This window comes from Oryctolagus cuniculus, chromosome 13 (assembly GCF_051225735.1).
Source record: "Oryctolagus cuniculus isolate XC-2025 breed Fujian yellow rabbit chromosome 13, ASM5122573v1, whole genome shotgun sequence".
In the NCBI taxonomy this organism is placed as follows: domain Eukaryota; kingdom Metazoa; phylum Chordata; class Mammalia; order Lagomorpha; family Leporidae; genus Oryctolagus; species Oryctolagus cuniculus.
Window position 1 is genome coordinate 16621287 of NC_142879.1, and position 125021 is coordinate 16746307.

At 48.2% G+C, this 125021-nt stretch overlaps 1 protein-coding gene across 2 annotated transcripts; it reads right to left on the minus strand.

Moving 5' to 3' along the window:
• Positions 1-40814: 40814 nt before the first annotated feature.
• Positions 40815-111325, minus strand: KIF14 (kinesin family member 14). 2 transcript variants are annotated; one of them, XR_016219531.1, is made up of 30 exons: positions 110977-111325; positions 108870-110043; positions 107141-107395; positions 105687-105774; positions 99130-99228; positions 97627-97679; positions 95975-96005; positions 95439-95546; positions 93777-93893; positions 93375-93490; positions 91384-91556; positions 90181-90328; positions 89567-89630; positions 86393-86577; positions 82575-82677; positions 81638-81798; positions 78293-78440; positions 77692-78197; positions 76881-77007; positions 66941-67034; positions 65471-65600; positions 61394-61494; positions 54932-55026; positions 51691-51915; positions 51328-51512; positions 49232-49390; positions 48218-48340; positions 44800-44874; positions 43029-43167; positions 40815-42709 (listed from the first exon to the last, which is right to left on the minus strand). XR_016219531.1 is itself a non-coding variant. In XM_017347875.4 (30 exons), the coding sequence occupies exons 2-30, from the start codon at positions 109928-109930 to the stop codon at positions 42324-42326; spliced, it is 4902 nt and encodes a 1633-aa protein (XP_017203364.1). In that variant the 5' UTR covers positions 109931-110043; positions 110977-111325; the 3' UTR covers positions 40815-42323. The 2 variants fall into 2 exon arrangements, 1 of the variants encoding a protein (XP_017203364.1); XM_017347875.4 differs by having other exon boundaries at positions 77692-77844.
• Between the last annotated feature and the right edge of the window lie 13696 nt (positions 111326-125021).

Below are 125021 nucleotides of genomic sequence, written 5' to 3' on the forward strand. Positions count from 1 at the left end.
CAGAGAGCTGGATCGGAAGTGGAGCAGCTGGGACCTGAACTGGCGCCCACATGGGATGCCGGCGCCCCAGGCCTGGGTTAACCCTCTGAGCCACAGCGCCGGTCCAGATTACCTATTCATTCAACTTGCTCTGTGGGCCTTCTGCTCTAGAGCTCTGCATTCTATCTGCAGTTAAAGCCATCAAATGTGGCGGCTGGCACCATGGCACAGTGGGCGAAGCCACCACTCGGGATGCTGGCGTCCCACATCAGAGCTCAGATTCACTTCTGATCCAGCTCCCTGCTAATGCGCCTGGGAAAGCAGCAGAAGGTGGCCCACGTGCTTGTGCCCCTGCACCCACGTGGGAGACCGGGATGGAGTTCCAGGCTCCTGACTTCAGCCTGGCCCAGCCTCGGCCATCTGGCCTTTGAGGAGTGAGCGTCGAACAGAATCAAACTCTCTCTCTCTCCTTTTCCCTCTAGCGTTCTGCCTTCCAATAAAATAAAATAAACTGTAAAACAAAAAGCTATGAAATGCCCCCGGGGAGAAAGCGATGAGATGGGTCTCTAACGCAGTGTTCACCTACCTGTGAGGACGTCCGTCTCCAAGCACACATGTGCCTGCCGGAAGCAGAAATGCATTTTTCTTGCAAATTACTGGTATGTGTAGAGTTCAATGTTGATTGACACATGCTTTCGCTTAATGAAGGTAATTACAAAGAATAACAACTCCAGGCAGCTCTGGTCAGTGTAACAATCTTGTCCTGCCAGGCCGATGCCGTCCCGAGCTGTCAGATCGGCCGCTTTGCCACCAGTCACGCGTGAGCACATCGGTAAGACAAGAAACAGGTTAATAAGCATCAACACTTTCCTCTAAACACTCACCGCGAAGAATAAAGCTGCTGGCGCTGAAGGAAATGATACAACCGTGGAAGCTCTCTCCACGGAGCCTCCACGGAATAACCCCACAGGGCGCACAGCAAGGACACAAGTGCACGCCGGGCGCCGGGGCGGGCTGCTCCTGCCGGGAAGACGGGATCCCAGGCACTCGCTGGTCCTGGCCTGTGGTGCTTCGTCTATGGGGCAGGGTTCCTGCTTTTACCGGGACCCTCTAGCCCTGCAGGGGAGCAACAGCCCGAGCCAAAGGTCGGTCCTCCAGATCCCCTGGTTGTGTGACCTCCATCTGGTAAAGACCAGCCGGCTAACACGCAGGTGGCGGCAGCGTGGCTGATCACACACCTCCCTGCAGGTTGTTCCCCCGGCTTCCTTCAGGAGCCCTGAGTGCTGGTACTCGTGGGAGAGACCCACAGTCACCGCCACACCGCGAGGTGCTTTAAGGCCAACTTCAAACACCAGCCTTGTAATGAGATGTTTGGTGTTATCCTGCCAAGTGTGCCGGCTAAGTAAATGAACATTGTGCCTAAAAAGCCAAAGACTGGGTTTGCCACTTGACTTTTCCCCACCACGTACACACGGGGGCCAAGTGGAGTGGGTGGGCAGAACAGCACAACAATCGGATTGCATGTATCAGGGACTTGGCTGTGCTGTCATAATTGTGGGGCCTTTGGTTCCAAAGCCGGCTGGCTTTGGGGTCATGTTTTTTTATAGCAAGGGGGCACAGAATTACAGCCAGTCGGTTACATGATCTCAGCCTGGCCATTAAGTGACGTGGCTGTGTTTGCTTTTGTGTGACACAAGGCATTACCAGACGCTGCCAACATATCAGATAATGGCAAAATAAACAAACACAAGTGGAAGACAAGTTTAAGGCTCCCGTCACATGGCTTCCAGGAACAGGCATTCGATAACTAAGAATAAAGGGAAGCGTCTGGATTCCGTGTTTAGAAGTAGGAAACCGGGTACGGAAAACGGACTTCTCCCATGGAAGACACACTTCTGTGATCTAGGACCTGGGTCCTTGGGTCCCTCACTGACGCTGGAGGTCTGAGGGGCTAAGTCGCTTCCTGTTTTATCACCAGGAACCTGCACAGAGCAGAGTTTCTTCAAAAATGTGTTGAGGAGCGGGCATGTAGGGTCCAGCAGTTAGGATGTCAGCCAGCACGCCCACCTCCCACATGGGCGCCCCCGAGTCACTGCCTGTCTCAGGTTCCCAATTCCAGCTTCCAGCTAACGCAGACCAGGGGAGGCAGTAGTGATTGTTCTAGAAATAGAACTCCTGCCACCCACGTGGGAGAACTGGATTGAGTTCCCAGCTGCCAGCTCTGGCCCTTGTGGGCACTGGGTAGTGAACCAGTGGACAGGGCTCTGTATGTCTGTCTCTGTGTCTCTTATACATCAGTAAATGAACAGATTGTTCCGAGTTTTGATTTCTGAGTTCTGTTCATGTCTATGACGCTTTTGCAAATGCTAGTGGCATTATTTACTTGGAGACTACTTATTAAGACATATTTTTCCTAACTTTTAAAAAATGTACCTGGAAGGCAGAGAACCGGCAGATGGAAGACCTCCGTGTCTCTCTCTCTGCCTTTCAAATAAAATGAAAATAATGCTAAAAAAATGGTTTTCCAGAAAGTGCCACAGCATCCCTGTGCCAGCCTGTGCGGAGGTGACAGAGGGCCTCATCTTCCTGCGTGTGGAGGTGATGACACGCACCGCAATGCTTGACCGGCTGAGTGTTGGAGCCGGCAAGTCGTGCGGCACGTGGGGCCTGCAGACAACAAGCATGGCCTCAGTGGCCTTATAAACTATTTAGAGAAAGAAACGAGCAGTGTGTTTCCCTCCTAACGATGCACTTGGCTTTGCTACGTGGCCGGCTTTCTGGCTCCCTCCCCACAATTAGGGCTCACCCCTACGGAAGGCAGGGACGAGGACTTGCTAAGGTGACTCCAGGACCACAACAAACGCATTCCTCCACCTGACTTCTCGGAGCCAGCGGCTTCTCTGGCGTCTTGGTGGAAATGCCACAGCAAAGGAGGTGCTTCAAAGGCTGCCGGGGTGCAGGGTGGGGCTGTGAGCAAGAGGAGGCGCGGCCGGGACAGTTGGGAGCAGGAGATGCCCCTGCCCGTTTCCCTGCTTCTCACACCACTCACCGACCCGGACCCACCAGCCCGCCCCACCCACTCTGCGTCTCTGAGCCTGACGTTCAGCCTGGAGTCTGCTGGGGAGGACGCTCCGGGGGCCATTGTGGCATTCGCTGTATTAGACTGGACGGAGAACTAGGGGCAAGACCGGGTTACCCGGCCAGCCCCACGTCCCCATCACGCCTAAGTCCTCCACTGGCATAGAAGGCACTGGCACGAGGTCTTGGGGTTGAAGTTTCCTGTGAGGCCCACGGAGGGTTCTCCTAACTGAACCTGACCCCAGCGGGGAAATGCTTTCATTTTCCAGGTTAAAAAAAATTATTCACCAGAAATATAAAATCCATAGCCCCAGGGACAGGATTCATGACAGCCACTCATGGCACCCACATTCTGCACCGGAGTGCCCATGTTCGAGTCTGGGCAGGGAGCTGGGTGTTACTGTGGATTCGTTTCTGGGAGGAGGAGCATGGTGGGGGCAAGAGGTGCGAAGTCACCACACAGACCCCGGGAGTCGGGCGAAAGCAGGCCTGAGGCAAGCAGCCCAAAGACTCGTTTATTTCAGTTGGTACAACAGCTTATATAGCCAAGGCAGCCAATCCTGACAAGGGGCTGTCTATGCCCTAACCAATCACACCCTGTTGCCATGCAGTTTCCGAAGCCATCCAATCACAGCCTGTTGCCAGGCAGTTTCTGTTGCCAATGGCCATCTTGGCATGGCCTCCTCATTCCACCACAGCTGGATCCCTGCCCCAAGGCGGGAGACCCGGTTCTGGGCTCCTCCTTTTGCCCTGGCCCAGCTCCAATTGTTGAGGGCATTTGGAGAGTGAACCAGCAGATGGACCATCTCTCTCTGGTTCTGTCTCTGCCTTTCAAATAGAATAAAATCTAATCCATAGCCCTGGAAGCCCCCTGCGATCCGGAGCCCACACGTGTCCTGTGCAGCTGGGGAGGAGAAGGTGCTGTCTGCACTCCCACTGCAGGGCTGAGAGCTTTCGAGAGCACAAAGTGAGTCCTCCAGGGACCGCCCCAGCAGCGGGGGTGCTAACAGTCACTGTGTACGGGCAATGCGCTGGGTGCCGGGCGGTGAGCTCGGCTGATCCACGCAACCACTGAGTGGAGTCGCGATTTCTCCTGTGCACAGATGACTTCTTGTGGAGCAGTTTTAATGTGAGGGTAATCGGACTAAAGGCTGGAGGTCACAATCAAATGTGAAAGGCTCTTGGTGGGGACGGGGCGGGGGGAACGGTAGGACCCTAAGTACCTTTATCTGACTGCTGTCTGCACCTGACTGCGTTGATCGGACTCTTCACCTCGCAGGGAGATAGAACCAGAGGGCAGGGCTGACTCTAAGGAAAACAAAAGATAATGGGGTGGGGGGGCAGAGATGGGCGAGGCCGGGAGCTCCACGCACTTCAGCCTTCAGTCCTGGCCGGCCCACTGCTTCCAGCCCATGCGTGGGCAGAGGCAAGAACGGAGCAAGTGGCCCACACTCCACAGACTCATCTTCCAGAACGACTCTCCACAATGCTGGGAGCTGCTACACTGCGGAAAACTCTGGAGCCACCGCTGACCGTTAAATGACTGCCACAGCTCAGTGGGGACTTGTCTAAAGAAAAATCTGACTTATTTTAACAAAATCCTCACTTCTCAAAGGTCACAGGAGGGGTCACTTGATGTAGTCCCACTTTGTATATAACATGGCCTCTGCTGGACAGCCGGCGGAGTGATCACCCCAAACCTGCGTTGTTTTGAGGAGTTACAGGATAATTCTGGAAGGATCCGAGCTGCAGGATTAGTGCGGGATCCTTAATGTCCAGCACCTTTGCCATCCCACCTCCCTCCCCTGTCCTGAGCGCAGGTCCTTTCCTTGCCAAACTATCCTCTCACCTTCGCCCGCATAACCACCTTCCCTTCCTCACTGCTTGCAATGGGCACTTGGTCTCAACAGCTGCTCCTCTTCTTTTCTGTTTTGTTTCAAGCTTTATTTATTTATCTCTCCATCTGAAACAGTAGCAGAGAGACACAGAGAGTTCTTAATCTGCTGGTTCAGTCCCCAAACTGCCACAGCAACTAGGGAGTTGCGAGAAGCCAGGAGCCTGGAACCCATCCAGGTCTCCCATGTGGGTGCAGAGGTTCAAGCACTTGGGCCTTCTTCAGCTGCTTGCCCAGGTGCATTAGCAGGGAGCTGGATTAGAAGTGGAGCCGCTGGGATTTGAACTGTCCCTCATATGGCTTAACTTGCTGCACCACCATGCCAGCACCTCTCCTCCTTTCTGTTTTCCGGACTTCATCAGCCACCAAGACCAGGTCAAGTCCCATCTCCTGCCACAGGGCTGCCCATCCGGCTGCCAGAGCCCAGCTTGCTTTCCCGTAGCCACGGACACATGCTGAAACACCCTAGACAGGTGTTGGCCAACTGCAGCCTGGGCAGAACGCACGTGCTGCCCGCTAGTGGCCAGCCGTGTGACTCTGTAAGCTTCTCATGTTCACCTAGTCTAGGTCCTTGCTCTGTTTTCTAGCACTAAAGTTCCAGCATCTCATTATACTTCCTGGTACCCTCGATCAGCTTCCTCTCTATCACATTTCACATGCAAGACCGCAGCCCCCGGCAGGCAAGGGCTCTCCATTCATGACCTCCTCCAGCATATCCTGGGTGAATGTGCTTTGGGACTTCAGCGGGTCCGTTATGAAATGACTTTTTTTTTTTTAATTATTTAGTTATAGAGAGAGGGGGAGAGTGAGAGCAAGAGAGCGAGATCTTTCTGGTTCATCCTCCAAATGGCCACAAAGGCTGGGGCTGGACTGGGCTGAAGCCAGAAGCCTGGAACTCCACCTGCATCTCCGACGTGAGTGGCAGGAGCAGATGGACCATCTGCTGCTGCTTGCTTTTTCCCAGGCATATTAGCAAGGAGTTGGATCAGAAGTGGAGCAGCTGGGATTTGAACTGGTGTTCACATGGGATGCAGGCATCACAGGCAGTGGCTTAGCCCACCCTATCACAACGCTGACCCCTAAATGACACCTTACTAAGGCACAGCTTTAAGTAAATATTAAAGAAACATGTCTTCATAATGATAGCGGAACTCATAGCTCCATCAGTCAACCATCAAATGCTTATTTAGCGCCTATACTGCCTGGGTTCCTGGGCAGTGAGCAGTCACCTAAGACAAACACGCGCTCTCCCTGTCCTCATGGACCTGATGGTCTCCCCAAGACAAGACCAACGCACGCAGAGAGGAGGCGGTACGAGACAGCACTCGCGGAGAGGTGAGCCGGCCAGGGGCTGCTGAGTGTTCTGGGAACAGGCTGAGGGTGAGGAGCCGTCGTTCTGTGGCCCCACGAGATGAGGGCATGGTCGCGGCGTGGAAGGATGGGTAAAGCCAGTTCTACACTGCCAGTTCCTGGAACCGCAGCACTGAAGGCAGCATGTTATTCTCGGGTGGTAACTCCCCTAGAGCGCAGGGGGCAAGCCCTCTACCCGCTCCCAGTTACGCTGCCCGTCTGTAGTGTCTGGATAGCCATAGGCTCTCTTTCCCATAGAATCAAAAGCACTTGAAGCTGCCGGAAACAATCGCACCAAGCATTGCGTAAATGCTTTTCCAGGAGCTGCGCTAGGGCCTGCACTCCTGTGCCACCCTCAGATTCCTCTGTCGGAATCCTGGCCCCTAAGGTGATGGCACCGGGCAGCGGTGCCTTTGGGAGGTGGCTGGATCATTGGGGGAGCCCTCGTGAGTGGGGTTAGCACCCTTGTGAAAGAGATCCTGGGAGCCAGCTGGCCCTGGCACCATGCGGCCAACTAAAGACCGTGCCATGGATGAGCCAGGAGAGGACCCTCACCCAACGCCACATCCGCCAATGCCTGATCCTACACTTCCCAGCCTCCGTGACACATGAGCCATCTGGACTGCGGTATTCTGTTATGACGTCCAACAGACGAGACAATGGACAGCACGCCTGTCCCAGGCCCTGGGGACACAGCAGGGAGAGCAGGCAGGTCCTGGGCTCTGCCCACGATGAGACGAGCAGTAGGCAAACGTGATCAAGTGCTCAGAAAGAAGCGGGCACAGCACCCTGGGGCAGAGCAGGATCAGAAGAAACCAGCAACGAGCTACAGGGAAGTCCTGAGGCGGGCAGGATGGCTGCCAAAGCTCGAAGCAGATCTGGGCCTGGCGAGTGTTTCTAGAAGGTTCCTCACAGATGGAGTGAATGATGGGGAGCTGGTTGGAGCCAGGCCCTGGAGAGCCCCGCAGGACGAGGTGGGAGCCTCCGGGCACAGACACGGCCCTGATGATGTGTAAGTAGAAAATCCAGGAGGAAACGCCCGGGGACCAGTGGACACCCTAACCAAGCTCAGATTCGCTCCCAGACGTCCTGACGACCAGCGAGCACCAGAAGACGGTCACTGGGCTACAAAGTTCCAGCTCTCTGAGAGGAGAAAGCTAGCCATTTCCGAGGGTGGCCGATTTTGTCCTGACACTCAACTGGGCAAGAAACGTCTCCCAGCATCTTCCACGTAGGGCCCCGTGTTACGGTCAGCTTTCTAGAGAGCTCAGAACTGGTTTTCACGTCAAAAAGTCACAGCAGGTGTTTTCCCTTTTCAGGGGCCAGAACACAACTCAGTGGAGCCAACTCATCCATCCGTGCCTGTTTCTGGGCTTCTAGGTTCAAACATGAATCAGAAAGTTCTAGAGCGACGTTGTGTCTCAGTTACACGGAGATGGGCTCTGGGAGAGGTGAGATAGTGTGGTTTACCTCTCAGGTCCCTGCCTCCAACTGCTCCCGGGTGCCCAGGGCTGTCTCCTCAGGCCCCGCCTTCCACCCCATGGGCTGTGTCCTCAGGGCCATGGCCTCCCCTCAAGGACCCGCCCAGAAGCCAGACAGATCCTACAGCATGCAGCCGGCCGACTTGTGCAAGTCACCTCCGAAGCGCCTGACTCCCCTTGCAGCGAGAGCCAGTGAAACAGCACAGGGAAGCGCCCCCACCTCGCTCACCCACGGGAGTCAGCAGGCGACGGCTAAGCAGGAACGTGACACTTGGCTCCAAGAACTTACTTATTTCTAAAAGGTACTCTAAAAAATGTTCAATTATTTACAATATTTGTACTTTTTTAACTTGAAAGGCAGAGAGAGACAAACATCTTCCAGTCACTGGTTCACCCCTCAAGTGTCTGCAATGGCTAAGACTGGACCAAGCCAAAGCCAGAAGTCCAGAACTCAAACTGGGCCTCCCAGGTGGGTAGCAGGGGCCCAAGTCCGTGAGCCAGCACCTGCTGCCTCCCAGGGTGCACGTTAGCAGGAAGCTGGAACCGGAAGTGGAGCCGGGACTAGAGCCCACCCACTCCGATACAGGATGCGGGCAGCCGGAGCAGCATCTTTAACCTTCATGCCAATTGCTTGCTCCTTTAATTTTTAAAACTTACCTGAGTAGTGTGTGATAATGGAAACCGCTTTACCAATATTGAGATTTATAAAATGAAGGCACAAATCCCCCGGCTCTCCTTGATTTCTCCCCTGCAGCAGGTAAAGAACTCTGCAATCTGAGCTCTCTGCGCGGCTAACCCGGGAGGCCTTGTTAGGCTCTGCTCGCCTTCCAGATGTTTCCGTCACGTGCGTCTGTGTCATTTCATTGTCCTCCAAGGCACGTTTTCACCGTTCCTGTTTGTGCATACAGACCCACCTCGTTTATAATTGCCTTGTAATAGTCTAGTTATTAATGTATCTTCATTTATTCACTTAACAAATATTTATTAAGTACTTGTGATATATATATACATATATATATAGAGAGAGAGAGAGAGAGAGGAGCACTTGTTTTCACTCTTTCTGAGTAAGTACACACACATAGTTGCCTGTATGAGTATTCTGAGAGAACAGGTTTCTAACAATGGAACTTCGGGGCTGGCACTGTGGCACAGCAGGTTAAAGCCCACAGTACCAGCATCCCATATGGGCACCAGCTCGAGTCCCGGCTGATCCACTTCCGATCCAGCTCTCTGCTGTGGCCTGGGAAGGCAGTGGAGGATGGCCTGAGTCCTTGGGCCCCTGCAGCCACATGGGAGACCAGGAAGAAGCTCCAGGCTCCTGGCTTCAGATCAGCTCAGCTCTGGCCGTTGCGGTCATTTGGAGAGTGAACCAACAGAATGGAAGACCTCTCTCTCTGTCTCTCTCTCTGGCTCTCTCTCTCTGGCTCTACCTTTTTCTGTAATTGTCTTTCAAATAATAAAATAATTCTTTAAAAAAAATAAAAATGGAACTTCTAAATGTGCATGCATCTCCCAGTTTTGACAGATCCTGACAGAGCGCTCTCCAAAAGGTGTCCTCTCACACGTGGTCTAGCGGCTCACGGTGGGGCTGGGCCCGGCCCGTGCGTAACAGACGGCACCTCGTTCTCATCTGCCTCCCCGGCTGCTGGCAGAGCTGTGCCTTTTTCTTCCGACTCAGCCACGGCTCTGCCTGCTGAGTCCTTGATGCATCTTCTACAAACAGGCCGAAAGGGCCCCTCCTCTTACCAGTGGCCCGTTGGTTCTCAGACATTCAGCGCCTCCACGTAACTACACAGGCAGCTGCCTGTCCCCAAGGCCAACCCAAGGGGCACCATCGGAGTCGCTTCCTCCCACCCCTGCTGTAGGACACGAGCCATCGCAGACACTGCGAAGTTCCACCCAGCCCCAAGCAGTGGCTCCCGACTGCCAAGAGAGGAGGAGACACACAGGTCTTCCTGGTGACCGCCGCAGGTGGTTTATCACTCCTCAGTACTGGACTGAGAGCCCCTGTCAGGGGGTCTTCCCGCAACGCTGCTGCCCTGTCAGAAGCGACACCTTTGCCCCACCCCAGTTCTCCTGTCCCCTGCTCCGTGTCATCTCGCTCCGTGGCTCCCAGTCACGTTCCACTCGTCTGTGTATTTCCATCCCTCCCACCCGCAGTCACAGAAGGACTTCCGTCCCCGGCGTCTCCTCCACGCTCTCCACCAGTTGAGCCTTGCAGATGTTGCGATCACTTTTTTTTTTTTTTTTTTTTTTTTTTGGACAGGCAGAGTTAGACAGTGAGAGAGAGACACAGAAAAAGGTCTTCCTTTGACGTTGGTTCACCCCCAGCAAATGGCCGCTACGGCCAGCGCTGCGCCAATTTGAAGCCAGGAGTCAGGTGCTTCCTCCTGGTTTCCCATGTGGGTGCAGGGCCCAAGGACCTGGGCCATCCTCCACTCCCCTCCCAGGCCACAGCAGAGAGCTGGCCTGGAAGAGGAGCAACCGGGACAGAATCCGGCGCCCCAACCGTGACTAGAACCCGGGGTGCTGGTGCCGCAGGCGGAAGATTAGCCTAGTGAGCTGCAGTGCCGGCCTCATATTTTTTTTTATGGACCCGGGAAGCGGACCCAGAAGACACACGAAGGGACACGCTCAAGGCTGTTCGGCTGGCCGGGGGAGGGCTGAGGGCTCTGGCTACGAAGACCCTCCGCTAACAGCAAGACCCAAGGCCCCTCGCAGCCAGCTTCTGGTTGACATAAACGCAGCCTTCCCAAAACAGCCGCCGCACGGATGCCTCCAAGCCAGCACTGTGCTTGTGAGTTCTTTTTGGTTTCCAACCGCTACCTGCCTCTGCGTACTTAGCCAGCTCCCAGGCTGGTCCACGCGGGAGCAGGAGGGACGAGGAACCCGCCGTGGACGCCCCGGCTGGCTAAGGCACGGAAGGAGCGAGCTGCTGGGTTCCCTTTGGAAACAGCTTCCGGAGCATCTCGCAATTCTCACGTCGCGGAATGCGAGCCTTCTGATTTTCTTCCCCATTTCCAAATGCAGAAACCACAGGAGCTCCGGGGCCACGCGGAAGGAGGCGGTGGCCAGACGCGTGGGCCCCTGTTTGCTGGGCAAAGCAGTGCCCACGGGCACCGAGGTCAGCAGCCACGGATGCTTCCGTGCAGCAACGGACGCTGTCGGCGGAACGACTCGCTCCTCGCCGCACTGAACGCCGTCCCCTCTTCGTCTTACAGGCGTCCGCACGTGCCCGTGAACTTGAGAGTCCCGGCTGTTTCCAGAGAGAACTCGCTTTGCCTTTTTGCTCTTTTCCTGCTAGAAAAATGACAAGCTGCAAGAGATGCACTGCAGGCCAGGCCAGGGCTGGGGCAAACGAGAACTTAATAACTCAATCACAAAACGTGTGGCTGCCCGGTGCAGGCTGCTTTTACCGTCCTTTGAGTTGTAAAAAACACCGGTCCCTGCTCCCAGGTGAATGGTTCACAGGCCTTGATTTACACAAACACAGGGCTATCAGGGAGTCGAAAGACCTGGGGGCTCAGAGACGGAGACCAGCAGGTGGGCAGCGGCAGAGGCTCACCCCGAGGCCCGACTCTCCCCAGGTGCTGCCGGGGCACTGCCTGGAACCTGAATCACTCCCTGGGTCCCAAGCCGATCTCTCTGAGCTGTGGGACTCACCAGCGGGTGCCTGCAGCACACACCACGCCCCACACCGGAAACCGGCCAATGCCAGGTTCAAGTCCTCCGGTGACTCCTTCCCAAGCATCAGAGAGGACCACAGAGCAGAAACTTGCTTTCGGGCAGGAAGAAAAAGAGAAACACTTGCAGATGGTTTCTTCCCATCTTTGGTGACAGAGGAAGATGGAGGAGATGGTGGGAGGAGGGGGATGTGGAAGGAGGGGCCTGAGCCTGGGGCTGCAGGGATAGCCCCGGGCCGCAGAGGTGGCTCTCGGGACGGCACACAACCGCTCCCCAGGCCCTGCCGGCAGTGCCCGAGCTGCGCCACCACGGGGGTCGTGAACGTGTGTTATGGGCCCGCGTCTCCGGGTCAGGCTGTCTCCAGCTCCCGGCAGCGTGGCCAGCGCGGAGGCGGGTTTAGCTGCCTGGCCTCACCCCTCGGCTGGGCTGCCTGCCCGGTCCTGCCCCCAGACCCAAAGCCCATGCTGCGGCGGCACTGAGGCGCTGGCTCTCGAAGTCTCCCAGGGCAACAGGGGAGCTGTCCGGTTCCACCCACAATGTAAAACCCGCAAACCTGACAGCAGTGGGACTGCCATCCACCGAAGCTCACGCAAGCGGACACTGAGGGCAAGAGCCTGAGGGTGGAATTTGCAGGACCAGGCCAGGGCCGAGGGCTCTGTCACACTGACGTCTCCCCAAGATGGGGCAGGGCGGGGAGGGGGAGCGAGACCCGCGCCTTCCTGGCTCACAGCGTGCTCACACCAGAACCCCTTGTCCACCTGTTCGCCATCACCCCGAGGGTCACCGGCACCCTGATATGCACCACACCCCTCAAGGCCCCCACTTCTCCAAACGCTGAGTGGGTTTTGGGGTCCCTTGAGGATGTCCACACGTGGACGGCCATCCTTGTGCCCCTGGCGGGCAGGATTCCTAGCGGCCACCGCTCCTGCAGGACAGCGGCCCTGTCTTCCCTGGAGCCCCGTGCTTGGCCACTTAACTGTTCTTGGGCCGGCACCATGGCGTGGTGGGTTTAGCCTCCGTCTGCAGTGCCGGCATCCCATATTGGCTGCTCCACTTCCGATCCAGCTTTCTGCTGTGGCCTAGGAGAGCAGTGGAAAATGGCCCAAGTCCTTGGGCCCCTCCACCTATGTGGGAAACCTGGAAGAAGCTCCTGGCTCCTGGCTTTAAATTGGCGCAGCTCTAGCCATTGCAGCCATTTGGGGAGTGAACCAGCAGATGGAAGACCTCTCTCTCTCTCCCCCTGTCTCTGTTTGTAACTCTGCCTCTCAAATAAATAAATGTCTTTAAAAAAAAATCTATCAGTTATCTATTAGGAAAAACAAAGGTTCTTCCATGGACAAACCACTGCTGAGCCCGCGGGTCCCAGACGCTGCTCCGGGTGTGACCACAACCGCCCAGCAGAGTGTGAGCCCAGCAGGGCAGGTGCAGACGCCTTCTGGAAGGCAGGGGGCGTGGTACATGGGAGAATCTGGGGGTCAAAGCCACGGAAGCCGCTGGCAGAGCGGGAGTCGGGGGTGCCGGGTCACCCAAGCAACTCGCTCAGTGCCCTTGTTAGGGACAGGGGGCATGGAAGGTGTTAAATCGCTGTGTCTGGGACGGGGAAGGCGGGCGTTGAATCAGACCATGGGGACACCCCGCCAGGCAGTCCTGGGAAAACACATCTCTTCCATGCCGTTCTTCCTTCAGGCTGCGGGCCAAGATTTTTTTAAATATTGGTTGGGTTGTTTGGTGAGTGTAGAAGCTGATTTTCCTGGGGGGAGGAGCGGCAGATAATTAACAGTGCACGTGGACCGTCCATTGAGAGTAAGTGTGCAAGGAGGACACGGCCTGGGGCCAGGGGTTCGTCACCCCTTAGGGCGCCCGCGTCCCACACCGGAGGCCCAGCCCCGAGGCCCAGCCCCACTTCCAGTCCAGCTCCCTACTAAGGCGCACCCGGGGAGGCAGCAGGCCAAGTCCTGCCCAGCTGGGTCCCTGCCTCCCTCGGGAGAGGCCCACATAAGCTCCAGGCTCCTGGCTTCCGCCTGGCCCAGCCCTGACCGTCGCGGGCAGTGAACCAGCAGATGGAAGATCTCTCTGCCTGTCTGTCTGTTTCTCTGTCTGCCTTTCAAACACAATGAACATGTGAAATAAAATACAGACAAAGCCTGGAGCTTAATAGAGAAACACGAGAGGACTGCAGAGTTCATACGAAATAGAATCAAAAAACAGATGCGTTTTGGTGCAAAAACTTTGAAATCCACGCACAGTTCATTTTCCATGAACTTTTTGAAGACGTCTCATATGGCGCTTTAACAAAAACCAACAATCAAAGTCTCGGGTTTTGAAAATCGGCCTCGGAGTCAGGAGTCAGATTCGACATGGCCCACATCATGAACCCAGCGCTCGGGGCTCCGTGGGCTCGGCCGGCGCCATGGCGTCCCGGCCTGCGGTGGAGGTCACGGTGGTGGTCACGATGGGGGTCCCCACGGCGTCTCCCCTACCTGGCTCCAGGGAGGGCGCGGGGAGGCCACACGGGCCGTGCCCTCGCACCCCGCTTCCGTGATGACCCGGCTCCTCATGGCCACCGCAGCTGGGAAAACCACACTGTTAGGAGCGTGGACCCGATGGCCCACCAGCAAGCCCACCCCCAGCTCTCAGTGTCTGCACAAGCGGCTCCTCTCTCCTGTCTCCACCGGAGAAAAGTGCCCGCAGCGCAGAGAGGGGCTCCCAGGCTCAGAACCCCCAGGTCTCCGAACACCCAAACTTAAGGACGGCGCCATTCCTGTCGGCCCCGGGCATAAAGCATGGGCTTAAACTGTCACCAGAGGACATCTGGGGAGTGCTCAGAGGTACTTCTTTTTCACACTATTTAGAATGAAAGGGTGACTTTTTTATACTGCTCCCTTTCATCTCTCCCCAGCTCCTTTTCAAGACTTGCAGGCTAGGGGCAAGCCGACCCCTTAGCGCCCAGAGCGGGGCGCCGTAGTCCTGGGAGACACTGCCATCTCGTGGCCGGCAGGAGCACTACAGGGAAGGCCCGCTCTTTGTCCCCCAAATTCTAGGTTTTATTTAGCAAACCTGCGATCACTTGCGAGTCTTTCCCTTGATTATACTGACGATAGCTGCCAGGCCCTCAAATGAATGCTTTTCTTTCCTCGGTATGAAAAAGCACAGAGAAATCACAATAAGAACCAGAAACTACTTGGGTTGAAGGTCAAGTGTGTTTCATACGTGGGTAAATTATATTTGGGCAGAAAGAAAATCCAGCCATATAATTTTTAAACAGTGAAAGTAAGAACACACATCCACGATTTTGATTTGGCTCCTGGCTTCAGCCTGGCCCAGCCCTGGCTGCTGCAGCCATCTCGGGAGTAAGCCAGTGATGGAAGATCTCTCTGTCTCTCTCTCTCTCTCTCCTATCTCTTTCAAATAAATAAATAAATCTTAACGAACAATAATTAGAAAAGCAGGGTATATACTATATGCATGTACACACATGTATCACACTTAATGCCCCAATAGAAAAAGATTCCTAAATTTAAACTGACTTCCCCTAAGTAGTAGAACTGCGGGTGATTATCCTGTTGCTTTTATTTATTTATTTTTAAAGGATTTATTTAGTTATTTTGAAAGCCAGAGTTAAAGACAAAGAGAGGCCTTCCATCCGCTGGTTCACTCCCCAGATGGCCACATGGCTGGAGCTGGGCCAATCCGGAGCCAGGGACTTCTTCCTCGTCCCCCACGTGGCTGCAGGGGTCCAAGCACTTGGGCCATCTTGCACTGCTTTCCCAGACGCATCAGCAGGGAGCTGGATCAGAAGCGGAGCAGTGGGGACCAGCACCCACACAGGATGCCGGCATCACAGGCGCTGGCTTTACTCGCTGTTCCCCAACACCAGCCCCTGTGCTGTTTTTTTTTTTTTTTAACTTTTCTACTTTTCCAAAATTTTGATAACAACATTTCATTATTTAAAATAGGGGGAAAGATACATATTTAAAAAAAGATGTGGGGGCTCTGTGGCGCAGTGGGGTAAGCCGCCATTGGAGGCTCTGGCACCTCACTAGCAGGGCTACCCCACTTCTGGTCCAGCCTCCTGCTAAGGAGCCTGGGAAGGCAGTGCACGAGGGCCCGCGGACCTGGGTGCCTGCCGCCCTCGGGGGAGACCCGGACAGCGCACGAGGGCCCGCGGACCTGGGTGCCTGCCGCCCTCGTGGGAGACCCCGACAGTGCACGAGGGCTCCTGGCTCCAGCCCCGCCCAGCCCCGGCTGCAGGAGAGAACCAGAGGATGGAAGCTCTCTCGCTGTCTCTCCTGCTATGCCCCTCCGCCTTTCAAATAAATATATAATTTCTTAAAGGTCTGGTCTCTGTGGTTACTGCTCCTTCCACATCAGTTTGAAACCATTTTTAATATATTTGAAAAGTTGACTTCAAACTTCTTGGGATCCTTTATTAGACGATTCTTATTCAGAAACACCCAAAAGGCATTTCCGGAAGAGTCCTGGCCGCTGTCTGTGAAGCGGGGAAGTTGTCCAGGGCTGCCACACGACGGGATTCGGCGATTGAGAAAACACCGTCATCCTACCCGGCAGAGTTTGGCACAACGGCCAGGCGCCTGCCCACCCATGGGGCCTGGCGGGGCTCCCAGAGAAAGGCGGGCCTCGCCGGCGATCGCCCTCGGGGCCTCCCAGGGCCGGCTCGCGAGCGTGGGCGCGCACCGCGCAGCAGGCCCCCGGGCCTTCTTACTGGGAGAAAACACATTCTAAACAGTCATGATTTCATGAATGGAAAAAAAGAAGGCTTCGAGGCTCCGGAGAACGACCGTGCGTCTTCCGGGACATCTGCACCTGCCGCACGCTCCCCTGCGCTCCCGGCGCCGGGCCTCCGCGCGTCCCGCCAGCAGGGGGCGCCGGCCGCCGGCGGGAGGGCGGGGGCAAGGTCCGGGGTCCCCGGGGCGGCCAGGCAGGGCGCGGTGGGGCCTCGGGGGCCTCTCCGGAGTCCCGCCGACGCCCCCAGCGTCAGTCCCGGCTCACTGCGTCCTCGCGGCAGCCGTTTCGGGGCGGCGAGGTCACCCCAGCAGCTGGGGCCCGGGACCCCCGCCCGCCGCGTGCACCTGTACCCCGACACCTCCACCCCTGTGCTTTCGGAGACTCCCACGGAGCCCGGGAAAACGCAGTTCTTTCTCGTCCTGCCGTCTATGAAGCGCACCTGGCTCAAGGCTCAGGTGGCGCCCCCTGAGCCCGGGACACCTCCTCCAGCGCCGCCCACAGGCCGCCCCATCCGTCAGTCGCCGTCCCCGCTTCCCGCCGTCCACACTCGCGGGCGGTCTACACACGCATACGGGCTTCGATCCAGCCCTGACGCCCTCAGCCTCTGACCCCAGGGCCCTAGACATCCTCCGCTCGCCCCGCTCCATCCTGCTCACGTGCCCGCTCTGTGCCTCCACCCGCAGGGACCGTGCCTGCGACCCCCCCACACACACCTCACCTCTGCCCGCGGAGTCCTGCTCACTCCCTCGGGCTCCCGGTCCCCAGGATTGGCTGTTCCTCGCTGGTGCTGGCAGGGATCCCGGCACAGACTCCCGGAAGGGCCTGGTGGGTGCATAATAGAAATAGAAGCGAAGAGAGGGGAGGAGGCAGGTACCGTGCAAGAAGGCAGGAGGAAAAGCAGCCAGGGGCAGACGGCTGGAGGCGCCGCCTTCTTTTCCTGTAAATGTATGCATTTAAGTCACAGATACAGAGCAAGGTCTTCCATCTGCTGGCTCCCTCCCCAGATGCCCTCAGCGTTCAGGGCCGGGCCAGGTCAAAGCCAGGAGCTTCTTCCCAGTCTCCCACATAGGTGGTAGGGGCCCAAGCACCTGGGCCATCTCCTGCTGCTTTTCCAGCATCGGCAGGGAGCTGGATCGGAAGTGGAGCCGCCGGGACTCAAACTGGTGCCCATACGGGGTGCTGGTGCCTCGGGCAGCAGCTTAGCCTGCGGAGCCACGGCGCCAGCCCCTGGTGTTTCATTTGAACCTGAGGCTGGGGGGCCCCAGCCTCCGTGGTTAGAGCATTTGATGCCTGCTCCCAGTTCTTTACAAATGCAGGCAGACGGCATTGAGTGAGGGGAGAAGGTCAAAAGGGGGCGTCTTGGAGAGTCCAGGGGTCTCCATCCCCAGCTTCTGCCATCTCTGGCGCTCAGCGAGCAGGTGCCCTGGGTGTCGGGTTCACTAACTCCCGTAACAAGCTGTTCACCGCGCCAGCTCCCACTCAGTTGGTTTGCAGTGAAAAAAAGAGCTGAACACACCGGCTGGCTCCTCACTTCAACGTGGAATTTCATTTGCCTTGACTTTCAAATGTATCTGCCACTCCTGCAAGGTCTTAAATCCATTTGGTAAGGGGCACCAAAGCATGCATCGTTTCCTCCTTTGAAATGACATCGCTATTCATGGCAGCACTGCTCGCCATAGCAGCAGATTGGGGAACCCAAGCGCTGATGAATAAGAGACCTCAGACGACCACGCAGCTGCACAGTGGGCTGGGAAGCTCTTTGCGAGCTGCTTTGGGGATGATTTCCAGGACACTGTTGCGTGAAGCAGCCCAGGGAGAGATTAAGAAAGTGAAGAAGGGCCGGCGCCGCGGCTCACTAGGCTAATCCTCCGCCTGCAGCGCCGGCACACCGGGTTCTAGTCCCGGTCGGGGCGCTGGATTCTGTCCCGGTTGCCCCTCTTCCAGGCCAGCTCTCTGCTGTGGCCAGGGAGTGCAGTGGAGGATGGCCCAAGTGCTTGGGCCCTGCACCCGCATGGGAGACCAGGAGAAGCACCTGGCTCCTGGCTTCGGATCAGCGCAGCACCAGCCATAGCGGCCACTTGGGGGGTGAACCAATGGAAAAAGGAAGACCTTTCTCTCTGTCTCTCTCTCACTGTCTAACTCTGCCTGTCAAAAAAAAATTTTAAATAAAAAAGTGAAGAAGAAAAGAAAAAAAACACACAGGCTGGCGTTGCGACCAGGTGGGTTAAGCTGCAGCCTGGGACACTGGCACTTCCCATCCAGCTCCCTGCTAATGCGCCTGGGAAAGCAGCGAAGACGGTCCCTGTGCCTGAGACCCAGCACCCGCGTGGGAGACCCGGATGGTGTTCCAGGCTCCTGGCTTCAGCCTGGTCCAGCCATTTGGAGAGTCAACCAGCAGATGGAAGACCTCTCTCTCTCTCTCTCTCTCTCTCTCTCTCTCTCTCTCTAACTCTGAGTTTCAAATAAATATTTAAACATACATATATTTGCTTATCACTGCATCAGTATCTGTGGAAGGATGTGGAAGCAGTAGACTGGGTGGGAGGAAGGCCCCACTTTTGTGCCTTTGGGATCTTGAACCAAGTGAATGCGTCACCTCTCGGAGAAATAAGTCAAAGCGGGGCCGGTTGCTGGGTGACACTGAGCGGGTTTGGGCGAGGTACTGTCCACCCCGGTGCAGGCGGAGACGGCCCCTGCCTGCTAGGAGCTTGGGACAGGATCAGATCCTAGTGAGAGGAGGGGCCAGTGATGGAAGTCACAGCTGGGGTCAGGGCGAAGCCCTCAGAACACTGGATTCTTGCTGCCCGGGGGGCAAAGCTCGGCCTGGGTTCTTGGGTGTCCGGGTGTCGTGAGTTCAGGTTTATTTTCTTTCCCTTACACTTGACCCATTCTACTTCATAGACGGACCGTGACGGCATCAGCAGAGAAGCAGGGAAGGGCACACCCACCCTGGGGCAGACCCCTCGTCCGAGACCTCACATCCCGTGGCCCGGAGTGGAGAGAACAAGGCAAGGACCAAAGCCGCAGGCTCTGTCAATGCAGACGGCTGCCAAGGCAGCCTCACTGTGACCTTTTTAAAATTAGCTTATGGGGCTGGCGCTGTGGCCCAGTCAGTAAATCCTCCACCTGCAGCACCGGCATCCCATGTGGGTGCTGGTTCAAGTCCTGGCTACTCCACTTCTGATCCAGCTCTCTGCTGTGGCCTGGGGAAGCAGCAGAAGATGGCCCAAGTGCTTGGGTCCCTGCACCCACGTGGGAGACCTGGAAGAAGCTCCTGGCTCCTGGTTTCAGCCTGGCTCAGAACCAGCTGTGGTAGCCATTTGGGTGTGAACCAGCGGATGGAAGATCGCTCACTCTCTTTCTCTCTCTCTCTCTCTCCCTCTCTCTGCCTTTCAAATAAATAAGAATTTTTTTTACAGATTTTATTTATTTATTTGAAAGTCAGAGTTACACAGAGAGAAGAAAGGCAGAGAGAGAGAGAGAGGTCTTCTTTCCATTGGTTCACTCCCCAATTGGCCGCAACAGCCGGCGCTGCACAGATCTGAAGCCAGGAGCCAGGTGCTTCCTCCTGGTCTCCCATGGGGTGCAGGGGCCCAAGCACTTCGGCCATCCTCCACTGCCTTCCCGGACCACAGCAGAGAGCTGGCCTGGAAAAGGAGCAACCAGGACTAGAACCCAGTGCCCATATGGGCTGCTGGCGCCACAGGCAGAGGGTTAACCAAGTGAGCCACAATGCCAGCCCCCATAAATAAGAATCTTTAAAAAAAAAAAAGCGACAGCTGTCACGTGGTACCACGTCCACATGGGCAGGAGAGTCCTGTTCACGTAATCCCCAGAGAACACAGACGAGAGACAGCGAATCGCTGGACACTGAAAGGAACGGGCAAGAGCATCCAGCCCTGAGCAAGGGGAAGGCGCGGAAAGAATGCAGCCATTCCTTGCAGAACGATCCAGAATCCCAGCCCACCCTGGCCCACCACCTGCTCAGAGCCCTCCGGCAAGCAGTGCTCCCTCCTGGCCAGTGGGCGGGCACTCAGCGCTGGTCGGGCAGATGTCCAACCGGCGCCAGCGTCAGCTTCCTCTTCTCCAGCACGAGCAAGGCAGTAAACCCAGCCACTGATTGATCAGGAACACACCTGTCTGAGGGAGGCGGCCCAGGCTATCCCATGGGTTGACAGGTGCACACCTGTCTGAGGGAGGCGGCCCAGGCTATCCCATGGGTTGACAGGTGCACACCTGTCTGAGGGAGGCGGCCCAGGCTATCCCATGGGTTGACAGGTGCACACCTGTCTGAGGGAGGCAGCCCAGGCTATCCCATGGGTTGACAGGTGCACGCCTGTCTGAGGGAGGCGGCCCAGGGATGATGCGTCCTTTCTACTTTTGCCATGATAAATTCTTGCATGCCTCTCAGATCCTGCATAAATAGAGAATTTTCTTTGACAACCTTGTTAAAGGCATACGAGGAGGATATCTGGGGACTTGTCTGAGGTTGCTGGAGTCTGCACGTGGTCATAACTCCACGTCAGGCTGGAAGAAGCTGCACCGTCCGGGAGGACACAGACTGACCACGGGCAGGGCTGAGAGCAAAGGAACCTTCCTCTGTCTCAGCAGGCCCCGGCTGCACAGCGGATGGAGCCCCTGCGTCCCCTCAGCCACGGTGCAAGCTGTGTCCCCCCCACCTCGGGCCTTACAGAAAACTGGGTGTGACAGGTCGGAGCCCAAAGAGCAGTGAGAACAGAAAGGGATGAAGGAAAAGCCTCCTACAAACATGGACGTCCTCGGCCCGCGGGGCCGCCCGGAGGGCGTTCCTCAGGCAGGAGCAGCCAAGTCCACGGCTGTCCAGCTGACCGGTGGGGGTGGGAGGGGCATCTCAGCAAGATAAGGGTAGAGCTGCTCTCGTCGCACGGCGCACCTGCTGCGTGCTGGGCTGGCCTCTCGGAGCAGCGGCTGTGCCGGCACCAGGCAGCTTGGGGGACTCGGCCCTGCCCAGCCAGCTGGCTCTGCATGGGAACTTGACCTGCTGCCTGGCTGATCAGGGCACACAGTGCAGTGAGAGGAGCACCACAGGGCCGGCTCAGCAAGCGGCCTCCCTGCCCTCTGCCACCTTCGTCCCACACGATCCTCGGGGCCACGTGGCATAGGGAGCTCCCCGTGGCCATGAGGGCACCGAAAGGCACAGAGCAGGAACCGAAGCCGGGGCTCCTGGCTCCCTTCCTCCCACTGGCTTCAGGGGAAGCTGCTATAGCCTTCGCCTTGGTCAGCGCAAATAACAGCATGTAGGGCAGGAGCGGGTGCCTAGGAGACCCCAGGGATCCCCGGCACTCCTAGCAGAGGGGTCCCCATCTACCAGGGAGGTCTCAAAAGACTAGGCCACTGTGACGTCAGCAAGTGTCCCTTCCTGAAGCCACAGCTTCCTCCACAGCCCCAGGTCCCTCTGTCAGTCCAGAGAGGAGCTGGGAGCACCTGCCCGCACACACACACACACACACACACACAGTCCCAGCAGACAGGAGCCGGGAGCACCTGCCCACACACACACACACACACATATACACACACACACACTCCCAGCAGACAGGAGCCAGGAGCACCTGCCCCCCCCCCCCACACACACACACACTCCCAGCAGACAGGAGCCAGGAGCACCTGCCCGCACACACACACACTCCCAGCAGACTGCACTTGGGCCCCCTGTAACCTCTGGCTACTACTTTTCGGTGACCTGTCACCTGTGGGTCACTTGAAGGGCAGCAGATACCAGTGTCCAGGTGTGGGGGCTGAACCACAACTCTACCCTGGACACACGAGTCTCTCACCCGGTACTCACCCTGGCCATGACCTCTCCCAGGCTCTGAGCTGTGAACTCAGTGGGTCAACGGCTCTCAGCTCTCGGGAAGGCCACTTGGAGAGGTGCTAGGGGGCAGGGAGACCTCACTGAGCTGAGCCCCAGAGGGCACACCGCAGGGGAAACAGGCTCTCACTTTTTAAAACTGTATTTAACCCATCGAGTTCAAGTTTTCAATTCTGCAAATATTTCAACGACATAATATTTACTTCAAAATTACCATATATATGGCTCAATCCAGATCTCTACAGGTGTCCTCTATCTAGAATGATTGGATATAACGGCTTATTCTGAAAGAGACATATAGACAGACCCCCACCACCTGCTGCCTTATCCCCCCCCCAAATGCAACAGCCAGACCAAAGCCAGGAGCCCAGAGCTCACTCAGGGTCTCCCAGCTGGCTGGCGGGGACCCAAGGACATGAGCCATCATCTGCTGCCTCCGGCAAGGAGCTGAAACCAGACCTGGAGCTGACTTGTCTCGGCCACTCAGGATATGGGATTTGGGCTTCGCGGGCACCGTCTTAACTGCTGTGCCGAATGCCTGCCCCCAGGCTCTCTGGATGAGCCTGCACCCGGCTTGGGGGCGGCACCAGCCAAGGAGCTGCTGAGTTGGAGGTGAACACCTTCGGGGCACAGCAGGGACCAGCAGGGGCCAGGGGACCCTGGCAGGGAAGGGCTCAGGGAGCACTCCAGGCCCTGGCGGGAGCAGCAGGGGTCACCTCTGAGCTGTGCGGGAGCAGCAAGGGTCGCCTCTGAGCTGTGCCTCGTGGGCCGCGGCCCTGCCTGTTCTCTGCATAAATCCATCCTGAAGCTGGGTTTGCATTCTAAAAAGGACAGGAAAGGCTTCGGAGTTCTCCAGTTCCCGCGGAGCGCCCTTGTAAATAAGAGGCATCTCTGCCTGGCCAACGCCCCCCCCCCCCCACGACAAAGGTGACTTCTGCACCTTTCTGTTCTGTTCTGGGGCTGGCAGATTGAAAAGCGTCACCCTCAATACGGCAGGAAGCTGCCCGCTGAGAAGCCAGCACCTCCCTGCTGAGTCAGCCTCCGTTGCTCTAAATCCTCCCCAGACTCAATGCAAAGCAAGGGGGGGGGGAGAGAGAGAAAGAGAGGGGGAGAGAGAGAGGGAGAGAGTGAGAGGGGGAGAGAGAGCGAGAGAGGGAGGGAGAGAGAGACAGGGAGAGAGAGAGGGAGAGGGGGAGAGAGGGAGGGAGAGAGAGAGTGAGAGAGAGAGGGAGGGGGGAGAGAGAGAGGGAGGGAGAGGGAGTGGGAGAGGGGGAGAGAGAGAGGGAGGGAAAGAGAGGGAGAGAGGGAGAGAGAGAGGGAGAGAGGAGGGGGAGAGGGAGAGAGGAGGGAGAGGGAGAGAGGAGGGGGAGGGGGAGAGGTAGGTAGGGAGAGGGGGAGAGAGAGGGGAAGAGAGAGGGGGAGGGGGAGAGAGGGGGAGAGGGAAGGGGAGGGAGGGGGGAGAGGGAGAGAGGAGGGGGAGGGGGAGAGGTAGGTAGGGAGAGGGGGAGAGAGGGAGAGGAGAGAGGGAGGGGGAGAGGGAAGGGGAGAGGTAGGTAGGGAGAGGGGGAGAGAGGGAGAGGGAGAGAGGAGGGGGAGAGGGAGAGAGGAGGGGGAGGGGGAGAGGTAGGTAGGGAGAGGGGGAGAGGGAGTGTGAGAGGGAGAGGGAGGGGGGAGGGAGAGAGAGGGAGGGGGGAGGGAGAGGGGAGAGAGGGGGGAGGGGGAGAGAGACGTGGGCTGAGCTGCGACTGCAGCTTTCTGATGACTGCGCGTCACCGTGGAGGTGATGAGGACGATCCAGAACATTCTACGCATACGTAAAATGAGACATGAACCTGCAGGAAGCCAATCCCATTGTTGGTTGATCACATGACCCGTGAGGGCCAAAGTTACCCAGGTGTCACCAGGAACACAGTATCTCCCCTAACTGACAGTGCTTCTTGGAAACATCAAGTGAGCTTTCACTGAAGCGGACGTCTTGCGGTTCCCGGCAGCGTTTTCTGAGTGCGGGGCCGCAGGCGTAAAGCGTATGGCGCGTCAAGGACTAGATGCCAGAGTGGCAAGGTGTTTGCAGGAGGCATCATCAAGGCCCAGCCCTGGCGGGAAGTGACCCCTGCAAAGATCCGGCCATCCTGACAATGACCTACAGCAGGTAGAGAGAAGGGTGTCCCCACTGGCAAGGGCTTGCGAGTGTCCAGCCTGTGGCGGACAGTGGAGGGCCCGGGAACATGTCTGCACCTGCAGCAGAGGCCACGAGACGCGGGCAAGGTGCGCTTTGTGGTGGAAAGGGCAGAGGGAACACTCAGGGCCACCCTGAAGCCTGGCGAGCTGAGCTGTGTTTGTCCAACAACTCTGACCACACGTGCTGGAAGCTGGGGGGATCAGCCTGGAGGGGGCCTTCGCACCCCCACAGCTCTGACAGCCCCTTCCATCCAAAGCAAAGAGACTCAAAGCCCTGGGAGGTTTTGCAGGCTTCCCAAAGATCACTGGAGGTCAGAGGGGCTTCCCCTGCCCCCACAGAGCACTCCCTAACCCAACACCTTCATACAGACCCATGTCTGTAGAGGTGTACCCGGCTCCACATTGGCCACCATGACATTCCCTGGACCCATTGAAGGTACTTGCTCCAGCCCTAGCCGTCTCCTTCCCAGGGTGCCTGGCTCAAGTAACAGGTGACAGAGCTCAGAGAAGAGCCGCCCAGCTGGCCAGGCCCCCGTGCGGGGAGCTTCTGGGTCTGGCCATCAGCATCAGAGTCCACCGCTCGGGCCCAGGAGTGGTAGACTCTGCTCTGTTCCGGCGCTGCCCGTCTCACCGTCCAGCTGCCTGACGCCCACACAGCCAGCCAGGCTGGGCCCCACCCCGAGCGGATGCCCGCCAATGTGACTGAAAGTCCACAAGGCAAACCCTGTCTGGGGACAGCGAGAGCCTCTTTTTCTTTCTCTGTCTCTCCTTCGTTTTTTGATTTTTAATTTTTTGGGGGAAACTCCTTCTTTAAAAAAAATCATTTACTTATTTAGTGTATTTGGTAAGCAGACAGACGTCGGCTGGTTCACTCTCCAAATGCCCACAACAGCTGGGGCTGGGCCAGGCCAAGGCAGGGAGCTGGGAGCCCAACCCAGGTCTCCCTCATGGGTAGCAGGCCCCCTGCTGCTTAAGCCCCCACTGCTGCCCGCCAGAGTGTGCGTCCACAAGAAGCTAGACTTGGACTGGAGCTGGTCTTTGAACCCAGGCACTCTGATACAGGGTGCTGGTGTCCCACGAGGACCTCAGCCACTAGGCCGCACTCCCTCACCTTTTTGTCTCTCTGTGGGCAGGCCCTGGCCTTGTGGCCATCCAGTGGGCAAGGATGTAATGGACCATCTGTAACAGGCCACCCCCAGAACCACATGCTTTGGAATAGGGAAGAAGCTCTTCACCAAATACATCAGGTATGGGTAAATACAATACAGTACAATAAAAATAGCTCTTAACTATGAGACATTGTGTTTTTTAAAAAAAAAAAAATGTTCAAAAATTCATCAGACTAAGGATGCTACTTTTGTAGCGACCCTGACCTCCCATTGTCAACTTGCAGGGGCTCTGCACTCTGCACACTTGAGCCCTGATTCTATGAGCAGAGAGATTTCAGAACACCCCTCCTCCCGTGCCAGATGTCACGGGTTATAAGCCCGCCCCGCTGCCAGCTGTTTTACACGATGCCTTCCTACAGGTCCACCAGAAAGCATTCTGTGATTTCTTGTGCTGCTTCTTAGAGACACAACACTTAACAGCCAATCACATAAGGACTCTCCTGAGCCAGGCGGGACCACCGGCTGGCTGCGTGACCTTGGGTACTTTAAGATAACGAGCTGGGGGCGAGTGTTTGGCCCGGCAGCCTGCAGCGCACATCAGAGCTCCTGGTTCCAGCCAGGCCCTGCGAGGCAGCAGGTGATGGCTCCAATAAGTGGGTCCCTGCCACCCACGAGGGAGACCTGGGTGGACTCCTGGCCTCAGCCTGGCTGGGCCCCAGGCGGCAAGGACATGTCGGGAGGGAACCAGTCAGTGGGCTCTCTCTCTCCCTCTCTCTGCCCTTCCTAGTAGTTAATTGAGAGAGGCGCAGCACATGACCACCGTGTCCTCTCCAGCCCTCCCACTCTGCGGTGCCGAGGTCCCAGCTGTCACGTGGTCTCTGCTCCACGGTTCAGAAGCAACCCCATCTTTACTTCCCTTCGGCTGCCTCCACAGTAGCCCTCCAGGGAGCCTCTCCCAGCCGGGTCAGCTCCGGTGAAAATCACAGCCCCCGGCACATGCTCAGAGTGGCTGGAGCTCGTGGCTCCCGGCTCCCGCGGCCGTGGACCTCGGCCACAGCCCAGGACACTGCCCTGCTCTGTCCTCGCCTGTGGGACCCAGGGAGCACCACTCACAGGACAAGACCCAGCCCACAGCGGAGACCCAAGCCGCCTGGCAGTTCCGACCCTGCCTCAAGTTCAGCTGACAAGGGCAAGGTTGTTTTAAGAAACAGGACGAGTCAGCAGAAAACCAGGCTGAAGAAGAAAACCCAAAGCTCCATGACGTGCGACACTAGCAGCAGTCTGCAGGCTCAGCGGCAGCCCAGGGTTGGCACCTGCAGGCTGTAATTGGAGCCGCCAGGAGAAGGCGGGCCAGTCTTCATCGCTGGTTCTCAAAGATCAGAAAGCTGAAGCCTGGTTTCTTGGGTAATTAAACAGCTGGGCAGACACTTAAAGGTTATAAGGCTTGCTCCAAGCTGCCTGTGTGCTTCCGTAGTTTAAAATGTTAAGCGTGAGGGCCGGCGCTGTGGCTCACTTGGTTAATCCTCCACCTGCGACGCCGGCATCCTATATGCGCGCCGGGTTCTAGTCCCGGCTGCCCCTCTTCCAGTCCAGCTTTCTGCTGTGGCCCGGAAGGGCATCAGAGGATGACCCAGGTGCTTGGGCCCTGTACCCGCATGGGAGACCCGGAGGAAGCACCTGGCTCCTGGCTTCGGATCGGTGCAGCCCTGGCCGTAGCGGCCATTTGGAAGGAAGACCTTTGTCTCTGTCTCTCTCTCTCACTGTCTATAACTCTACCTGTCCAAAAAAAAAAAAATGTTAAGCATGAAAATCTCTTTTTCATGCCTTCTACTTGGACCACTTTCCAAGGTTGCTAAAAGCCCCCAACCAGAGGACAGGATTCACTTGGGAGCCGAGAGGTTACCATCTTAACCAGCGCCAACAGCAGCAGGAACTAAGAAATGCCTACAGGAATGCAGTTTTCGGGAAGCGTGTTTTGCTTCTGTGTATTTCTTGCAACTTTTGCTGAGTGCCCGTCTCCAGCTCAGGGGCCGGGGTGACTCCCAGCTGCACCTGTTAACTGTGTGACCCTGGGCGGGTCACCCGCCCTCTTCTCTGGGGATGCCCTGGGGAGGTCACCGGGGCTCTCGTATTGTGCACGCGGAGTCAGGCAGCTACCCCTTTACCCAGATCCGGGTCGGGAGTAGTGAAGGCCGTGCGTGGTTCTTTTCGTGACCTGTCACAGAGCACCGCCCCATGCACGCGCTGCATGGGACTGAGGCTCCCTGTGCGCAAGGCCCAGGGTGCAGGCGCCGAGCTGGGGGAGCAGCAGAACACGCAGGCAGCGTCCTGCCCGCGTCTCCCTGCCCCCTTCCCAGAGGCGGCCAGGGGAGCCAGGGCGGCAGGCTGGAGGGAGCGGGCTTCCCAGACAGGTCTTGCTCGCACCCAAGGCCTGGAACCCTGGCCTGAACCCAGAGACGATGCAGAACAGGTCTGGGAACAACATCAACGCCTGTGTGTGCTTTGTGCCAGGCCCACTGGCTTCTACCTGACAAGGGCCTCTGCCTCCTGCTCCCCGCAGACTCCCCCCATTCCCTGCCCCCAGGGGGAAGGAGAGCCCCATCCTGCTCTGCCCGCCCCTGCGCGGGGGTGGGGGGTGGGGGGAGTGCGGCTCCTAGGAGGGAGAGGGAGGGGCATGCGGGCATGATTGCGTCTCTCCTTCCGGCTTGGTGAGTTTTTTTCCCCATTTTTTGTGATTGTCCTTTAAGAACTACAAACATTAATGTACACCCAAGATCTTGTCCCTGAGGTAACACGTTACTTTTCCCTTTCTCCACCTCAGGTTTTTTTTTTTCAATATTTATTTATTTGAAATGTAGAGTTAGACACCCAGAGAGAGAATCCTCCATCTGCTGGTTCACTCCCCAGGTGGCTGCACCAGCCAAGGCTGGGCCAGGCGGAAGCCGGGAGCCAGGAGCTCCATCTGGGTTTCCCATGCGGGTGTCAGGGACTCAAGGACTTGGGCCATCATCCACTGCCTTCCCAGGTACGTGAGCGAGCAGGGAGCTGGACCAGAAGTGGAGTAACTGCCGCCCCACTTCTTACAAACCCTATTCTTTGAAAAAAAAAAAGGGGGGGCCAGCGCCATGGCTCACTAGGCTAATGCTCCACCTGTGGCGCCAGCACCCCGGGGTTCTAGTCCTGGTCGGGGCGCAGGATTCTGCCCCGGTTGCCCCTCTTCCAGGCCAGCTCTCTGCTGTGGCCAGGGAGTGCAGTGGAGGATGGCCCAAGTGCTTGGGCCCTGCACCCCATGGGAGACCAGGAGAAGCACCTGGCTCCTGTCTTCGGATCAGCGTGATGTGCCGGCCGCAGCGCGCCGGCCGCAGTGGCCATTGGAGGGTGAACCAACGGAAAAAGGAAGACCTTTCTCTCTGTCTCTCTCTCTCTCACTGTCCACTCTGCCTGTCAAAAAAAAAAAAAAAAAAAAAAAAACCTATTCTTTGAACTGACAGCGGGAGCCACCACGCTCAACCCTCCCTCCTAACTCTCCACTCCCCTTTCTGATAGGGGCTAGGGAGACACAGAGAAGGGGGCTGCACTTCCTCTGCATTCCCAGTGAGCCCATGGGGTCACCTGCCTCTCCGAGTCTACGCTAAATCCCCTTCCACTCTGCTCAGTGCTGGAGACGCCCACCCTTGGGGACCCTCCCCAGGGCTCCCCGGCCCTCGGGCTCCTTGTTGGGCTTGACACACAGGCAGCGTCAGCAGGAGACAGAGGGAGGTGGGTGCTGACTTCCCCGGCTCCCTCACTGCATGATCACCTGGGCCAGGCCCCTGCACAAAGGCCATCCTACCACAGTCTTAGAACCCAGAAAATTCTCAGAGGAAACCAAGTGTTCCCGAGGGGACTTGTCCTGCCGGCCTTCTTGGGAGGTGATGAGATTCACGTCATCTGCCCGGCATGTGGAGGTGTGGGTGTGGGGTCACGCCGACACTAACACGGATCACTTTTCTCGGTTTTACAAACCAAGGCCACGCCCCCCACTTGGCACATCCTGAGCTGCCCCGTGGCTGGGTCCTGGCTCTGCTTTCGAAGGCTTCCTGGCTGTTTCCAACGCAAGGGGCACTCCCGGGAGAGTTTCCCCGAGAGGCCCGTGAGCTACTTCAGGGAGCTCGTCCTCGCTGGAGGTCCCGGGTTTTGCATGCTGTGTAATTGGAGAGTCTACTCGAGGCTGTGAAGGGACAGCCTTGGCCACCCTCCTCTCGCCCCCGGATTGCTTTACTGCTCCTGGGTGGGCTGCTCACTCCCAGCATCCCGCACAGCACACAGAGGCGGCTTCCAGGGCAGGCTTTCGGTCCAGCAGTTAGGATGCCGCCTGGGACATGGACATCCCACAGTGGAGTGCCTGGTCAGGCCCTGGCTCCTCCACTTCAGCTTCCTGCTAATGCACCCCCTGGGAGGCGGCAGGTGCCGATGGCTCCTGACCTCGGGTCCCTGCCTCCCGCATGGGAGACCCGGATGGAGTTCCCGACGCAGGGCCCAGCCCCAGCTGTTGTGTGCTTTTGAAGAGGAGGCCAGTGGACAGAAGATCTGTCTGCCTGTCGAACAAATAAAGCGCAGAGTTTGAGAACCTGGAGCTGGTCCTATAGACTCCTCTGCAGCCATCTTGCTCTTGCTGCGTGCTGTCGGAGGGCTCTCCTTGCCCAGATCTTCCAACAGCGTGAATCAAGAGCAGGCAGCCATGCTTCAGGCTCTACTCCGGATGGGGGCAGGGGAGCGGCTCACAGAAAGAAGGCCATGGGCAGAACAGCTCCGGCTGCCGACAGCTGCCGAGTCCTCTCACAGGAACCGTCTGTGATAACACAGCTGGTGCTTAAGAGGTGGACGTGATGGCCGATGATGGCGCGGCCATTCATTTCAGCAGTCCCAACAGCCAGGCTTCCCTCTCGGCTAACAGACACCTTTGCAATTGCTGGTCACGCAGAAGCCTGGAACCTACCTCTGAGTTGGACCTTCCTACTGCGGCTGCTCACAACCCCCTGCTGCGTGTGCAGAAAACGCTTTGCGGGCAGCACTGAGAAAGCACGGTGTTCATTCTCCCACTTCCTTTCGAAGGACTTGAGGTAGGCTGCATTCACCTCGCAGGTTTCCCTCTGGCTGCCTGAGACAAGCCGGCATCTTACTGTGCAGCATCGGTGAGCGGCAGTGCTTAAGGATGAGGCGTAGAAAGTCTTCCATTTTGTGGCCCACCGTCCAACTACAGCTCAGCCTTGCAGCGTCCCAGCCTGGGTTTCAAGCTGGGGGCCCTCGTGTGACAGCTACAAGGTACCCTCAGCAGTGTAGTGAGAGGTCTGTCCATGCAGCCAAGGTGCTTACGTTTGTTCGTCCAAACACCCGACTTATTTAACAAAGTCGTCCATTTTTCCTGTTGTGTTCTCTCTATATATGGACTTAACAAAATCAAGTAGTGCTAATAAGATAACAGCACAAAAGAGGAGGGAGAAAACCACCCGATGGCTCTGAGTTCAGAGGTGAATTCAACATCACCGGCAGTAAGGCCACACACGCCCTGTTCTTCCTCGCTCAGCCACTGCTTTGCTGTTTTAAGATTCACGTTCATTCATTTGACAGGCAGTGACTGACAGAGGCAGGCACACACGCAGAGAGAGAGAGAGAGAGAGGATCTTCCATGTGCTGTAGTTCACTCCCCGGGGTTGGGCCAAGCCAAAGCCAGGAGCCTGAACTCCAACTGTGTCTCCCACGTGGGCGCAGGGGCCCAAGCACTTGGGCCATCTTCTGCTGCCCTCCCAGCCACAGTAGCAGGGAGCTGGATGGGAAGTCCAGCACCTTGGACCTAACCTGGCACGCCAACATGGGACGCCAGCATCTCAGGCAGCGGCTTAGCCCGCTGTGCCGATTGCCCATCCCACTCTTGCCCTCACCCAGCTCGGGTACCACAGACTCCCAGCTGCCCTAGGGCCACTGACTTGCTGTCATGGGGTCCGCATGGCTGGCTTCATCTGAGGGTCTCTCCTCCTGTTTCACTGTGGTCTTCCTGGCCCACTGCTCTGGATGAACGCCTGTGCCCTCCCCGCCCCAGAACGCGTGTTGGACCCCACCCCTCAGGTGATAGTATCAGGAGGTGGGGTCTCTGGAGGGACTGGGACTGGATGAGGTCATGAGCGCACAGCCCCCAGCCCCGAGACAGCTGCTGCTCCCTGCCGAGTGGGGGTACAGGGAAAAGGTGGCCATCAGCAACCAGGAAGCAGGGCCTCACCAGACCCCAGGTCTGCCGGTGCCTTGGCCTTGGAGCTCCCAGCCTCCCACCAGTGAGAACGACATACTGGTTATGGCGTTCCTTACGGCTGAGCTGAGACACCTACCCTAGCCAAATGGCAACCCCACTCCCACGACCCCGGTGCCCTCTCTCCCCTTTGACCTGTAGTAGCCCTCCCCATTCACGGTCTCGCTTTCCCCAATCTTGGTTACCCACAGTCAAGGATAGTCTAAAAACAGTGGAAAATTCCACAAATAAATAATCCGCAATTTTCAAATAGCCGTTCTGAGTACCATAAGGAAGTCTCCCACAGCCCTGCTCCACTGTCTCTGGGACATGGACTGTCCCTCTGTGCAGAGTGTCTGTGCCGTATAGGCTCCCCGCCCAGGGCAGTTCAGAGACACACAAAGCGAGGCCACAGGAGGCACCTCGGCTCAGCAGGGTGAGCCACCCTTTGGGATGCAGGCATCCGCTACTGCAGCCCCAGCTGCTCCACTCCCATCCAGCTCCCTGATACCGCACCTGGGAAGGCAGAGGACAATGGCCCAAGTGCTTGGGCCCCTGCCATCCATGTGAGAGACCCGGATGGAGTGCCAGGCCCCTGGCCCAGCCTGGCTGTTGCAGCCATTTGGGGAGTGAATCAGTGGATGGAAGACCTGTTTTTCTCTCTGTCTCTCACTCTCTGTCGCTCTGCCTTTCAAACAAATAAATTTTAGAAAACAAAGAGGACACATTCACCTAACTTCTGCAATAAATTGTTTTAATGTCCTATTATTAATTGTTCTTATTAATCTCTTATTGAGCACACTTAATAAATTACACTTCATCACAGGCATGTGTGAGTAGGAAAAAGCCTAGCACACCTGGGGTTCACTGGGACTTCCTGTGGTCCCAGGCACCCACTGGAGTCTCAGCTGGCAGGCACTCCCTGGTGGCGAAGGAGGGACAACCACCCTGGATTCTCTCCACAGCACTTCTCATTGCCCACTGTCTCACACACCTGCTAAATGTAAGAAACACCACGGGGCTGTTTTGAAACCAAGCTCCATGGACGTTTTAGATCTACCCAGTCCTATTTTTAAAAGCTTATCGGCGTCAGCTTGCGATATCGTGCACGTGCATTTTAGTCCATTCGCTTCACGCTCCAGCTGAGCGAGGCTCAGACATTTCTATGCCCAGCGCAGCGGTGAGAGTGCACTGGTCAGCTTCGCGAGCGGTGAGTGCCTGGTGGTCCAGTGGGGATGTCCGCGGCTGGTTCAGGAGAAGCCAGGGCATTAGGCTGGGGCCTACACCTGCATTCTGTCTTCCTTGCACAGAAAGCCCTTGTAGGAATGACCATGCCGCTGGACGCTTTTGGCAAATGCATGCGTTGGGTTTGTGCCATCCGGTGCTCTCTGGCAGTGAGAACAAGGCAGCGTTAAGATGCCCGGCCAGGGGCTGGCGGGCACGCAGCGCAGGGAGGGGCCCTCCCCAGGGCACCAGTCCCTGCAGCTCCTGCTCGGCTGCAGGGAAGCACAGAACCCAGCTCTGCTGTCACTCCGCCGCGGGCTGGGAAAACATAGCAGTTAGAACGAAATTCTTTAAAATCCTTCTCAAAACCGGTGTTAGGTTTAACAGTCAACTCTTTTTACCGTCCAAAGGCCATGCAGCCAAGGCGGCCTGGGCTGCTGCGGGCATGTGGTCTTCACCCACCAGGCAAAGCCCTTCCCTGGGAACCGCTGTAGTCGTCTTCTCGGCCTGCAGGTGTCGCCATCGGGCCAGGGAGCGTCCTGCGTTCCAGGCGGCACCCGCGGAGGCCCAGACCCCTGAATTCTTCACGCCCCTGCTGCAAGTTAAAAACCACGTCTGCCTTTCTGGGGGCACTTGCATTAAAGTAGTATAATAAGTGAGAGTCACTATGGCCAGACATTGAGGGGATTCTCATCTCTGCCCATACAATCGCAAATACCCAGGAAGCTTTAAAAATGCATTGATGGTCTGTCCCCATCCCGGGCCAACACAGTCTCTGGGGCTCAGGCGCTGGTGTTTCTAGGGCTTGCCAGTGACACTGACGTGCAGCCAGGCCTGGGGCTGGAGGTCAGGAACATGATGTCTGGTTCCAGGTCCTGGGGGCGTGTCCCATCACCATCACTCACCAGCCTCGTGACGCTGTGCAAATCACCCAACCACTCTGGGCTCGACCCTTCCCAACCCTAAGATAGAGACAGGGAAGCGAGTTAAGCCGGTCTGATGCCGGCATCCCAGATCAGAGCACCAGTTCAAGTCTCCACTTCCAATCCGGCTCCCTGCTAATGCGCCTGGGAAGGCAGTGGATGACGGCTTAGTACTTGAGCCCCTGCACCCACATCAGAGATCTACACGGAGTTCCCGGCTCCTGGCTTTGGCCTGGCCCAGGCTGTTGCAGGCATCTGTGGGGTGAACCAACAGATGGAAGATCTCTATGTTGTTCCACCCTTCAAATAAATAAATCTTTTAAGACAGAGAATACTAGTTCCTAACTCATCAGGCTGTTGTGAGGATTAAGAAATTCATTGAAAAGCATGTAGCAAGCAATAGCTGTCATTTTTGTTGAATGAAATCGTGCACAACCCTTGAGAGTCGTGAGAAAATCCTCTTGGCGCCGGCCAGATGCTGCAGGGACCACACGGTGCCGCGTGGCGGCTGTCTCTCGTGTGTATGTCCCTGGATTGGGCTCCTAATCTATTTGAGCCACCTACGGGAGTCTGGGAACTGTACTTCCTATACCTCGGTCCCCCTGCCTACACACTACAGTTCTGATGCCCAAAGCCTTGCAGAAATTAACAACTGACACAGTGCACCTGCTGCTTTGTGACCTAAACATTAGGCCAAGAGCGAGACCCCAAGCGCACAGCCCGACCCAGGGAGCAGCTGGCGCCCAGCCTTCCAGAGGGCACAGCCCCTGCCGTTTATTTTCCTGGAAAGCAGCAGAGCGAGCCCGTTTTGCTGGATGTGCAAAGCTCCCCTCCCAGGCCAATTTTCCAGTGGCCCCAGTGACATATCGCAAAATCACGTAAAAGTAGCAAGAACAGTCATTTAGTCCTGAAATCACCTTCTAACAGCTACCAGCTCTAGCAGGTCAACCTCTCTCAGCCCGAGCCTGAGCTGTCCCACGTGTTCAGTTACTTTCTAAATCAGAGGCAAACGCCACTCCTGGGCACATCAGTCCAACCGGAAGTCTGCAGTACTCTCTTCCCCCGAATTCCTGGACCCGCAAGCGAACTCAGAGGTGTACCGGCTGGGCCCCGTTGACACGGCTCACCCTGAGGGTGTCGCACACCAGCAGACACCTGGAGCCCTGTCGCTTCCTGGATGGAGAGCGCAGCTCACTCGGCTGAGGGGGGCCGCACGCTGCTGACCGTGGCCCCAGCAAGGGCACTGACTGCGAGAGAGCAAGCTTGAGGCGAGTTCGCGTCAGCTCAGAGGCAAACGCAACTTGGGTCCAGCAGCCCACGCTCTCCCAAGGCCCGAGTCGCGTGCAAGAGCAAGCAGGGCACGCCCACCAGGAAGAGCCGGTGCCCTGCCATGTTGCCATAGCAACCTCTGCTCAGTGACCACCAATCTCTCCAGAGATGCAAACAAAGACACACAGGAGGGCCTTCAGAAAGTTCATGGAAAACGTGAATTGCGAAAAAGCTCTTCACAGATTTCAACATTTTCTGCACCAAAACAAACATATCTTGATTGGCTCCATTTTCTATGAGCCTTTGAAAGGACCATCATCCTTTTACATTTTGGATGTATGAAATATTTTATAATAAAATTGCTAAAGGAAATTGCATAAGAGCATTTCTTTTTATCAATTTTCCAATGACTGAGCAATGTGTAAAACTAGAGATCTGTGTACCACAAGACAAGTACAAAAATATTCATATCAAGACTACTGTACTGGGGCCAGCACTGTGGCATAGCGGGATAAGCCTCTGTGGCAATGGCATCCCGTATGGGCGGTGGGTTCAAGTCCCAGCTGCTCCACTTCCAATCCTGCTCTCTGCTTTGGCCTGGAAAGCAGTGAAGACAGGCCAAGTGCTGGGGTCCCTGTACTCACATGGGAGACCCAGGAGAAGCTCCTGACTCCTGGCTTTGGAATGGCCCAGCTCCAGCCTTTGTGGCCATTTGGGGAGTGAACCAGCAGACGAAGTCTTCTCTCTCTCTCTCCCCCTCCCTCTGTCTGTACCTCTACTTCTCAAACAAATAAACAAAGTCTTAAAAAAATTAATGTACTAACCAAAAACAGAGACCACCACCCAGGGCCGCCTGTGGAATAGAGCATCAGCTACGGCCATAATCACCTCCACACACACAGCAACGGCATTCGGTGCATGGACCCACAGCCAGCTGATCTAGGCTGGGCGCTGGGGCGAGCAGGCAGGCCCTGCCTCACGCATCCCTCTCCTGCTCCCAGGACCAGCCCGCACCTGCCTGTCTGATGGCGGTGGCAATGGCACCTGCTTGTCTGATGGCAGTGGCAGAGGCACAAGCGCTAGCAAACCCAATCTTCAGAGCACTTTGTCAAGACAACGTCATTTCTACTACTATCCCCTTGGCCAAAGCATATCACAAGGCCAAAGCCATGGCAGGGAATGATGCCCTACCCCTCCATGGAAAGACACTGCACACTACCAAGACAACAGGGTGCATACAGGGAGAGAGGCCAGTGCTGACCCTTACCCCCAGGAGAGGCATACATCACGATACAGTCATACAAGGAATCCTTCAGAGCAATGCAAACGAATGAACTGGGATTCTCTAGCACATCCTAAACCACAGAACTCATGCTGAACAGAAGTTGAACACAGAAGGACCCCTAGGTGCTATCTCACGTGCAAAGCTCAAAAGCAGGCACAACCGGCAATGGCACCGGCAGTCAGGGTAGTGGGTGCCTGTGGGGTGACAGGAGGCTCCTGGGTGCTCCCAACGCTCAGCTGCTCGCATTCACACAGCACAAAGTCTCACTACGACCTGTGTGTTTTCTGTATTTCTGTTATACTTCAATTAGAACGAACATTCATCTAGAAAACTGAGCACGCAGGATGGCGTGCCACGCCTGGGGCAGATCAGAACCAAGAAGGCATTTGGGAGCAAACCGCAAGCTGGGGTGGGGGTGTCCTCCTCGCACGCCAGAGTGCCTGGAGAGGCGTTCAGCGCCCTAAGCTGCAGCTGCTGCCACTAGGCCTCTGAGGGTAACTATCACTCTAGCAGCGGTGGGCCAGGCGAAGCCAGGAGCCGGGAACTGCCACGTGGGTGGCAGGGACCCCAGTACTTGGGCCATCACCTGCCGCCACCCAGGGTGTGCACTGGCAGGACACTGGAACAGGAAGTGGAGCTGGAACTCCAACCAGGCGCTCCAACGCGGGACACGGGCATCCCAAGTGGTAACTTCCGGCTGTGCCACGCCTGCCCTGAGCCTGCTTGTCTTCACGTTATTAATGGCAATGTGAAAATCAAATGCTCTGTTAAAGTTCCCCAGACAGCACGTCTGCTTCTTGGAGCCGAAGCTGCCGGGAAAGACGCAGACACAGCGCGACGTGTGGCGCACCTCCATGGCGGCACCCGCTCCCACAGCACGCGTCCCTGCCCCCCCCCCCACTGCAGACCCCAGCTTAGTGTGCCAAGATCCCTCATGCCAACAGACCTGAGAGGAACGGTGTCCCCGAAAACTCACACTGGGATCTATCCCCAGGGCCTCCGAGCGCAACCTACTGGGAAAGAGGATCTGTACCGAGCAAGTGACACTGGGTGCCTAGGGTGAGCCCTAAGCAAATCTGACTGATGCCCTTACAAAGCAAAAGGGAAACGGGCGACAGACCCACACGGAGAGAGGGTGCCAGGAAGCGACAGGGACAAGGCGGCAACTGCAAGCCGAGGGCAGAGGCCTGGAACGGGTCCTCCCCCTGCTGCCCCCAGAAGACACCTGCAGATGCCTTGACGTGGGATTCTGACCTTGGCCTAGGAGTTCTTAGGGATGGCCAAACCTCAGGCCTCTTTTCCTCATCTGCAAAATGGACTCAGAACAGCACGCCCTCAGCAGGCTACTGAGGACCAAACGCGGTCAGATAGAACGCACTGAGATGTTGGGCCTCAGTGGCTGTGTGCATGCTGGCATTTTTGACAAATGCGGGAACAATTAAAGGGCACAGAGTGTGAGTTAGCTTTGCATATATGTTTGGAGTTACGATGTCTCTATTAGGATCAAGCACACACACTGGCTAAAAAAAAAAAGTTCCAGAGAGGGCCGGCAGGGCTGTGGCACTGCAGTTTGCGCTGCCAGAGTGCCTGGTTTCCAACCCAGCAACTCTGCTCCCAATCCAGCTTCCTGCTGAAGCACAGGGAGGCGCAGAGGGTGGCTCAGGCAGCTGAATCGCCACCACGCATGGGGAGACGCGGGTGGAGTTCCAGGCTGCTGGCTGCAGCTGGGCGCAGCCCTACCTGTTGAGGCATTTGGGGAGTGAACCAGCAGGCGGGAGCTCTCTGTGTCCCTCTGCCTTCCAAATAAATAAAAACAAACGCTTTTCTAAAGTTCAAGAGAGACATAAATTGGGGGGTATAAATAGTGGTTAAAAGAGCTCAAATGGGTGAAATTAATAACTTCTTCCATTGGCATGCATCAGGTAACCTGTGCTAAGTGCTTGTACTTTGTGTCATTCAGCTGTTGGAGCCACGCCCCTCCCAGGTGGGTGCTATGGTGACCCATTTAGAAATGAGGAAACAAGTTCTGAGAGCCCAGAAGCAGGGAGTGGGGATGAGGGGTTCAGGGCTGGGGGTAGGGAGAGGAGAGCCTCCAGACCGCCCGCCCCCGCCAGAGCTGCGCGCTGCACCTGTGCTTGGGGACAGGAGGCGGACTGAGGGAAGGAGGTCCCTGGGCGTGGAACCCTTTCAACACAGATGCTTAGCAGGAGAGCTGGTGGCAGACGAGACGCCCGTGAGGGGATGAGAATCAGCAAGGAAGAAAACACAGGCAGGTTCGGCTGTGGAGACCCAGCAGGGAGGAAGGAGGGACGGATCAAGTAAAGACGCACGGAGCCCTCTGGAGCTGGCCCTGAGGCTCCCCGATGGCCTCCGTGAGAACGCTTTCTGCTGACGAGGTGGGAGAAGGCAGTGGAGTGACAGAGAGCAGGATGCCCGCCCAGCATCCAGGGCGGCAGCCCCGAGAGTCAACAAGAACACAAAGGCGCCCAGCGTCACTGATCTCCAGGGAGATGCAAGTCAAAACCTCAGCGAGTTATCACCCACACCTGTTAGAAAGAAACTTTAAAACCAGGGTTGGCAAGGATGTAGGGGGAGAAGGGAACACACAGCCCGTGAGGGGATGCAAACTGGCACAGCCGTTCTGGAGAGCCGTATGGAGTTCCTCAAAGAATTAATAACAGAACCGGCTTGTGACCCAGCAATCCCTCTTCCGGGAATATCCCGAAGGGAGTGAAATCAGCACCTGGGAGAGGGATTTGCAGCCCATATTCATTTCAGCAGTATTCACGGCAGCCAAAATAGGAGGACAACCAAGTGTTCATGGATGGACGAAGGGATAAAGAAAAACATAGACACAACGCAATCATCTTCGGCAGTGAAGGAGAGGCTGCTGTCAGGTGCCCCCACACAGAGGAAACCGCAGGACACAAAGCTAAGTGAAATAAGACAGACACCGCATTCGCCCAAAAAAGTCAAACTCACAGCAAAGAATGGTGGTTGCGCAGGCTGGGACAGGGATGAGGAAAGGGGGAGATATTTATTGGTTAACGGGCGTGGGCTTTCAGTGTTAAGCTGGGTGAGTTCCAGAGAACTAAGGTATAGCAAGATGACTATTGTTAATAATACTGTATACTTGCAATTAAGAGATTAAACCTTAAAAGTTCTCATCTCACAGTAATTATATGGTGATGGGATGTGTTAATTAACTTGATTGCAAAATCATTTCAGAATGCATAGCAAATCATCACATTGTACACCTTGAATATACACAATTTACCAGTCATAACCCAATAAAGCTGGGAAACAATAAAACAGTTTTTTTTTAAAAGAGGCAGAAGTAGGGCCACGGGAAGTGGTATCTGTTTTCAAAATCTCTGAATTTCTCAGTGCACACACCGCTGAAGCTATTCCTCTTGAAAGCAAGGGCCCCCGAGAGCAGATACTTGATATTTAGAGATGTACACTGCCACTAGCCAAAAGCACAGTTCATTCTCAGAGAAGCCTGTGAATTTCTTCAGAAAAGCTCTTATATTTTTAAAAAGATTTATTCATTTGAAAGAGCTACAGAGAGGAGAGAGAGACAGAGAGAGACAGAGAGAGGTCTTCTGTCTGCTGGTTCACTCCCCAAATGGCTGCAACAGCTGGAGCTGAGCTGATCCGAAGCCAGGAGCCAGAAGCTCCCTCTGGGTCTCCCACATGGGTGCAGGGGCCCAAGGACTTGGACTATCTTCCACTGCTTTCCCAGCCCATAGCAGCGAGCTGCATCAGAAGAGGAGCAGCTGGGACTAGAACAGGTGCCCATATGGGATGCCGGTGCTGCAGGTGTCAACTTTACCCACTACGCCTTAGCACCAGTCCCTCAAATTCTTAAAAATGTATGGTTCTGTGAGCTCAGGGCCATTCAGGAGGACACAGCCTCCAATCCCAAGTTGAATCCCAAATTGTACTGCAACAAATGGCAGCTGCACGCACTGTGACCTCACGGCCATAACAAGGGTTGTGTCGCGAGGAAGGGAAGGGATGCTGTTCACTAAGCCCGCCCCTCGCCAGGAGGCAGTCCTACACTTTTCTCACTCAGCAGTCGTGGATGAGACAGCCCATGAGGTATTACTTTGTACAGACGAGGGAGTGAAGACGGAAATAACCTGTCCAAGGTCATGGAGGTACTGGCAGCCTGCTGGGACCCGCACTCCAAGTGAGCGACAAACAGGTCCCACTCCAAAGCTGAGGCTCTTGGCACCACAGCACATGGGGCTAAACGTACCCCAGGCATAACCAACAAAGAGGGACAGAGCACTGCAAAAAAAGAAACTAAGCAGCTGTTAACGACAACTTTAACATTTGCTCAGTGTCTCCTGATCGTTTATTTGACCTGCAATAGTAGGATAGCTTTTATCACGACGGAGCTATTTATAGCCATTTTGAGTTAAGAGTAAATACACTGCATGAGTAAAGTAAATGAAGAAAATTAATTAAATAAAAGACTTTTGGCCACAGACAGTTCTGAAGCTGACAAGATTTAATAAAGGCATTCTCTTTGTAACATGATTCTCATACAAATATATTTTCCACCATTCATTCAATAGTATAACAAATTATTTAGTATAAATATAAATATATATATATACACATACATACTGCATTTGCAAAGACAGTAGAAAGTTCCTGACAATGAAATCGTGAGTTCAGAAAACAGAAACCGAAGCTCTAACACTGCCACAGCAATGCTTTAAGAAGCCAATCTTCAGGAAAAAGCCGCATCCATCCAGTTGCCTTCCTTATAATTGGTGGTGAAAGTGCTACTTGGCAGAGCATTGACTGATAAAATTGACAGAATTGTAGAAAGAATACAAGCTGAATGCCAAAACTAAAAGACAACAGAAACACATTTGTTACACTGCACCATTTAAAAACACCTGGGAAGGTGAGCATGGTTCACTAGTATTGCTCTGACTACCACGATCAGTATCTATTTAATCTCTCCCTACAAGGAAGCCATCAGATGTATTCATGGTACTAACAATTTCAACCAGTTATGCGGAAAGTACAAGTGGTGCCTACAAGTGCAGAGGGCAAATGAAAAGGATCCGCTTTCTGGAAAGAATTACCCTCTAAGAACTGCTCAGAATCACCCAGAGTTACTAAGGACTCTTCAGATTACACGAATGTCTAGCTAGTCCCTTAATGTAAGATCCCACAAGTAGAATATTATCTTTATTGCTTGATTATTGTTTTTTAAAGCTGGCAAATAAAGATCACGAATCTTCGTCAAATCATACACAAACTTTCATCACACCCTTAGCAAACAAGCAAGATCATGAGAAGGTCCAGCCTCTGATCTCGCACCCCCACCCAACAGTTGAGAGCTGCCTCTGGCAGCATTTCAATTGGTTTTAAATTGTATTCATACAGCCCTCATTTGGGAGCACAGATAACATCGTGAACTACTAGGCCAGCAAGCCCTATTAATAATATATAACTCCACTCTCCTTAGGTAGCTCCTTACAGTTGGGAAAACATAGGAAAGCATCCTCTCAAACACTATGCCCAAGGACAAGCCTCTGCGAAGAGTCTGATTTCACACTGCCAGTCAGGCCGCCTTGTCACCTGCACTGGCCATTTCACCACCAACCTCATTCTGCTTTGCACAGGAGAGAAAGTACAGGCACAAATGTAACTGTTCGGGTTCCCATTCACGAGAAAATACCCTGCACCCAGAATAAGGAACCAGCTGTACATGGTAGCTCAAGGAGAAACTGAGGCTTGGTCCTGAATCCCCTTTTCCTGGCGTTCCAGCATGGTGACCATTCCACTGAAACCTGTCCACTGAGGAACTTCACACGCCAGCACTTTGAAACCAGGATTCCGTGAGGGTTACACTGTTCACAGCCACTGCGAGGCCACTCAGACACGTACTTCACTATTTATCCTGATTTTGTTTCAAGTTCTCCTGCGTGCCAAGTGTGCCTGCTCTTTCCCAGATAGTCACAAAGTGCCTACACAATGGTATTCACACCCACTGAATCCTGCGGGGCAGGCACTCCTCTGAGCCCACTGAGGGGGCCAAGGCAGGGAGCTCACAGACACGCGTGGGCGCCCCTCTACGCCTGCCACAGTCAGCCCTGCGGGGTTTAGACTGTAGTGGCTGTCGTTCTTCTCTAGTGTTCTGATCACAGCTCTCCCAGGGGGTCAATACACTGGCTCCTTCTTCAGATCCTAAACACAGGAGGAGCGACTCAGCCCGAGACTCCAGTTCCCGGAGGCCACCAGGTGGTACTCTGCCCCCACGGCAGTCCACAGAGGAAGAGCGCACACTGAAGCCCTCATGAACCTCCCTGGCCAACCTGCAGATACTCCCAACACAGCTCCGGAGAAGATTCACGTCATCATGGCATCCTGTGCAAAAAGGAAAGGAAAAGTTAATTAACACTCTCAGTTGTCATCAGGCATTTATTACTGCCGTGTGATGCCAGGTCAAAGTGACCACATCAAGACAACAGCAAACTACTTAGAGTTTGCAACTAAAGTCTTACCGGTTGGAGGCAGAAGTACTGATGTACTTAAGTGGGACTTCAGTTACACAAGTTCCTACATTAATGACTAGTATCAATAAAGCAGCATTAGGTAGGCTTTAATTAAGAACCTAGGCCAGGAAAGATGCCTGAGCCTCTGAAAATCATAATTTTTGATTATCAATTCCATTTGGAGTACCTACCTTTCAGTGCAGATATAATAATTTGAACTGTTTTCTCTACGCAATGTATTAACTTCAAGACTTCCGGGGCAAGATTAATCATCTCCTTGGAATCTTGGTGTCCAGAATCTTTCTCTTGTACTTGAGTACCAAAACTTTCCTGTGTAAATGAAAGTTATATTTTTAACAAAGCTACATGGAAACATGGCTTCATCGATGATTTCAACTGCCAGAATCTTTTTTTAAAGGCTTTATTTATTTATTGGCAAGGCAGAGTTACAGAGAGAAAAAGAGAGAGGGAGAGATAGAAAGAGAGATCTTCCATCTGCTCATTCACTCCCCAATGGCCGCAACAGCTGGGGCTGGGACTGGGGCTGGGGCTGGGGCCAGACTGAGCCAGGAGCTTCTTTGTGACTCCCATGTAGGTGCAGGAGCCCAAGCACTTGGGCCATCTTCCACTGCTTTCCCAGGTGCATTAGCCAGGAGCTGGACTGGAAGTGGAGCAGCAAGGACTCTTTATTTATTTATTTTGAAGGAAAAATGAGGGAGACAGAGAAAGAGATCTGTCTGCTGGTTCACTCCCCAAATGCCTGCAACAGCTAGGGCTGGGCCAGGCTAAAGCCAGAAGGCCAGAACTCCATCCAGGTCTCCCACCTGCTGCTTTCCCAGATGCATTAGCAAGAAGCTAGATCAGAAGTGGAACAGCCAAGCTGGTCAGGGATGCAGGCGTCCCAAGCAGTAGCTTGACCAGCTACTGTGCCACAGTACCAGCTTTTTTCTGTTTACTTGTGTCATGAAAATAATTTGTCTAATTCACATGTACGTTAAAAATCTTTGGGGGCCAGCGCTGTGGCTCAATAGGCTAATCCTCCGCCTTGCGGCGCCGGCACTCCGGGTTCTAGTCCCGGTCGGGGCGCCAGACTCTGTCCCGGTTGCCCCTCTTCCAGGCCAGCTCTCTGCTGTGGCCCGGGAGTGCAGTGGAGGATGGCCCAAGTGCTTGGGCCCTGCACCCCATGGGAGACCAGGAAAAGCACCTGGCTCCTGGCTTCAGATCAGCGCGATGCGCAGGCCGCAGCGCACCGGCTGCGGCGGCCATTGTGGGGTGAACCAACGGCAAAAAGGAAGACCTTTCTCTCTGTCTCTCTCTCTCTCACTGTCCACTCTGCCTGTCAAAAATAAAAAAAATTAAAAAATTAAAAAAAAAAATCTTTGAGGCTGGCGCTGTGGCATAGTGGGTAAGGCAGTCACCTGCAGTGCTGGCGTCCCATATGGGTGCCAGTTCGAGTCCTGGCTGCTCCACTTCAGATCCAGCTCTCTGCTATGGCCTAGGAAAGCAGTGGAGGATGGCCCAGTGTGGGAGACCCAAAAGAAGTTCCTGGCTCCGGATTGGCGCACTTCCGGCCGCTGTGGCCAATTAGGGAGGAACCAGCAGGCAGGAAGACCTCTCTCTCTGCCTCTACTTCTCTCCCTGTGTAACTTTGCCTTTCAAATGAATAAATACATCTTTTAAAAAAATCTTTGAGCACACTGATTATTAAACACAATTTTTAGTCTACAGTGAATACTGGAATCAGTTATTTTATATATACATATATACACATCTCATCCCTTAGTCATTACTAACACCAGTAAGCAGCGAGAGAGCTATCAAACATGCTGCCATTACCTAGGGACATAAGAGTTGTCTTTGGCTAAGGATAAAGTCTGAAACAAAACAGCAACACTTGAACCAAATGAAATGATCAAATATGTTAAATAAAATTAAACAAAAATAATTTAAAGTGTCTCTTACTTTTTTCCATTCAGCAAAGATGTCTTCAAGAGATCTAATCAACTCAATGGCATTCACTTTCATCTGTTTGGTAGCCTACAGAGAATATCAAAATAGTTTTGAGTACAAATACTTATTCAGAAATGTAAAAATCCTGGAATAGTATGGGACCAGATGAGAAGGAGTTCCCATGGGGAAGTAACACACTGGAGCTGTTTCTGGGACTGCAAGTTAAGGACCCAAATCACATCAGTGGAACAGCTTTCCAACTAAATTGCATATAGATTTCTGCATTAATTAGGGAAACTGATGTTTGTTATAACAGAATTAGTCTTCTATTTAAATATCTATAGGTATGGAATTTCTAAAACTTCCCTTGGAAGGGAGTGAGGGGACTAACACACAAGCTAAGAGTCCTAGAATGCTGACTTTTATGACTTGATTCTTGGTGACAGGCGTAGGCAGCATATTTCCTAAAGTTAAGAGTACAGACCCTTGGTCCCCACTCCCAGAGGAGAGCCTCAGGCTAAACCCCTGGCCTTTGCCTTTCTACTGCCCCCTGAGGAGCGTGCTTACTTAATTTCCCCCAGAGGATCCCCCAGGGCAGCTCCCTAGGTCTCACTCAGATTTGCTCTAGGTGGTAAAAACAGAACAGGCAAATTCTTCTGCTCCCTCAGCTTTAAAACTGCAACTCTACTGTGGAGTCCGTTTTCTGTCTCTTTGGCTATTTAATTTTCTTCTCAGGGCTCTTACAGGTTTGACTTAGGAGCATGGGATCTTAAAGCTGCACCATGAGTGACAGGACAGCCCCAGCACCCGGCAGGAAGAGGAAGGCGGGCAGAGGTGTGCACAGAGCTGGGGACAAGGTAAACTGCTGCCAGCTGGGACGGCCTCAGAACAGCAGCCACGCGGACCGCGCCCGCTCTCACAGCCTGCTAAGAACACTCACGCACATTTCAGCTCCGTTTCTCGTTCCACTCTTTGGCGCTTGCCATAAAAATCCCACTTTGCAAACCATGACAGAGGGCCTTAGTGAGTCACAGCGCTGCTGCTGAGCCGCCAACAGGCGCTGCAAGGGACTCTGTCTCCCGTGTCCCTTTCTTCAAGGCCACACTAGAACCCAGCTCAGCCTCACAGCTGGGACAGGAGCAGGACCACAGAGCCTGACCAGTGACGGTGTGAGCTGCTGTGAGCTGCTCTTGGAAACGTTTAGCTTTTAAAGCAAACACACCACCCAGGAGAGGGGCAGACTCACAGCGAGGAGAGATGCGCACCAGCAAGCTGAGTGAGGCAAGACTCGCGGGGCTGTGTACGGAGCCTAAACCTCTGCTGTTTCCTAATCCCTCACACAAGCCTCAGAAAAAGTTCAGGAAGTGATTAGCCCCATTTTTAAAGGGGGACAAGCGGGGCTCAGGCAAGTCATTCAAGGACACACAGGAATTAGGAGAGATTTCACGTTGGTGTCTTCCCCCGTTCAGTCTGTCTGGACAGAGATAAATCATACAGTCCTGCAGTGTGAGGAAGGGGACTGAGAACCCCCGTGGCTTTCAGAACTTCACCTCAGCCACTTGGAGCCAGCAGTACCTTAGTGCCAAATGCTTTCTCCCTAGACAGAAAAAAAAATCTCACTTCCCCCACGCCTTCCTGGAAAGTCCCACCCAGAGGTGTGGCAGCAAACAGCTGCGCCCCCGGTCTGCTGGGCTAGATCAGTGTGTCCGTAAGTGAGGAGGCACCAGGCAGCTGAGAGCTTAGGAACAGGAACGCCCCGGTAGCTCCACCCCAGCTGCCTGAGGCCCGCAGGAGCAATGCAACGGGCAGGGACGGCTTCAACAATCTGTTACGAGATTCTAGAACAAACAGGCCTCGGATCGGCGTGATCCCCACTTCACCAGCAGCGATGCTCAACAGAGCAAACAGCCACCAACAGTGACTGACACACGAGCACGGCAGGGCGAGCTCTGCCTGAAGCAGAACGTGCGACTCCAGCTCAGACTCGGAGAGCGCGTGACCGGGCAGGGCCCCCAGTCCCCGGACCCTCGGGGGGGGGGGGGGGGGGACAGCGATTTCCGCCTCGGCTAGCAACTGCCACAGCCTGGGACACAGCTATCCCAGGAGAGGGGACAGGGCCAGGCACTGAGCGACCTGCCGAATGCTAAGTGGAAGGCAGTGGTGCCAGGGTTCCACCTCAGGTCTCCCAACAGCAAATCCCAGACCCCTCCTCACGTGCGAACTCTACGACAGCCTTGGTTTTATGCTTTATCATGAGTTTTACCTGGAGCGTAAGAAAGTGTATTTCAGAAAATCACTGACCGTTCACATCTCTATCTGCTGATATGAAATAATTTGTATGAATGCTCCGGTAAGGTATTTCAAGATATTAGATCAAGAAATGTTAGCTTCTATTCTAAGGTGGAAGAGCGAGACCCAAACAAAGATGAGGAGGCAAACGGCAGGCAGAAAGTGAGCACCGCACTCCCTGCTTAGCAGTTCCTCGACAGACTGAACTTTGATGGAAACATGTGTTAAGAGGCAGCAGCAGGACCGGCGCTGTGGTGCAGCAGGTTAAAGCCCCGGCCTGAAGAGCTGGCATCCCATATGGGCGCTGGTTCTAGTCCCGGCTGCTCCTCTTCCCATCCAGCTCTCTGCTATGGCTCTCTGCATCCACCTGGGAGACACAGAAGAAGCCCCTGGCTCCTGGCTTTGGATCAGCGCAGCTCCAGCCGTTGCGGCCATCTGGGGAGTGAACCAGCAGATGAAGACCCCTCTCTCTGTCTCTACCTTTCTCTGTAACTCTTTCAAATAAAATACGTCTTAAAAAAAAAAAAAAAAAAAAAAGAGGCAGCGGCAAAATATTAACAGCAGAGGTTGCAGTGACTCAAGAACCACTTGGGAAAACACTGCCATGACATCAGGATATTATTAGCCTCTTCAATAAGAAGTAATTCAACATAAATTACACACTAAAAACCTAATTAATTGAGTTAAACTTTTTTTATTTTTAAGCAATTTACTCAACATTCTTGTTGAAGCTTGATTTTTAAACTATTTTTAAAAATTAAGTTCAGGGCCAGCACTGTGGCACAGCAGGTTAACGCCCTGACCTGAAGCACCAGCATCCCATATGGGTGCTGGTTCAAGACCCAACTGCTTCACTTCAGATCCAGCTCTCTGCTATGGCCTGGGAAAGCAGCAGAAGATGGCCCAAGTCCTTGGGCCCCTGCACCTGCGTGGGAGACCCAGAGGAAGCTCCTGGCTCCAGATTGGCACAGCTCTGGCCGTTGTGGCCAACTGGGGAGTGAACCATCAGATGGAAGACCTCTCTCTCTCTGCCTTTCCTCTCTCTGTGTAACTCTGAATTCCAAATAAATAAATAAGTCTTTAAAAACAAAAATTGAGCTCATACATTATCTAGTATATATAGAACACTTACTCATCTTACCTCAATTGGTGAGCACTGCCTTAAGAGTTCATGCCGAAGTTCTTTTGCTTTTTCCCATCCAGAATCTAATAAAACCTTCATTCCTAAGCCTACACCATCACAAACAGCATCCACAAACTCCTCCTAGAAAGAGTTTTTAAGCATTAACTGATGAAGTCGGATGTTTTATTATATATATTTATGTTTTTAAAAATTATCAAATAATCAAATTATATTTTCTGCTTATTTTAGAGACTTTAACATATCCAGGTTTATTAAGTTCAACCAACGCTAGAACAAGAATTAACAGTCTATATAGAAGTAAAATTTGTAAATCTGTAATTTAGTAGTAGTAATGTTTATCCGGGCCAGTGCTGTGGTGTAGTGGGTAAAGCCTCCATCTGCAATGCTGCTATCCCATACAGGTGCCAGTTAGAGTCCTGGCTGCTCCACTTCCGATCCAGCTCCCCACTAATGTGCCTGGGAAAGCGGTGGAGGATGGTCCAAGTGCTAGGCCCCTGCACTCACAAGGGAAGACCCAGAGGAAGCTCCTGGCTCCTGGCTTCAGTCTGGCCCAGCCCCAGCCATTGTGGCCATTGGGGAGTGAACCAGCCAATAGATCTCTGCCTCCTCTCTCTCTCTAACTCTTGCCTTTCAAATAAATAAAAATAAATCTTCAAAAAATAAAAAAAGAATGTTTATCATTTTAGGCAGGACATTATGTTGCTAGAACATAGTAACATTCTATTACTACATTTTTGAAAGCACTCGTAATCAAAGCAAGCAAATAAATTTTCTCTAGAATTGTGGAGTTTTACAAGAAAAGCCTCCCCAGCAGATGGCTCTCCTGGAACCAGGACCTCTAAAGGTGAAGGGAGGTTTGCAGTGTCCCCCAGTGTTCCTCTAACTTAGACTGAAAGCTGTAGAACTTACTGCTCAACCACTAAAGTACAACTATTTTTAAAACTAGAAAGCACTTGTCATGTTGAGTGACACCATTTCCCCAGGGGTCTAGTGTTCTGCAGGCTAACATACCTGGACACTGGCAGCCTTGTCATCACTGTTCTCCAGAAAGTACAGCTTGCTCCCTTTCAGAACTGTTAACTGGCCCACATACTTTATAGCCTGATGGACAATCTGGATCATTTTCTCTTGAGTCTCTTTTACCATTGATGAAATATCCGAACAGCATCCCTAAGACACAGAAACAGACCAGTGTGTCTGATACACGAGAGGAGATAAAATAAGAAAAACAACACAAATTCTACTAGAGTAGAATGTGGAAAGTCTCTTGGTGGGTCCTATTACATAAGATTGTTCCAAATATTCTAGGACATTTTGTTAGGATTTCTAATTATCCATTTGTAAAAGCAAAACCTGACCCTCTTAATTTTATCTTCTTCCTTTGTAATTCAAGGAATTCTTATGGAGTAGTTCACTAACAGGCAGATGGCTGGGAATTTTCCTATAATAATAAAACCCATGCTTTACAGCTTGGCAGATAAGGTGTCCAGAATAAAGCACATATTTCCCGTTGATACTTGGAGTTAGATGTGGTGAGATGAAGTTCTGGCCAAAGACATATAAATAGATGTATCATGTGGTGATTTCCAGAAACTGCCCTGAAAAGAAAGTAAACCTAGCGGCTCGCGCTGTGGCGCAGTAGGCTAAGCCTGGGCCGGCGACGTCAGCATCCCATACAGGCACCGAGTTGTGACCCAGCTGCTCCTCTTCTGATCCAAATCCCCGTTAATGGCCTGGGAAAGCAGTGGAAGATGGCCCAAGAGCTTGGGCCCCTGCACCCGTGTGGGAGACCTGGAGGAAGCTCCTGGCTCCTGGCATGGGATCGGCCCAGCTCTGGCTGTTGTGGCCATTTGGGATGTGAACCAGTGGATTGAAGACCTTTCCGTGTTTCTCCGTTTCTCTGTCTGTAACTCTACCTTTCAAATAAATAAAGTCTTAAAAAACAAAGAAAGTATACCTGGCCCTGTCCTTCTTTGTCACTTCCATCCCACTGCACTAAAACCCAGATGAAGTTCCCTCACGGTGGGCCATGCAATCGAGGGCCACACTGTGAGCAGAGCCAGGGGGAGAGCTGGAAGGATTCTGGACTTTGTGGAGATGAGCCGCCATACCAGCTCCCAGCCTTTATGTGAGAGAAGGTAAGCTTTTAGCTTACTTTTTCCTTACAACCAAACCTAACCTTGCCGATACGAGGTGTTACAGCTTGGATAATAGCTTTGTGTTCCCTGAAGCCCCAATGTTTGCCCCCCACAAATCTTCTGCCAACAGTTAATGGGTAATGTGAATGGTTGATGGATGTGGGCTCAGTGGCAAGTCTTCAGGTCACTAAGGGCTTGCTCCCCAAGGGGAGATCTTGTAGGAGCGCTGGTTAGAGAAGCTGAATCCAGCCCAGCTATTTTCTCTCTGCTTCCTGGCCCACCAGGCAACCCTCCCTTTGCACGAGTTCCACTGTCCATTGCTCTCACCAGATACCAGGCTACTGGAGTCACTCATTCTTGGACTGCAAACCTTCAATACTGAACTAAAATCAATGTTTTCTTTTATAAGTTAGCTTCTCTCCTGTATTTAAGGTATTGTGACAAAAAGCTGACAAAGGTAAGTAGGAAAACAAAATTACTTCCCTTGCCTCTGCATCACCAGGCTTGTGGCTAATTCAGCATGAGCTGAAGCCCAATCCACAGTGAGAGCAGACTCTGCCTCTCTTCCCTGAGGTTGGCAGAGGAGAATGATGGAGCATGCACTCTGGGCCCACGCTGCCCGGGCCCAGATCTGACTTTTGTAGTTACACAAGCTGGACGAGCTACTTGTCTCCCCTGTGTCTCCATCTCATCTACAAAATGGAGACAATAATGGTTCCCACTTCTGCGGTGACCAGGAGAATTAAATGAGGTAATGTTTGTAAACCACTTGGAACCACCGGTGCAGAGCGCCACGTTAGTCTGGGGTCAGCACATCAATACAGACATCCACGGCCTCAGAAATTCCAAACTGAAAGCATTTCTGGAAATCCTCCAGATCGAATTTTGAGGAGGACACAGACAGTAGAGAAGTCAATAAATACTCTGAACAATGGAATTCTCCAGATGACAATGAGCAAACCAACTCACCTGTAAAAATAGCTGTAAGTAGCCTCCCAGCTTTTTAACTTCTTGTCTCAATTCATCTTCAAGTCTTGCTATTCTGGTGCCAGGCAGAAAATCACTCACCCAGTGCTTGATTAGCACCACAAGCTGCTCAAAAGCACACGCAATCTGGAGGGAATGCGACTGGGCTGCTCTATCAGAAGCAAACACTTGGAAAGAAGAGGGAAAATTAGGAAATCTCCAAATAGAAGAACCTGTATGATCACAATTAAAACACTTCAACGCAATCAAAACATGCATGCCAGATGTGCCAAACACTCAAACCAAAGTATGATGTGCAGAAAACCCTCGCTGCTGTGAGCTAACGAAAGCAATGCAACTGCTTACAGTTCTCCTGGCTTTCTTCATCTTGTTCTTCATGAGCTTTGGAAATGGAAAACAGCCCACTATAAATTGTAAGAAAGCTATCCATCAGGCTATCTGCCAGAGTTTTCTCTTCATCATAACTCCGCCCAAGAGAATCTAACGATGAACCAATCAACTCTTTGCAAATTCCAGGGAGAAATGATTCTGCTGACTTTGAGTAAATGGTGCAGGATTTTTCCATTAAGCCTGTATCAACAGAAAATAGTTTTCAGGCATGGTACTTTCACACAATCAAACCGATGCAACCATATTATAGAATCATTGGTCAGTAATTCAAAGTAGGTTATTCTCATTCCCATAGTCCTCATTTCTACATGCCACAGTGAAGCCTCAGTTTCATACAGATCAAGTAATCTCTCAACAGCAACAGCTCATAGCTTTAGTAGCTCAATTACAATACAGATAAGTGAATCCAAATATCCCATGTGACCACTGGCTTAATCTCCTTCTTTACTTTTCCATAGAGTTTAATTTTCCCTAACACCTAAGGAACAATATATAAATTGGTAAAAACAGTGGCAATTACATAAAATTAGAAATCTGATTAATTCATTAACTGGAAAAGTAGGCAATAAATAACATTAAAAGGAATGCCTCAGTACCTCTATTTTACAAGGACTCCTTCTCAAGGTATATGACGATCACAATAGGATAAAAATGACTATCTGCAATTAATACAGTGCATCTCTGAGAGACAGACACTGAAAAGGCATGATTTCCTAAGCACTGTCCAACCAGATTTAAATGGAGGGTTTTGAAAGAGCTCATTCAGACTCTGAAAAGAACTTTATCCTGAAGTGTTAACATATGAGCACAATGATTTCAATTTAAAATACATGATTAGTTTTCTGGTTCAGTCCATAGGTGACTGGAAGCAGCAAACTAAAAGAAGGGAAGAATAAAGGCATTAGGTGGGGAGTCTAGAACAAAGATAGGGCTTTGATTTGGGCAGAGGCAAAAAGAAAGCTACAAACCCGTAACTACAGGACACAAATGAATCAGTTTCATTATGATAATGATGACTACATTACAGTCATCAAGAATAGTTAGCTATATATCCTCTGTTTCAGAACACATTGTACTAATTCATACTAAAATCCAACATCAACATTTTAGAAAGCTCTGCACAATCTAGTCTCTGGGGCAGGTATTGAGCCTAGAGGTTAAGACACCAGTTAAAAGACACCTGCATCCCATATCGGAGTACCTGGGTTCAACCCCACTCTGGCTCCTGACTCCAGCTTCCTGTTAATGCAGACCCTGGGCGGCAGCAGTGAGGGCTCATGTAATTGGGTTTCTGCCACTCATGTGGCATACCTGGTTCCAGTTGCTGGTTGCAGCCTGGCTCAGCCCCAGCCCTTACATCTGAAGAGTGAACCAATGGATGAGAGCTCTCTCCTTCTCTCTCTCTCTCTCTCTCCCCTCCCTCCTTCTCTACATCCCCCCTCCTCCCTCCAATTAAAAAACAAAAAAGCCGCAGTGCTAAACCCTGGGCATAACCCTGCTGCCTAGGCCTCGTCCTCCATCCACCACCTCACAGGTGCCCAGACAGGTTTCTACCAAAGGCATTTGAGGGTTTCCATTTCTGTCTGAATTCTGCAAATAAGCAGGACCTCTTGCATCTCGGATTTCCCTGTAAAATCACCTTTGCAAAACATCTTGTTATCAGATATCTTTTTATTTTGGTGGTAAAGAAAAAACCTACTGCATATCTTAGATGAAATGAGCAGGATCATAATTATCTTCCTAAAAGATAATTTTATGACTAAAATAAAAGGAATCCCTAATTAATCTAAAGATGAGATCCCTATTTGGGCTGTTCATATTCCATTAGGACCTTTATCGAGTAGATTATGCTATTACATAGCAATTTTAGAACCTTCTTTTACTAAAGTAAAATTTACACACAATAATTATAGAGCACATAGCTTGTGTGTGTGTGTGTGTGTGTGTGTGTAACCCTGCCTTAGATCAACCCATTTCCACCATCCCCTCCCAACAGGTTTCTTCTTTGCAGTTCATATCCCCATCAGACCCCAACACTATTCTATTCTGAACCACATGGCTCTGTCAGCATGGAGCCTTCATGCACGTTTATGGATGTCATGTGAATGGGATCACACACTTTGTGTTCTTGTGTACTTGGCTTCTCTCATTCAACATTATGCTCCCAGATTCAGCCAAGTTGCTGTATCTAAGTCATTCCTTTTTTACTGTTGTGTACCAGTCTATTGTTAGCAGGCAGTAATTTTTAAAGTTTAGTTATTACAATTAGTTTCATAAACAAATTTATAGTATATCTATCTCTTCCTTCTATGGGCAAATCAACATTATAATAAATACTGGCACAAATAATTCCTGTATTTTTTTAAAGCTTTTTTAAAGTGAAGTAATTTTGGAATAGAGGGTACCTAATTATATAAAATTCAGAGGAACCAGAGGGCAGGGGGTGAAGAGTGGGCTGTCCTGTGCCTGACCCTCACCTCCCATGGACAATATGCACTTCCAGGCTGCGGTGGACCTCTCTACTCATAAGCATCCACGTACACATTTTTTCCCTCCTTCTTTCACAAACAATAGTGTATCACACACAACCTGCTGCACTTTGCTTTTTTCACTTATATAAAAATAATATTTTTTTCATTTTTTACTTATATATTTGAAAGGCAGAGAGACAAAGACAAACAGATCTGCCATGGATTGATTCACTGCCCAAATGCCTGCAACAGCTGGGCTGGGTCAGCCTAAAGCCAGGAGACCAGAACTCCATCGGGGTCTCCTAACACTGCTGCCAGGGACCCAAGAACTTCACCTGCTGCTCCCAAGGTGCTCACTGGGAGGAAGCTGGGATTGGAAGCAGAGCTGGCACTCGGAGCTGGGCACTCGGACATGGGATGCAGGCATGCCAAGCAGTGGCTTAACTGCTCTGCCAGATGTACACACCAGGAAATAATATTCTTACACATCTGTGCACAGATGTATCTTTCACAATTGAAATAGCTGCCCTACTCAAGGCCTTTAAATAAATCACAAAGTGAGAACTGCAAAAGCCTAACCGGGGCCCTAATCCACCAGCCTCATCTTACAGAGGGAAATGAAGCCCCCGGACCATGAAACAGTGTGCGCAAGACGTGAAACAAGGTAACATGAAACAAGGTCGCCTGGTGTTTCTCGCTGTGCAGAAAACCCGATGAAAAAGCACCTGAAGAACGTGGAGAATGTAGATTCCGAGCTGGGTGGACTTGCATGTCATGTAAACAACCAGAAACTCTTCTATTTTTCATCAAACTCCTGCTCCTAAAAAAAGGTAAACCATAAAATTAGTAGTTATGTAATACATGGAATGACATTATCTTTTTTAAAGATTTCTTTATTTATGTGAAAGGCAGAGTTACAGAGAGAGGGAGAGGCAGACAGAGACACAGACAGGGATCTTGCTTCTCTTGGTTCACTCCCTAAATGTCCACAATGGCTGTGGTGAGTCACCACAAATCCAGGAGCTTCACCTGGGTCTCTCACATGAGTGAAGGACCCAACTCCTTAGGCCACCTTCCACTACCTTCCCAAGCACATTAGCAGGAAGCTGGGTTGAAAGCTGGATTGGCTGGCACTCAAACTGGCAGTCTTATGTGAAGCCTGCACTGCAGGTGATGGCTTAACCCACCGTGCCAATGCCAGTGCCATGAACTGCTATTACTAAAAATATTTCTCTTTTAATTCTCTAAGAAAAATGGACATGCATATGTGTGTTTTCTATGAAGGACTAAAGTCATTTGATTAACTGAAGGAGAATTTTACTTTTTAGAGGTACTTTTTTTTTAAAGATTTTATTTGTTTATTAGAGAGTTAGAGTTACAGACAGTGAGAGGAAGAGACAGAGGGAAAGTCTTCTGTCCACTGGTTCACTCCCCAAATGGCCGCAATGGGCGGAGCTGCACCAATCCGAAGCCAGGAGCCAGGAGCTTCCTCTGGTCTCCCACACAGGTGCAGGGGCCCAAGGACTTGGGCCACCTTCCACTGCTTTCCCAGGCCATAGCAGAGAGCTGGATTGTAAGAGGAGCAGCCGGGACTAGAACTGGCACCCAGTATACCGGTGCGACAGGCAGAGGATTAACACACTGCACCACAGCGCCGGCCCCTAGAGGTACTGTTCTAAGCTTATATTTAACTAAATAGATTGAGCACTTCTATTTCCAGGCTCTGTATACTACAATCAAAAAAAAAAAAAAAAACACATGGCTGCTGGGGTCACTAAGCTTAAAGTCCACAGCAAAAGAGAAAACTTAGACTCATAATTACATATTGTGATGAATGTTCTAGGGCCGACAGTGCTGTGGTAGACCCTACAGAACTTGACCTGGCCCTTGGAGTTGGGAGGGCCTCCTGGAGAAGTGACCCTGATGGATGAGTCGGAGTTAGCCAAAGAGGGCACAGGCTCGGGAACAGAGAATCATGTCTCAGACACAGGCACCAGGACGTGGGAAGACTTGGTGATAAATGAAAGCATTTTATATGCAAAGAACCAAAGGGGGTTCAGGACTGCAATCTGTGATGTGAGAGAGACAGTGACCATGGATAAGGCCGGGAGGGCTAGCTTGAGGCTGACCTTGTGTTGGTTAAGGAAGGATTTTACTTAGGGAAATAGTCTAAATAAATAAGCATCTAGGTAGATATTCGCAACGCTGTGTGTGAAGTACACCTGTCAAGTGTAGCAGCAGCAGAAAGGAAGTGATTCCATCTCCAATTGCTCTTTCCACACATTTCCCACAGTCTAGAAAACCCACAAGTCTCTCCCATGAGTGTAACTAGTTGTGTAGCTGTCACTCTGTTTCTAGAAAAGGGAGCCCACCCTTATTGCTATTGGAAAAGGGGATTTTGACTCACTGCCACTGGAAAAAGCAGCCCATTCCCATGCTGCCATTCCCCTACCAACCTCCTGAACTGCAATTCGGCTCATTACATCAATAAAACCACTTGAGTCAGTGCCCTGAACTGAAATCTAGTGGGGCCTTTGGTGAACTCTCTACCACTCTTAAACAAAGGCATTTCATCAGTAGTAGCCTAAATGTTTCAAATATAAATTTTTTCCCATGAACTCCTAAAAGAAAAACACAGAGCTACAACTGACAAAAAGAGATAAAATGTAACTTCACAAATATTAGCTTTCTAGTTAGGGGTGGAAGGAAAAGGTACATTATTACAGTAAGTCTAAACCAGGAAAACTATTATTCTTGCAATACTATCATAGTTAAACAATGTTTAAACCCAAATAAAGAAAATGCTTGTCACATTCCTCTCAAAGAGTTTTTACTTAACCTTAGGGGAAAATTTACTTTTAACTGTCAACAGCACACATCAAAATTTATAGGCAGCCGAACCAGCCTCGTTTCCTGCAGAACAACTGTGGCATCTCATTGTCCAGGGGCAGCTCTATAATTAAGAATCTGTCAGTGTTTCCATTACCTGCAGCATGCTCAGAGTTAGCAATTCTGTCATAAACATTCTTACAAGGCTGAAGCTTCACACACAAGGTCTCAGACTAAGAGCAATTCATTTTTTTAAAAAATATGATACGTTTAAATTACAGTCCTCAAAAATATCTCTGCCAAAGATGAAAACACCCCATTTCAAAATCTTAGAAAATATTGAGAAGTTTTGATTTTTTGTTAACATTTTAAACTTCTGCTGATTTCCTAATTAGGAACCTAAAAGCAAGAAAGTTAGATGTAAATCATCAACATCCAATAGGCTAAAATGCTGATTAACAATTAATGCTTATTAGTGATTAATGTTTGTATTGTGATCCAGCAGCTGCAGTACACTGTTTATATCTATTTAGAATAAAAGTAGTAAGAATCAAAGGAATTCATAAATTATTCTCTGGTGAATGTTTTGGTTTCGTTTACATTTCGGTAGTTTATGTCACCTTGGTTGGAGTAAATATCCCAAGCCCCATCTGCCAAATTCTACCCAAGGACCACCTTTGGCTCATGTTAGTGCCACAGCCTCACTCGGCCTTGAGTCCTAAAACATTACATAAAGCTGTCTCTGTCTGTTTCTGGGCACTGGGCCAGAGTCACACCTTCCCTGTGCTCTAGGAGTGCACCTCACTCAGTAGTCAGCAGCACCCGGCATCAGAGCTGCCATTTACCGAGCACTCCTCACTGCAGTGGGGCTTTACATGAGCGACCTCTAATCCTCACAGCCACCGCAGCTTCTTCCTTGTCAGTCCCAAGCTGTAGGTCACAGCAGTCAGGGGGAACAGGAGTAGCAGCTGCTCTCTAAGGCCTCCCTTACCTCAACAAGAAATCCCTGTGGAGCTGCTGTCTACTACTGTCTCCTTTTACAGATGAGAAAACCGAAGGCTACAAATGTGAAGTCACTTGTCCATAACCACACACCAAGCACAGATGAGAATCCAGAGCTCCAATGCCAGACCTGCGATCTTTTTACTCTTTTACCTTGTAGGGGTACAGACAGGTTCCCTACAGTGAAGTTCAGACTGTGTTTAAAGGATCTGCGTTGTATCTGTTAGAATAATGCTCATTATTATACTTACTGTGGCTTAGCACTTAGCACACAGCAAATAAAGCAGAAATAATAGGGAAAAGGTCACTATAAAGTAGCTCCATCTCTTTGAGAAGAATCATAGATGAGCTTAAAATAAGGATGATCAAAAACAAAAGGGAGAGGTCTAGAAAGATCTGGAAACTGCAGTGGATTCTGATCTGCAGCTGAAGGCAATGAGATTGTAAAGATATGACAACTAATTTAAATAGAAAGATGCTACTTCATATGCACTGGAGAGACAATATAACATGCTTAGCAAAGCCAAGCGCTTTGGAGGGACTCAAACATGAATTTCAGCACTAGCTCTTCCTCTGACAATGAACAGTTCGACAGCCTCTTTAAACCCTCAGTTTCTCCATCTGTAAAATGGGGATCCTAGCCTTGGGGTGAGGAGGAAACAAGACCATGTGCAGCGAACTTCCTCAAGTGTTCTTTTTACTTTTTAAGACTTACTCATTAGTTGCGAGGCAGAGTTAGAGAAAGAGGGAGAGAGGCAGAAAAAGGTCTTCCCACCTGCTGGTTCACTCCCCAGATGGCTGCAATGGCCAGAGCTGGGCTGGTCTGAAGCCAGAGGCTTAACCTACTGCACCTCAGCACTGGCCCTCAACAAATGTTCTCGATAATGCTGCTTCTGAAGACAGAAGAATGTTACTGAACTTCACATCCTGAAAATGCCCAAATGCTTCCTTCAAAAATTTCACACAGAATGGAATTAAAAGATAAGCTTGATTTGGTCAAACAGTGCTGATATCCATGAATATGAGAGGTCTTCAAAAAGTTCATAGAAAATTGTATATTATTGAAAAACTATACACAGATTTCAAAAATTTTGGAGGTAGCCTGGGAACCTCTAACTCATCACATTCAAAAGCAATGTCTCTTATCTTCCCCATCTCAGGAAACACCTCTTCCCTCTCCATCAGTCAAGCAACTGAAAACCAGGAGTCAACCCCAGGTGCCCTGGCACCTTCAACCCCACAAGCAGGCACCGAGTCCTCTGCCTGTCACCTTGACTATGGGCACTGCCTGAGCTTCCTTCCAGATTTCCTGCTTGGCCTGAGTTCAGGTCTTTATCACCTGCTCTTGCCTCTGCCTCCCTCATTGGGAGGCCTTGACGTCAGGGAGTATTTCTTTTTTTTTTAAAGATTTATTTATTTTTATTTGAAAGTCAGAGTTACACAGAGAGAGAGAGAGAGAGAGACAGAGAGAGAGAGAGAGAGGTCTTCCATCTGATGGCTCACTCTCCAACTGGCCACAACAGCCAGAGTTGTGCCGATGTGAAGCCAGGAGCCAGGAGCCTCTTCTGGGTCTCCCACGTGGGTGCAGGGGCCCAAGGACTTGGGCCATCTTCTATTGCTTTCCCAGGCCATAGCAGAGAGCTGGACAGGAAGTGGAGCAGCCAGATCTCAAACTGGCACCCATATGGGATGCCGGCGCTTCAGGCCAGGGCGTTAACCCACTGCACCATAGCGCCAACCCCAGGGAGTATTTTTAATTGATGTCAGGGAGTTTTTGTTTGTTTGTTTGTTTGATTTTGACAGGCAGATGGACAGTGATAGAGAGAGACAGAGAGAAAGGTCTTCCTTTGCCATTGGTTCACCCTCCAACGGCCGCTGTGGCCGGTGTGCTGCAGCCAGCGCACTGCGCTGATCTGAAGCCAGGAGCCACGTGCTTCTCCTGGTCTCCCATGGGGTGCAGGGCCCAAGCACTTGGGCCATCCTCCACTGCACTCCCGGGCCACAGCAGAGAGCTGGCCTGGAAGAGGGGCAACCAGGAAAGAATCCGGCGCCCCGACCAGGACTAGAACCTGGGGTGCCGGCGCCGCAGGAGGAGGATTAGCCTATTGAGCCACGGAGCCGGCCATCAGGGAGTACTTTTTATCCATCTTCTGTTTCTTCAGGACATGGCAGACAGTAATCCTCACAGAAACATTTGTAGAAAGGCAAAATAAGGGCTGGTTCTAAGACTCAGGCCTTTTTATGATAACATTTCACCTCTTTCTAAGTGCTGGAGGTTTCAGCAGAACCAATTTTTCCTTGCAAAGTATTTATTCAGGGTTGGCATTGTGGTACAGCAGATTAGGCCACCAGCTGGTTCGAGTCGCGGCTGCTCCACCTTGACTGAGCTCCCTGTTAATGCTCCTAAGAAAGCAGCTGAAGATGGCCCAAGTGCTTGGGTCCCTGCCACTCAGGTGAGAGACCAGGATGGGGTTCTCAGCTCCCAACTTTGGCCTGGCCCAGTCCCAGTCATTGTAGGCACTTGAGGAGTGAACCATCCAATGGAAGATTGATCGATCTTTCTCTCTCCATCTTTCCCTCTCTCTGTAACTCTGCTTTTTAAACAAACAAATATACCTTAAAAAAATAGAAAATTATCTATTCACTGTGGAATCTCAGGCATTTAGGTAAGAAGTAACATTTTCATATATAAATTCTGCATCTCATACTAACTAGACTACATTTAACTTCTATAACAAAATATCATAGAATATGCCAAATGCTAGAGAAAGATAAATTTTAAAGTAATACACTATTCATTTCTATAGGAAATCAGACTGATGATACTCATTTTTTTAAAAAAGGATTAACTTGAAAGAGTTACAGAGAGAGACAGAGAGACAGAAACACAGACATAGACAGAGATCTCTTCCATCCACTGATTCACTCCTCAAATGACCACGAGAGACAGGACTGGGCTAGGCCGAAGCCAGGAGCTTATCTGTGTCTCCCACATGGGTGCAGAAGGGCCCAAGTACCTGGGCATCTTCCAAGGCACAGTAGCATGGAGCTGGATCAGAAGAGGAGCAGCTGGATATGAACCGGTACCCATCCAGGATGCTGGTGTTGCAGGTGATGGCTTAACGTACTGCGCCACAATACTGGCCCTCTAAGTTGTTCTTAAGACACATACACTGAAATACTGAACATTTTGTTCTGACAATCTGATGCCCTAAGTGTGATCTCTACCACGCTTCCTACTGCATCTCCAGGTTCTCTTCCCAGAAATAGCCGGAATGACAACACACAGCTCATTTAAAGTAAGGAAATTACACATTATCTCCAGAACAACAACATAGTCACAAAAACATCTTTACCTTCTTCGAGACAATGAAGAAACCGGTGCATCTGTAATGTCAGGCTCCCATTCATCTTCAGGATCACAAAAGATATCTTCATCCTTGTTATCACCATTACTCTAAGAAAAAAGAAAATACATAGTTTCCATTAGTTATAGGCAAAAAAATTAGCAACTAAGGAGAAAAAGCTTAATCACTTTGTTACATTCAAAACACAACACTAGAGGCAGGTACGTGGCACGGTGGTTAAGATGCTGTTTGGGATGCCCACATCCCACGCTAGAGGCCTGGGTTCAAGTTCTGTCTCTCTTCTAATTCCAGCTTGCTGCTAATCACATCCTGGGAGGCAGCAGTGCTGGCTCAAGTACCTGGGTCCCTGCCACCCACATGGGAGCCCTGGATGGAGTTCCTGGTTCCTAGCTTCAGTCTGGCCCAGCCTTGGCTGCTGTGGGTATTTGGGGAGTGAATCAGCAGAGAAAAGATCCCTCTCTCTGTCTTCTACCTTTCAAATAAATAAAAGCTAACTCATAAAAATAGCTACATAAAATCAAAAAAATACAGATTATTTGCTAAAAGCCTCTGTGGGAGTGTGTGTCACAATTCTGATAAAACTAAGTCAATCAAATGCCAAGGAATACATTAAAAAAATCTGCTGGCCGGTGCCGCGGCTCACTAGGCTAATCCTCCGCCTTGTGGCGCCGGCACACCAGGTTCTAGTCCCGATCGGGGCACCGGATTCTGTCCCAGTTGCCCCTCTTCCAGGCCAGCTTTCTGCTGTGGCCAGGGAGTGCAGTGGAGGATGGCCCAAGTCCTTGGGCCCTGCACCCCATGGGAGACCAGGAGAAGCACCTGGCTCCTGCCTCCGGATCAGCGCGGTGCGCTGGCTGCAGCACACTGACCATGGCGGCCATTGGAGGGTGAACCAACAGCAAAGGAAGACCTTTCTCTCTCTCTCTCTCTCACTGTCCACTCTGCCTGTCAAAAAAAAAAAATCTGCTAATAAAACAACAAAAATCATTAAATAATGCAGAAATAATAAATTTGGGATTTGGAAGACACAGTAATACAAAAATAATAGAGTCCTTTGAAGAGAAATAAAATAATAATAATGTCAAGATGTAATCACTTCCTGGCTGAACATATTGATTATGATAATAATATATTTTAATTTAAATATTTAAAGCAACACCAACTAAGAGTTCAACAAAATACCATAGACCTGGAGTCGGAGAGTATATTATGTGGGAAAATATGAAAAGAATCACGCTGAATCGATGAAAGTAGGAAGTTAGTGAGGGTAATTTACCCATGAGGTTTTAAAGTACTTGTTAAGGCAAGACTCAGTAAATTACTTTAACACTGTTTTAGGTATTCTAAATACACAAGCAACATTCACATATGAAATTTGGAAATTATTAACACAGAGACAAAAGAAAAAAGTTAAAATCACTCAAGCCCATTAGTTAGAGAGGAACATTGCCAATGCTTTGGTATGCTTCCGTTCAGTCATTTTGGATTTTCTATTATACACAGAATGACTCTAATTGATCACAGTGAAATGGTCTTGAAATATAGTTTTGGGACTAACTTGCTGAAATTTCACCAGGATTTTTACAGATATGTTCATATTAATATTGGTCTGTAATCTCTTCTGACTTGTCTTTTGAGTTTTTGTTTTGCTTTTAATCAGCATTATTCTAGCTTCCTAGGGGGAACTGTGCCCCTTTCTATTTCTTATTACGGCCTAGAACTTGAACAATACAGAATCTGCCTGTTCTTTGGAGTTTAAAGGCCCTCATCCATAAAACTGACTGGGATTGGCACCTTTTTTCTACTCTTCTTTTTTGAGGGTAGACTGTTGAAAACTTTTCTAATTATTACAGGATTATGCATATATTAAATATGCTTGCATAATTTATTTTTTCTAGAAAATCTTTTTAGAAGACTGTCAAGGGGCCGGTGCTGTGGCGTAGCAGGTAAAGCTGTCACCTGCAGTGCCGGCATCCCATATGGGCACCAGTTTCAAGATCGTCTGCTCCACTTCCTATCCAGCTCTCTGCTATGGCCTGGGAAGGCAGCGGAAGATGGCCCAGGTCCTTGGGCCCCTGCACCCACTTGGGAGACCCAGAGGATTCTCCTGCCTCCTAGCTTCGAATCAGCACAGCTCCGGCTGTTGTAGCCAGGCCAGTTGGGGAGTGAACCAGTGGATGGAAGACTCTCTCTCTCTGCCTCTGCTCTCTCTGTGTAACTCTGACTTTCAAGTAAATAAATAAATCTTAAAAAAAAAAAAAAAACACACAAGCAAGAGCTTACTTATTAATAAAATAGTCTACTAATTCACTGATTTTGTGTTTCTTATGATTTCTTCATTTGCTTTTTTTCTATATTGAGTTAAATATTTAATTTATTTTCATTTTTCCATCAAATAATTCAAGTAATAAGATATAATTTGGCAGTGGTGTCGTAAGTTTTTACATATCTTTTTTTTAAGATTTATTTATTCATCAGAAAGTCAGAACTAAAGAGAGAAAGAGAAGGAGAGGCAGAGAGAGAGAGGTCTTCCATCTGCTGGTTCACTCCCCAATTGGCTTCCACGGCTGGAGCTGTGCTGATCCAAAGCCAGGAGCCAGGAGCTTCCTCCAGGTCTCCCACGTGGTGGCAGGGACCCAAGTACTTCAGCCATCACAGCTGCTTCCCAGGGTGTGTGTTAGCAGGAAGCCTCAGGAGCAGAGCTGAAACCTGAACCCACGGATGTGGGCATCCTAGCTGCTGACAGAACGACCACCCAAAGATTCAAACATTTTTTAAGATCAAAGAAAATGTAGAAGATCGTTCAATATTTCAGTAAGATCTCTGGATTAGTAGATATATTCAAATATATCAAATGAAAAATGCTTGCTTGAAAAAAGGAAGAAAAGATATAAGGAAAAAAATACATGAAAATATAAAGTCATTATCAAAATATATAAGAAATTTATAGCTATTTTAGGCCAGCGCCGTGGCTCACTAAGCTAATCCTCCGCCTTGTGGCGCTGGCACACCGGGTTCTAGTCCCGATCGGGGCACCGGATTCTGTCCCGGTTGCCCCTCTTCCAGGCCAGCTTTCTGCTGTGGCCAGGGAATGCAGTGGAGGATGGCCCAAGTCCTTGGGTCCTGCACCCCATGGGAGACCAGGAGAAGCACCTGGCTCCTGCCTCCGGATCAGCGCGGTGCGCCAGCCGTAGCACGCCGGCCGTGGCGGCCATTGGAGGGTGAACCAACGGCAAAGGAAGACCTTTCTCTCTGTCTCTCTCTCTGTCCACTCTGTCTGTCAAAAACAAAAAACAAAACAAAACAAAGAAATTTATAGCTATTTTAATTCATTACCCATATTTCACGGAAAAAAGTCAAAGGGCATGAATGTAGATTTGACTGATACAGAAAAAAGAGTCAAAAACTGAGATTCACTAATTATTAAAATAAAACTTAAACTTGTAACACTGGTTAATGGTAATATTTCTAGCAAGAATTTGTCAATGAGCATCAAAGTAATTAAAATTCATATTTTTATACCATTCTGGAAAATAGAAGACAAGGAAAAGACATTAAAAATGAATACATAGAGATATTTTTAGCTGTAACTGCTAAAAGCAGCCAACAATCAAAAACATCCAAAGCATGGAAAAATGCAAATGTAAATAAATATTATGTAAAAATTTACATTATTAGACATAAGATAATTTAAAATGGTACAAATTTCTCCATAGCTATCAAATTTCTCCTTAACTTTAAACGTTAAATTTAAAAGTAACACAATTATAACTGAATAATTTAGCTCTACTTTCCCTATAACAATTAAAGCTATATTAAACCAATAAAACTTCATTTGCATGCAATTACATACATAATTTTTAATACTGATCAGTTTTGTTAATTAATCAGTGAACAACTAAATCAGTGAACAACTAAAACTACCCTGTTCATAAATACACCAGCAGGTTAACTAATGAAAAAAATGGATTGCCTTTTATTGTCCAAATTTCCTTTACCAAGAACATATCACTTTTGTAATTTTTACTTTAAAATGCTTGTAGAGATTTTAATAATATTTCAAACCTCATAAAGTTCTTTCATTGCTGCAAGTTTAGACTCAAACTTATCTAGACTCCAGAAAGTTGAGATCCCTAGTTGCAAGTTTTGAACCCGAACAGACGTATGTGAATGACCTTTCTCTGATACATCATGTCTGGAAAAAAAAAAGGAAACCATTTATCGCAAAACATACATACATTTATGCTGGTAGTTCCTGATGTAGAGTAACTCCTGTAACAATTCAGCCCAGCGACCAACTCTTCCACAGTTAAGCATCTTTATTATGGTAATAATTACATGTAGCATATACAAGAGTACTTCAAAACATTCATGGAAAAATGCTATGAAAAAACTATGCATAGATTTGAAAATTTTTGGTACCACAGTAAACTAATCTTTTAATTCCATTTTACTGTGATTTTTCAAAGTTCCATTTTACTATATAAAAATAATTTCTTATATCAAACTTTAAAAAAAAAATCTAAGAGTATATTCCTTTTAAAAATTGGAATTACTGGGGCCAGCACTGTGGTGTAGCAGGTAAAGCCGCTGCCTGCAGCGCCATCATCCCATGTGGGCTCTGGTTCAAGTCCTGGCTGCTCCACTTCCAAACCAGCTCCCTGGTAATAACGCCTGGGAAAGCAGTGGAAGACTGTCCAAGTGCTTGGGTCCCTGCACCCATGTGAGAGACCCAGAAGAAGCTCCTGGCTCCTGCTTTCAGTTCGGCATGGCTCCGGCCTTGCAACCAACTGGAGAGTGAACCAATGGATGAAAGACCTCCCTCTCTCTCTCTCTCTCTCTCTCTCTCTCTCTCTGCCTCTCCTTCTCTCTGTGTAACTCTTTCAAATAAATAAATAAATCTTATTTAAGAAATTGGAATTACTGACACAAATTCAACTAAGAAGAAAATTAGTGGGCAGGTACTGCGGCACAGGTCAAGCAGCCACTTGGGAAGCGTGTTTCCCTTAGTAAGTGCCTGGGAGAGGACAGATGGTGGCCCAAGTACTTGGGTTCCTGCCATCCACAAGGAAGACCTGGAAAGGTCCTGGCTACTGGTTTTGGCATGGTCCAGCCCAGCTATGGTGGGTATTTGGGGACTAAGCCAGCGACCAAAGATCTCTCTCCCTCTCTCTCCCTCCCCCTCCCTTTTACTACCCCTCTCCCTCTTCCTCTCTAGTCACTCTGCCTTTCAAAATAAAAACAAAATCTTTTAAAAACTGAGAAACAGAAGAAAATCAGTGAACAACTAAAACTACCCTGTTCATAAATACACCAGCAGGTTAACTAATGAAACCTCTTTTACTCTTGAGTGAGTTCTCAGTGTGTCACATGACTCTGAAACAGAACTTTCCTAGACAGGCACTAATGAATAGACCTTAGAGAAACTACATCAGAAGGAAAAAAGGAAGGGGGTGGGGGAGGGAGACAGGAAGGAAGGGAGCATATGAAGGCCAACTAGTATTAAATTCCTCTACCATCAGGATAACTACTCACCTGCCAAATACATAACATTTTCTAAATTTGCTGCTGATGGCATTGGCTTCCTGAATCATCATGGAGAGTTTCATGGAGCTCCAATTTGGCTGAACTAGGAGAAAACACACAGAGATTCAAAATACATACGGTCACCATCACTCGAATACGTCTGAGCAGAACTACTGATTTCAAATTAATGACTTTAACTCTGTATCACAGAAGGGTAAGAGTGATACTTGAATAAATTTTTTTCAACCCACAGTAGCAAAATATTCTTCACATAAAATGACATCTCTTACCTGTGGTACAAGGAAGAAAACTGAGGTTGACAAGAGAAGGGATAAGGATGTCATACAAGAAGAAACACCAAAGGCAATGCTTTTCTTTCCAATATCTTTAAAGATTTTTTTCTAATTGCTTTTTTCTTAATTTCTACATTTTTAAATTATATCACAGCCTTATTTATACAGAATTATATCCCTTTTTTAATTTTGCCTGGAAATATTTATTTAGATAAATGAATAGATATATTTAGAGGACAAAAATAAAAAAAATAATTTAGTCTATAATTCCATTTTCCTAATTGAGATTTTATAAGGGGCTGGTATTGTGGCACAAAGAGTTAAGTCACAGCTTACAATGTTGGCATTCCCTACTAGGGCACCAGTTCAAGTCCTAGCCACTCAGCTTCCAATCCAATTCCCAGCTAATGTGCCTGGGAAAGCAGCAGAAGATGGCCTGACTGCTTGGGCCTCCGTCACCCATGTGGGAGGGAAACTAGGATGGAGTTTCAGGTTCCCGGCTTTAGCCTGAACCAGCCTGGGCTGTTGTAGCCATTTGGAGACCAAGTCAGCAGATGGAAGATCTCTCTCCATCTCTTTCTCCCTCTATGATTCTGCCTTTCAAATAAACAAATCTTTTTTAAAAAAATAATTTGTCATAAATATTCTCTATATTATTCAAACTTATAATTAGTATTCTATTAAAATATTTCTCCTAAGGTAAGCATTTTGCCTAAACTTAAGATGCTGCCGAGGATGCCTGGGTCTCATAACAGAGTGCTTGGGTTTAAGTCCTGGCTCTGACCCCAGTTCCTGCTTCCTGCTAATGCATACTCTATGAGGTACCAGATTAATGGCTCAAGTAATCGGGTCCCTGATGAGAAACCCAGACTCGGTTTCCAGCTCCTGGCTTCTGCCTGGCTCGGCCTCAGCTGTTGTGGACATTTAGGGAGTGAAAATATCTTTCAAAAAAAAAAAAAAAAAAAAAACCTGGGGCTGGCACTGTGGCACAGCAGGTAAAGCCACTGCCTGCAGTGCTAGCATCCCACATGGGCGCTGGTTTGAGTCCCGGCTGCTCCTCTTCCAATCCAGCTCTCTGCTATGGCCTGGGAAAGCAGTGGAAGATGACTCAAGTCCTTGAGCCCCTGCCCCACGTGAGAGACCCAGAAGAAGCTCCTGGCTCCTGGCTTCGGATTGGCGCAGCTCCAGCCATGGCGGCCAACTGGGGAGTGAACCAGCGAATGAAAGATCTCTCTCTCTCTCTCTCTGCCTCTTCTCTCTCTGTGCAACTCTGACTTTCAAATAAATAAATAAACTCCTAAAAAAAGAGAAATTATTATTAGTATTTTAGGTATGATATTAAATCATAGCTATGTTTAAAAGACTGACAAGGGACCAACATCATGTTGCAGCAGATTAAGCCACTGCCTGCAATGCCAGCAACCCATTAAAAAGTGCTGGTTCTAGTCTGACTGCTGCACTTCTGATCCAGGTCCCTGCTAATGTGCCTGGGAAAGCAGCAGATGATAGCCCACATACTTATACATTGCCACTCATGGGGAAGACCCAGATGGAGTTCCAGGCTCCTGGCTTCAGCATGACCCACCTCCAGCCATTACAGCCATCTGGGAGTGAACCAGTGGATGGAAGATCTCTCGATCTCTCTTTCTCTCTCTCTGTCACTCTGCCCTTTAAATAAATAAATGTTTATTTTTCTAAAAAAAAAAAAGGGAGTGACTGAAGCTCAATTTGAAACAGCTAAGATGCAGAATCACCCCAAATGCCTGTCAACTGAAGACTGGATAAAGAAATTATGAGATATGCACACCATGGAATACTACACAGTGGTTAAAAATAATGAAATCCTGTCATTTGCAACAAAATGGATGAAACTGGACATCATACTTAAAGAAATAAGCCAGTCCCAAAGGGCCAAATACCATATATCCTCCCTGATCTGTGATAACTAACAGAGTACCTAAAAGGTAATCTATAGAAGTGAAAATAGCACTTCAAGATGCAATGATGGGGCCAGCACTGTGGTGTAGTGGGTAAGGCCTCCGCCTGCGGTGCCAGCATCCCATGTGGGCACCAGTTCAAGTCCTGGCTGCTCCACTTCTGATCCAGCTCTCTGCTGTGGCCTGGGAAAGCAGTGGAGGATGGCTCAAGTCCTTGGGCCCCTGCACCCACATGGGAGACCCAGAAAAAACTCCTGGCTTTGGATAGGCACAGCTCTGGCTGTTGCAGCTGGTTGAGGAGTGAATCAGCGGATGGAAGACCTCTCTCTCTCTCTCTCTCTCTCTCTCTCTCTGGCTCTCCTCTCTGTAACTCTGACTTTCAAATAAATAAATAAAAATTTTTTAAAGATTTATTTATTTGAAAGAGTTACAGAGAGAGGCAGAGACAGAGAGAAAGGTCTTCCATCCACAGGTTCACACCCCAGATGGCCACAATGGCCAGAGCTGCGCTGATCCAAAGCCAGGAGCCAGGAGCTTCTTCCAGGTCTCTCACATGGGCTCAGGGGCCCAAGGACTTGGACCATCTTGTACTGCTTTCCCAGGCCACAGCAGAGAGCTGGATTGGAAGTGGAGCTGCCAGGACTAGAAATGGTGCCTGTATGGAATGCCGGCACTTCAGGCCAGGGCGTTAACCTGATGTGCCACAGCCCCTGTCCCAAATAAAATAAATCTTAAAAAAAAAAAAAAAAGATGCAATGACTTTGAACAGCCCTTGTTTTGACTATTGATGATCAGATTTTTTTCATACAACTTGTGGAACTCTTTGTACAGAGTTAACTGCATTTGTATAAAATTAATTCAAAACAGATCTTACTAAAAAATAAGAATGGGAATAGGAGAGGGAGGAGGAAAAGGGGTGGCAGTATGGGTGGGAGAGCAGGTACGGTGGGAAGAATCACTAAATTCTTAAAGTTGCACTTACAAAAAATATAAATAAATTGTTATACACTAAAAAACAAAGAGTGACAATAGGAGAGAAGGAAAGGAAAAGAATCCTTACTGATTTGGAGATATACAGTGAAGTTGTACATCTCAATGATGTATCTGGGATTTGCTTCAAAATATGAAAGCAGGGGGATTAAGTACACCTGCAACAAGATTGAACATATGTTCACAAGTACATGTGGTTTATTGTTGTAGTCTTTTTATAGTTTGAAAATTTTCCATAGTGAAAAAAGTCTACATTAAAACCATGTTGTTTTCCACATTAAAACCATGTTGTTTTCTACATAGAAATGTACAAAAAAATATAGCATACAATCAAAACCCTCTCAGGACCTAATGGTTTTACTGGAGAATTCTATAAAACATTTAAAGAATTCACACTAATCCTTTCAAACTCTTCAAAAAAACTAAAAAGAAAACACTTCCAACGCAGTCTATGAGACTAGCATTACTCTGATACTACCGCCAGACAAAGACATCACAAGACAAGCCAATGTCCCCAATGAACGACAAAGGGGCTTCAAAAAGTTTGTGGGAAAATGAAATCAAAATTTATTATTTTGGGGGCCGGCACTTTGGTGCAGCAGGTTAAGTCGCCACCTGCAGTGCCGGCATCCCATATTGGTGCCTCCACTTGGAATCCAGCTCTCTGCTATGGCCTGGGAAAGTAGTGGAAGATGGTCCAAGTCCTTGGGTCCCTGCACCACGTGGGAGACCCAGAAAAGGATCCTGGCTCTTGGCTTCCGGTAGGCACAGCTCTGGCCATTGCAGTGAGTTGGGGAGTAAATCAGTGGATGGAAGACTTCTCTCTCTCTCTCTGCCTCTCCTTCTCTCTCTGTGTAACGCTTTCAAATAAATAAGTCAATCTTTTTGGTGCAAAAAATTAAATTCATATATTTTTATCATATGTATTTTTCATGAACTTTTTGAAGACTCCTCATAGATTTAAGAAACCTCAACAAAGTACCAACAAACCAGATTCAATAGTATATAAAAAAGGATTATATATCTTGATTAAGTGAGATTTGTCTCTAGGATGCAAGAATGGTTCAACAAACACAAATCAAGGTGATACACTTCATTGAAAAAACAAGATTATATGATCATTTTAACAGGTGCAGAATATAAAAACAACATTCTTTCATGATAGACTCTCAACACATTGTCTATGAGGAACATACCTCAACATAATAAAGGCCACTCTGCACTACCATTCAACACAGTACCGCAAGTCTTAGCCACAATAACTGGGAAAGACAAAGAAGCACTCATTCAAACTGGGAAGGAAGAAGTAAAATGGATTACAGATGAGAAAATCCTAAAATCTCCATAAGAAAACTGCTAGAATATAAAATTCCTAGGAGACCACAAAAGACCTACAATGGCTAAAGCAATCTTGAGCTAAAATAACAAAATTAGAGGAATCACACTGTTTGATTTGCTACAAAGGGAGTGGCATTTAGCCTAGCAGCTAAAATTCCTGTTTCTCACACCAGAGCGCCTGGGTTCAATGCCTGACTCTGGCTCCTGACTCTAGTTTCCTGACAATGCAGACCCTAGGAGACAGCAAAGGTTGGTTTTCTGCTACCCATATGAGAGACCTGGATTGCATTCAAAGTTCCTGGCTCTGACCCCAGCCACTGTGGGCTTTTAGGGGGTGAACCAGTGGATGGGAGCTCTCTATCTCTGTCAGTCCATCTTTCTGTTAGTCTGTCTCCTTGCCTCTCCAATAAAATAAATAAATAAATATACTACAAAGCTAAAACAAGGTATAGGCATAAAAACACAGACTAATGAGACAGAACAGAGAGCCCAGAAATAAATTCATATATTTATGGTAACCTGATCTTCAATAAATGGTACTGGGAAAACTGCATAACCACATGCAGAATAAAATCTGACCCTCATCTGACATATATATGCAAAAACCAACTCAAAATGGATTAAATATTTAAACATAAGGTCTGAAATTATAAACTACTAGAAGAAAACAGAAGGAAAAAGCTTCTTGAAATTGCTCTGAGCAATGACTATTTTAGATACAACAAACAGCAAAAAGAGATATATGAGATTTCATTGAACTAAAAAGCTTTGGTTCAGCAAATGAAACAATCAACAGAACAAAGAGACAACCTTCAGGATCAAAGAAAACATTTGCAAATCATATCTGATAAGGGATTAATATCCAGAATATATAAGGAATTCAGACAATTCAGCTACAGGAAAATGAGGAATCTGATCTTTAAAATGAGCAGAGGATCTGAATAGTCATTTCTCAAAAGAAAACACAAACAGAAGCTGGCACTGTGGCATAACAGGTTAAGCCGCCACTGTGGTGCGATGACTTAACACCTGCAACGCTGACATCTCAGATGGGCACCGGTTCAAGTCCTGGCTGCTCCACTTCCGATCCAGCTCCCTGCTAAGGCACCTGGGAAAGCAACAGAGGATGGGCCCAGGTACTTGGGCCCCTGCACCCACATGGGAGGCTCCTGGCTCCTGGCTGCTGGCTTCCAGCTGGCCCAGCCCTGGCTGTTACAGCCATTTGGGAAGTGAACCAGGGAATGAAAGATCTCTCTATCTCTCCCTCTCTCTCTCTCTGTAACTCTGCCTTTCAAATAAATCTTTAAAAAAAAAGAGAGAGGCACAAATGGCTAATAATAAAAAGGTGTTCAATAGCACTATTAGTCAGGAAATACAAATATAACCACAAGATATCACCTTACCTGTTGAACTATTATCAGAAAGACAAAAAGATAACAAGCGTTGATGAGGTTGTTAGGGAAAGGTAATCCTGGTACACTGCTGGTGGGAATGTAAACTGGTATAGCCATTATGAAAACCAGTATGGAGATTTCACAAAAAATTAAAAACAGAACTACTCTATGACCTAGCAATCCCTCTTCTGGGAATATAATAAAAGCAAATGAAATCAGCACTTTGTAGATATATCCACACTCCTACACTCACTGCAGCACTGCTCACAACAGCCAAGACACAGAAACAAGTGTCTATAGCCAAGGCTATTTAAATAGCCAAGTCTATGCTGACAGATATAAAGAAAAGTGATATATTTAGACAGTGGACTATTATCCAGCCAGAAAAGACAAACAAATTCTGCCATTTCCAAGCATACTAATGAACCTAAAATATATTATGCTAAGTGAAATAAGCCAGACAAAAAACACCGAATGTTCCATAAACTCATTTGTGTGTGGAATCCAAAACAGCCAACCTCACAGAAGCAGAAAGAACAGTGGTGACCGGATACTGCCAAGTGGGGGAACTGGGACGCGGGTCAAGGGAGCAAAGTTTCAGCCATGCACACTGAGTAAGCTCTGTACATCTAATGTACAGCATGGGTTACGACTCTTAATGCTGTACTATATACTTGAGCTCTTCCAAGAGAGTGGAACTTCTTACAACACACACAAGATTAAAATGCTAACTACAAGAGATGATAGATGTGTTAATTAACTTAACTGTGGTAATCAGTTCACATGTATATAAAGACCTCACACTGGGGCCAGCACTGTGGTGCAGTGGGTTAAGCTGCCACCTGTGACACCGTCATCCACATGAACACCAGTTCAAGTCCTGGCTGCTCTGCTTCCACTCCCGCTCCTTGCTAATGCTCCTGGAAAGCAGCAGAAGATGGCTCAAGTGCTTGAGCCCCTGCTCACATGTGGGAGACCCAGATGGAGTTCCAGGCTTCAGCCTGGCCCAGCCCAGGCTACTGCAGCCATTTGGGGAGTAAACCAGCACGTGGACGATCTATTTCTCTGTCTCTCCCTCTGTACTCTGTCTTTCAAATAAATAAATGAATCTTTTTAAAAACTTTTAAAAAGAAAGAAGGAAATAATATGATAGAAAGATCTCCACTTAAAAATCTGGAGATTCCTCAGAAACCTGAAGATAACCCTACCGTTCGACCCAGCCATCCCACTCCTTGGAATTTACCCAAAGGAATTTAAATTGGCAAACAAAAAAGAGGTCTACACCCTAATGTTTATTGCAGCTCAATTCACAATAGCTAAGACCTGGAACCAACCTAAATGCCCATCAACGATAGACTGGATAAAGAAATTATGGGACATGTACTCTTTAGAATACTATACCGCAGTAAGAAACAACGAAATCCAGTCATTTGCAACAAAATGGAGGACTCTGGAACACATCATGCTGAGTGAAATAAGCCAGTCCCAAAGGGACAAATACCATATGTTCTCCCTGATCGGTGACGACTGACTGAACACCAAGAGGGAAACCTGTTGGAGTGAGGTGGACACTATGGGAAATGGTGGCTTGATCAGCATAGCCCTGACTGTTAATGAACAACTTAATACATTATCCCTCTTAGTAGTTTTTTTTATCAGTTCTACTTAATATGACTGGTTTAGATCTGTAATTGATGCACAGTTATTCTTAAGTGTTGAAAATTAACTGAAATGTGATCCCTGTTGAACATGGTGGTGGGAATGGGAGAGGGAAGAGATGTATAATTTGGGACATGCTCAGGCTGACTTGCCCCAAGTGGTGGAGTTGGAAGCATACCAGGGGATTCCAATTCAATCCCATCGAGGTGGCATGTACCAATGCCATCTCACTGTTCCAGGTGATCAGTTTCAGTTCACAGTTGGTCATGGTGGAGGGACTGGAAGTCAAAGGGAGCACATAGACAAGTCTAGTACCTGCTAACGCTAACCGATGGAGTAAATAAAGGGGAGAGTGATCCAACATGGGAAGTGAGATACTCAGCAGACTCATAGAATGGCAGATGTCCTAAATAGCACTCTGGCCTCAGAATCAGCCCTAAAGGCATTCGGAGCTGGCTGAAAAGCTCATGAGAGTATTTCAGGAATGGAAAGCCAAGACACTCTGGCAAAAGATCTCTGCAAGTGAGATCCCAGTGGAAAGAACAGGTCATCAAAGAAGGAGGTACCTTTCTCTGAAGGGAGGAGAGAACCTCCACTTTGACTATGACCTTGTCTAAACAAGATAAGAGTCGGAGAACTCAGAGGGCTTCCATAGCCTTGGAAACTCATGACTGGAGCATAGGGAGATTACTGATGCCATAGACAGGAGTGTCAATTGGTAAAGTCAACAACAGGAGTCACTGTGCACTTACTCCTCATGTAGGATCTCTATCCTTAATGTGCTGTACATTGAGATTTAATGCTATAACGAGTACTCAAACAATATATTTCACTTTGTGTTTCTATGGGGGTGCAAACTGTTGAAATCCTTACTTAATGCATACTAAACTGATCTTCTGTAAAAAAAAAAAAAAAAGAAATTATCAATTCCCAAGTTGACTCTCACTGGGATTAAACATGACAATAGGTCTGCTCTGATTTCATCATCATTTAAAAAAAATCATCTATTATTTTTCACTTTATGTTTCTGTGTGGGAGCAAACTGTTGAAATCCATACTTGATGTATACTAAGCTGATCTTCTGTATATTAAGATAATCAAAAATAAATCTTGATGTGAATGGAAGGGGAGAGGGAGTGGGAAAGGGGAGGGTTGTGGGTGGGAGGGACGGTATGGGGGGGAAGCCATTGTAATCCATAAGTCGTACTTTGGAAATTTATATGCATTAAATAAAAGTTTAAAAAAAAAATCATGTTATATATTTTAAATAAATATAATTTTTGTCAACTATAATTCAATAAAGCTACAAAAAATCTCTTTAAAAAATGGTCAAATGAGGGGCCAGTGCAGTGGCACAGTGGGTAAAGCCACTGCCTGTAGTGCCAGCATCCTATATGGGTACTTTTTCAAGTCCCAGCTGTTCCACTTCCAATCCAGCTCTCTGCTATGGCCTAGAAAAGCAGTAGAAGATGACCCAAGCCCTTGGGCCCCTGCACCTGTGTGGGAGACCCAGAAGAAGCTCCTGGCTCCTGGCTTCAGATCAGCACAGCTCCAGCCATTGCGGCCATCTGGGGAGTGAACCAGCGGATGGAAGACCTCTCTCTCTCTTTCGCTTTCTCTTTCTCTCTCTCTCTCTCTCTCTCTCTCTCACTCTGTCTCTGCCTCTCCGTAACTCTGCCTTCAAATAAATGAATAAATCTTTAATGAAAAAGAAAAGTACCCAATGATTAAACAGCATAACTAGATTTAAAAAAAAAAGGATTAAGGACTAGAATAAGATATATTTAAAAAAAGCATGTTACACATGAACTAAAGCTAGGAATTTTGCTTACTACTCCCTATTGTCTTGGTTCAAACTTCTATAACAAGTTGCTGTAGACAGGTGGTTTATGGACAACAGAAATTCAGTTCTCACATTCTGGAGCTGGAAGTCTGTGATAGGCTGCCAGTGCCATCAGGTTCTGGTAGGGTTCCCCTCTGGGGTGCAACTGGCCACCTTCTTGCTGTGTACTCACGGTGGAAGGGGTGAGGGAACTCTGCAATTCCTTTCCTAAGGGCACTAATTCCATTTCTGAAGACTCTGCCCTCATGACCTAATCACCTGCCAATTAAAAGGCCCTACCTTCTAATACTGTCCCGCTGGCGATTAGAATTTCAACACAGGAATTCTGAGATGAGAGAAACACTCAGTCTGCAGCACTGATATAACTCAGTATTCTCAAAACTGAATGTTCTAAAAATGATCACTCATACATTTAGTTAAATCTAGTCAAATCAGCAACATCTGGAACTATCTATAACACATTAGATACAATGACGAACTTTAACATTTACTTACTTGTAAATGTTTTGTCCCTATTACTCCGATTCTGCTGAAGAATTTGCACTTCTTTAGCAATTTTTTGCTTTTCAGCCTCTAAAGCTTCCAGGATCCTGGTGTGGCGGATGCTGTGGTCTTCTAAAGCCTAATTGACATTCAGCACACAGACCCACAACGAAAGCCCACAGAGAGAGAATTATAAAGCCAGACTGACATGACTGTTAACTTGGCTAACTGTTGCAACCATTTTACGATGTATATGTATCCCACATCATCATGTTGTATATCTTAAACATACATACTATGTTTAAAACAGATTGCTAATGGCGATGCACTATAAGTAAACCTAATTATACAGTACTCATTTCATGATTAACATGTTTTATTACACATACAATGATTCTTCCGCAAAGCAAAATCATTAGAAGTACCCCACTGGGAGTTCTCCCAGAAAGCAGCTGCCGGAAGCTCTTACCACGAGCAGACAACGCTTTGCCCTGACATCAGGCTGCGCCCAACCTGAGAGCTGTGCCTTTCTGCCTGCTACATAGACTGTGCCTGGGCCGTTTCACCTAATCACCTCATGGGCATGACTGATGACCTGGTAGCTGTGGGTGCATAAAAAGAAAACAAATGCAACTGGCTGGAAATAAGAGTTCTCTCTCTTCCAGAACACCTGGGTGATGAGGCGTGAGTGCCAGCTCACGGGTAAGAAGAGGTGTTCTTGCCGAGGGACCTGCACTTGGCTCTCCTGTGAAATTCTCTTTAAAGAAAGGGAAAGAGCCCAGCTTTTCCTCCGAGCACAGCGAGTGGCCGGGGACACAATCACCTGCTTTGCAGCCAGAGCCTCCATCTCCAGGCGCCGGGATCGGACGTGTACTTCCTGCTCCAGACGCTGCTTTGTCCTTTCTAGCTCCGCAATCCTGTCGGTAGCCTGCTGGGTGTGCAACTCCTGCAGTTTCTTCCTCTGAGACTCTTCCTTCTTTAAGGGACAATAATAGAAAATAACAAGCAAAAACACAAAGCACTTTTCAAAAATAATATTAAAAATACCAAATTCTCCTTTTAAAAAATCAATGCACAAGACATGATTAACAGAAAAGGGGCCCTGCAGCTTCTCCACTCCATCCGGTTAACTGCCCTGACTAAACAGCACCAGCCCAGCTTTTAAATGGGGAACGCAAGCATGCCAGGGACCGCAAGAGCCACGACTCCAGCAGTGGAAGAAGCAGCCTCTCTTTGTCCCCTTCCAGTGACTGGGTCCACGGCCAACTCGCTTCCTGACGCAAGACGAAGGCGGGCCAGCACTCGCCGCGGCTCTTCCTTCCCGGGACCCTTATGAGACATGGTCAGGTCTATGGTCAGCACATCCCTTGAGCTGCGCTGTCAGAAGGAAGAAATCAAAACCCAAAGCTCAGCTCTGTCTTTACCAGTTCTGCTTCCAGTGCTCGTATCTTGCTCTCATACGCAGCTTTTTGAGAAGAAAGCTCCTGCTGAGCCATTTCTTTTGCAATCTGGATTCCCTGCATCATCTCTTCCTTTGCTTTCAACTGGGCCTCTTTTATTTCAGCTTCAAGTCTACAAAACAGCAAGATATTTACAGGGCACATTATTAAGAATTCTTTATATTCTATAACAGTTCTCAAACATATTAAAATGTTTTCCAGGGGCTGGCGCTGTGGCACGGCAGGTTAACTCCCTGGCCTGAAGCGCCAGCATCCCATGTGGGTGCTGGTTTGAGACCCGGCTGCTCCTCTTCCAATCCAGCTTTCTGCTACGGCCTGGGAAAGCAGTAGAAGATGCCCCAAGTCCTTGGGCCCTGCACCCACATGGGAGACTCCGAGGAAGCTCCTGGCTCCTGGCTTCGGAGTGGCCCAGCTCCAGACGTTGCGGCCAATTGGGGAGTGAACCATTAGATAGAGGACCTCTTTCTCTCTCTCTCTCTGCCTCTCCTCTCTCTGTGTAATTCTTCCAAATAAAAAATAAATCTTTAAGAATAAAATAAAATATTTTCCATTGAACAAACATTTAAATCTTAAAACTTGGGGCCAGCGTGTGGCATAGCAGGTAAAGCCACCACCAGCAGTGCTGGCATCCCATATGGGCATTGGTTCAAGTCCTGGCTGTTCCACTTCCAGTCCAGCTCCCTGATAATGTGCCTGGGAAAGCAGCAGAAGATGGCTCAGGTACTTGGACCCCTGAACTCACATAGGAAACCCAGAAGAAGCTCCAAGCTCCTGACTTCAGATCAGTCCAGTCCCAACCGTTGCGGCCATTTGGGGAGTGAACCAACAGATGGAAGATTTCTCTTTCTCTGTCTCTCCCCCCTCCCCATAACTGTTCCTTTCAAATAAATAAATGAATCTTTAAAAAAATTTAAAAAATCTTAAAACTTAATTTCTGACCTTCTCTCAGCAGTGTTCTCAAAATTTCCAAGTCTGTTTATGTCTAACTTAGTTATTATTGAGGATGTCTGGCATTTAAGTGAATATATTTTTCAAATGTATAAGGAATTATATAAAAATGTTACAGTAAACATTACAATAAATACTACAGTTAATATTGTAGCAAACACCAAAAAGAGTATTTTAAACTAACAATAGTTAGAACAAAAATTATATTTCACATATCAACTTTTTCTTAGAAGATTTATTTATTTATTCATTTGAAAGGCAGAGTTACAGAAAAAGAGGGAGAGACAGAGATCTTTCATCCACTGGTTCACTCCCCAAATAGCCATAATGGCCAGAGCTGGGCCAGGCCAAAGCCAGAAGCTTAGAGCTCCATCTAGGTCTCCCACACGGGTGGCAGGGTCCCGGTACTTGGGCCATCTTGTGCCTACCTTCCCAGTTACACTAGCAGAGAACTGGATCAGAAGTGGAGCAGCCGGGATGCAAAATGGCACCCACACGGATGCCAGCGTCACAGGCAGCAGCTGAACATGCTGTGCCACCACACCAGCCCATCAATAACTTTTAATTCATGCTTTGGTCACAGATTAGCAAAATGCTGAAATGGCCCTAAAAATACATGATACAAGAGCGGATAAAGCAGAGATTATACCATTTATTTATACTATATTTAACTTTTAAATATATAAACTATATATTTATCTTTGTATACTTGATATTCTGATAAGGCAAAACATTAATGTTGTCTTCCCTCAACATATAGGAGAAAAATCATAGAAAACTAAAATAAGTTTTTTTTGTCTCAATAAAATCAATGCTTTAGCAACTATACTGTATAGAAATGGCCACTCCCAATTTGACTGTAAAAAGAACAAGAAGGTCAAAAGCAAGAGGGCTAGAGGTTACCAGAGCTAGGGAGAAATGAGAATAGGGAATTACTGTTTAATTAATAGAGTTCCAGGTTGGGATGACAGAAAACTTCTGGAGACAGACAGTGAGGATGGCTGACCAATCATATGAAAGTACTTAACATCATTAAACTGCACACTTAAAAATGGTTAAAATGGCAAATTAGGCAGGTGTTGTGGCACAGCAGACTAAGCTGCCAGTTTCGATGGCCACATCCTGTATCAGGGTGCTGGTTCATGTCTCAGCTCCGCTGCTTCCAATCAAGCTTCCTGCTAATGAGCTTGGGAAGACGGCAGATGGTGCCTACTTGAGTTCTTCCCACCTGCATAGGAGATCAGGATGGAGTTCCTGGCTCCTGGCTTCAACCTGGCCTAGTTCTCGCTGTTGTGGGCATTTGGGGAATGAACCAGCAGATAGAAGATCTCAATTCTTTCTTTCTCTCTCTTCCCCCCGCCCCTTTATAGTGTGTGCTTATGTGTCACTCTACTTTTCAAATAAAATGAATAAATTTTTTTTAAAGATTTATTTGAAAGTCAGAGTTACACAGAGAGAGAAGGAGAGGCAGAGAGGTCTTCCATCTGCTGGTTCACTCCCCAGATGGCCGCAATGGCCAGGTTATGCTATGGCTACTGTACTATAATAAAAAAAATTTGAAGAGGACAAGAAGTTTGAGTCTTTTAAACGTCCAGCCCACACCAGTCACTCCGGATTTGTCTTCTCTTGTCCTCAATGGTCACCAGGCTTTGTGGGTCTCATTTCCTTTCTATTTATCTGCTCCCAGCCAAGCAGCCTTCCCTCACCTCACCAGGCTCTTAACTACACCTGCAGCCTGCAATCTTGCCTTGCCTCTAACTCATCCTCCCACTTGGGTCACGGTGATCTAAAAATGTGACTCTAAGTGTCTTATGTCTACTTAAAATTCCTAATGATTCTCTGATCCTTTTAGGTAAATTCCAAATTCAGTAGCATTTTATTTATGGATACTCTCTACCTTTCAGCTGCTCAAGGACACTGCTCAAGCTAGAAATCCTATAGAATTGCATGAGCTAAAATTGGGGCAAAAGAAGAAAATAGGACCAAACATATAATCCCCTGTGCCCTCCTGGCTAACTTCTCTTGGGACTCCACTCAGGGGATGTCTTCTTGTCCCCAACAAACCTTCACTGTCTACAGACACAGCCAGGTTCACCCCATCAGCTTCATCACATGCTGTGGAGCACTTTGTCATAACTGTTTATCTGTCAGCACCAGGAGACAACAAAGGTCTCCAATTAGAAGCTAAGTTTCAATCACTTTTTGCATTGTCAGCATTTGGTATACGTGCTCAATAAATGTCTGCTGAAGGAATGAATGAATGCACCAAGAGAAAAACACATCCTTAGAAATCAGCACCCGGAGTTAATCACAGGCGGCCATCACACGCACTTTCTATTTCACATCAGCAATAATACTTACTGTGATCGCTGTGCCATGAGCAACTCATTTTTCGCAAATTCAAAGTCTTTTGGACCCTCACTTGTTAGAGTATCTCTGCCAGGTGGTCTTTTCTCTTTCTGGACCTCTACTGGATGATTAAATCTAAAATAATGATCTCCACCAAGAATTACCCGATCACCCTGAGGCACACAAAAAATTTACTACAGTCAGATGAGTCTGAACCAAAAAATTATCAGGGAAAAAAATCATTATTCTCAACAATTCAAACTTATCTAATGATAAACATAAACATCATAGAAACTAACCTTTATTAAATGTTTTCTATATGCCAAATAGTGCATTCAACACTTCACATTTATACACTCATGTATAATTAGGTCAATTTTAGGAATAAGAAAACTAAACAGCACAGAGTTTAATAATAACACTAGATATTGGAAGCTTACTACTTGTAGATACTGCTCTAAAAATGACACACTAATGACTATGTCACTGAATACTCTGCTACCTCTAAAAGCTAAGATACACTGTACAGACAGTGACCACATGACCAGGTTATACCCGGTCCTCTTATTTAATTATTAATAATGCCCTCAAAAGTGTCCTAACTTGGATGCTGTTATTCAATCACCTAGTTAACTAACTTGCCAAAGGTCACACAGCAAACGACAGAGTCGGGGTTTTAATCCTGTATGGCCTGAGTCTAAGCCTAGCTCTCTGCAGGACACAGAATGATGCTGTCAGTGCTTGGCTATTCAGGTACTGCTTCATAGTAAGATAACTTGTATTTGCACAAAGGAAAACAATCAGTGAACTAATAGGCAAGAAAATTTTTGAGATGGAAAAGCCCTTAATTTAATTCAACTCCCTTATCTTACTGTAGAGAAAACTGAGACTCAAAGACATTAAGTAATTTGCTAACCAGTTCCATAAACTGTAGCACTCATCAACTTACATGATGTAACACTGTGGGTTCCAAAATATGTTTTCCATTTATGTACGTCTTTGCTTCCCCAACTGGGATAATACTCACGGTCCCACCAAAATTTTTGATAGTACTGTTAAAATAAGAAGTACATTGTTACAATTATAGGATGCAAAAAGGTAATAAAAAAGTAATCCTGCTTAGGATATTTCTTTGCTGTTATAGTTCATACCAATTTGTAGCAACAGCAACTTAAAATTATTTTATTTTCAGGGAGAAGCATGTAGAGTAGAGATTAAGATGCCAGTTACAACATCTCTCACGTCAGGGTACTTCTCGTATCAGAGTGTCTAGGGTCAATTCCCAGCTCCACTCCCAGTTCCAGCTTCCTGCTCATGTGCACCAAGGAGGGCAGCAGTGACAGCTCAAGTAGTTGGGTTCCTGCCACTCACATGGGAGGTCTGAACTGAGTTCCTGGGATCTGGGCATTTGGAGAATGAACAAGCAGATGAGAGTTCTCTCTCTACTTTACAAATAAGTAAATAAAATAAACATTTTCTTAAAATTATTTTCTTCCAAGTAGATTTTTAGTTTGGTGATAAAAGCCTGGCAGTGTAGCAATTCTCTCCACCAGAGGTAGCAAGAATTTTCACTGTATACATTTTGATTGTAACTTCTTTTTAAACAACAAAAAACCTCTTCCCCTCACAATGAAAAGATTTACATAGACCTCTAGCTGCTAATTGGCCTTCAAGTTCTGTAACTAGAGAACAGTTTAATTAAAGCATCTAGAGAAAAGTATCTGGGAAGCGCAGTTCACCCTCAGGCAGATCTTCTTCCCATCAGTCTAGTGAGAACCAGGTGACGGTTTACACAATGTCTACCTGTTCTGAGGTCCTACTTCTATCTATTCTACTATCAAAAGTCCGTGGTCTGGCATTCTGGACTCCTCCTGACAGTCTCCCTGGTCTGCTACTATTTCCTCATAAGAAGCCTATCTCACTCACAATCAACCACATCAGGTCCCTGAATTTGCTGAAATAGCAGCTTCCCTTCTGCTGAGACTCCCCAAGGGTTCATGTGTAAGAAGCTTGGTCTTCAGTATGGCAAGGTTGAAAGGTGGCAGGAAGAGGTGCAGCATGGTATGAGATAATTAGGTCATGGGGTCACTGCCCCCAGAACAGATTAATGTAGTTCTCATGGGACCTGTTAGTTCCCATGAAAGGGTTAGAGTGCAGGCAGGAGGGAGGGTTTGGGGTGGGGGGAGTGCCACTATGTTTGTAAATGGGAAGAAAAAGAAATCAAAAGGATACAAATTAGAAAGGAGGAAATCAAACTATCCCTATTTGCAAATGACATGATCCTATATATAGGGGATCCAAAAGACTCTACTGAGAGACTACTGAAACTCAAAAAAGTGGCAGGGTATAAAATCAACATGGAAAAATCAATAGCCTTTGTATACACAGACAATGTCATAGCTGAGAAAGAACTTTTAAGATCAGTCCCATTCACAGTAGCTCCAAAAAGAATCAAATACCTTGGAATAAGTTTAACCAAGGATGCCAAAAATCTCTACAATGAAAAGTACAAACGTCCATACCACCAAAACAAAACAGATTCAATGTGATCCCAATCAAAATACCAACAACATTCTTTGCAGATCTAGAAAAAATGATGCTAAAATTCATAGGGAAACACAAGAGACCCTGAATAGCTAAAACAATCTTATACAACAAAAACAAAGCTGCAGGTATCACAATACCTGATTTCAAGACATACTACAAGGCAGTTATAATCAAAACAGCCTGGTACTGGCACAAAAACAGACTTGTAGACCGATGGAACAGAATAGAAATGCCAGAAATCAATCCATGCATCTATAACCAACTTATCTTTGACAAAGGAGCTAAAATCAATCCCTGGAGCAAGGACAGTCTCTTCAACAAATAGCGCTGGGAAAACTGGATCTCCACATGCAGAGGTATGACACCTTACACAAAAATCCACTCAAAATAGATCAAAGACCTTAGTCTATGACCCGACACTATAAAATCATTAAATAACATTGGGGAAACTTTGCAAGACATTGGCATAGGCAAAAACTTCTTGGAAAAGGCCCTAGAAACACAGGCAATCAAAGCTAAAATTGAAAAATGAGATTACATCAAGCTGAGAAGCTTCTGCATGGCAAAAGAAACACTCAGCAAAGTGAAGAGGCAACTGACAGAATAGGAGAAAATACCTGCAAACTATGCAACTGATAAAGGGTTAACATCCAGAATCTATAAAAAGCTCAAGAAATTCAACAACAACAAAACAAACAATCCAGTTAAGAAATGGGCAAAATACTTGAACAGGCATTTTTAAGTGGCCAACAGACACTTGAGAAAATGGTCAGGATTCCTAGCCACCAGGGAAATGCAAATCAAAACCACAATGAGGTTTCACCTCACTCCAGTTAGAATGGCTTTTTTTTTTTTTTTTTTTTTTGACAGGCAGAGTGGACAGTGAGAGAGAGAGAGACAGAGAGAAAGGTCTTCCTTTGCTGTTGGTTCACCCTCCAATGGCCACTGCGGCCAGCACGCTGCAGCCGGCGCAGTGCGCTGATCCAATGGCAGGAGCCAGGTGCTTATCCTGGTCTCCCATGGGGTGCAGGGCCCAAGCACTTGGGCCATCCTCCACTGCACTCCCTGGTCACAGCAGAGAGCTGGCCTGGAAGAGGGGCAACCGGGACAGAATCCGGCGCCCCAACCGGGACTAGAACCCGGTGTGCTGGCGCTGCAAGGTGGAGGATTAGCCTATTGAGCCGTGGTGCCGGCCTAGGATGGCTTTTATACAGAAATCAACAAACAACAAATGCTGGCGAGGATGTGAGGTAAAAGGTACCCTGGCCCATTGTTGGTAGGAATGTAAACTGGTGTAGCCACTGTGGAAAACAGTATGGAGATACCTCAGAAATCTGAATATAGGCCTACCACATGATCCAGCCATTCCACTCCTGGGAAATGACTCAAACCAAAAGAAGTCAGTCTATGAAGAGTTATGTATACCCCCATGTTCATTGCAGCACAATTCACAAAGCTAAGAAACAGAATAAACCCAGACATCCATCAACTGTTGACTAGATAAAGAAATTACAGTATATATACACTATGGAGTACTATTTAGCTTTAAAAAATGAAATCCTGTCTTTTGCAACAAGATGGATACAACTTTTTGAAATAAGCCAGCCCCCAAAAGACAGATATGGTTTCCCTGATCCAAGGTACCTGAAATGTAATGTATTGGAGTGAAATAGCCCTGTTTGTTTATAGCCCTGTCTCTTCTATTGAGGAACAATGTTTCTGTTTTATTTTTCACCTCTTCATACTATTTGTGGAACTCTTTTACTTAGAGTAGGGTTAGCTATATGATCATTAAGTATACTGAAAATGGAACTTTGTAAAAATTAAGAGTGGGAATGCAAGTGGGAGGGGAAGGAGGGGTTGGAACATGGCGGGGAGAAAAGGTTGGAGCATAGACAGGGAGGGAAGATTATGGGGGGAGTGCCACTATGTTCCTAAATCTTTATATGTGAAATACACGAAACTTGTATAACAAATAAAATTTAAAAATATATAGAGAGAGAGCATTATCTTGTACTTTATATTGAGAGTAACTGATCTGTTGTCCTTATAAAATACTCAGAATGTGTTTTTCCTGGCTGAAAAATAAAATTCAAAGAAGCATACCAAAATATCAAAGAAGTATACCATAGGATACCTTATCTGAAGGAAAATATAAATTATCAAGTTATGGAAGCCCACTGAAAAGTGAACAGGTACCCTTTCTAAAAATTAACATACCAGTGATCATCAGCAATCAGAACCCCAGATAGCTGAATGTCATGGCTTGAGTCTGATTTATACTTTCCAACCGTAGTTGTTCCTTCTTTTATCATATATAGCAGCATCTCTGATAGTTGTGGATCTTCATTGAGATTAACAAGGTTTGGCAAATGGTTGTCCATTTGAAATGTAATTCCTGCTTTCTAGTAGAAATTAGGAAAAACTTAATCTTAACCACAGCACAAAACTGCTAAAGCAAATGGTCTATGTTAAATATTAGAATCATTCTATATGAAGGCTCAATAAATTAGTCATCTGAGAATCTCTCCTTTCTTAGACACTTCAGTGGCTTCCCTATGACCGTAACCACCATACTCACAGACTCTAAGCCATGTTGATCTTTCTCTGTCCTTTGTTATCCTCAATCTACTCACATATCAATCCAACATCACCAAATTGTATTTATTCTTATTATTGTTAAATTGTCTTTAGAACTGATCCATTTGTTTTGCTTCATCTTCATTACCATCACCTTAGTTTCCCCCTTATCAACTAACATTGCAACTAGTGCAACAACTTCCCAATCACCTTCTCATCCATCTGACATCATGAACCAGATTAAATTTCTTTAAAGGGTACTGTCAAAATGTCAATTCTCCAGTCAAAACACTTTCAATGGTTCCTCACTTCCTAAAGGATAAAACTGGTATAGGAATCAAGTCCTCAATAAACTAATCATATCTTTCCAATTTTATCTCTTTATGACCTTATATAAACTACTTGTTCCAATAAAACTGATCCACATCCTCTTCTGAGGACACACTAAACTTTCCCACCTTTACTCTCCACACAAGTTTCTCTTCCTAGAAAGCTCTCTTCTTTTTCTCCACTAATAAAATCTTATCTATGCTCCAAAACCCAACTCAAATCCTACCTCTTCTAGGAGGTTGGATCGGCCACTCCCGTGAAATTTTCCCTCCCTCTTCGGAATTCTCATAGTACTCTGCTACCAAACATTTGAAAACATTGACTATGGTTGCCTTTGCTCTAGATTAATTCTGCCCAGTCTCTTAAAATTTAATCTACTGAAGGGTTTTGATTCCTATAAAAATGCTCCAACTACCTTCCATCCTTTAAACAAACAAAACCCAAATCTTCCTTCAACCTCATAGCCTCCCTCCCTGATTTCCACAGTTCTCACTTTCATAGAGTCCCCAAGGTTTTATTCCCAATCTCACAGCTTCACAATGTAAGGCACACATCTGTGAAACTTGGAAGTTATTCTTCACTGTTCTGTATCTCTCAAGCCCACATCTGAAAAACACTCTTGGTCTTACCGATGTTATCTCCTTTCTATCTCTTGAATCTAACCCTTCCACAATCTGTTCCTACTGTCACTGCCTTTCTCCAAACTCTCATCATCTCTTGCCTTAACCACCACAGCTTCCTAAATGAGTAACTTTCTCTGCCATCACCTCAGATTCATCATTCACACTGTTACCAGAAGAATCTCTTTAGAATAGAAGTCTACTCATTTCACACCCCTTTCACGTAAAATCCTTCAGGATCTCCTAATCTAAGTTCATGTTCCTCACTTCATCAGATCTGAATCTTCATTTTGGTCACCAGCTTACCAGCTTTGATTTCTAATCATACAAAGCTTCTTAATTCTCTAGATACACAGGCTGTATTGTGCCTTTGAATTTAGCATTTTCTATTTAAAAATTTTGACTGTATAGGGCCAGCATTATGACATAGCAGGTAAAGCCACTACCTGCAACACCAGCATCCCATATGGATGCTGGTTTGGGTCCCAAATAGTCCTTTTTTTTTTTTTTTTTTTTTTTTTTTTGACAGGCAGAGTCAGACAGTGAGAGACTGAGAGACAGAGAGACAGAGAGAAAGGTCTTCCTTTTCCGTTGGTTCACCCCCCCAAGTGGCCGCCACAGCCAGCACGCTGCGCTGATCCAAAGCCAGGAGGCAGGTGCCTCCTCCTGGTCTCCCATGCAGGTGCAGGGCCCAAGGACCTTTCCCATCCTCCACTGCACTCCTGGGCCACAGCAGAGAGCTGGACTGGAAGAGGAGCAACCAGGACAGAATCCGGCGCCCCAACCAGGACTAGAACCTGGGGTGCTAGCACCACAGGCAGAGGATTAGCCAAGTGAGCTGCAGTGCTGGCCCCAAATATTCCATTTCTGATCCAGCTCCTCTGCTAGTGGTTTGGGGAAAGCAACAGAAGATGGCCCAAGTGTTTAGGCCTCTACTACCCACATGGGTGATCTGGATGAAGCTCCTGGCTCCTGGCTTCAGCCTGGCCCAGTGTCAGCCATTGTGGCCATCTTGGGGAGTGAACCAGCAGATGGAAGCTCACTCACTCACTCGCTCTCTCTCTCGGTCTCTCCCTCTCTCTCTGTAACTCTGACTTTCAAATAAATAAATCCATTTAAAAATGTTGACTATAGAGAGCCTCTGGAGGGTGAGAGGGAGGAAGGAAATATCATTATATTCTTAGAATTGTATCTACAAACTACATTGAATCTGTTCTCTTTGTATTAATCGTACATTAACATGAAAAAAATAAAGTAAAAGAAAGCTGACCATTAGCCCAGAAAATTCCTACCCACTGTACAAGTTCTGCTTAGTTTTCTTTCTTTTTTTTTTGTTTGTTTTCTTTCTCTTTGCAGTCTTTCCTGGCAAGACCCTCCTCCAAGCTAACTCTCCTTCCTCGCTCCTGCATCTCTACTTTGTTACACACTTTTCATTGCTTTAGATTGATCAATATGAAACTGCCAGTGTTCAACAATTTTTTGCCTATAAAAATGGTAGTTTCATATGGTTTCAATTAATAAATCACACTGCTTTTCAGCCTTCTATATACATTTTGGAAACCTCCCTCTGAATAATAAGCTCTCTGAGGAGTAGAACTGTATTTAATCACCTTGGCCTCCCCCAATACAGAGACAGTTAAATATTTAGGGAACCAAAGCGAACATAACAAAATAGTTTAACTTTCCAACTAGCTCACGGGAATGAAGCAATCATAATCTTGAGCTTAATATTTCTTCATATTAATTCTCCTTATAGTATTGTATTAGAGAGTCAGCATATAATAAGTAGATGAGAAACTAGGTTTACAGATTTACTGGCATATTTCTTCTATTTTCCAATCAGTTTAGAAAGTTGAAATTATACCTGTAACTCCTTTGTTTCTTGATGTTTTCTCTTTTCAGCTTGTTCAAACTTTTCTTTCCATGCTCTTTCCAAAGACAAAGAAAATAACAGAGTTAAAAATATCCAGATACACAAAGAGGGCATTTAGCCTACAAGTAAGGCACTTGCCACCCACACTGGAGTGCTTGGATTCAACTCCCAGCTCCGGCTCCTGACTCTGGCTTCCTGCCAGTGCACACTCTAGGTGACAGCTCAAGTAACGGAGTTCCTGCTACCCATGTGGGAAACCTGGATTCAGTTCTTTGCTCCTGGCTCTGGCCTCAGATCAATCCCAGCCATTGTAGGCACTTGAGGAGTGAACTGGCAGATGGGTGCCCTCCTTCTCTGTCTCTGCCTTTCTAAAAAACAATAAAAATTCCTTTTAAAAACCATCCAGATATATAAGACTGAAAATCAGGAGACAATCAATGAAGATTAGGAAACCAGCTTATAATATTTAAGAGATGACTGGGAGTGGGCCACCTTAGTCATATGGTAGGCGGGGTGGCCCAGACTCGGATGCTCTGAAGGTCCTATCAGGGTCTTGTGACTACTCAGCGACACGTTCAACAAGTAAAGAATTGACTGCGTTCCACCTTTGCATTTCAGCCATGTCTCTCTCCTGCTGATGCAGTTTCATTCTTAGGGATGTTATTTCTTGCCGACAGAACCTGTATCTTTCAGGGTCAATGTTCCGACTGTTTCTCTGGGCAGCTTTTAGCTTTTCAATTTCTGCTTTCAATTCTAAAGAATTATAAAAAGAGGCAAGATTAATAACATTTGATATATAATAACTTACACAGTAGGCATAATCCTTCAATGTTCCATTCCATTTGAAATTTTAAATATTACCAAATAAAGCAGGACATTTGGAGAAATCAGCTTACTCTTCCTTACATGATCTATGAATCTACCTGACCTTAACCTGAAAAAGTGTCCCCATGTTAACGAACTACCCCTCGTCCCTAAGCAGGACAGTCACATAATCCATTATCCAAAATGGGACACTTGGGGGAGGCAGTGGGGCAACATTAGCTAAACAGATCACAGACATAAAGTGGGATTATCCCAGGCAAACCTCACTTACAGAGACATGTGGGATAAAAATCAAAGGTTTTTCAAGCTGGAATTCAGAATATTTTTTTAAATGAAAACAGGTGCATTTGCAAAACAGAAGGTATCCAAAAGGGTGAACTATGGCAGAGGAAACTGGTTCTTTTCTAGCCCATATCTCTGAAGTGTTTATCACCGTCTGCCACTAAACAGGGAAAGGGCAAACGGTAGTTCCACATAACAAAGATAAAATATAAGCCAAGATTCCGCACAGGTAGTAAAGTCTATTCTAACTGAATGATTACCAGGAGATAAAAAGCAGTATTTAGAATGAAGTTAGACCTGTGCTACAAACTCAAGCACAGATAGGCTTTCGTATAACAAACTAAGCCGTAGCAGAGTTCACAAATGGAATGACAGTAAAGGAAAGGTCGTAAGAAAAATAATAAGCAAATAACTATTGCTACTTTGCTGTACACATTCACAGCTCTGTAAAATTATTTTCTTGTGCTTCCTGTGTCCCCTTTACCCACACTCTAGTTTCCCTTGGTGGTTCCCCACGCATTACCAACACTTCACTTCTCATTGTCCTACTTACCTTCTTCCATCACTGCAGGATAACTACTTCTACTATAATTAATAACAGGTATAAAATCGCTGATTGCCTTAAAGTACGTATTTTAAGACTGTAATACATGAGTCTAAACTACAGCAAAGAAATTTTAAGTTTTGAGAAAAATATTCACCTCTAATTAACTTAGCATTCATGTCTTCGTTTATTTTGGCAATGTTGACGATCAAACGGGCCTGGCTGGCATATCTCAATGTGCTCAATGTTTCCTCTATGTTGCTGGCAGCAGGACTGATCGTAGCAATCATTGCAGTTTTTGAATTTCCACCCAGACTTTCTTTTAACAGCCTGCAAGGAAGAAAAGTCATAGTTAGACTTTGCTTCTGTAATAACCTATAACAGTAATTATCCACAAAGCACAAAACAAACTAATAAGTACATAATAGAGTATTGTATTCTTTATTCAAAAATCACCTAAAATTTTTTTCCTGGTGTTTGATTTTTAGCTCTCATAAATGCCTCATTTTCTCTTATACGCTATGTTAGTTCATGATGCAATCAACTGTGTAAAGGCTTTAAAACATGGCTAACCATAAAATATTTAGTGAGAGGCCTTTCACCTTACTGAACCATGAGCTATATTAGAAAAGGGTCTAGATGACCTCATCTTTGTATTTCCAATGCTACCACAACCTTTTAAGAAGGTTTAAGAAGCAAGTGGTCCACAGGTGCTGCAAATGATGCAAAGACACAGAAACAAGACTTCTATGTCATATGGAAATGCAAAAGCTTCATTTTAGAGAAAAGAGAGCGCCTGAGACTTTCAATGTAATTATTACTAGTGCAGAATCAATTCCAATACTTTTAACTTTCAAAAGGCATGAAAGAAATCAGATTTTCTCTTACAGATTTCAAGGTGGCAACCACATTATAATAAATCAATTATAAAGATGTATCATTGTTAAAGATGTAGTCTTCATCATAATTCCATATTAACACTTATCAGAATGAATATTAAATCCATACAGTTGGGGGATGGTGCTGTGGCACAGTGAGCTAAGCCTATGCCTGTAGCGCTGGCATCCCATATGGGCACCAGTTCGTGTCCCAGCTGCTCCACTTCCGATCCAGCTCCCTGCTATGGCCTGGTAAAGCAGTGGAAGATGGCCCCAGTGCTTGGGCCCCTGCACCTATGTGGGAGACCTGGAAGAAGCTCCTGGCTCCGTTTTGGCCCAGCCCCGGCTATTGCAGCCATTTGGAGAGTGAACCAGCAGATGGAAGACCTTTCTGTCTCTCCCTCTCAAACAAATAATCTTTAAACAAACAAACAAACAAAAAAAAATATTGATGTAAAACTCACTAATATAATGATATATTCACGAATGAAAACATTTTAGTATCTAAGTGGTAGTTAGTATGCTAAGCTACAATTATTCAATTTCACTTTATACACATAGAAATATGTTTGCTAGTACCACATATATTCAAACATTAGGCACTAACAGCTAAACGTAAGAATAGCTGTTTACACTCACAATACATATTACATATTAAGAGTTTTACATTAATAATTTAGTCCTTGCTCTAACCCTACAAGATAGGTACTCACAAGTGAGGAAAAGGCTAGAGCATTAAATGACTTGCTCAACGTCACACAGATTCAAAGACTAAGCAGAAATTGCAATCCAGTTAGCAGGGCTCTAGAATTCATCCTGCTAACTACTTCTCTATCTCAGTGCTAATGAAGCCAGTCTATTGTTCTTTTCCTCACAGTATTGACCATATTTTATAAAATTCTTAGGGCCAGCACCATGGCATAGTGGGTTAAAGCCCCAGCTTGCAGTGCCAGCATCCCGTATCGGTGCTTGTTCAAGTCCCAGCTGCTCCACTTCCAGTCCAGCTCTCTGCTGTGGCCTGGGAAAGCAGTAGAAGATGGCCCAAGTGCTTGGGCCCCTGCACCCACGTGGGAGACCCGGAAGAAGCTCTTGGCTCCTGGCTTCGGATCAACTCAGCTCTGGCTGTTGTGGTCATTTGGGGAGTGAACCAGTGGAATGGCAGACCTCTCTCTCTCTGGCTCTACCTCTCTCTGTATCTCTTTCAAATAAAATAAAATAATTCTTTAAAAAAAAATAAAATAAAATTCTTTATACTTCTAAAGATACTTGCCATGTGAGTACAGATTCACGATAAGGAATAAAGACCTTCTTTCGATTTGCTTGTTCAGACAGTGCAGATATGACCTTTCCCAAAGTTAGCAAGGACTTGTTAATACTCACACCTTCCTGTACGTAAGAAAATAAAATTATTTTTGACTTAAAAATAACTTCTCAGCAACAAATTTATTTCACAAATATATATTTCTCCCCTCTTATAATTTCTGAGGAAATACTGTCTTCCATCACTACGAACTTGCTTCTGACTCAAAACTTACAAATTTTCTTCACAAAGTGTTTCTCTTTCTAAGCTGCAGCAATGCAGCTATGCCCTGCAGACACAGACACAGTTTGCACTCTCCTAACACACTGCCCCCAGGAGCAGCACCCCCCAGTGACGAGAGCGCCCAGTTACCTTCAGCCGCTCCCCGCTGGTGTGAGCTGTGGAAGAGCGCTCGCTGCCTGCCAGATCGATCAGGTTTATGCGGCTTGTTATTCTGTGTTCGTGCTCCTCCCCTTCCACAAACTCTGTCTGTGGCAAAATGATATTAAAATAGCTTAATAACCTGCCATCAGTATAAGTCTTTAAGAGGGAAAGCTATGAGATGACAAATTACTCATTTTTTAAAGGATGTATATATATATATCAGTCCAGACACAATTTTTCAAATTATTTTTGAAATTGTTCATTTATTTATTTGAGAGGCACAGAGACAGAGAGAGAGAGAGACAAACAGAGAGTGGGACCTCCCATCCATCAGTTCACTCTCCAAATGCTCGAAACACTTGGGACAGGGACAGGGACAGGCCAAAACTGGAAACAATGAACTCAATCCAGGTCTCCACATGGTTGGCTGGAACTCAACGACCAGAGCCATCCCCATTGCTGCGCCAGGACTTGCATTAGCAGGAAGCTGGAGTCAGGAGCTAGAATCCAGTATTAAACCCCAGTACTCCAAAATGGGACACAGGATCTTAACTGCTAGGCTCAACAACCACTCTTTATTCAGTTTTGGAACCATCACTTCTTGAATCTGTAACAACTTATAAGGCATAAATATTCAGTCTATTGACACGACTTCATTCAGCAGTGATTGGCTTATGCAAAAATAAAAGAAATTACATTAGGGGCCAGCACCGTGACATAGCAGGTAAAGTCACTGCCGGCAACACTAGCATCCCACATGGGTGTGGGGGTTTGTGTCCCAGCTGTTCCACTTCCAATCCAGCTCCCTGCTACTGGCCTGGAAAAGCAGCAGAGGACTGCCCAAGTGTTTGAGCCCTTGTCACCTATGTGGGAGACCAAAGGAAGCTCCTGGTTCCTGGCTTTAGCCTGGCCTACTCCTAGCCATTGTGGTCATCTGGGGAGTACACTAGAGGATAGAAGGTATCTCCCTCCCTCTCTCTCTGTCTATCCTTCTCTCTAACTCTGACTTTCAAGCAAATAAATGAAAGTCTTTGAAAAAAAAATTAAAGGAGGTAAAATCCATAACTACTCGGTTATATTAAAAAAAAAACTATGAAAAGAGAAAAAGAATAGTACACAAAGATCTTGCTTATGCCAGCATTATAATAGCAAATGTCTTTAAAAATATAAATGCCAAATAATAGAGAAGAATCTGAGGAAGTGTTAAGGCTAATAGACTATTATATAGTGATTAAAATTATCTTTGCAAAGAATTTTAGTAGCATAAAACAGTTTTGGTGAATTTGTGTGTGACTGAACAACCCAAAGACCATAAACCAAAATGCTTAGAAGAATGTATTTGAGTAGAGGAAACTATGGCTCAATCTTTTACTTTCAAGGTTTTCCAAACATATTAACATACGTTGAATGTGATCAATGATATGATGAAAAAATACTCATCAATTATTGACTTAAAAAGCAGTGCTAAATAACATACTGCCATATACCCTAAAAGCCATTCAATTATTATGTATATTTCCTAAAACCCAATTAGGTTTATATGTTTATGAGACTGTACCTACTTTTTGATTTAAAGAAGACAATGGGAGCATTATCACTGAAAGGCTTTAACCAGCTGACCTATGAAAACAATCAAGAACAAAAAAATACCTTGGTCTGGGTCATCACCAGGGTAAAAACCGAATGAGATCGAGAGCTTTTATCATTCATACCCGTAGCAGCAGTTGCTCTTTGTTTGTTTCCCAATTCTAGCCAACTCTAATAAGAAAGAGGAAGGGAAGTCAGATGGGCAGTCTGTAGTTTACCGGAAAAACAAAGTTAAGAAAGCACATCCATGATTACTTTGTAAGTTGAAACTAGTAGTGTTTATCTTTTAATAATCTGCATTCCCACTGCCTTCCTCTGTCACAGACATCTGCACCAGGAAACAATATCTTTGAAAGGCCATTTCTACAACTCTAAGCTAACAGGATGGTCAATATTTATTTTTAACTCACAACAGCAATTCTGTGGTTTTTTTTAACTTAATGAAGAGCAGTTCTTTCAATTAAAAGTTAAATAAAATCAGTTTGTAGTAAAATATTAACCTTTTATTTATGCAAGTAGCAATAAAGCCAGGTAGTCTTATGAATGTTTATGATAATGCTCTATCTAGTGAAATGAAGACAAAATACAAGCAACCTTACCTGGATATCAGAGTAAGATCTGACAACATTCCTATTTGAAGAAGCAAACAGACAAAATCAATTTTACTGATGATTAAATCATGCTCTCATGAAATAATCTTTCAGTTATATAATTACTCTCTGAGATCACAATGGACCAAGTCACAGATATTATACTGATTTTCCCAGATTCTTAGATCTTCCCTGCTCTTAAAGGGCAGGAAATAAAATAATGCTTAATTTTACCAAAAAGAATGATTTTTCTTAACAAAATTAATAAAGTTCCTTAGTATCTAACATTATACTGAAGTCTAAATCATGAAACATACTTTAACACAAGCATACTTCAAAATGACTGCAAAAAATGAAATCAGAAAATAAGTTTAGTTTGGTGCAAAAATTTTTTTTAAATCCATGTATAGTTTTTCATAATACACATTTCAATGAATTCTGAAGATGTTCCACAGATATATACCTAGGTTTATGTATCTGGATACAGAATCCCAGGTTGATAACTAAACAGGGCTGGATGCATGTCAATCACTTTTCCTTAAGAAAAAGCATGTGGAGGGGCTGGTGCTGTGGAACAGCGGGTTAAAGCCCTGGCCTGAAGTGCCGGCATCCCATATAGGCGCCAGTTCTAGTCCTGGCTGCTCCTCTTCTGATCCAGCTCTCTGCTATGGCCTGGGAAAGCAGTCGAGGACGGCCCAAGTGTTTGGGCCCCTGCACCCACGTGGGAGACCCAGAAGAAGCTCCTGGCTTCAGACTGGCGCAGCTCTGGCCATTGCAGCCATCTGAGGAGTGATCCAGCAGATGGAAGACCTCTCTCTCTTTGTCTCTACCTCTCTCTGTAACTCTTTCAAATAAATAAAAATAAATCTAAAAAAGAAAAAAAGAAATTGTGCAGTGTTAAAAGAAAAACATGCGAAGTGTTGAAAGAGAAAGTAAAAGACTCTTGGCATGTATCACACTCTTAACTCATCTCAGAACCTTCTTCCTTCTACAGCTTAAAGAGGTATAAAAAAGCAGGTTGAAAAAAAGCAGGGAAAAACAAAAGGTTAACAGCAAGAAAAATAAAATTTAATTTCTTTTTTTTTAAAAGATTCATTTATTTATTTGAAAGGCAGAGTTACAGAGAAGCAGAGGCAGAAAGAGAGAGAGAATCTTCCACCTGTTGGTTCACTCCCCAAATGGCTGCATGGCTGGACCTGAGCTGATCTGAAGCCAGGAGCCAGGAGCTTCTTCCGGGTCTCCCACGTGGGTGCAGGGGCCCAAGCACTTGGGCCATCTTCTACTGCTTTCCCAGGCCATGGCAGAGAGCTGGATCGGAAGTGGGGCAGCTGAGACCCCAACCAGTGCCCATAAGGGATGCTGCCACTGCAGGCGACAGCTTTACCCACTACAGCACAGCTCTGGCCCCTAAAATTTAATTTCATACTCAATGTAATTAACACTCTATGCCAGGTATTTTATTGGTGCTGTGAAATACAGAAGCAAATAAAAATGCAAGGAACCAACAGTGCACGTGGAAAGAGAAGGAAATTTAACTGGATGACACTAACGTGGTTTCAAAGTCAGGGAGGCAAATGAGAACACAGTGAGGGCTGTGGGAGGGCAGCATCCTCTCCATTCAGCTGCTCTCTCCCCCTTGCTCCTGCTGAGCCAACACTTACATCGACAGCGCTTCCACGTATGGTCCAGAGGCAGGGTGCTCCCTTACTCTCAGCTGGGAGAAACAAGCATCAGCATCACTAAGAACACGGCAAATATTCCATATGAAACTCTAAATGATCATTTTTTCTATATTTTGAGTTGAAGGTAAAGAAATTTATCTTAATCCAAAAATAAATACAAAAGTTCTCACAATAACAAGTATGTAAAGCATTAAGAAACTGCTTCAACACCCAAAACTGCTTACAGTAGTACAATACACAGTATACTCTAACAGCAAATGTCTTACTGGTTTTTTATTCTTAAGTTAAATCCTGTACTAGCTATTATTTAAATGCTTTTAAATATCTCTCTAAAACATAATCATTAAATTTTAGATATTTACATTTTTTCATTTACATTTACATTTGAAATTCTGTGACCATACATTTTAAAACATACATGAAAGTACTTCAAAACTGTCATGGAAAAATGTAAATGAAAAATAAGCTTATTGTGGTACAAAATCAAAAACAAAAGCACCCTTGAAATCCACGTACACTCTCTGCGTAACATGTATTGTCCATGAACTTTTGAAGTACATCTACAGAGGCCACAGAAGAAAATGTCAACTTCTGTCTAAAGGCAAATGACTTCTTTAGATTTTTATTTCTTGTGCTCCAAGGTCCTTTGTAAAATTAAAAATTTTAATTTCAAATAGAAGTTTAAAAGTTTACTTATTTGTGAAACTTTGTATTGCACAAACCATCTACAAAATATCATTCTGCTAAATAATCCACTAAAATAAATGCTCTGTAATAAAAATACAACTTTACAAACTTACTGCCTATAGTTTTACAGACTACTAAGTTGGTCCTTGACTTACATGATCCAATTAAATCTTGGAACAAATATTTTATGTTTAACTTTTACACAATACGTCATTAAAACAAATATAGGTTAAATTTTAATGACTGCGGCGCCATGGTTCACTAGGCTAATCCTCCACCTGCGGCACCAGCACCCCAGGTTCTAGAACCAGTTGGGGCGCCGGTTCTGTCCCGGTTGCTCTTCTTCCAGCCCAGTCTCTGCTGTGGCCCAGGAAGGCAGTGGAGGATGGCCCAAGTGCTTGGGCCCTCCACCCGAATGGGAGACCAGGAGGAAGCACCTGGCTCCTGGCTTCGGATCGGCACAGCGCGCCGGCCGCAGCGGCCATTTGGGGGATGAACCAACAGAAGGAAGACCTTTCTCTCTCTCTCTCTCACTGTCTACGCTTCCTGTCAAAATAAATAAATAAAATAAAATAAATTTAAAAAAATTTTAATAACTAACTGAATTTCCATTAGTGATACTGTTCAGTCTAGTTTCTAAATAACAATGTAATTAAGACTCTGGATTCCAAGAATTTGCTATCATATAACAATATTTTAGGAAAAATTTAAGTCATAGCATCTGTAGACCTCATGTAGTTATTTGCATTTAAACAAGCAGAAATTAAAACAAATAAAAAAATGCTTTAATCTTACCGGCTGCTTTCTCTGCCCATTTTCACCTTTACAAACCAAAAGGTCATGAATTTTTTCATTATATACTTCAAAGAAGCTCATTTCAAGGTGATAGCTGACCTAATAGGAATAAAAAGACAGCATTGAATTTATTTCAAAATTCTTTGCATGTTTTACAAATCATATATCTGATATTGAGTCTAGTACACACAATACATGAAGAACTCTTTTAAGACAACAACAAAAAGACAACAAATCTAATATAGAAATGGGCAAAGGCCTTTTTTTTAAAATGTATTTATTTATTTGAAAGGCGGAATTAGAGATATTCCCTCCTTTGGTTCACTACCCAAGGGCTGCAACAGCTGGGGCTGGGCCAGGCCAAAGCCAGGACTCTGGAACTCCATCCAAGTCTCCCACATGAGTGGCAGGGACCCAAGCACTTGGCCATCTCCTACTGCTTTCCCAGATGCTTCAGCAGAAAGCCGGATCGAAAGTGGAACAGCTGGGACTCCAATCAGTGCTCATAGGGGATGCCAGCATCGCAGGAGGCCGTTTAACCCACCGCGCCACAACGCCGGCACAAAGGTCTCGAAAAGACATTTCTCCAAAGCAGATAAACAAATAGCCAAAACACATGAGTAGACACTCAGTTTCATTTGTCACTAGCAAAATGCAAATCAAAACTACAATGAAAACTACTGTACGTAGCCACCATGATGGCTATAATGAGCATAACAACAAAACACAAAACACCAAGCACTGATGAAGAAGTAGAGAAACTGCAAGGCTCTACCACTGCCGGGGGAAACAGAAAACGGTGCGGATTCCGCGAAAGGTTGGACATAGAATTCCCACATGACCCAACAAATGAACTCCTAAACATCGGAAAGACTTGAGAAGAGGTTTGCAAAGAAAAATTTGTTCACTAGGGCCAGCACTGTGGCGTAGCAGGTAAAGCCGACGCCTTCAGTGCCACCATCCCAAGTGGGCGACTCGAGTCCCGGCTGCTCCACTTCCAATCCAGCTCTCTGCTATGGTCTGGGAGGGCAGTGGAAGATGGTCCATGTCCTTGAGCCCTTGCACCCACGTGGGAGACCCAGAGGAAGCTCCTGGTTCCTGGCTTCGGATCGGCACAGCTCTGGCTGTTGCGGCCAACTGGGGAGTGAACTAGCGGATGGAGGACTTTCTCTCTCTCTTTCTCTGCCTCACCTTCTCTCTCTGTGTAAATCTGACTTTCAAGTAAATAAATAAATCTTAAAAAAAAAAAGAAAGAGGGCCGGCGCCATGGCTTACTAGGCTAATCTTCCACCTTGCGGCACCGGCACACCGGGTTCTGTCCCAGTTGCCCTTCTTCCACGCCAGCTCTCTGCTGTGGCTGGGGAGTGCAGTGGAGGATGGCCCAAGTGCTTGGGCCCTGCACCCCATGGGAGACCAGGAGAAGCACCTGGCTCCTGCCTTCGGATCAGCGCGGTGCGCCGGCCACAGCCATTGGAGGGTGAACCAATGGCAAAGGAAGACCTTTCTCTCTCTCTCTCTCTCTCTCTCTCACTGTCCACTCTGCCTGTCAAAAAAAAAAAAAAAGAAAGAAAGAAAGAAAAATTTGTTCACCAACGTTCACTGCAGCGTTAATCACAACAGCCAAGAGGTGGAAACCACCTAAATGTTCACCAAATGATGAATGAATGAACAAAACTGGTATATTCATACAATGGAATATCATTCAACCATAAAAAGGAGTTCAGTCCTAACATATGCTACAATACGGATGAACCTCCAAAACACCATACTCAGTCAGAAAAGCTTGTCACCGGGGCCAGCACTGCGACACAGTAGGTAAAGCTGCCACCTGCACTGCCAGCGTCCCATATGAGCACCAGTTTGAATCCCAGCTGCTCCACTTCCAATCCAGCTCCCTGTTAATGCAGCTGGGAAAGCAGCAGGAAATGGCCTAAGTACTACGGTCCCTGCACCCAAGTAGGAGACCTGGAAGAAGCTCCTGGCTCCTGGCTTCGGATCAGCACAGCTCCAGCCGTTGTGGTCATTTGGGGAATGAACTAGCAGATGCAAGACCTTTGTATCTGTCTGTCTGTCTGTCTGTCTCTCTCTCTCTCTCTCTCTCTCACTGTCTGTAACTCTACCTCTCAAATAAGTAAATAAAATCTTTAAAAAAAAAAAGATTCAGTCCAACCCAATACACATTTCTTAAGTACCTATGTACTGTGTGCATGGTTTTAGGTTTTAATTACAGTAAGATGTGAAGAATGTCAAGCCCAGGTTCTAGCCCATGAGGCTACCATCTCAGAAAATACAACATACATTCCAATGAGACAAAGTAACAGAATCAAAATGAAGTAATAACTATAAATAAATGACACACCAGAAAAGGAAGAAATTAGGGTGGCCAGAGAGGTTGCAGGAAAAGAAAACAGAGTGTGAGACAGGAGACTTGGGCGGAGCATTCTTCAGGTAGGACCGCTCCCTCTGAGCACAGCATGTGCTCAGGACAGGAAACTGGAAACTGATCTGATTAAGATGGGACCTTAAATCAATAATCCTTCCTCATGGGGAGAAAGCGATCAGCAGACTAAGTAGCACTGAGCTACTTCTCCTAAAGACTCAAAAAGATAAGGCAGAGAGGACAAAAGAGGGAGTTTCCTATTAGAGAAATACATTTCTTCAACTGGCTCAGAAGTGAGTCAGCAAGCACCCAATACCAATGAGTAGAAGTTTCAAAGGAGTTTCAGAGAGATTTAGGCTCAATTCAAGTACTTACTGTGCCCTACTAGGTGCAAAGCACTCTTCTAGGAACTGTGGGAGGATCTGAAATGACAGCGGAAGAACTTGCAGCCTAATGAGAGGCGACACAGCACGAGCAGATTACAGCTGGTGTCGAGGGAGAACAGAGCACTTCCGAAGAGAACAGGTACATGGGAACGTCGCGTAACCGACTGTGAGGTCACTTACAAACCCTATGATATACAGGCATGGGGGGAGCTCAGAATTCATCAAACCTCTTTTCTACATAAGATAGGGTGTCATGTACTCAGTGTTCCGGGAGGACTTGGAAAACTGTAGTAGGGAGCCAGTTAGGACAGGTGACCAGGGCCACGACGCAGAGGACCATTCTTCTCCGTTGAGGTTCCTGCATTTCTAGCTCATGCTGAGGGTGACGGTGCCTTTCTCATGTTTGTTTGAGGACTGTATGAGCTCATCTATGTTTTGATGTTTTAAGTCCTAGCTGGCACATATGAGCCCAACTAAGAGACTAGTTATACCAACTCTGGAGTTACTGAGGATGGTAGAGGGTAACAGAACGTGAGTAAGGTAAACAGAGGGTGAGACAGCCAGATAGATGTTCTGTTAACCTCATCATCTGTTTTCTTCTCCATGTTGACTCAGAAGGAAGCTGAGTAAACTGTTCAAGATCGCACTGCCAGTGAAGGTACGGAGCTTGAATTCAAACTGAAATAACCTACCTTCAAAGTCAGCTGCTCAATTCAACACCTCCCTCAGTGATAAAGCCATTCCACAAAAAAACTGAGCCCGTTACGTGATGTCTTCCACAGCCCTCTGTCTCTATTTGATGTTCTCTCTCAGAGAGTATGAGCTCATTCTCTCTCTTCCCCTAGCTTCTACTTCCTTCTAAAATCTCAAGCAGCCAGTAGAGGATTCAGCCCCTTAAGCCCAGTTTTCTCACTCACATATTCCCACTAAACCTGGACTTGAATCACATTTGATCTGAAATTCTCCAGATTACCTTGTTTCTACTGATTCTCCTCCCTCTCTTATTTTCCACGGAAGCATTGTGTACGAGGTTCAGGGGAGACAAGTAACGGGAGGGCACTGTATCCACAGGGAGACGCAACTCAGCATACACTCAATTCTGCGTTTCTTCTCAGGTTCCCGTCAAAAGCTAGTCTAGCTCTCTAAGCAGAAACTAGTCCCTTCTCCTTCACCCTCCATTCCCAATACTCAAGTCTCATCAGTTCTACCTACTAAGATCTCCACCCCCACTGTCACCAGTGTGACTCCTTGTCATGTCTTGTATAGCTCAAAACCCACAACTGGTCTCTCTGCATCCAGTCCCACTTCCCTTTAATCTGATTTCCACATGGCAGCCAGTGGGGTACGTGCATGTCTGTGTGTGTGTGTGTGTGTGTGTGTGTGTGTGTTTAAAGAGCAAATATGACTGTTATTTTCCTGCTTAAACTCTTTCCACCAGGGTAATCATTTGGCCTAGTAGTTAAGATGTCTACATCTCCTATCAAAGTGACTGGATCTGATTCCTGCACCTAGCTCCAGCTTTCTCCCTGGGAGGAAGCAGGTGATGGCTTCCTATGGATCTTTGCCCCCCACATGAGATTCTTGGATTGAGTAAATAGCTCCTGGCTCCAGCCCTGCATTTGGGGAGTGAACAGACAGCATGAGCTCTCTGTTTTCTCTCAAGTAAATTTTTAAAAATCCATCCTTCACCTTCTAGATTCAAGAAAGCATGCTTTATAAAGCCTTTCATGAGCCAAGTTCTGTCTGCCTCTCTGATTTCATCTCTTGTCACCCTCCGCCCTCAAATTCATGCTCAAAACAAAGTAAACAATTTATAGATTCCCAAAGGCTCTGTACTTCCTTGTTTTCAGATTTTTGCGCGTCTACTCCGTCTGCCTAGAATGTGCTTCTTCTTCTTTCCCAAGGTAGTAACTGCTGCATCCTTCCTTCAAAAGCAAGCTCAGGGGGCCGGTGCTGTGACACAGCAGGTAAAGCCGCCACCTGCAGTGCCAGCATCCCATAAGGGCGCTGGTTTGAATTCTAGCTGTTCCACTTCTGATCCAGCTCTCTGCTATGGCCCGGGAAAGCAGCAGCAGATGGCCCAAGTCCCTGCTCCTGGCTTCAGATCGGCCCAGCTCCAGCCATTTGGGGAGTGAACCATCAGATGGAAGACCTCTCTCTTTCTGCCTCAGCCTCTCTGTAACTCTACTTTCAAATAAATAAATAAATCCTTAAAAAAAAAAAAAAAGTGAGCCAACTAGTTCTCTTTAACAAAAACAAAAAGCAAGCTTAGTTGCTCCCTCCTTTCAGAAAACCTATCTCCCTCCAATCTTACATGTCCTCACATGTTCACTACGGTCTGCATGTGTCTTCCAAAAACTTCATGCTGGGAACTTAATCCCTGAATTCATGTTGATGGCATTTGGAGGGGGGCCTTTGGGAGGTGATTAGGTAGGCAGGGCCTTCGTAGTGGCTTCACACGACAAGGAAGAGAAACCTGGCCTTGCGCATGCCTGCCCTCTCATCAAGTGATGCTGTCCACCAGCAGAGAGCTCCTCACCACATTCCAGCACCTTGATATCGACTTCAGAATGTGAGAAGCAACTCTCTTCTCCTGTAAATTACCTGGGCTGTGGTGTTGTTACAGCAACAGAAAATGAACAGAGACATGTTCCATCACACTATTTCATTTAGCTAATTGATAGAACTGGGTTGTTCACTGGCCCATTTCTCCCATTATACTCTCTTGGCCACAGGGACTCAGTCTTTTAACTCCAAAGTTCCAAATCTAGCACAGTATTTTCCCAACTTCCCTTATCATAACAATTACTAGGGAAAATTATAAATACCAGACTGCACCCCAGACCAACTGATTCAGGATCTCCAGGAGATTTTTAGGAATCTCACACACACTGGCTGCCCCTTTCTCATCCCTGGGGATCCTTATAATCAAGCAAATTTGAAGAAAACCTGGTCTAACAGAGGGCCTGGCCACAGCAGATACTCTGTAAATGTAGTAAATATCGAAACGAACACATGAAAAGGGAAGCCAGCACGGACTGCTCAGGTATGGTACAAAGAAAAAAGCAAAACTTTCAAAGTTGAATCTCAGGGCCACTGCTGTGGCACAGCAGGTAAAGCCACCACCAACAGTGCCAAAACCCTATGTGGGTGCTGGTTCAAGTCCCAGCTGCTCCATTTCCAATCCAGCTCTTTGCTGCAGCCTGGGAAGGCAGCGAAAGATGGTGGAAATCCTTGGGCCCCTGCACCCGTGTGGAAGACTGTGTAGGAAACTCCTGACTCCTGGCTTCGGCTCAGCACAGCTCCAGCCGTTGAAGCCATCTTGGGAGTGGGCCAGCGGATGGAAGATTCTCTCTCTCTCTCTCTCTGCCTCTCTGTAACTCTGTCTTTCAAATAAATAAATAAATCTTAAAAAAAAAAAAAAAGTTGAATCTGAGCTCAGACTCAACTTCACTACTCTCTCTGCTTCACCTTGTTCAAAAGACTGCCGGCTGTCCTTGGTAAGTCTGTGCATCTGCCTGACTGCAGAGACACAGGCCACGGCACAGTTACCACACCAAGAGCTACAACACATACACAAAAGGAATAAAGCAAAAAATGTAAAGACAGAATAAATGGCCCCTCTATCACTCTCTGTTCCCAGGAAAAAAAAGATTCGGAATTCGGAATCCCTACCTTCACTCTTTGTATCACTGTTCCAAAGGGATGATCTAGAAATTAGAACGATATTTTTGTATCCTAGCTTAAATATTTCCTTGGTAGTCATGACTTTGATTTGAACTTGAACATACCTCTTGGGTTTGTTTTTTGGCTACTTGAGCAAAAAGATCTTCACAAAATCTTGGAATTATTCCTGGTTCTTCACTAAATCCCATCATCCTGAAAAATACATCATGAACAAGGGAGAAGTAATACTCATTAGTTTAGGCTTTTTAAAGATTTTTATAAATGTGTATATATTTATGTATTTGAAAGGCAGAGTGACGGCGAGATCTTTCATCCATAACAGCTAGAGCTGGGACAGGCCACAGCCAAGAGCCAGGAACCCCACCTAGGTCTCCCACATGGGTATTCTGGGCCCAGATACTGCGGTCCTCTTCTGCCGCCTTCCCAGGTGCATTAGCAGGAAGCTGGATTGGAAGCAGAGCAGCTGGGACTCAAACCAGCATCCCAATGTGGGATGCCAGTGTTGCAAGCAGAGGCTTAACCTGCTGCACCACAACACATGCCCAGATCAGGGTTTTAAAAAATTACCTGTGGGGGCCAGCACTGTGGTATAGAGGGTAAAGCCGCTGCCTGCAGTGCTGGCATCCCATATAGGGGCCAGTTCGAGTCCCAGCTGCTCTACTTCTGATCCAGCTCTCTGCTGTGGCCTGGGAAAGCACTGGAAGATGGCCCAAGTGCTTGGGACCTGGCACCCAAATGAAAGACTCAAAAAAAGCTCCTGGCTCCTGGCTTTGGATCAGCTCAGCTCCCCAGTCGTTACAGCCATTTAGGGAGTGAACCAGAGGATGGAAGACCTCTCTCTCTCTCTGCCTCTGTAACTCTGCCTTTCAAATAAATAAATAAATCTTTTTAAAAGATGCATGAAAAAATGACCTGTGGAGAATGAGTTGGGGAGGGAGCGGAAAATAACCTAATCAGGTCTCACAGGTAATATATATGAATCTGGGCTCTACAGCTAGCCCTGCTCAAGTCTAGGTCTTAATTCCATCACTTACTAGTTCTGTGACCTTGGACAAGACACTCAGCACCACCAAACCTCCATTTCCTATTCTGTAAAAGGGAATAGAAGTATCTAATCCAGAGGGTACTGTGAGACAGTACAAGCAAAGCCCTTAGCACAGTGCCTGGAATACAGTAAGAACTCAACGAATGTTAGCTGCTATTAAAATTCTGAGCACCTCTTTCTAGGACAGGAACTAGACCATAGCTTCCATTTATCTCTTATTTCTGACCCTCATAACAATGCCACAAGCTAGCCTCTCTGGGCTGCAGCTCACACAGCAACAGAAGTTACAGTAAAATGGAGCCGACACTACTTTCAAGGTCAACTCTATCTCGTGTAAACAGAAGCCCAGGGGTTGGAAAATTTGCCCAAATTTACAGAACTCGTCTATGAAATGGATGAGACCTGAGCCCAGATCTGTGTGGTTTGCAGACCACATTCTTTTTCTATTAACCATGCCGCTTCTCACAAAAGATGTAAACATTCCTGGACAACCGTATGTGTAATACAACTTACGTATACGACTTTCCAGAGCCAGTCTGCCCATAGGCAAAGAGACAGGTATTATAGCCTTCAAAGGCTCTTTCCAGGAGCGGTGCTGCTAGTGTCTCATAGACAGCTGTCTGGCTAGCATAGCGAGGATGGCATTCATCAAAAGACCAGAATGACACGGAATAAGTAAATGTGTAAGTTTGCTTCATGTCGGGATATTCCACAATTATCTCTTCCCCATTCATGAAGACCACCTGGGATGCTTTTTCAATCTTTTCTCTAAAAAGAAACACAAAGAAAAAAAATCAAGTTACTGTCATTACTATGGGCACTATTCACATAAAACTAAGTCCAACACTTCTTCAAGGCAAGACAATTCTTTAGCTTTATGAAGAAAATGTAGATGAGCAAACATAATTCTAGTGGGCTCCAGCATCACCATTCAAAGACGAAAACAGAATTCCAGAATTCTTCATCAGTAAACCTGACCTACTTATACAAGATTTTTTTCTCTTTTTTTTTTTCCTCTTGAAATACACCTTTCCCCATCTCACCTATTACAGACTACTCATATCTGGAAACATTGTTATTATAAAGAAGTTTTAGGGTACAAATCTATACAAAGCTGGCCCAAAATACAACTGCCACAAACTCAGTGTAATAGATATTGGAATCCTAAGTTCCTCTGGCTCCTGACTGCCATCACTGTCAATCCAAAGGTCCTCCTTCCTCTAATACTTCTCCCTTAAAACCACGAATCTTCATGCGCATCCTCTTGGAGCTCAGGCCAGCACAGAACTCTCTCTCCCACTCAAGATCTTTCTTGCCCAGATAGCCATCTGCCCCTTCCTCACTGCCCTCAGCCCACCCCGGACTCTGCTCTCAATCAGACCTTGTCTATCAGCCACCCACCGCCTCAGCCTGCCAGGTGCCACTGCACACCAGAGCCTTCTGGGCTTGGCTGAGGAGCCTGCACCAGGCACCTGACCTTTACAAAGTTCTCCCTGTTACACATTCACCTCGGGCTTTTCGCTGCCAGCTGCTCTTTCTGGCACAGTTCTTGAGGCTTTGCAGTTAGCCTTCAGGACCTTCTCCAATCAAACCCTCCCTGCTCTCTCCTGTCTCCAACTCATTTTCACTGAAAAGGCCTTCCAGCACTGTATAAGTTGCTCTGACTCCGTTAGGTTCAAACTGGAGGCCCTTTCCTAAAGCAGCAGCCACCACCTGCTCTCCTAACTTGCACAGATACACAGCATCAAGTTAGAAACTACAGTTCTGCTGACTTTCTCAAGCTGCCCCCAACCTCCGACTGTCCCGCATACAGTCACTTCTGGGGATATTTTCACCAAAATACAAACTGATGAATCACTACTTTCATAACCACTATTGATTATTCAGATGGAGATGAAGATGACCAGCAATCTGAAAAGGGTTTTAGAAGATCTCTCTGGTGGAATGGGTGACCAATCGTAGCTCTTTTTAATGGAAAGGTAGAAGATTCCAACATATATTGCAGATTTGAAAGAAGATAGCATTAAAGACTCAAGTGGCACAAACTTAAAGAGCAGTATCTAGAGCAACTTACATATAAAAAATGAGGAATTCATTTTAAGTTATCAACATGTTATCACTAAAAGCTCTCTATAAAGATATTGCCAACAAATGTGAAGGTGCACAAGGACACTTTCCAAAGGCAGAGAGAAGTTAAAATCAAACATCTCTAGTTCAGTAGACTCCAGGAGGGGCTCCCTACCTCTTGCTGAAGGGCCTTACGCGTACTGCCACTGTCACTTGACTGTTCTCCACTTTGCAGGTGTCGGCTTCCACAGAGGCGTTCAGAATCGCACGCTCTTCTTCGGGAGGCAGTGTTTCTTCTGGCGCCCGGTCCCTCCTGCCCTCAGGAGGAGGACTTTTCGGCCTTTGTTTAAGGTGAAGGCTCTGTGTCCTGTTCTTGAGTACCGACGCAGCCGGGCTCTTAGGCTGCGACACGCTGCCCTTCGCCGTCACGTTATGTTCTGCTGAAAATTTAGTGGGTGTTTTCCTGTCTAAGCTTCCAAATTGATTTGGATTTTTTGCAACGTGCTTGCCAATACCTCCATGATACAGGCTTCCTGTTCCCGACACTCTGCTATCCGACTTGCTCTGAACTGGCTTCGCTGCCAGGTGCCCTACCCTACCAACTTCAGTCTGCCCCCGGGGGCCCGCGGGGGCCCCACTGCCTAAGTGCTTCTGTGAAGAACCGTCACTTGCCCCGCTGGGAGCAGGACATGGTTCCCTGCATCTCTCGGCAGCCGCCACTGCAGTGTCTTTTAGGTCTTTGGCTGAAGGACCAGAAGATGCGACAAAAGCGCTCGGATCATTATTTGCCCTCTTTACGCTGGTTCTAGCGCCTTCAGGAGCACAGACGTTTTCTGCTTCCCGCCTCACACTCTGCGTTCTTTTCCACTGTTCCACAGACTCTGCTTTAGCACGACGCTGCAACGTAAGACGCCTCCCTCCCGCTTGTTCGGCAGTGTCTCCCAGCTCACTACCAAGCAAAGATGACTCCTTGTTCCTTGTAGCTCTTCTCTGAAGCGTCAGTCTACCCACAGGACTGGGGGTAACAGGGGCATCTCCTGTTTTTTTACAGGCAGAAATAACATAGGAGCTATGTGTGTCTTTGGCTTTACTTGCAGATCTCAATAACGGGTCGCCATTTTCACACTGAAACGGCTGTGACTTCAGAGGCAGCTTAAATCTGCTACCGTGGGCGAGGGCGCTCCACGACGCAGGGACACCGAGGATGTCACTGCTATTTCCATCAAGAGCAGCCATTTCAACCGCAAGTTATTAAAAAGAGCGCTGCTGAAGGACCTAAACTCTCCTTTGGATGTCCATTCGATTTCCAACCATCTCTCGTGTACCACGTCCCAGAAATACCTGCTGACCTACAGAAAAAGAAAAAAAAAAAGAAGTTAGATTGTACAAGCTTTAAAAACAGAAACTTCCAGTGTGTAGGACACTTCCCAGAGACAGTCATTAGACTAAATAAATCTTAGTTTCCAACGCAGATACGGCTCCCAGCAACCTCAGACAAATCTCTCCTCTCAAAGAATTTACAAGCATTACTGAAAAAAGAATTTACGTCCCTGTGTCCCCATACGCACCAGGCCCTCAGAGAGAGCCAGCTGCAATTTTCAAAGACAGGACCTCTACTCTCATTTCCTCAGTCTTGGAAGAGCACACAGATGACCCCTGACCCAGGCCAGGTTGGCCCAATGACTTAAAGATGTAGCAAGTGCAAGTCCCCAAGTACCCAACTGGCAGCGTGGAATACAGGACTTCCATAAACACCTGGCAGATGCGTGTTGAGCACAGGGAACTACAATGACGGGGTCACCGGGCCCATCAATCCCAAATCCGTAGCAAAGTCAATGAAACAGGTGCTGAAAATTAATTGTGCGCGTGTCGAGAAAAACTGCAACACTAGGTAAGCAGGCAGACAACAAGCAGACAGGGGCTTATGTAAATACAAGTCAAAAGTCCCTACAGGGCATTAAATTGAATTAAATGGGAACAGCAGTGACAGCTCCGCCCACCCCCGCCCCCCCCAACTTCTCATCAGAGTCCCCGGCCGATGCACACGCGTCTCCCAGCCCGGCTCAAGCTCCTGCAGACTACCGACAGCGAGGACAAAGCCACGGAAGCTCGCGGTTCCGAGGGGCTTCCGAAGCCCCCATCAGCATGCCGTGACCTGACTAAAACAACCCGAGCCCCCTATCGCGAAACGACACGGATCCACACGGGCCGGGGCTGTCGCGCTCCACGGGCGACCTGAAGCCGCGCAGGGCAAGTCAGCCGCGGTCCCAAACCCAACTTGCCGCTGTCTCCGTCGTCCTCACGGCTGAGCCCCGGGACGGACGCCACGCCAACCGCCGCGGCGCCCCTCGGCGAACCCGGCAGCCCGGCTTCCCGGCGCCCGCCTCTCCTCCCGGGACCCCTGAGCCGCCGACCAGACGTGCTGAGGAACCGGGAGAGCGTCCTGCGCAAAGCCCAGGCGCGCGCACCGCCGCGGCTCCCCTCAGCGCCCACGTCTCGGGGACCCCCTCTCTCGAGGCCGTCCCCACGCCTCTCACGGCCCCCAGCGCCAACTCCCGCAGGGGCCGTAATTTGAATAGGCGCCCCGCCTTCTGATTGGCTTCTGGACGTCGCGTCGGGCGCCGCGCCTTCACTTCCTCCCGCCCCCGGAAGCGCCGGCGGTTGGCTCCGGCCGCCGTGTAGAAACACAAGACCCGCCCCGCCTCGTCTCCCAGGCAACGGTCCCGCCCTCCGCCGGGCTCGGGCGCCCGTAAAGCCCACGCAGCGGACACGCGAGAGCGCGACCGCGATGCTTTTGTCCTTAGTGCAAAGGAACATGGTCTGTAGTCCTATGCCGAAGACTTACTGTAAATTGTTATCCGTCCCAGCGTAATTGTCCAGGAAGACTTTGAAACCTTAAAAAAATACCAAAAAATCACCAATCATAAACAAGAAATAAAAATTTTTAATAAGCAAAAAGTACAGAAAATGGAAATGCATAAAATGGGAGACCAGAACTGGCTCCAACTACTTAAACAAAATTGAAGGAATGAGAAAGTAGTCATTCTAAAAACCATTCCAAAATTTAACTAAAATGTAGTTGCAGGGAAACTGCCACAAAATAGAATACAGAATTTTTCAGATCTACAGGAAAAAGACCAGTTTAGAAGCACAAGAGAATATGATAAAGGAAAAGCCTAACAAATGCAAATATATGAAATTGAGGGGACCACATTGTGGTGTAGCTGGTAAAGCCGCCGGGCATCCCATATGAGCATGGGTTCAAGTCCCGGCTGCTCCACTTCTGACCCTGCTCCCTGCTAATGGCCTGAGAAAAGCAGCAGAAAATGACCCAAGTCCTTGGGCCCCTGCTCCCACGTGGGAGACCTGGAAGAAGCCCCTGGCTCCTGGCTTCAGCCTGGCCCAGCCCTGGTCATTGAGGCCATTTGGGGTATGAACCAGCTGATGGAAGATATTTCTCTCTCTCTCTCTCTCTCTCTCTCTCTCTCTCTCCCCCTCTTTCCTCTCTCTTTCTGTCTCTCCTTCCCTTTCTGTAACTCTTTCAAATACATAAATCTTTAAATTTTTTTAATTGACATAATTCAAGATGAGAAAAATACAATTAAGATATCTGGAAAAAGGTATTTCATATGAAAGAAATGTAGGGAGCAGGCATTGAGCCTAGCAGCAAGCTGCCTGTCCCACACACTGGAGGGCGTGGCTTTGACTCCCAGCCGGCTCCTGACTCCAGCTTCCTGCCAGTGCCCTCGGCCGCAGCAGGTGACACCCGCTCCGCCGAGTTCCCGCCACCCACATGGGAGACCTGGGTTATGTTCCCACCAACTATCTCTGACCACAGCTTAGTACTGGCCGCTAGGAGCATTTGGAGAGACAATGGGTCGGAGATCTCAAAAATAATTCATAAAGTATAAAGAAGATTTTTTTATTTGAAAGGCAGAGTGACAGAGAGGGAAAGACAGAGTGATCATGCAGTTGCTGATTCACTCCCCAAAATGGCTGCAACAGGTGGGCTACGCCAGGCAGAAGCCAGGAGCCAGGAGCTTCTTCTGGGTCACCCAAGTGGGTGCAGGGGCCCAAGGACTTGGGCCATCCTCCACTGCTTTCCCAGGCTCATCAGCAGGGAGCTGGGTCAGAAGTGGGGCAGCTGGGACTTGAACCAGTGCCCATATAGGGTGCCGGCACTGCAGGCCGTGTCTTAACCACAGCGCTGGCCCCCGGGAGATTCTGATCTTGTATGTTGCACTGAGAAGGTGCTTCTCTACAAATCCTGCCGGAAGCCGACTGGCGGAGAAAGTCGCCCAACCTCCGAGTTCCTTGTCCGGAAATTGCAGATGATAGTGCTGCGGGTCTGCGGGGTCGTAATAAGGATTCAGTGACATAAAATAGGCAAAGGGCTGAGCACAGAACCTGGCTTGGGATCAATGCTGAATCAATGGGAGCAACTAAATTGCACAGGCTGGCCCAGCCCTCCAGAGCACTGCAAAGCCACATCCCGGCTGCCACTGAGGACAATAACACCCCTTACTTTATAAAGGATGAGGATTATGGCTTAATCCCTAGAAAGAACTAACGGGATGAAATGGGGAGTCCTTTTGTAATGGACTCTGTTAAAAACTAGGCGAGGACAATGAAACCCTGTCTCCAGAGCTAATCTCTATGAAATGTGGTAGAAATGCAAGTCTTGGGTGCTTTCTGAAGAAGGCAAGGACGAGGCCGCTGGTCCAGGGAAGATCTGGCCAGCACAGGGCTTGCAGGGCAAGCAACCCTACGCTTCCGGATTCTTCTAGGTCCCCGTCCCCGGAGTCTAGACTCCCACCTGCCTCGTCCCCGACACCCCAGGGCAGCTGGCAGCACCAGGGCCCCTGCTCCCCCGTTTGGCCAGAGGGGTGCCTTGTTGTGGCCAACACAGCAGCTAGTTAAATTGCCCTGCATTTTCCAGTTTGACTTCTCCAAATAATGGTTCCTAGGAGAGAGGGTTCCTAGGAGAGCTCGCCATCCCAACGACTCTACTTCTCTCCCCCTTGCCTTCTTTACCTATAAAAGGAGAAGATAATACATCAATGACCGCTAGAAAAATCAAATTACATTCTACATAGAACAATTTTTTAAAGATTTATTTATTTGAAAGGCAGAGCAAAAGTGAGAGGTCTTCAGCCAACAGTTCACTCCCAAATGGCCATGAGAGCCAGGTCTAGACCAGGACAAAGCTAGGAGCCACGAATATCATCCGAGCTCCCACGTGGGTGGCAACGGCCCAAGCCCCCAGGCCACCTCCGCTGCCTTCCCAGGGGCATTAGCAGGGAGCCGGATCAGAAGAGAGCATCCAGGACGTGAACTGTGACTCTAACACGGACGTGGCACTGCCAGCAATGCAGCTTAACCGGCTGTGCTGCAACACTGGCCCCGCGAAACGATTATTATTTACTTCTTTATTTTTAATGATTTTTATTTATTTTATTTTAAAGAATTAGAGAAAGAGGGAGAGACACATCTTCCATCTGCTGGTTCAGTCCCCAGATGGCTGCAATGGCCAGCACTGGGCCAGGCCAAAGCCAGGAGCCAGGAGATTGTTCCAGGTCTCCCTTGTGGGTGCAGGGGCCCAAGCACTTGGGCCATCTTCTGCGCTTTCCTGGGCACGTTAGCAGGGAGCTGGATCACAAGGGGAGCAGCCGGGTCTTGAACTGGCGCCCACATGGGATACCATTGTCAAGGCGCAGCTTTACCCGTTATGCCACAATGCCAACCCCAAAAGAATTTCTAAAACATGATGCATCGCGGTATATAAAGTTAAGTGGTTACATGTCTTGACTGTGTGTAGTTAACTCTCAAGAATTTGTGAGAATTTAGATAGATATCCTATCTGTAGATCATGTATAGGTATCACTGTATCACGTCCTCCTGTCCCACCCAAGCACACTACATAAAAACAAGGACCCCATAAATATGCACTAAATCAGAACCAACTGCGGGTTCAGTCACCCAGAATAACTCCGACACTATCACCAGCTGCTCACGCCCTGCAATTCAGCCCTCGCTCGCTTCTGGCTGCAGAGAACGAGGACTGCCGCTGTGACTCAGGACCTGCAGCTGTGTCCCAGATGCGTGGTCTCCAGCTTCCTCGGGCCCCCTGCACCACATTCCCCGGCTCATCCCCAACCCCTCCTCCTGCCCCCACGCCTGCCTGTCTCACCATCTCACTTCCCGGCCAGGTTCCCCTTAGAGAGGGTTGCACCTCTCTAGGGGGTTGTGGGGCACTCTGGACCCCCATGGGCGAGGCTTGGCAGGGCTGTCAGCCGAGGGGAAGGCGGGCGACGAAGGGGAGCTGTGTCTTGAAGACATGCTGGAAGTGAGCACTGTCGCTAAAACCAAGGTGTGGGTGGCACAGAGTGAGGTCCCCACTTGCAGATGTGCATCCTGTACCAGAGTGCCTGCCTTCTGGATGCCAGCTTCCTGCCTCTGTGCACCCCGGGAGGCAGGCAGCAGGTGATCGCTCACATGCTCAAGTCCCTGCCACGCTGGGGTTCCAGGCTCCTGGCTGCTGCCTCATCCAGCTATGGCAAATGTGGGGGTGGGAGATCCATGTCTTTCTGCCTTTCAAATAAAAAAAAAAAAAAGAGAGAGAGAGGGAGAGAGAGAGAGAGAGAGGTAAGGGCCATTAAAACCCCAAACAGGGGCTGGCGCAATGACGGCATCCCACGTGGGCACCAGTTTGAGTCCTGGCTGCTCTGCTTCCGATCCAGCTCCCTGCTAATGGCCTGGGAAAGCAGTGGCAGATGGCCCAGGTCCTTGGGCCCTGCATCCATGTGGGAGACCTGGATGAACTTTCTGGCTCCTGGCTTCAGCCGAGCCCAGCCCAGCACTGGCCGTTGCATTCATCTGGGGAGTAAAGCAGCAGAAGGAAGATATCTCTCTCTCTCTCCCTTTCTCTCTATAACTCAGCTTTTCAAAATAGATAAACAAATCTAAAAAAAAAAAAAAAAGCAATTGTGACCCCAGTAAACCCAGGAATGGTGCTAAAAGGGAAGCTGGCATGCACGGTCGGGGCCTCAGGCTTCTCTCTGACCCCGGCTGAGCTGTCCACAGTTCAGGTGCGTGGCTGGGTCCAGGACACAACAGGGACAGGGACAAGGACAGAACAGCTCTCCCTGCATTCAGGTTCCCTGAAGGCCACTACCCACTGTCTCTACGCCCTTTGTCCGCCCTTCACTTCTCCCCCCACCACCCCACTGGGATGTGAGAGGCAGAAAGAAATCCTGGGTCAAAAGCCATTTTTTAAAGGTTTTTCTGGTTGCTTGATTGTTTGCAGCCTAATCCCAACTAATACAATTTTCATTCCCTACAAAATAAAAAACAAATGTTATTTTTTGTTTAAAGATTTATTTATCCACTTGAAGGGCGGACTTACAGAGAGGGGGAGAGAAAGAGAGAGAGAGGGAGAGAGAGAGAGGTCTTCCATCCATTGGTTCACTCCCCAAATGGCAGCAACAGTTGGAGCTGGGCGATCCGAAGCTAGGAGCCCAGAGATTCTTCCAGGTCTCCCACACAGGTGCAGGGCCCCAAGGACTGGGCCATCCTCCACTGCTTTCCCAGGCCATAGCAGGGAGCTGGATGGGAAGTGGAGCAGCCGGGACTAGAACCGGCGCCCATAGGGGATGCCAGCACTGCACATGGAGGCTTTACCAGCTACGCCACAGTGCCAGCCCCACAAATATCATTTTAAGAGCCCAATCATCGGCCCCTGCCCACCTTCCACCATATCGTCATTCACCCCTAATCTTTTGTATTCTGTCCAAGGCCATTTCACACCCTGTGTGCCTCTGTGCAGACACCCGGGAGTCTCACAGCGCTCTCAGTGTTCCCCGAGGGGTCAGGGAGCAGGGCCCCTCAGCCACTTCCACCCCCAGAACTGGAGCCGCTGCGAAGACTCCCATTCAGGCAAGACGTATTTCTAGGAGTTTCGCGACAGGAGCAAGGCTGACAGCAGACCATGAACTTGAGCAAAACCTATCCCAAATAACCCACACAGTAGTTGTGAAAATAAAAGCAAGTATTTCTTTAAATGTCCACCAGAGGGAGACAAACTGAAAGAAAACAAGAGTTCAGAAGTAAAGCAAGTATTTTCTAGATTAAGTAAGACTTCAGCAAAAAGTATTAGCTCATACTAAGCAATGGTCACACTCTATACATATACTACAATTTAGTCAGCTTCACAATTTTTTAATTATTAAAATTGTGGGGAGCAAGCACTTCATGCAGTTTATAAGACTTGGGGTGCCTGCATTACCTGGGTTTGAGAAGCAGCTCTGCTCCCAATTCCTGCTCCCTGTTAAGGTACATCCTGGGAGGGGCCAGCATTGCCACGCAGTAGTTAACCCTCCACCTGTGGCACCTGCATTCCCCATGCACGCCGGTTCTAGTCCCAGCTGCTCCTCTTCCGATCCAGCTCTCTGTTATGGCCTGGGAAAGCAGTAGAAGACAGCCCAAGTCTTTGGGCACCTGCGTGGGAGACCCAGAAGAAGCTTCTGGTTCCTGGCTTTGGATCGGCACTGCTCTGGCCATTGCAGCCAATTGAGGAGTGAACCAGTGGATGGAGGACTTCTCTCTCTCTCTCTCTCTCTCTCTCTCTTTCTCTTTCACTTTCTGTAATTCTACCTCTCAAATAAATAAATAAAATCTTTAAAAAAAAAAAGTATATCCCGGGAGGCAGTAGCTCACGTAGTTGGGTCCCTCCACCCACACAGGAGACCTGAGCTTCGGCCTGGCTGTTGCACACATCTGGGGAGTGAACCAGCAGGTGGATGATCTCTCTTCTCATCTGCCTACTTCTGAACTAGCTCCCTGCTAATGTGCCTAGGAAACCAGAAGAAGATGGCCCAAATCCGTGGGCCCCAGCACCTGTGTTGAGACCCAGAAGAAGCTCCTGGTTCCCGACTTCGGCTCAGCTCCAGCTGTTGCGGCATCAGGTAGTGAACTAGTGAGTGGAAGATCTCTCCCTCTGTGTGTGTGTTTCTCTGTGTGTGTTTTTCCCTCTCTCTGTGTATCCCTGCCTTTCAACTAAATAAATGAATGTTCAGAGATAAAAAAAAAAAGTATTTTTTTAGGTTTATTTATCTGCTTTGTTGCTGTCTGTATTTAGTTGCAACTGGGGTCTGTAACAAAAAGGTGCAGTTGGCCCACGGGAATTGAAGACGCTAATGGCCAGACGGTGAAACAGAAGTGGTGCAGGAGTGACAGGAGCCCCGCGCTGGAGCTCCAGCTGTGGCCGTGACACAGCTTAGACCTGGGACCAGAGACGAGTCTCCTGCCTGCCGTTTTGCCAGCCATAAAACAAAATCATCAGATGAAACCATCGTGGCTGGCATGAGTCCCTTCTTCATGCAGGACACAAACATCTCATGGAGTTGCCAAAGCCCTCTAGGGTGGGTACTATGGTGATTATCGCTGATCTGCAGGCAAGGGGAACTGAGTTTCTGGGGAGCTGGAGTTTGCCCAGTCCTGCTCGCCTGTGAAGAGCCAGGCTCAGAACGCGGGAGGCCGAGTACCGTCACCTGAGCTCTGTCCGCATCACTACGCAGTTCAGCGGTTTCTACAGATGCGTTCTCATCCTCAAGTTTCTGTGACATGAGGAGGGAGCTTCATGAACACAAAAGGAGTTAACATCTGTCACAGTTTGCGTTTCCCTCCTAAATTCCAACCCACGGCAAACCAAGAGTCTTGGACGTACACACCATGACGTGCTTCTACTCCCTGATCTGGGCTGGAATTCAGTGTGATGGCTCAGGGAAGCAATCCAAGCACACTGAACAATACTACCGGTGATTTTAAAAGAAACAATTGCATTAGACTGTTAATCCCTTTCAACACACGAGAAAGGACTCGGGGATTAGTAAATATTACAGAACACTCTTTTTCTGTTTGATGTTGGTTTCATTCAGGGGAGATTAATACGATTTAAAAAGCATTGTCAGTCCCAAAGCCTTCTGGGTAACCTATTTTTACATAAAGGAAGCTCAGGGCCTTAAATAAAGACTCACTTAAGAAGAGGGATTTTTTTTTTTAAAGGCCGAATTTGACCTTCAATCAGGTGTTTTCTTCCCACTGTGTTTTACCAGCGTGGCCCAAGGTCACTTCTGACATCCTGTTGAAAATACTGCTGGCTTCTCCAAATAGAATTCTAGCTGTTTTCCCAAAGTGGAAAATGAAAGAGCGTCAAGTCTCTCACAAGTTTAGGCAGAAGCATTCAATGATCGTCGGGCGCATGCGAGATCACCCAGCTGTCCATTTGCACCCCCAAATGGCTTATAAGCTCAAGCCTTTTTTCAAAGAGTTGTTTATTTGAAAGGCAGCATTACGGGGGGCGGGGGAGAGAGATCTTCCATCCGCTGGTTCACTCCCCAAATGGCTGGGCTGGGTCAGACCAAAGCCAGGAGCCTAGAACTTCATCTGGGTCTCCCCCTTTGCGTGGTAGGGGCCCAAGCACTTGGGCCACCTTCCACTGCTTTTCCAGGCACATAGCAGGGAACTGGATCGGAAGCAGAGCAGCTGGGACTTGAACCAGTGTGCCCATATGAAGTGCCAGTGTTGTGGGCAGTAGCTTAAGCAGCTGCGCCACAACGCCTGCCCCAATTTCTCAAGAAAGCTTGTGCCATGTGATTGCTTCTCCCATCTGGTTACAGAGGAAGCTGCCGCGGAGTGGGCATCTGACCTGGTAGTGGAGAGCTGGTTAAGACATTTGCATCCCACATCGAAATGCCTGAGTTTGGTTCCTGGCTGCACTTTCCCACGAATGCGCACACTGGAAAGCAGTGGTGATGGCTCAAGTCACTGGGTTCCTGCCTCCCACGCTGAAGACCTGCACCCAGAGTCCCTGGCCCACAGCTGCAGGCCAGTGGGCTGGTGTGGGTATTCGGGGAGTGAACCAGTGAATCAGAGTTCTGTCTCTCCAATAAGTAAGATAAAAAAGGCGGTGGGTGTGGAGAGCAGCTGCCAGGTAAGAAACCGCCTGGACTGCAGGAATTCTACCCCACATCAGTCTTCCCAGAGGGCGAGAAGGGAGCTTGCCTTCAGACTTGTAGCTTCATGAATAATTCCACACCCCTCCGCGTGCCTTTGCCTGCTTACATAAGTCTGAATTATTTTTTTTTATTTTTGGTTTAAACCACAGTCTGTTCTCTGACTCACTGGGGTGGGGGTGGGGGATCTGCTATCAGAAAGAGTTCTGCATGACTTTTCCAGAGCATGACAGATCTCACTGTGTTTTCTCAGCTTCTTCTAGCATCCAAAGATGAGCAAATTGATGGCATTTTTCTGTCTTCTGGGATGAACAGTGTCTCACAAGCCAGGGTGTAGATGTATAAAGACCTTATGGATTTCACTTACTTCGTGTGAAATTATGAAGAATTAGTCTGTTCACTGCATGCGTTACTTCTCCCAGCTGCATTTCTTGTTATTAATTAGGTTTCTGTGCTGGAAGCACTCACTGAATTCTAACATCCCCTGCAGTTGGCACCAGCTGGGCCCCAGGAGTCAGAGAGGATACCCCAGGGAAAAGAAAATGGAAACAACAGACGCTCAGTGTATCAGTTGCTCCCCTCCCACCACGATTTATCAAGGGGAATGCTAACTGCTACCCTGGAAATTTGTTCCACTATTTGAAAGTCCAAAGCAAGGCTGTCCAAGATAATATGAACTACACATGTCTCCTAGTCACATTAAGGAAAGTAAAGGGGAGGGGGGGTTAGCCACTGGTTGACATCCCCTGCGTCCCCTGCTGCCAGGGTTTAAGCCCCAGCTCTGCTCCCAATTCCGGCTTCTTACTGATGTGAACCCTGGAAGGCAGCAGATGATGGCTCAGGTGGCTGGGTCCCTGCCACCCAAATCTAGATCTAGACTGAGTTCCTGGCTCCTGGCTCTGACCTGACCCAGCCCTGGCTGTTGCAGGCATTTAGAGATTAATGATATGAGCTCCCTGTCTCGCTCTCAAAAATATAATAATGAAAAAAATAAAGAGGTAATTCATTTTAATGTAATTGACTTAATCCAATATATCATTTTGTACATAATCAATGTAAAATTAGTAAAATATTTTAATTATTTTTTCCAGATAGCCAATGTGTATGTATTTATGCTTATAAAGACCAGCCACATTTTAAGGGTCCCACCGTGGGCCAGGGACCACCATTTCGGACAAGGCAGGTCTAAGCACTCTCTCTGTCTGTCTGTCTGTCTGCGTCTCACTCGCTCTCTCCATGCATATAGGAATAAGTGCACCGTCTCAGGGTGTGAGTTCAAAATGTGCGTAGTCAATCCTAAGAAAACTGCACTCTACAGCCGCTGCTCTCCCTCACGGATCACCCCTCCCTACTCCTCTAGCCGGGCTCTCGCTCACCTCTGCTGAGCAGAGCTCTGTGGTTTGTGGTTTCCGATCTCACCAAGCTGGAAGCCCCACCCTGGCGCTGGTTCTGCCATGCCCTGTTCTCAAGTGCACCTGACTGTGCCCAAGTTCTTGACCCCCCCCCCCCCCCGCAGCTCTATCCCGGTGATTAATTTAGGGGCTTTATCTCAGGAACATACACCAGTGAAGGGTGCCATGTCAGCAAAAGGGGGCAGACAAAAGCACAAAGGAATGGGGAGGACCCATCCAATGCTCATGACCCTCGGGCTCAAGTTTCAAGAATGATATATTATTATTTTTATTATTATTTTATTTATTTTGGAGCAGGGAACTATAGGAAGAAACAGAGAAAGTCAGAAAGAGAGAGAGAGAGAGAAAGAGAGAGAGAGAGAGAGAACGCACGCTCATCCTGTAGCTCACTTCCCCAAACGCCCACACCAGCTGAGGCTGGGCCAGGACTCAAGCCAAGCTATCATCTAGGAAGTCAATCCAGCTCAATCCAAGGGTCCCACGTGGGGGGCAGGGACCCAATCACTTGAGCCATCTCTGCCTCCCATGGTCTGCCTTAGCCGGGGGGGGGGGGGGGGGGGGCTGGAGCTGGGATTTTGATGTGGGACACAGGCTTGTTACCTGCTGGGCCAAACACCTGCCCCAAGAATGATGCTTCTCGTTCTCATCCCAGGAAAAGGATGGGAAATACCTTTAAAAATATTACAGCAGCAAGTTTCTGGAACCGGCCCAACCTTTATTTTCTTGCTCTCTAATTTAACCCAGTGCTCAGTTTCCGAGTGGCTGCAGCACCAGCATTGCACCCAGGCTTCGAAATGAGATACGCGAAACCATTTCCCAAGAGAAACCATTGCTTCCCCTGCTCTCTAAGGAAATCCCACCCCCTGCCCCATCTGCAACACAGCTCCCGGGGATTCTATTATCTTTCCTCATTATTTTCTGCAATTGTACCTATTAAGGCTCCATTTAAACGTATTACGCATTCTCCTTTCACGCATGACCTTACAGCTTTGTGAGGCTGAATTTCATTAGCCTGCTTTCCGTTGAAATCTTTAGTCATCCGGTCCATTCCTGGAATGTGGCAACTGATCCGCCTCCATCACAGGTTCATCGGTAAACTTAGCTCCTTGCCGGAGGACACGAAATGAACCCAGTTCTCCCTTTGTAGCCCAGGCACTGAGAGTGGGGGAATTAGCAAGGTGCACTGAGGGCGGGAGAGGCAGGAGGGCCTGCTTTCCGGGTGGGCGGGCGTGTACCTGCCCCGGGTGGGAGCCAGCCTTGGCCCCTCTGGCCTGTGCCCCTCTCTCTCGGTGCCTCCTGCAGGAGGGGAGATGGGTTTTCACATTCATGGAGTTTGCTCCTGATTGCCATCTTCCTGCCCTGCTGCAGCCCCTGGCTCGGGCAGAAGTGTCGCTTGTGTCTCTCGGGAGGCGAGAAGCCGTCACTGCAAAAGGAAACAGGCAGGGAAACCCAGGAAGCTCTTGTTTGAAAACTCTGCTCCTGTTATGTCTGGTCTCAGCCCACTGGCGGAAAGTTTAGCCCCCTAAGGGGATGGGGGAGCTAATGGTTATTTGCTGAATAGTGATCCAGTTCATCACAACTGAGAATTCAGCTTTCATAAATTTCTGAGTTATATATCAACAAATAAAGAGAATTAGAAAACCTAGATCAATTCTCCATATTCTATTGTCTTCGCAATATTTTAGGAGGAAAAAATCAATCTAGAATATACATGGAAATAGGATTCATGGGCAGATGCCGGGCCTGGCAGTCAGGACACCATCATAAGGCCGAAGTGTCTGGGTTCGAGTTCAGGCTCCCCTCCCGATTTCAGCCTCCTGCTAACGTGCACCGTGGGAGGCAGTGGGGCGGCTCAAGTAGTTGGGTCCCTGCCACCTGTGCAGGAAACCTGCATTGGGTTCCTGGCTACCAGCTTCAGCCTGGTCCAACTTGAGCAGTTGTGGGCATCCTGAAGAGTGAACCAGCAGATGAGCGCGCTTGCTCGTTCTCGCTCTCTCTCTCTCTGCTTCTCAAATAAATACGTAAAATATGTACTGTGGTGGAAAGAGAAGGCCATGCCAAGATGGCCGCTGGCAAGCGAGCGTCAGTTACTCAGGAATGGCTTTGAAACCCACCTGGCAACGGAGCCTGCCTGGCAACAGGCTGTGATTGGATGGCTTTGGAAACCACATGGCAGCAGAGTCTGCCTGGCAACAGGCTGTGACTGGATGGCTTCGGATACTGCCTGGCAACAGGCTGTGATTGGTTAGGGCATAAACCACCCCTTGACCGGATTGGCTGCCTTGGCTAGTTAAGCTGCTGTAGCAACGGAAATAAATGAGTCTGCAGGCTGCTGACCTCTGGCCCACTTTCACCCAACTCCCAGGGTCTGTGTGGTGACTGCGCCTCTCGCCCCCACCACGCTCCTCTCAGAACGAATCCACAGCAACAACTGGCCCAACTTGAGCAGTTGTGGGCATTTTGAAGAGTGAACCAGCAGATGAGCTCGCTTGCTCGTTTTCTCTCTCTGCTTCTCAAATAAATAAGTAAAATATATACAACTCAATTTGTTCTTAGGAAGAGTTTTGTAATCTGTGCAGGGGTGATTTTTCTGTTTTCTCTCATGACACGGGTGTTCAGTGTCATGGGTGCTCCCTATACTTTGCCAAATATTACAGAATTCAGCTGCCTACTCCGGGGCTTGAATCCGGCCTCTGCCTCAGACAGAGGGAAGCCCTCTGAAATCTGTAACCTGATCATCAGAGCAGGATCTACTAGTCCCTTCCTCCTAGCGTGCGGATAAATGAGGTAACCACAGAAAGCAGCTAGACCCCGCCTGACACCCAGAAAATGCTGCAGCAGCGTCAGCTGCTCACTGCCTTCGTCCAGGAGCTTAAAAGTTAGGGCTCTTACGTTCTTTCTTAAAGAATCACTAGATAATTCTTCATCTGCAATAGTTCCTTTTTCATTTGTCAGAGAAACAGTGCCAATTATCCAGTTTGGAAGGAAGTCTGTTAGCTTAGGAATAATTTAATCACCAGTAACTCCTGTGTGGTGGAATGAGAAGGCCACACCAGGATGGCCGCTGGCAAGCCAGCATCAGTTACTCAAGAATGGCATTGAAACCCACCTGGCAACAGAGCCTGCCTGGCAACAGGCTGTGATTGGATGGCTTTGGAAACTGCCTGGCAACAGGCTGTGATTGTTGGGGCATAGACCGCCCCTTGACCGGATTGGCTGGTCTTGGCTATATAAGATGTTGTACTAACTGAAGAGTCTGCGGGCTGTTTGCCTCAAGCCGGCTCTCACCTGACTCCCGGGGTCTGTGTGGTGCGCTTTCACCTGACTCCCGGGGTCTGTGCGGTGACTCCGAGCCTCTTGCCCCCACCACGCTGCTCCTCTCAGAAACAAATCCACTGCAACATTGTTGAGAAATCAACTGCAACACTACTGTAGCTTTAAATTGTGGCTAATAACTGGAGTCTGTATCAAAGAGTACAATTACCTCCTTCTCCTTCCATCCGGCCTCCTTCTAGGCGAGGGGTTTGCGTTAGGAAGACAGCGTCTGTCCGTCATCCTCCTTGCGCTCCCCTCTGTGGTCTCCCCTTCCTGACCTCTGCTTGCTTGTTTCTTCATCTACTTCTACCATCACTGACCCTAGTGCCCAGAAAATAATTAGGTCACTGCTTCATTTCATAGGAAAGCTTAGAAACCCATCACCTAAATACTTACAGTCATCTGCCACTATTAACAATTCATGAAAGCCACGGCTCCATTTTCCCAATTATCATTTTTACTTTTTAGCTTAATTTAAATGCAGTCACCTAATGAAAGAGTTGTTCCTCCATCCCGGGTCAAAAACGGCCATCATAGGGTTACTCGGATGCTCTTCCAACCAAATGAAAAACCCCCTCCATGTTGATT

Bases quoted from the DNA above. Each gene is read 5' to 3' on its own strand.
- KIF14 (XM_017347875.4), bottom strand. From the start codon at position 109,930: ATGGCTGCTCTTGATGGAAATAGCAGTGACATCCTCGGTGTCCCTGCG. The intron at 107,396-108,869 runs GTAGGGAGCCCC...GTTTCTTTTTAG, and splicing joins GTAAGGCCCTTCAGCAAGAG to AGAAAAGATTGAAAAAGCAT. The intron at 82,678-86,392 runs GTATGTTAATTT...TTATTTTAACAG, and splicing joins CTGATTGCTGATGATCACTG to TACTATCAAAAATTTTGGTG.